Below are 144179 nucleotides of genomic sequence, written 5' to 3'. Positions count from 1 at the left end.
CACCATCCGGAGCTTGACCAGAAGATGGTTCCATAAATCCGGCGCGCCCACAGAGAACGCCCTCCCCCTGGGGGCCACCAGTCGACATTCTTTGACCGGTGGCACCCTGAGGAGGCCCTCTCTGTGGGAGCGTACTGGGCGGAGGGAAGTTGATGCCAGCCGCAGGTGCTCCCCAAGGTATTCCGGACCCATGCCATGTAGGGCTTTATAGGTCATTACTAACACCTTGAACCTCACCCGGAAGACAACTGGAAGCCAATGCAGCTCGCGGAGCAAAGGTGTGACATGGGAGTGTCGGGAAACTCCCAACACAACTCTCGCGGCTGCATTCTGTACCAGTTGGAGCCTCCGAGTGGTCTTCAAGGGTAGCCCCATGTAAAGAGCATTGCAGTAGTCAAGACGAGAGGTCACGAGCGCATGAGTGACCGTACGTAAGGCATCCCGGTCTAGATAGGGCCGCAACTGGCGCACCAGGCGAACCTGGGCAAAGGCCCCCCTAGTCACAGCCACTATATGGAACATAGAATAACAGAGCTGGAAGAGAGCTTGGACATCTTCTAGTCTAACCTCCTGCTCAAGCAGAAGACCCTATACCAGACATGTCAACCTTGCGACATCATGTGATGTTGCACGACATATCAGCGCCTTTTCCCCATTGTCGGCAAAGGGGTGGGCACGGTTTCCTTGTGATACATCCGGCCCGCAGGCCAGCAATTTGACACCCCTGACCTATAGCATTTCAGACAAATGGCTGTTCAGTCTCTTCTTAAAAACCTTCAGTGATGAAGCACCCACAACTTCTGAAGGCAGGTTGTTGATTAATTGTCCTCACTGTTAGGAAGTATCTCCCTAGTTCTAGGTTGCTTCTCTTCTTGATTAGTTCCCATCTATTGTTTTTTGCCTTGTCTTTTGGTGGTTTGAAAAATAGCGTGACCCCTTCTTCTTTGTGGCAGCCCCTCAAATTTTGGAATATTGCTATCATGTCTCCCCTAGTCCATCTCAAGCCCATCTCAAGCTCACCACAATAAAATTCAGAATGCCTGAAGACCAATAATTGGAATATTAAAAATCCAGATGCAGTCAATATTCTGCTGATCCACTATTTTACCAACTGAAGATAGAGACATAGCTTGCAGCTATTTGTGTCTCGTTTGTATTTTCACATCACCTGAACTGCTGCAGAAGGAATATGCTGGGGTTTTTCTGCTTTTTGGGAGTGGTGGTGGTTGAATTGTAGCTCGCTGCAGATTATGCCAAATGGTCAGGCATGTTTTACACATGTGGTTCCTGTGGCATTTGAGATACTCAAAAGAAAATTAGGTATCATTCCAAATATGCTGAAGGAAGGCGCACACTGATAAATAAAGAATCTTCCAGACTTAGATAATCAGGTATATCAGATTAGATACATCAGATAATTGATGTATCAGATTTCCCCATCTGGTAAATGCATTTCAATAAAAGTGAACTGACAGATCTAGGGATTGTAAGTAGGAGCTTTGGCTTTCTACCTGCATATCTTAGGACAAAAAACGAATACAGGTAGTCCTTGACTTACAACCACAATTGAGCCTCAAATTTCTGGGCTAAGTGAAACAGTTGTTAAGTGAGCTTTGTCCCATTTTGCAACCTTTCTTACCACAATTGTTAAGTGAATCAATGCTGTTGTTAAGTTAGTAACTGTTCTGTACCAGCCTGCTACCGGCCTTGCAGAAAGGCAACCCCTGTACAAACGGCAGAGGCTGGAGAGCGTCTGAGGCTGGAAGGCGTCTGCCAAGATTTATTACACAAACAACAGAACAAGAAACAAAACACCGGAACTGTGATCCTCAAACGGAGCGGTTGCTTTCAGCAACCAGCCCTTCCCCAACCACTCCCTTTATTAGAGTTCAGGGCGTGGCCTCCCTGTGCCTCCTTCCGAGGAGTCCCACAGCCTTTCTCTGCTTGTTCCTGCTTGACTGCCTCCTGCGTCGGGCGTCCTTGAACAGGGCCAGCTGTGGGTCATCATCATCCGCACTGTCGGGCTCGCGCAGCTGAGAAGAGGGCCCTGGCTGGGGGCTCTGCGAAGCCTCCAAGCCATCATCAGCAAGTTCGTCTTCAACACCCTCCTCCTCCCCCTCGTCTGAGTCATCCGAGACATCCGAGCCGGCTGCCGGACCCACAGGCTGGCCCTGAATCACAACAGTAACAGGGTTGTTAAGTGAATCTGGCTTCCCCGTTGACTTTATTTGTCAGAAGGTTGCAAAAGGTGATCAGATGACCCCGGGACACCACCATAATATTAACCAATTGCCAAGCGTCCAAATTTAGATGCTGCAATAGTCATAAATGTGAAAAATGGACATAAGCCACTTTTTTCAGGGCTATTGTAACTTTGAACAATCACTAAATGAATGGTTGTAAGTCAGGGACTATCTGTATCCTCAACAAACTGGGATGTACTGTAGCTAGCAAAAAAGAAAGAAAAAAGAAAAACGAGACAGCCCGAGATGGGAAATAGAAGTTATCACCTGTTCCAGGATTTAGAAGAGGCAGATCTAAGGACAGAAAGAAAACACATAATAAATAATCTGTAATATCTTGTCTGAGGAATTATCTTCTTTTAATGATACAACTTACTAATGTGAAGTGGAAGTCTGCTGTGTGTCCTTCATACTGCTCAGCACCCATGAGCTTTCAAAGTTTTTGGCAGGGAAGTTTGATGGACAATTTCTCCAATAGAATTCATAAAACTATTTTGTTTCCAGGTGAGGACTGCCCTCTAGCAGTAACAATAGCAACAATGAGAAGATCTAATATGAAGTTCCTCTCTTTCAGACTATATTGACATATCAGAAGCCAATAAGGTTATAGACTGATTGATGGTGACTGGTAATCAGTGCAACCCTCAAGAAGAGGTGTTACATGGATATCCCGAGGTATGCCTGTAACTATTCAAGCCATCATATTCTGGACCAGCTGCAGCTTCTGAATGCTATACAAGGGTAACCCCATGTAGAATATGTGGCAATAATTCAATCAATCATTTAGCCCACAGCCATTCTTTTTGGCTGTTTTTGATCATGCTTACATTATTTTACTGTGCCCTAAATAATGTAAAGCACTTCTTTCAGGTCTTCGTCACACAGCCAGGAGAGCCTGCAGCAGTTGTAGCTTTCAACTAATACTGGCTTCTATCACTTTCTCTTCCTCCCCTCAATCAGGGTTATAAGAGCAAGGTCAAAAGCAGAATTGCCTTTCCCTTTCTCCTCTTTGATAAATTCAAGAACACCTTAAACCAACATTTGTTATTCAGTCTGTGTTAGGCTTAAGGAGAAAGACTTCAAAGGGGGAAGAATAGACTAACATAGGTATTCAGTACAAACTGCAGTGATGAAAGGAAAAAAAATGACAAAATGTGCAGTATAACAGCATGATAGAAATCCTGGCCTTTCATACTTGCACACCATCTCAGATTTAACTAGGCTTCAAGGAAAGACTTAGCTCATGAAAACCAGCCGGGAAGATTGAATACATAGAAAATAACTGGGCTATGTGCGACTTCTGCAGAACAGATGAATCTCAAGACACCAACTCAAAATGTAGGAATTTGCTACCTTCCCTCAGAAAAGCATACAGGGAAGCAAATTCTATCTCCTCTAAGATAAGACATAGGGTGATGAATTCTACTTTGAGAGGGATGTGGGAGATATCTGTTCTACCCCATGCAACAAAGGAAACCTGAATTTCACATTACCTGTTTTCTTAGTGTGTCCTCTTTAACATGTGTCTTAATATTGTCTCTACATGTTTAAAATACATTTAATATTTAATTGATTTTCAATTCTGCCCATACAGTTCTTTATAGTGCAATGCTGTTAATTACTACCTGCTGGTCTTTCTGTCTTTCTTTTGAGAAAGAGAATAGGAAAATGTTTGATTTCAGCAATTTTCTTATGAATCATTAAATAAGCTCATGGGTAGCAGGGAAAAAAAACTTCAGTTGGATTAAACTAACTAGGGCAGTGGAGTAGGGTAGCACTTGATTTTTGTAAATCTGACTACAGAATGCCCCTTTTGTTCCTCTCCACTGTCAAACTGGACAGAAGCCATTTTTTTCTGAATTGACCCATACACAGTCTGCCCAAGGTAGGCACAGTCATTCTGGTCTTGACTGCCCTTGCTACAGACATGATGGGAAGCAAGTTTGCCTTAGGTACAGATAACAGTCTTACAGAGTTGGAAGGGACCTTCAAGTCTTCTAGTCCAACTCCTTGCTCAGGCAGGAAACCCTATATCATTTCCAATCTGTTCTTAAAAACCTTCAGTAACAGAGCATCCACAACTTCTGGAGCCAAGTTCCATTGATTAATTGTTCCATCAGGAAACGTCTCCTTAGTTCTAGGTTGGTGCTCTCCTTGATTAGTTTTCATCCACTGCTTCTTGTTCTGCCTTCAGATAATAAAGAACTACTTTGCATTAATAGCCAAATATAAAAAAGTAATGTGTCCTCTTAAAGCGTGCTGCATTCTCAGGCTAAGAATTGGATTTGGTATTAGGATGAGGTCTTGAAGGCTACTCTCATAAAAGTCAGCAGGAGCAGGATAAAAGGATATTGGGAGTATTTAAAATAATAGTATTATTTATTAAAATGATAGTATTATTAAAATAATAGCATTATTATTAAATAATACAATACTAGTTTAAAACAATACTAACTGTAAAGGTACATTTAATAGAAGGGGACATATTCAAAGCATTTAACAGTGAAAACAATGTTCCAAACTATGGTGCTGATTTATTTTTTTTTGACAGTTAAGGAGGAAGCATTGGGGGGTGCAAAAAAATAGGAGCCACATGTAGCCCTTGGGTCATAAGTTATCAAGCCTTTTTCTAAATAACCTGGATAATCTTCTGTAGCACATTGTTCATTCGGAAAAGAATGATAGTAACTCAGCATTCAAAAGTAAGCAAAGTATCATCTAAATTTGGAATACATTTTGTCCTTTTGGTTTTGTTCCATGGTGTAATCTTCTAGGTTGTATTATGTGCCTGGAATTTCTAGTTGTTTGAACTGATCTTTTCTTGGATACATAGATATAATTGTCAGTACTTATAGGTAATAATGTAGCAAAGTATCTAAAGACTGTAATTACAATAGTAGAAACTACTACAAACTAAAAGAAAGAAAAATAGATAAAGTAAAGGTGAAAAAGGAAAAAAAATAGAAAAAACATAAAGTATTGAAAAGAAAGAATATAGAAAAAAAAGAAATATATAAAGAGGCATCACAAGAACACTTTTAGTAATTTTTCACCATCTCTTAAATTACAGCAAATGATCTCTTCTTATCGTATCTTATCTCTCATTTAAAATTTTTCATCTTTCAAAAACTGTCATTTCAGTCCTGGGGTCAGCAAAAGTCCTTTAAAGATGACCAGAAATGTCATATTTGGTCAACACATGTTGATCAAATAAACCAACTCTATATTCCTTTCTTTTACTTGTAACCATCTTAATTTTTAGTTCATTCAAATAATGTCATAGAACTTTTCATTTCTTGTTTGCCCTTCTCATGTGATTCCTCAAAGCTTTAAAGAGTCTGTGTTGTATGAGAAATAGAAACAAAAATTATCCAGATCATCTCTTGGTTTATTGATTGCGTGTCAGTGGAGCCATGATGGCGCAGTGGTTAGAATACAGTACTGCAGGCTAACTCACTGCTCACTCCAGGAGTTCAGTTCTGACTCAGCCTTTCATCCTCCTGTGGTCAGTAAAATGAGGATCCAAATCGAAAGGGCTGTAAAGCACTATGAAGCAGTATATAAGTCTAAATGCTATTGTTATTGCTATGTCCCTTTTAGTTATTAAAACATCAGCTGGTTTCTTTTCTATGTCCAGTGCAATATCTTTTTCTGTAGCCTGTCCTTTGTAAGTCCACTTACAAAGTCCACACTGTCTGTCTTCTCTGATAAAAAGTTGTTCCTCTTCCATAACGTCTTTTAGATACAGTCTGTCCATAGAGACAGATACTGCTATTGACATTATTAATAACTATTTCTGACTCCATTTTTCAAAGGTATCCTTCAGTATTTCCAGTGTTAGCATATTTAATTAATTGAAATCTTTAGTGACCTCTAATGTCCAAAGTTTAAAATCTTTTTTTAAAAAAAATTCGAAACAAATTATCCCCCAGGAAGGATTGTTTATAATTAATTCCAAAATCTGATTTCAGATTTATCTGGACTCTTGGTCCATTTTTAGTTTTCTGAAATCAAAGTTTTAATCAACCTTTTGCTATGTATTTTTTAAAAGCTCTTAAGCTTGTAGTTAAAATTTTCTTTCATTAAGTTGACTTAATGAAGGCAGATTCATCCAGTGTTTTCAGACATGTCAATTCAAAGTTTTCTAATAGCTGAAAAGTAGTTAATAAGCAATTTTCAAATATAGCTTGAAAAGGAAGTATGCAAATTTAGTCCTTTTAAAGGCAGCAACTGCAGTTTGAGCAAAATAACTACTTTCTCATCTCCCAAGGCTCAAAATGTGATAGAGAACACCATCTTGCAGTCTCTTCATGAGGAGCTACTGTATACAGCACTTGTGGGTGATCTCTGATTCTCTTTTTTTGTCTGGAGAGATTGCAACAGCTGATCTACATCATCACAGTCATTGGCTTTGCTCTTTGCAAGGCCATCTTAGTCTGCATTTCTTCCTCTGGAAGTACCATCCAAAGTAGAGGCTTTCCCATACCTCCATCACTGGTTTGTTATAATGCACTCTGTCCATAAGAATTCTTTTCTATTAAATATTTTATAATAATGACAAATGTAGGATCTTCCCATGACTTATCACCCTGGCCTAACCTCTGTAGTACTGTTGTGTATACCACACTTGAAATATTGCATCCAGTTTGGATCACATGATATAAAAAAGACGTCGACAGTCTAGGTTAGGGGTGTTAAACTGCCGGCCCACGGGCCAGAGCGTCACGGAGAAACCACGCCCATCCCATTGCCGGCAATGGGAAAAAGTTCCGATACATCACACGACGTCACATGACGTTGTGAGTTTGACATGTCTGGTCTAGGTAGAGGGCAGAGAAGAGCAACAAAGATGATTAGGGGAGTGAAGGCTAAAATATATGAAGAATGGTTGCAGGAATTAGGTATGTCTAGTTTAATGAAAAGAAGGACTACTGATGACATGATAGCAGTCTTCCAATATCTCAGGGGCTGCCACAAAGAAGAGAGAGTCAACCTATTCTCCACAGCACCTGAATACAGGACAAGAAGCAATGAATGGAAACTAATCAAGAAGAGAACCAACCTAGAACTAAGGAGAAATTTCCTGACAATTAGAACAATTAATCAGTGGAATAACTTGCCTTCAGAAATTATGGGTGCTCCAAACTGGAGGTTTTTAAGAAGCAGTTGGACAATCATTTGTCTGAAATGGTATAGGGTTTCCTGCTTGAGCAAGGGGTTGGACTAGAAAACCTCCAAAGTCGCTTCCGACCCTGTAATTCTGTTATATTGTATATGTGTGTGAAAGAATATCCACAAGCGTACATTAAAAAAATACCCAGCAAAAAATAATATGCTTTCATTGAGATTCTGTGCAGCTTCTTAATGAGCTACAGGCATTTTTCTGTGCACATTGGTAAAACAACAGAGAGCTCTGATTCAGCTTTGCATGCAATTATATTGTGCTTGGAGTTTACAGGGATTTATCTGTGGGAAGATGAACACTAGTGATGTGGGGGACAGAGACTGGAAGAAACTGTAAGCTCAAAGTTGTTGTAAATCAGACATGTCAAACCCGCGACGTCACATGATGTTGCGCAATGTATCGGGGCAGTTTTGCCATTGCTGGCAATGGGGTGGGCACAGCTTCCACGTGACACATCCAGCCCATTGGCCAGCAGTTTGACACCCCTGTTGTAAATGAACCATTGAATCTGTTCAACTTTGGAAAGAAAATCAGGTGCTTCTGAATTCCAGGGTGACAATGATTTTAAGTTCAGAAACCTCTTCAGTTTAAACCAATTACACTTTAGATCTCTTTTATTTTATTTCTAAAATGTATACCTCCCTTTCAAAATCAGGGTTTTCCATTGCATCTAGTTAGACCAGGTTTATAACTATGAATTTAAAGAGAGATATTCCAGAAACATGGTGCTAGGTCATAAGCAGTTGCTCAGGGCCAAATGCCTCTATTTTGATAAAGGCCACACACAGGTTGCCTTTAAGACTTTGGTTTGTTTTACAGCCAACTAATTTTCCTCTGCAATTCTATTAACTGACTGAAGGATGAATATGGGCAATTAGTTTGCTGTAAAAAGGCTAAGCCAAGTTGTTATCAAGAGTAAATCCAACAAAGATATCCATCAACATTCCCTGTTATAGTGCACAAATGAAACATCTGAGATAATCTCTGATGCAATGTAAACATGGCCAACTACAAGCTTTTAATTACTTTTTCATTCATTTTCTTGTCTCAATTAGTTTTCCTACATGTATCTCTTCCATCGGGATGTTCTTATGAAAAGTCTGGTTGCAGTAATGTGAGCAAAATAAGAACTGTAATGGAAATAAAAATAACTAATCCCTCAAAAAGCTGCAAGAAATGCCTTCAATCAAATAGGTTTAAGGTATTCCTAAATAATAGGATTGTGTAATGTTGCTTACTTAGTAGCAACTAAATGCATAAGTACAACAGTAATGCCTTCTTTTTCAAGAAAAGGAGATGCCACATCAGGCGAGAAGTAGGACCAGAGGTGACGTGATAACAGTGTCCCAATATTTGAGGGGCTGTCACAAAAAGAGGGGGGTCAATCTATTTTCCAAAGCACCTGCAGGCAAAACAAGAAATAATGGATGGAAACTAATCAAAGATTTAACCTAAAACTAAGGAGAAACTTCCTGACAATGAGAACAATCAACCAGTGGAACAACCTGCCTCCAGTAGCTGTGAATGCTCCAACAATGGAAGTTTTTAAGAAGAGACTGGACAGTTATTTGTCTGAAATGGTATAGAGTTCCCTGCCTGAGCAGGGGATTGGACTAGATGACCTACAAGGTCCCTTCCAACTTTACTATTATGATTATGATTATGATCTTGCCTCCAGAAGTTGTGGGTGCAGATGATCAAGCTAATTTAGAAGACAATGAGAACGCACACGTTTGATGCCCGGTGTGCAAGCTAGCATATGGTGGTCTCTTTCCAAGTACAAATCTACTCCTGTTGCCATAAAGAACTCTAGTAAGGTTATGTCCATGTGATGTCAGCACACTATTTTTTCAGACTGTAATAGTGGCTTGGCCTTGAAGAAAATTAATTGAGACAAACTTCTCTGTTATGAATTCATTTTCAAGTGAACTGATATGATTTGCCAAAACATAATCTTTTGTGAAATGATTTGGCACCCAATTTACAGATCTCTTCTAATATCTGCCCTCAAATATTTCTCAGCTCAAAAACAGCACACAAAGGCATACTTTGCACAATAATACAGCATGCTATAAAAATGTTCTTAGTGGTAATAAATAAGTGTGCAGTATGATGTAGCACTCAAAACGAATGGATCAATTACTGATTATGTACCAATCACCAAGAACACAAGTTCATAAATCTGTAATTGTAAACCACAACATAACTTTTATAAAATAGTATAGAAAGAAGAATATTGGGACAGAAAATCAAAGTAGCCCTTTCAGTAGAGGTTATGAAAGTTTTGAAGAAGTTGACAAGTCTACCTAAAGGAGAAAGCAAGAAAACAAATGGTGGAGGTAACACTCCTCTTCTCCAGATAATCTAAAGACTTCTAAAAGTAAGATATAAGATATTTATATTTATATTATTCTGAGTGATCTTTGGTTGCATGTGAATAACTGTAGCTTCATAATAATAATAATAATAATAATAATAATAATAATAATAATAATAATAATAATAATAATAATAATAATAATAATAATAATAATAATAATAATAATAATAATAATAATAATAATTTAATTTCTATACCGCCCTTCTCCCGAAGGACTCAGGGTGGTGTACAGGGCAATACAATAAAATACAACATACAAAAATTAAAAAAAAATATTAAATATTACAGCCCAATTCAATACATTATCATATCCAGAGCATTCATATCATATCCAGAGCATTCAAGAAGCTATATCAGATATCTTCTGTACTTTGAAAGAAAGCATGATAGTGCTTGTAGACCAGAGTTCTCCAAGCTTGGCAACTTTAAAACTTGTGGACTTCAACTCCAAGAATTCCTCAGCCAGCCATGCTGAGCTGAAGTCCACAAGTCTAAAGTTGCCGAGTTTGGAGACCCATGCTGTAGACTATAGAAGCATATGCTAAGAAGGTTGGCAATGCAGCTATTTTTAGAGTATCTCTGGGTATGTTTGTTTACCTGAGTCTGGGTTTGAGTCCTGAGGAAGAGTTGTGGACAAAAAAAAATTCCCCAATAAAGAGACTGACCCAGAATCTTTGTTTTTTACATGATCTACTTTGCCAGTTGTGAGTATCCACTTCCCTTTCGCCTTCCCTCTTCCTGCAAATGCAAACAAGAACTTGTGTTCACAAGTGCATCAATCTACAGCAAAAGCTTAATGGGAGCCAACAGTTAGTGGATAAAAACTGAAAACTCCACATGGTAAATAAGATGCAGCTTGTTAACAATAAGAATAATTAACCACTGGAACAACTTGCCCAAGGGAAGTGGAAGATTTATCTGCCTTAAATGAAACTTGGATGTCTTTCTGAAGCAAAACAATAGCACATCACATGATTCTTTTACTGTAGAGCATTCAGAGAAAAATCTTAAAATCTAGACTTTGAGTTTCTTTGGGGGTTTTTTTTCCCCTCCCCAGGAAGAAAGAATACCAAAAGGGATACAGAAATAGTAATATTTATAGACAATAGTAAATGTCTATGGAGATTCCAGTTATCCAGGTCATGGTTGTCCCAAAGGTGCTTTTTCTTTTCTTTTTTAATTTAGAAAATTTTATTAAATGTGCATTTAAAAACAAAAGTGGACTTGATTCAACTTCCCTGGCTACAACATATGCCAATCTTGCTGCGATTAAAATACAGTATGCAATAGTAAGTAGAAAGATGCTTTGCTGAGTTTATCATTAATAATCCCTAATAAGAAGGTTTCTGGTTTTAAATCAATTTTTTTATTGAAAAGTTTTTCAATACATTTTATCTTTAACAATCCCTCCCCCCCTCCCCCCACCCAACCCTTCCTAACCCTCCCCCCACCCCTTCCCCCCTCCCCCCTCCCCGACTTCCCAGGTATAAAGGTAAAAACAATCATAAACAACCATATGTTAACAACAATAAACTATTAAGTCTATCGCACTCTAGCTCATATAAAATGACTACAAGCAATACTAATATCACATCAAAACTTATACAAATGCTAAATGAAACTTTTTAGTCCCATATTTGTTCTGGATGTAATCAATCCACTTTTTCCACTCCATAATATAACGTTGTTGTGAATGGTCTTTCAAATAAGCCGAAATCTTTGCCATTTCCACCAGGTCAGAAACTTTTCGAGTCCATTCTTCTATAGTCGGCAGTTCCTCCTTTTTCCAATATTGACCTACTAAAAGTCTTGCTGCCATAATTAAGTTCAACATCAACTTAGTGTCCACAACAATAGTATCCGTAATTATGCCCAATAAAAACAATTGCGGACAAAACTTTATCCTTTGCTTGAATATCTTCTGCATATTCCACCAGATTTTAATCCAAAAAGCTTTAACCTTTTTAAAGGTCCACCATATATGAAAATACGTTGCGTCTTCGCCACCACATCTCCAGCATTTAGGTTGATAGTTCGGATACATACTTGCAAGCTTTTTAGGATCTAAATGCCACCTATAAAACATTTTGTAAAAGTTCTCTCTTAAATTTTGAGCTTGCGTAAATTTACATTTAATGATAATACTGTTAATATTTCCACATTACTGCCTCTGTTTTGATCTTGTCACTCTTGTCGGTCTATCTTCCTTGAGTTCTTTGTGTCTACTTTCATCATCATTGTCATAGTTCACTCTCATTTTTTCTCTTCTCTCCATTTCCCGTCCTTTGCCTTGTGATTCTTGTGTCTTTCTATTATATCTCTCTGTATTGTTCTCTTCTCTTAACTCTCTTTATTCTAGCTCATCTTCATTGCCTAGGTGCTGCTGGAAAAACTCTTCTGCTTTGTCAATCGAATCTAGCCTATATCTTTTTTCTTGCCAGGTCACCAGAATCCCTTCTGGCATCAGCCACCTAAAACTGATGTTTTGTCTTATTAATTTTGATGTAATATGTTGGTAGGGCCTTCTCAGGTCTCTTACCCTCCTAGGGATTTGTTTAAGGACAGTTAGTTGTTTACCTCTGTATTCTATTGGGTCATCCCTTGTTCTGTGCAAAATCTCATCCCTAATTGACTTCTTTACATATCTGATATGTACTTCCTTGGGTAAGTTATTTCTTCTCATGTAGTTTGTGTGGATTCTCTATATTTCATCAATCTCATTTGCCATCTCTTCTTTCTCTGTCCCTAGGGCCCTTGCTAACAAGTCCATCATCATTTCTGGGAGGTCCTCCCCCTTCTCTTCTTTCACGTTTTGGAAACATAGATAATGGTCTGCTTTCTCAGTTTCAAGCAGGATGATGTTTTTTTTTTTATAATTCTTTGTTTGCTTGCGAGAGTTTTTCATTCATTTCATCTACTCTTCTTTCCTCCTTATTCATTCTGTCCTGCATTTCTAATAATTGCTGTTCATTTTTTCAATATTTGTTGTTGGAAACATTCAAATTTTCCATCCATTTCTCCCATCTTCTCTTTAAGTTCTCCAGTATCATTCCTTATTTCACCTATTTCTTTTTTTAAATCCTCACGATTTCTCAGCATAACCTCTTGCATGGATTGTAGCATTGGTTGTAGGTCTTTAAGTGAGCCTGCTCTCTCCTGTGGCATCATCTCTTCTATGGATCTTTGCCCTGCTGGGCTTAATTCTGCCGATGAGGCTTGGGTTATCTGCCTTCTTCCAGTCCCAACTCTTGTTAGATTTGGGATGCTTGTCATCTTTCTAAATGATGTCAACCAACCCTCTCACTTATACATGATCTTTATCTTTCCCTCCACCACACCTGGAGAATTTATTATTCTTCCCAGGTTATAACCACTAGTGCCTTTTATTTTAACAATGATATATTTTGTTGCTAACACAATATGAAACCTATTACACTAACACTTCTAATACACAATAATCAATATTAATCAATTTCAAGTGTTTATATTCCATACAGTCCTAATTTATCTATATAATAACATGTAACAATAATATAACCATTAAATTACCTCAATATTGTAACCAGTATTCAGTCCATTAACAATAAAGACCAGGTTTTACAGTCAATCCCTTGACAGTTATAAATATTATTGTATTCAACAAGGAGACAAGTAAATAAATTTTCTCACCCTCCTTGGGCATTCAACCTTTTGTTCCTAGTTAGCCTCCTCCAATTCAATCATACAATAGGTTATGTTCAGTTAATTCTTATTGGTCTAAGCTCTCAAATCAATTACAATTTATCCCTTTTGTTTTAGAAACTTTTTAAAGCAATTAATTCACTTCTTAAGTTATGAGTATCACTCTTCCCTCATCTAATGCTAATTGGTCATCTGTTCTTATTCAAGATGTCCACTCTCTCTGCTCAGTCCACACTGTCACTCTTCAAGTTTATTTTGTTTTTTGTTAAACTTCTTCTTGGCTTTGCTGCAAGAGCCAGAAAGAGAAACCACCCTTGATCACCCGTCCTTACAGCCTGTGAGTCTGTTACTTTAAGGTCATATCTCTTTTTCCCCCTGTCTCATTTTCGCCGCTATCTGACAGGGGAGGTGATTTCCCCCTTTCACTCTGGGGCTTTTCCTCTTTTCTTCTCTTCTTTGAAATTCTCCGAAATGATTTCACAATCCGGAACACTTACAAGAGTTCGCTGAGTGTTCCCTCTGCCAGATTAGTTGAATCCCTGTCCTGCTGAATCACCGCTGTTTCTAACAGCTATCATTTCTTCACGGCCGCCATAATGGGCCATCTCCTTCACCTGGCTTTCTCCTAGGCTTTCCTGTGGCTCAAACTGTCATCCTGAGCTGCTCAGGTGGGCGCCTCTGCTTCTGATCTCCCTCCGGAGATCTGGGGCTTTTAAAAAACCCACCGGGAACAGAGAAATGGCTGTGGAATTGGCACGCTCATTTGGAGTGGCATCTCAGCACAGCCATTCCATTTGACAGCTGGCTCCGCCTCCCCTGAAGAAGCTTCTTGGATGAGAAGCAAAACATCTTCAAAGAAAAACAAGAAGGTCCAGTTGCCTCTTGAAAAAGCACCTTTGGGATTTGTTATTGTTATTAGTTGCAAAGTCCCCATGGACAACATTCCTCCAGGCCTTCTTGTCCTCTACCACCTTCTAGAGTACATTGAAGCTCACGCCTACTGCTTCAGTGACTCCATCCAGCCACCTCATTCTCTGTCGTCCCCTTCTTCTCTTTCCCTCAACCTTTCCCAGCATTAGGCTCTTCTCCAGTGAGTCCTTCCTTCTCATTAGGTGGCCAAAGTATTTGATTTTCTACTTCAGGATCTGGCCTTCTAAAGAGCAGTCAGGGTTGATCTCCTCTAGGACTGACTGGTTTGATCACCTTGCAGTCCAAGGGACTCGCAGAAGTCTTCTCCAGCACCAGAGTTCAAAGGCTGCAGTTCTTTGGTGCTCAGCCTTTCTTATGGTCCAGCCATAGATTGCAACTGGAGAAACCTTGACTATATGGCCTTGACTATATGCACTTTTGTTGGCAGGGTGATGTTGGCAGGGTACCTTTGGGATAGACAATAGTAATTTCACCCAAAGGGGAAAAATGCACTTCTGGGATAACCATGTTTCGGAGTTAAAAATCTAAATTACACAAAAAAAATAGGTGAATAAACAAAAAGGACCTAGAGATGCTTATTTCCCACTACACTGTCCTAAGGTAAAGGTAAAGGTTCCCCCGCACATGTGTGCTAGTCGTTTCCGACTCTAGGGGCCGGTGCTCATCTCCGTTTCAAAGCCAAAGAGCCAGCGCTTGTCCGAGGACGTCTCCGTGGTCATGTGGCCGGCATGACTAGACACCAAAGGCACACGGAACGCTGTTACCTTCCCACCGCAGTGGTCCCTATTTTTCTACTTGCATTTTTAAGTGCTTTCTAACTGCTAGGTTGGCAGAAGCTGGGACGAGTAACAGGCGCTCACTCTGTTACGCGGCACTCGGGATTCGACCCGCCAAACTGCCGACCTTCTGATCGACAAGCTCAGCGTCCTAACCCACTGAGCCACCCTAATCTGTTCTTTCTAATTTCTGATCATGGCACTGACTGTTTCAGCCACCACACACCATAAAAGGAGGTGAGGATTGGCCTCTATTATTATTTTTTTTCCTTTACACTTTAAATTCCACTGGAAAGTATGAACTAACCATGTAGTTGCACCATTTTTCATGGTCCCAGTTTAAATTCTAAAGATAGAATTCTGCCACTCAGAATGTAATCAGATAATTATGCCACTTTGGTCTAGTAGTAAAGGCACCAGGCTAGAAACCAGGAGATCATGAATTCTAGTCCTACCCTGGTGACACAGTGGTTAGAATGTAGTATTGCAAGCTACCTCTGCTCACAGCCTGGAGTTCGATACTGACCAGTTCAAGGTTGACTCAGCCTTCCAAGCTTCTGAGGTTGGTAAAATGAGGACCCAGATTGTTTGGGGGGGGGCAATATGCTGACTCTATAAACCACTCAGAGAGCGCTGCAAAGCACTGTGAAGCAGTATATAAGTCTAAGTGCTATTACTATTGTTATTGCTTTAGGCCTGAAAGCCAGTTGGGTGATTTTGGGCCAGTCACTCTCTCCCATTCCTATCCCAGTGGAGAAAACTAGGAGGAGGGAGAAGTATTAGGTAAGTTTGCTGCCTTGAGTTCTTTATATCCTGCCTTTATTATTTATAAAAATAATAAAGGCAGGATATAAATAAATAAATAAATAGTAGGTATTTAGTAGGTGGAGTAAAAGTAATGCCTTCCCCCTTAATCTAATGAATAAAGTCTAAATGTACTTCCTTAGAGATTCAAATATTCAAAGATCAAACAGTTCAATCAATCAATCAATCAGAATAGAGTTGGAAGGAACTTGGAAGTCCTCTAGTCTAATCCCCTGCTCAAGCAGGGAGACCCTATACCATCTCAGAGAAGTGACTGTCCAGCCTCTTCTTTAAAATCTCCAGTGATAGAGTGCCCATGATTTTTGAAGGCAAGCTATTCCACTGGTTAATTGATCTCACTGTCAGGAAGTTTCTCCTTAATTCCAGGTTGCTTTTCTCTTTGATCAGTTTCCAACCATTGTTTCTTGTCCTGCCCTTTGGTACTTTGGGGAAAAACGTGAGCCCCCCCCTTCTTTGTGGCAGCCCCTCAAATACTGAAATGCTGCTATCATGTCACCCCTATTTCTTCTTTTCCCTAGACTAGTTTATTGAGGATGACCTGCAATTATCAATCAGAAGGAGTTAGAAGCTGGTGAACTCCCTCCAAGGTTATCCATTGCAATGCTGACAATTATCCTTTTTATGGATTTACGTCATTACAGTCTGACTAAAATACATACAGGTAGTCCTCAAATTACAACCACAATTGAGCCCAATATTTTCACTGCTAAGCAAGTCAGTTGTTAAATGGGTTGTGTGCCTCATCTTATGATCCTTTTGCCACAGTTGTTTAGCAAATCCCTGCAATTGTTATGTGAATCTGACTTTTTCCCCCATCGACCTTGCTTGTTGGAAGCCAGATGGGAAGGTCATGAATAACGAACAAATGACCAATCATCATAAATTCATGCCAGTTGCCAAGCACCTGAATTTTGATCATGTGACCATGGGGATGCTGCAATGGTCATTAAGTATGAGAACCAGTCATAGGTCACTTTTTCAGTAATTTTGAATGGTCACCAAATGAATGCTTGTAAGTCAAGGAGTAGCTTTTATCTTTTTATTGCAATCAAGCAGTGGCTACAAGCAGGGAAAAACCTTAGCAGCAAATGATGGTTAAGGATGGATTCACTAGGTGATGACCAAGGAGTTAAATCAGATTAGACCCCCCCCCCCAAAAAAATGTGTAATAAATAACCACACTAGGATTTGCTTCCTAATACAGAGATTTACAAATGTGCTTGGGGCTTAATGCCTCTCTTGCTTATTTAAACTGATCTCATCAAAGAATGCTTTTTATGTTGGGTTGAAAGTAACTGCACTTTGTCTTTTCATTTTAATACTCCAGTACATTCATAATTATTCATTAATGTTTGTACCAACAGGATCTTCAATCAACAGCCTCAATAAACAGTTTTTCTTTTATCAAATTAACAGTAATTCTGGTCCCCATCTCCAGTATTTCCACATATTTTATAGAATCATATAATGCAGCTAAGTGCCATGCTAGCACAGTGGTTAGAATGCAGTATTACATACTTAACTCACTACTCATTGCTAGGAGTTTGATTCTGAATGACTCAAGTTTGACTCAGCTTTCTATTCTTCCAAGTCAGTAAAATGAGGACCCAGACTGTTGGGTGACTGTTGCTGACTCTGTAAACAAGAGCTTTTCAACCTTTTCACCCTTTGTACCACTTTTAGGATATGGCAACATCCGAGTACCACCAGTCACCTAGCAAGGTGTCAAAAACTTGATGATCAAAAAAAAAGGAAAAAAGTGATGAAGTATAGGTAGTCCTCGACTTACAACAGTTTGCTTAGTGACTGTTCAAAGTTACAATGGCACTGAAAAAAGTGCCCCCCAAGCCACAGCTGAGCAAGACACCTGCCTGCCCGCCTGGCGGCGCTCTTCCTCCTGTCCAAGGTTTTCATTGTTGAGAGCATTTCTGTTGAGGATTGGCAGTGGGGTGGGGTGGGGGGGTGTTTGGTTTTTATTCCCCCCCCATCTGCCGGGTGGTTGCAGCAGGTTTTGGTCACTTCACATAATCCTGGGACACTGTGACCATCATAAATATGAATCAGTTGCCAAGCATCTGAATATAAATCACAAGAACCTGGAGATGCTGCAACATTCCAGCTGATCGGCACTTCTTCTGGGCTCAGCAGAAGCACCAGGGTCAGCGCCGAGCTCCAGCGGGAGCCTGGCGCTGATCCTGGTGCTTCCGCTGAGCCCTGACAGGCCTGCAATTCCAGCCATCTCTCACTCAGGCTTGTGTGGTGCTACCACTGGTTCAGCTCATTCCCTTCCCCCGCTACCACTTTTCTAGGATGGTCATGTACCACCTGCTAGGTGCTAATGTACCACAGGTGGTACCTGTACCACTGGTTGAAAAGCCAGTGCTTCCGCTGAGCCCTGACAGCCCCGAAGAAGTGCTGATCCTGGTGCTTCCGCTGAGCCCTGCACCTCCAGCCATCTCTTGCTCAGGCTTGTGCGGTGCTGCCACCATTTCAGCTCATTCCCTTCCCCCGCTACCACTTTTCTAGGATGGTCGGGTACCACCTGCCAGGTGCCAATGTATGACAGGTGGTACCGTACCAATGGTTGAAAAGCCCTGCTATAAACTGCTTAGAGAAGTGGTAAAGGGTTTGTCTGCTTAGAGAAGTGGTATAGGGTTTGTCTGAAATGGTATAGGGTTTCCTGCCTGAGCAGGGGGTTGGACTAGATGACCTCCAAGGTCCCTTCCAACTTTACTATTATGATTATGTTTGTTTGTCTGAAGGCTGTAAAGCACCATGAAGCAGTATATAAGTCTAAGTGCTATTGCACTTGTTATCATAAATGTATAGGTTTGAAAGAAACTGCAAGGATCTTGAGGCCCAACCCTCTTACAGTTTGCAAGAAAATTAATTGAATCATTTATGAAGATTATTGTTCAGCTTCTTCTTAAAAACTTCCAGAGATGGTCAAAGACCAGGGCAATTTTTTTAATTATGGGTAATGTTGAAAGGATAAAAGAATTTCATGAGATTCTCATCAATGGTATATGGTGTTCTTCCATGACCTTATTTGGGGACCATTTGGCCATTGTATGAATGTCTTGCTTTTCATTGTAGATTCATTCATTCATTCATTCATTCATTCATTCATTCATTCGTTTGTTTGTTTGTTCGTTCGTTCGTTCGTTCGTTCATTCATTCATTCATTCATTCATTCATTCATTCAATTTCTAGAGCTGTCCATCTCAACAAGTGAGCCAGAGTTGCAAGTAATATTAAAACAATTAAAAACAGTTATATTACAACATTAAATATATATGGCAGCTAAGAAAAAATGTCATTGTAGATGTCAATACAACCAGGAAATGGATCCCTTCACATTTGAGGCCAGGTCTTTGAAGCCTTTCAAAAGATCAACAGGGTCAGCTCTAAAGGGAGAATGTTCCAGAGGGTAGAGGCTACCACAGAGAAGACACATTTTCTAGACACACCTTGGCTGATGGGATCTGTAGCATGCCATACCAAATGGAGTGGAGACCACTGAGAGAAAACAGTCCCTCACTTAACCCTGTCTCAAGCCATGAAGGGCTTTAAAAGTTAAAACAAGTACCTTGAATAGCACCCAGGAACATTTAGTTTAACAAGAAGTGGTGTTAAATGTGAAATATTGGACACTCTTTACTACTTGTATGGCCACATTTGGCACCAGTTGAAGTTTCTGTATAATTTTCAAGGGCAGCCCCATGTGGAGTCTGTTGCAGTAATCCAAATGAGAATTCACAGGTCATGAGTGATTGTGAGCAGAGCCTCCTTGTTTTGTCCCAGAACAAGGGTGAATGAAATGCAAATGGGTCACACGTATTGATTTGACTCTGTCCATCTCTTGGAAGTTTATTTGCAAGCAAAAAGGGTTCCTCAATTTTGCTGAGCCTTATAAATAAATTGACTAAGTCTCAGGACCAAATGCCATCCCCAGAGCTGTTGGGGAGTCCTCAGATCTCTAACAAATTTGTCAAAAACCTGCACTTTTTCACAAGGCAAAAAGAGGAATCTGTTCAGTACATGAGAGTCAATTATATATACTGGATCTAATGAGATTCATTTAACCTTACTTAAATACAAATTAAAACTAAATCAAATTTAGTTTTATGATGGTCTCATCCTCTTCATTGTTCTGACCCTGCCCATTCTTTAGAGTACCTCTAAAATGCCTCTCAAAGGACAAGCACAGACAAAACAGTTTTCTTCCTCCTTCTATAGAGCTTAATGTGGCTATAAAAAGTCCTAAGCATTAACATTCCCATTTAGATGATTAACTTGGTGCACTCATCCTTTACATGATTCTGAAAGAGGACTGACCAGCTTGGCCAAAGAACATCTCTTCAAAATGCAGGCAATGTTCCCAAGAGATCATACATCTTGAGCTGCTCCTTCAAACTTCACACCTTTCCTATGTCAGCATCTCAACCAAAGGAAGTACCACATCAGATTTGTACAGAGCTAGCTCTTGCAAGGATTCTCCATGTTACCAGCAGCATCTTCATTTGAGATTGGTTTAATTTAGACCTATTCACAAAAGAGTTCAGTGTGATTTATCCTAGACCAGTGGTGGCAAACCTATGGCACGCGTGTCACAGGTGGCACGTAGAGCCCTCTCTGTGGACACGCATACCATCACCCCAGTCCTAGGCCTTCAACTGGGTTTTATAAAACATTTTCGCTTTAGGCCTCCACTGCTGTGTGCAAAAAAAAAGGTTTAATTGATTCAATTTCAACTTCTTGTGGGGGAAAAAAAGATCTGGCAAAGTTGGAATTGATTGATTGAACTTTTTAGTCCCACCCAGTCTGCCGTTACCACCACAGCCACGCCCACCCAATGGGCCACACCCAACCAAATGGCCATACCCACCCAATGGGCTACACCCATCTGGCACCCAACGACACATAAGTGGATTTTGGGTTACAGTTTGGGCACTCAGTCTCTAAAAGGTTTGCCATCACTGTCCTAGACTATATGGTGACACAGTGGCTCTCCAAACATAGCTGGTGTATGGCTCCCATAATCCAGACCATTGATCATGCTACCTGAAGCTGATGGGTGTAAAGTCCAATGGTACTTGGCCTTCAGCACTGTCATCCTGCAGGGCTCCTATAAGATCAAAATTATTGAATCATGTGTGGTATTTAGATCAAATTCTGGTCCCCTTCACCTAGGGACTTTAAAATGGTTTAATTTTCTTTCTATTTTTCTCAGCAAAGATAACTCAATAGGAAGCGCTATTGGCCAAAATGGCATATTTGAAAAATATTAATGAACATAAAATGTTAATTTTAGTCATTAAGTTCAGCCATCAAATTTGCAATGCAATCTTCTGCATGGTATACAGATATAACAATTAGAGAGACAATAAATATTAATTGCTCTAAGTACTTGAATGGAGATGACATTATTGTAAACACACTTCTCTATTAGAAGTGTTTAGGTTACAGTCATATGTGAGATCCTATTCCTGGAGCCATAGGATTTGTTTTCCCTTCAAGAATAGAGATATAGAGATACCTTCAAGCCTGCAGTAGGGACACACAGACTAAGAAGAGATTGATTGAAGTTATTTGCCATTCATATATCTAATGAACAAAGTTCTCCTATCTCCTTGCCCTGAAAACATTGAATTTATATGTAATCTATGTTGGCCCTGACATTAATCTAGATTTCTGTCCTTGTATTGAATGCAATGATAGAGAATTCCAGTTTTAAAAGTGAAAACTGGGCAAAAAGAAGAGTCCTTTTCCTACTTCACTTATTGGCAAGATCCCAGAAGGGCTTAGACATCTTGGAGACCCAAAGCACTCTGAGGGGAAAAAAAGTTGGATTACCTTGTTAGTCTCCAGTAAACCATCTCCTGATAGACTCCCCCCCCATACTAATGGAAATTAAAGTTCATTTCTTCCTCCCAGACCATATCATGCTTTTCAAAATCCTTATACCTAACACAGAGTAAATCATATATGAATGCCGTGTACATAATTTATGCCCCCATTTTGATGGTTCGGATTCAAAGTTCCTTTGTTGTATGAGGGGGGAAAAATGATTGTCAAACATAATGGAAAGAAGATACCATTAATCTTGAAAATCACCACTCTTCCCGGAACGGTTGAGAAAGTCTCCTGAGGGAGAGTGAAGACATAGGCATGGGAAAGGACAATTAATAGTTAATCTGGAATGGTCTGTAAGATAAACACTGTCAATGTGTGGGAAGAATTTTAATAATTGTAAAAAGGATTCAAAATTACTGGAGTGTCTTGAGGAATGACAAGAGACAGTAGGCACGGTCCAAAAGAACTAGTTTATTGGGCAGAGGTCCCGGGCGAAACACCACCGGGAATCCCCCGTATTTATAGTGAACAGGGACAACAACAACAATCTCAAGAACCAATAAACCGGCGGGGTTCTCCCGCCTAACAAGGACGCCCAATAAGAAGGAGACCGGCTAAGGTAGGCGCGGCTGTCAGCGGCTTGTTGCCGGGGCCAGCTGGCAGTTTTGACAGCTCCGGCTGAACTGCGCATGCGCGGTTCTCTGGGGTTTGACAGCTGTCAGTGTACTGCGCATGCGCGGCAGATTGACAGCTGTCAGAGTCGGCCGGTTTGACAGCTCTCAGTGTACTGCGCATGCGCGGCAGTTTGACAGCTGTCAGAATCGGCCGCTAGCCGCGTGTGTGTGGGGGAGGAATGCCGCGGCAGCCTTTTGACGGCTGTCAACGGCTGCCGGGGATTCCTTATAGTTGTGAGGGGGTTGTGTGTGTGTGTTGAATATATAACACCCCTTCCCCCCTTGCCCCTGGAAGTTCAGCTGGGGTCGCTCTGCTGTTTCTGCTGCCGGCCCACTCATAGTCCGCCAGGTACGAGGGGGCTTTCCGCAGTCTGGTGGAGCGGCGAAGGGTTGGGCTGGGCTGGTTTGTGCTGGGCTGGTCTTCCCTTTCCTCGGCGGGGAAAGTTTCGGGGTTTGGAGGTTGGGGGTTGTCGGCGAAGTCTGGAACATGTGGTGCTGGCATTGGTGGTGCCGCTGGGGGAATCAGCGTGCCCGGTTGAGCTCGGGAACTGCAGTCCTGCGGCACCCGTTTCCTCAGTTGGTCAGCGTGTCGCCGAATGAGCCTTCCGTCTCCTAAATCGATGAGGTAGGAGACTGGGCCAGTCTGGTCGGAGATCACGCCCTGTAACCACTTGTCGCCGGCCCCGAAGTTCTTTGCCCAAATGGGCTGGCCGGGAGGGAAGACCTTGACGGGAGGCGCGTGGGTTGGTTCGGCGGCTGTCCTGTCGGGGTGCAAACGGTCCAGTTTGGTGACCAGGCGGCACCCCCAACGGAGCTCAGCCGGAGACTTGCCGGTGGTGGTGCAAGGTGTGGAGTGTTGGGCCAGGAGGTATTTCGCCAGTCTGCAGTGCCAGTCGCCGGAGATGATTTTCTTTAGGGCTTCTTTAGTCGCCTTCACCATGGCCTCTGCGAGGCCGTTCATGGAGGGGTGAAAGGGCGCGGAGGTGGCGTGTCTAATCAAGTTGGCCCTGGTGAAAATCTGGAAGTCCTGCGAGGTAAATTGGGGGCCGTTGTCAGATACGATGACATCAGGCAACCCATGGGTGGCAAATACCCTCCTCAGTCCCCTAATTGTGGCCGCTGAGGTTGTGCTGGCTACCGGAATGACCTAAAGCCATTTGGAAAAGCTGTCCACTATTATAAGAAAATTTTGTCCTTGGAAGGGGCCGGCGTAATCAATGTGAATTCTGGACCAGGGGTTCTTAGTCACCTCCCACTTATGGACAGGGGCGTGTGGGAGGGGTGGTCTGGTCTGCTGGCACAAGTTGCAGGTAGCTACAAAGTTTTCAATGTCAGCATCGAGCCCCGGCCACCATAAGTAGCTGCGGGCGAGGGATTTCATCTTGACCACCCCGGGGTGGCCGTCATGGAGGGAGGCTAGAGCGTGTTGTCTGTGTAGGGTGGGTATGATAACACAGCTGCCCCAGAGGATGCAGCCGAGGTGGGCTGACAGTTCATGGCGCCTCAGGAAGTAAGGGTGGAATTCTGGACCCGGGGTGGTGGATTGCCAGCCGGTTAAGACCCATGTTAGAACCCTGGCCAGGAGTTTGTCCTTGCTGGTGGCAGTAGCTATTTCTTTTGCAGATACGGGGCGGTCGGGCAGTTCCTGGATAGCCAGGATTTGGCCGGCGGGTGCGGGGTCTGGGTCGAAGTTGGGCAGGGGCAGTCTGCTAAGACCGTCTGCGTGACCCATTTCCTTGCCTGGTTTGTGTTCAATTTTAAAGGAGTATGCTGCTAGGAATGTGGTCCAGCGAAGCATTCTGGGGGATAAAATTTGTGGGGTCAATTTGTCCCAGGTGAAGAGCCCTAGCAGGGGTTTATGGTCAGTAAAAATTGTGAAGTGGCGACCGTATAAGTAATTGTGAAATTTCTTCACGCTCGCCACTAATGCTAGGGCCTCCTTGTCAATTTGCACGTAATTGCGCTCGGCTTTGGACAAGGTCCTGAAATAGTATGCGATGGGGAATTGAATTCCATCGCTGAGGAGGTGGCTGAGGACGGCGCCTATGCCATAGGGAGAGGCGTCACAAGCGACACAGAGGGGCATTTTCTCTTTGTAGTGGGTGACAGTTGATTTGCTCGAAAGGAGTTGTTTTAATTTGTTAAAACTGTCGTCGTGGGCTTGGGTCCAGAGCCACTGAGCTCCTTTGTCTAATAGCCTATGGAGTGGCTCCGCTATGGAAGCTTTGTGGGGGAGGAAGGCGTGGTAAAAGTTTATGAGACCCAAAAAGGCTTGTAGTTCTGCCTTATTTTGGGGGGGTGGTGCTGCCCTGATGGCTCTGACCTTAGAATCCGTGGGGTGGATTCCGTTAGCGTCAATTTTGTACCCCAGAAATTCAGTAGAAGGGACTCCTATGGAGAACTTCTCTTTCTTTAATTTGAGGCCGGCGGTGCGGAATCTTTGAAGCACCTCACGCAGCCTGTCAGCTAATATTTCCTCAGATTCCCCTGCGATGAGCACATCATCGAAATAAGGGCAGAACCCTGGGATTCCTTTGAGGGTACGCTCCATGGTTTCCTGGAATATTCCAGGTGCCACTGCGATCCCGAACTGCAGGCGGTTCACCCTGAACGCTCCGTGGTGGGTGACTATGGTCTGGGCATTGGCCGTTTGCTCTGAGACCGGCAGCTGCAAGAATGCATGGGCTAAGTCTAATTTGGCAAATATAGTGCCTGCCTGGATAGAGGAAAGCACGTCCCTGACAGCTGGGACTGGGTAGGCGTGGGGGTTCAAAGCACGATTTAGGGTGGCTTTGTAGTCCGCGCAGAGGCGGACCTCCCCGTTAGGCTTGACAGGGGTGACTATGGGGGTTTCCCAAGTGCCCCCTTCCGTGGGTTCTATGACTCCCAGTCCGATTAGCCTGTCGAGCTCTGCTTATATCTTAGATTTGAGAGCGAAAGGGACTCTTCTTGCCTTAATCCTGATGGGCAGGACCTCTGGGTTTAGTTTTAGGTCGATGGGGGGGCCATTGAATTTCCCCAGCGACCCGTCAAAAACGTCTGCGTATTGTTGGCAGACGGCTTGTAATTGGTGGGGCTGAGGGTGGTTTATGCCCATAATTTTTATCCCCAGGGGTTCGAACCAGTCAAGGCCAATGAGACTGGCTCGTTTACCGGTTGCGATCTGGGCTGTTAGTTCTCCCTGGAATTGCTGATAGTTAATAGAGAGCCTAGTTTCCCCTTTCAATTTGATAGGGGCGCCCTGAAAATCGGCTAGAAGAATTTTTGAGGGGGTAATAGGGAACCGGCATCTGCACTGACGTGCGATTCCTTGTAGAGTGTCCCAGGAAAGAATGGAGACTGAGGACCCAGAGTCCACCTCCATCTCGCAGGGGATTCCCTGAATCCGGACCTGAATTTTAATTTTGGGGCGGATAAAACTGGTGATTAAGGGCCCCTGGTCCGTGCTAGTGGTCATGACAGATGACCGTAGGGACTTCCCTGGCAATTTGGGGGAGGGTATATTACCTTCCAGGGCCACCTCCAGGTCGTGAAGGGTCTCGCGGCTGTTGCTGCGGCAGGCAGAGCGAATGTGGCCGGTTTTGCCGCAGCCATGGCACTTGGCATTGCGAAATTTGCATGATGCCCTGGCATGGTTGCCTCCGCAGCTGGCGCACTTGGAGCGGTTGGTGGTCTCCCTTGGGCCTCCGGCCGGACGATCTGATCTTTTGTCACCCTCTCGTCGAGCCTGGGGGTTGGCGGGTCTCGGACGGATGGCGTCCACTTCAGTCTTTTGCTCGGCCAATCCTGGGTCGGCATTTCTAGGGCAGTCGTGGTGGACTGACCCTGTGAAGGGATTTCCCGGTGGCAGCGCGTCTTCCCGATGGCTATCTTCATATGCCATGATTTAAATTGTTAATTCGGCCAGGTCCATCGTCGGCTTAGTGACGAGTTTCTTCTGAAGCTTCAAGTTTCTCAGACCGACGATGACCTGGTCCCTTATGCGGTCCTCGAGGTCCGGGAAACGGCAGCGTCAGGCCGCTTGTCGGACCGTTGCTATGAAAGACTTGGCTGGCTCGCCTGGTCGTTGGTACTGGCGGGTGAAGTTCAGGCGCCAGTACAACTCGGACCGTCTTGGGGCAAAATGACGATTGAGGCGGTCGACCAGCTCGGCGTATGGCACAGAAGCCACCGGAGCAGGGTCGCAGAGCCCTACGGCGACATCATAGACCGCCGGCCCGCTGAAGCAAAGGAGCGCCGCAGTTTTGGGGCGATCCTCGACAATGTTGTTGACGAGGAGGTACCCCTCCACTTGCCCAAGATGCGATTCCCAGCCCTCGGGCTGGGAGACATCGAATTCTCGGACGTGCCCAAGATTTGCCATACTGTCAGGTCCACGGGTCTGCTTAGGGTGGTGTGCGTGGAGGGCTCTCCCAACCAGCAAGTGACTTCAGCGGTGTCAGCTGGTGGGACGGCTTCCCTCCTTCACTTGTGGCTTCAGCTAGTGACTTCAGCTAACAAGCAGACCCGTATCCCATCCTCGTCGCCAGGTGGAGTGTCTTGAGGAACGACAAGAGACAGTAGGCACGGTCCAAAAGAACTAGTTTATTGGGCAGAGGTCCCGGGCGAAACACCGCCAGGAATCCCCCGTATTTATAGTGAACAGGGACAACAACAACAATCTCAAGAACCAATAAACCGGCGGGGTTCTCCCGCCTAACAAGGACGCCCAATAAGAAGGAGACCGGCTAAGGTAGGCGCGGCTGTCAGCGGCTTGTTGCCGGGGCCAGCTGGCAGTTTTGACAGCTCCGGCTGAACTGCGCATGCGCGGTTCTCTGGGGTTTGACAGCTGTCAGTGTACTGCGCATGCGCGGCAGTTTGACAGCTGTCAGAGTCAGCCGGTTTGACAGCTGTCAGTGTACTGCGCATGCGCGGCAGTTTGACAGCTGTCAGAATCGGCCGCTAGCCGCGTGTGTGTGTGGGGGGAATGCCACGGCAGCCTTTTGACGGCTGTCAACGGCTGCCGGGGATTCCTTATAGTTGTGAGGGGGGTTGTGTGTGTGTGTTGAATATATAACAATTACATTTATTCCTGTACTGCCTCGGACCCTCCTTTTAATCATTAACATGACCCACTAGTAACTAGAAAGCCATGTTGTAAGACCACTAATTCACTTCTTCCTCTAGTAATTAATGACCAGGCTAAACTAATTAAGCCATACGAATAAGAGCAAACAGGGGAAATCCTTTATACAAACTTCCTTGAAAATTTAATTAAAATATTCTCCCCCCGCCCCTGGAATTGTATGTCCACCACATTAAACACCACCAGAGACATGTACACAGACACACCCTATGCCCCTCTCACAAAGACCACCTTTCCTATAAAAAAATACCTGACCTCTATGCCCCAACAGAATCTCCCAGTTCTGTTTCTACGTTCTCAAATAAACCTGCCTGCCTCCACTTCAACAGCGTATCCAATATTAAACAATCTGGCTTGAAACCAGACCAGAACATTCTTCTGACAAATGCATAATGGCAAAAAAAAAACTTTAAAAAATGAAAAAAACATGTACAGTTAAAAAGAACCAAATTTGTGAAGCAATTGAATTGGAAAAATGCAAAAAAAAACCTGTCTGCAGTTAGCTCATGCAAAAAGAACCCTTTTAAAAAGATCATTTTTAAACATGTTATGAGGTTATTTTGTCTGATATTAGTCATTCAAAGTCAATTTATTTAGCAATCTATGCTTCTTAACAATCATTATCTTTTCCTACCGTGTCTCCTCTTTCATTTGTTAATATTAATTTTGGCATTATTATTATTAGTGGTGGTAATAGCATGCCTCCTTGGAAAATGAATTTGAATTGTCTGTGGGAACTTATCGGTTTGTAATTTAAAAATGAATAGTAAAATAATTGCCGATGCAAGCACTGCTGGAATTATCAGATATGTTTAACAGCACTGCATACTTGGAAGGGAGTATCTGCACCGTGATGGCACAATGATCAGAATGCAGTATTGCAGGATAACTCTGCCCACTGCCAGGAGTTCAATCCTGACCGGCTCAATGTTGACTCAGCCTTCCATCCTTCCAAGGTCAGTAAAATGAGGACCCAAATTGTTGGAGGCAATATGCTAACTCTGTAAACCGCTTAAACAGGCTGTAAAGCACTATGAAGTAATATTTGCTATTGCTGTCTGTTGTTAAGGGATGAATAACAGGGCATTGCTCAAATTATATCACTCAAATGTGGAGCAAGAACCTTCTTTTACAAGTCTTTTGGATTCTGAGAGCTTGTAGGAAAATGGACATAATATTATTACTATGGTTAGAGTCATAATTTTTAGCCTTTTTTTGTTGAAGAAAAGGCCCTGCTGGATAGGTCCACCCAGTCCACCATTCTGGGTAACACATCAATCAACTGGATACATTTGGGAGATTTTCAAGCCTGAACAGGAAAGTGAAAACCCCTTTCTATTGTTAACTCCCAGCACCTATTGTTTAAAGCTGCTTATCAATCAGGAGGCAGCCATCAATATTAATAGACATTCATAGCCTGTTGCTCCATGAATCAGTGCAGTCAGTTTTACAACTGTCCAAATGGTCTGCCATGACCACAATTGCTGGCAGCAGATTCCACCACTGAATTATGCACCGTGTAAAGCAGTACTTCCTTCTGTTGGTCCTGAATCTTCTTGCATTTAATTTCACTGGATGACCTCAAGCGGGCGAGTGGAAGAAAAAACTCTCTGCACAATATAGAGCTATCTGTGCTATATGCGACAGTTTGGTTTAGTGGTTAAGGTACCAGGCTAGAAAGCAGGAGACTGTGAGTTCAAGTTCTGCCTTAGTCATGAAAGCCAGTTGGAGGCAGTCACTCTCCCTCAGCCCAACCCGCCTCAAAGGGTTGTTGTTTTTGGGAAAATAGCATGAGGAAGGTTGTGGGACATGTTTGTCCCCTTGAGTTATTTCTAAAAAGAATAAAGGTGGGATACAAACAAAGTCTTTCCTTATTTATTCTTTGTTCTTCTTTATTCATTGTTCTAGAATAAATAGCCCTGATCCAAACCCTAAGCATTTAAGTTAGAAGTTATAGAATCATAGGGTTGGAAGGGACCTTGGAGGTCTTCTAGTCCAGCCCCCTGCCCAAGGCAGGTGATCCTACACCATCCTGTTGTCCAATCCCTTCCAAAGATCTCCAGCAATGGAACACCCACAACTCTGAGAGACAAGCTGATCCTTTGATTGATTGTTCTCACTATCAAGAAATTTCTTCTTCTGTTGTCCTTCTGGAATTCATTCCAGTTGCAACAATGTTCTTCTTAAGGTACAATTATCAGAATTATACATGCTAGACCAAAGTGTGGTCTCACTACAGATTTTAATAAGTTCATTCAGTTTCCTTTCTAATGTTTCCAAGCATGGACTTTGTCTTTTTACAACAATTGCACAGTGGGTTGATGCATTCATTGAGCCATCTACCATGATGCTAAGATCCTTTTATATTGTACCTTTCTGAGATTCTGTATTTGGGTTGCTTCCTTATACCCCATTTCCTTCTCCTCCTCCTTCCCCAAATCAATACAAATTAGTAGTGATTTTCTAGCCAGATAAATGTCTTTATGCCAGAGAACTGCTGCTAATCCTCATGCTGTTGTTGTCTGATAGGGCAGCACAATCATTTTTCCATCTGATACTCAGTGTCAGGGTTTTCTATTCTAAATAATCTATTGGCTTCTTAAAGGATTAAGTAAACTGCAAGAGGGATATTGAAAACCATTATAGCTAGGAGAGAACAGACATTATAGGAAAGTAATTATAAGCCCCAGGGGCTTCACAGCACTAAACAATAACACAAATGAATGAGTGGTGTGGATGAAACAACTTATACAGTGAGCTATCTCTTCTCTGCCTTCATGAAGACAGTCTTTTCAAAGCAATAATAAATGGTCTCCTGAAGCTAGAATGAACTGAATGTCAACAGGAAAAAGCATCAGGTCACGGAGTCCTGAACCTGAAAAGAAGGTGCTACTGCTTTAAGAGTCACACCGACTGTAACAAATGGATTTAGGAAAGCAGCAGAGCAGCATTTCCTGAAGATGCATGAAAAAAAGGTCAGACTACTTTAATGAAGAGTAAAGAGATACTGTGCTCAGTGGAAGTCCAAAGCAATTCTCCCAAAGCATCTTGGGGAAAAAATACTGCTTTATTAGTTATTCCTGTTGAAATTTATTTATTTATTTATTTATTGATGGGATTTATATCCCGCCCTATCTCCCGAAGGACTCAGGGCGGCTAACAACAAAACATATAATAAGTACAGAAATCAAGATAAAAATGAAATTGAGAACATCAGTGCAATAAATTAAAATTAGAAAATTTAAAAAATGAATTAAAAATACTAAATATAAATTAATTAAAATGCCTGTCAGTCTAGGTCAGCCTGGTGGAACAGGTGTGTTTTGAGGCCGCGGCGAAAGGATTGGAAGTTTTGGGCCATCCGAAGCTCAGGGGGGAGCTGATTCCATAGGGTTGGCGCTCCCACAGAGAAGGCCCTCCCCCTGGGGGTCGCCAGCCGACATTGCCTAGCTGACGGTACCCTGAGGAGGCCTTCTCTGTGTGAGCATACTGGACGATGGGAATTTGTTCCCGGCAGTAGATGGTCCTGCAAGTATCCCGGACCTAAGCCATGTAGGGCTTTAAAGGTAAGTACCAGCACCTTAAATCTCACCCGGAGGGCAACTGGTAGCCAATGCAGCTCACGCAGGAGGGGTGTAATATGGGAGTATCGGGGAGCTCCCATCACAACCCGTGCAGCTGCATTCTGCACCAGCTGAAGCCTCCGGGTGGTCTTCAAGGGCAGCCCCATGTAGAGAGCATTACAGTAATCAATACGGGAGGTAACGAGTGCGTGGGTGACTGTACGTAGGGCATCTCGGTCCAAGAAGGGGCGCAATTGGTATATAAGACGAATCTGTGCAAATGCCCCCCTAGCCACGGCTCCAATGTGATCTTCAAAACTGAGTCGTGAATCTAGGAGGACGCCCAGATTGCGTGCTCTATCAATGGGAGGTAACATCTCTCCTCCTATAGTCAGAGATGGAACCTCTTGGACTAAACGAGATGACTGTATGTACAGCCACTCAGTCTTGGCCGGGTTGAGTCGAAGCCTGTTTTCTCCCATCCAAATCTGTACCGCTTCCAGACAACGGGACATCACATCGAGGGCATCACTGGGTTGGTTCGGGGTGGAGACAGGACGGAAGTTGTTTAAAACAGCTGGGTCCAGTGCCGGTTTCTTGAGGAGGGGCCTTACCACCGCCTCTTTCAAGGCAGTAGGGAAGTACCCTTCACTCAGTGAGGCATTGATAACTGCTAGGAGCCAGCCTCGTGTAACCTCCCGAGATGCATAGACTAGCCAGGAGGGACACGGGTCCAACAAACATGTGGCGGCACTTAGTTTCCCCATGATCTTGTCCACTTCATCCGGAGTCACAGGATCGAACTCTTCCCAAATGTACTCAGCCAACTTCATCGTTTTCCTCTCGTTAGATACTGCCCAGTCAGAGTCCAGACCAGCCCGAATCTGAGCAATTTTGTCCACCAGATATTTACTAAATTCCTCAGCCCGTCTATGTAGGGGGTCCTCTCACGTCTCTTGATTTAAAAGGGAGCGGACCACTCTAAATAGGGCGGCCGGGCGATTATCTGCGGACGCAATGAGGGTGGTGAAGTAGGCGCGCTTTGCCACCCTCATTGCCACAAGATAGGATCTAGAAAAGGATCTTAACTGTGTTCGGTCAGACTCAGACCGACTGGTTCTCCAAATGCTCTCTAGGCCCCTTCTCTGGCGCTTCATCTCCCGCAGGTCCTTGGAGAACCAAGGAGCGAGTCGGGACTTGCGCCAGGTCAGAGGCCGCAAAGGGACAACGCGGTCGAGCGCCTCCGAAGCAGCCTGTTGCCAGGCATTAACTAAGGACTCGACCGGGTTGTGGGAGAGGGAGGTGGGAATCGGTCCAAGCGCCATCTGGAATTTATCTGGGTCCATCAGGCGCCTGGGGTGGAACCACCTGGTCGGTTCCGCCTCCTGACAGTGGGGGGTGACGTGATGGAGGCCCAACCGCAGGAGGTAGTGGTCTGTCCATGAAAGGGGTTGTGATGTTGGAGTAACCCCACCCAGTTCATTTAGCCACTGCCCAGAGACAAAAATAAGATCAGGCATGTTTCCTCCCTCGTGAGTTGGGTCCTGAGTAATTTGAGTCAGGTCCATGGCCGTCATGGAGGCCATGAACTCTCGGGCCACTTCTGATGCACTGCCCAGGGAAGGTAGATTAAAGTCTCCCAGTACCATAAGTTTTAGAAATTCGACCGCCAATCCTGATATGGCGTCAGGTAGCTTGGGTAGAACCGTTGCTGTGCAGCTTGGAGAGAGGTATACCAGAAGTAGGCCCAACTGACCACCAGGACCCCATCTTAAGAGGAGGGATTCACATCCATCTATCTGAGGGGCAGTGGCCTCCCGTGGATGGAGGGTCTCTCTGATAATGACCGCCACGCCACCTCCCCTACCCTGAGCTCGAGGTTGATGTAGCACACGGAAACCTGGAGGGGATAAATCAGTCAGAGGGACCCCTCCCTCTGGGCCCAGCCAGGTTTCCGTGATGCATGCCAGGTCTGCGTCTTCCTCCTCGATCAAGTCATGGATGAGGGGAGCTTTATTCACAACAGACCTGGCATTAAAATAGATCAGCCTGAGCTCAGGAGTCAGTCCTCCCTCTTCCCCAGGGCAGCAGGCGAGAGCCAGAGGGTCAGAGCGCGCCACAGCAAGAAGATAGCGTGGGCGTGATCTCAGATTACGATATGGCCCTCTGCTCCTCCATCTGCTGCCATTCCCAATTACTGTGGGGATCGGTATCCCTGTCCCATCCCCCTGGTTTATAAGACTCTCCTCGGTCCTCATATTGCCGCGACCATTGGCCAACCTAGGCTGAGACAGGTCCGGTAGGATCTTCCCCTCATTCTGCTGGGCCTGACCCTCCCCCCTCCCTAACCCTTCAAAATTTTTTAAAAGAAAACCCAAGAGCCTCTTCTTGGCGCCATGCCAGCTCTCGGGGTCCCAGGACCCGTCATTAAGGAAACGGTGGCGTAGGTCTGATGGCCATCTCTGAGAGAGGGGGGAAGCTCTCAGGGCAAGTAGCTCACTTCTGGTGTAAGCCATCAGAGGTGGAAATAGGAGTAAAGGACAAGCTGGTTGGAACAACTGCATATCAAGACCACAGAGCTGAAGTAGTGGCTCCTGAGAACATGGTCACCCTCTCACAGTGATCAGAATCTCAGGGGGCCACCATCCAGCCCTGGGTAGGTCGCAGGAGGAGAGATAGTCCGGTGAATGTTAGCATAGTCTGTTGGTGGATAACTTCGTAGCTCTGGTGATGAGCGGTGGTAGTTCATCTATCTCCATGCCTAAGATGTCATCACGACCGAGGGGCTGTAGTCAGTCTCCGGTGAAAAAATGAAATGGAAGGACAGATACTGATGTTGAAGCTCAAATACTTTGGCCACCAAATGAGAAGAGAAGATTCATTGGAAAAGACCCTGATGTTGGGAGAGATTGAAGGCAAAAGGAGAAGGGGACAACAGAGGATGAGATGGCTATATAATGTCATTGATGAAATGAATGTGAATTTGTGCAAACTCTGGGTGACAGTGGAGGAGAGGAGGCCCTGGTGTGTATGGTCCATGGAGTTGTGAAGAGTTGGACATGACTTAGTGAATGAACAACAACAACCCCACATATTATGAGAACAGGGCCAATCTTCAATCAAGGTACAGTTATTGTGCTGATGGCTATTTTTAAACCCAGAAATGGCCATTTTTAAAGAGCAGCAAATGTCCATCACTTCCTATTTTATTTTATTTTATTTTTATCTCTCTCTCTTTACAGAAGCTTCACTGAAATGTTACAAGAGAAAATATATGGAAATTTCCTTTTTTCCAACCTTCTGCTTTTGTTAACACTAAGCTGCCTACAATCTGCCAAATCCTTCAATTGACTTTGGCTCACATCCATCTATTCTCCATTTTCTTATTGTCAGAGCAACTGTGTAGTAAATATTTGCTTATCTGTCTTACTTATTATGAATACTAGCACTCAGGTTATATCTAACAGATAAATATAGATTTTCTTTTGAGATTTCCATGTATGAATTGATAATTGTTAATATTGTGGAAACAACTCTTCATTGTCCCGCATTTCCGAAGGGAGAGGGGAATCAAAATTAGAAGGCTCAGTGTCACCATGGCATGCCAATGATCTGGAATAGTCTCCCAGTGGAGATCAGGCCCCTCCTTTTTCTTTTACTATTTTTTTATGTAGATCAGGCCCCTCCTTGTTGCTTTTTAGAAAGAGTTAAAAAATGGAACTATTTCTAAATATACAGTAAATGCAATAAAGAAAGAAGCAGTAGGGCTTCTACCATGCTGTTGCAGACACCATCTTGTTTGACAACTTTCGCACAAACCCCTTAGATACCCACAAATGTACTATAAATCCACTACAAAACAGAAACATGGGATCAGTCTCTACTTCATGCATCCTTGATCAATTCAAATGGATGCCTTCTTTATGAATGGCTTTAGGTTGGATGAATCTGTACTTTCAAGATAAGTTGGTGAGGCCTTCCAAATAGGAACAACCTGACAAGCCAGAGATATTCTGAATCTTTAAGAAAGCATTGGTGCTAAATAAATTTATGTGATTGTTTGATTGATTAATTCATTATTGGACTCTGCCTGTTCTCTGAATACTTAATACTCCTTCTTCACCTCTTATTCTCATAACAGCAAAACTGTGAGTTACATCAAGAGGAGAGACAATTGTCAATCATGTAGTGAGGTTCCCTGACTAAACATGAACATGGATCTCCCCAGATTAAGCAATTTAATCAGTACATTAGATGGACTCACTTTATTCTGGAGTCTGAATTGAAAATTTTTACACTCTCCATTAGACAGCCATACACATTATTTCTGCAACTATGAGACTACTAAGATTTATAACCCCTCCTGATAAATAACATAATCTGTATTTTACAACTGCATCAACATTTCTGATATGCCAAGTAGAAGCGGAAAAAGAAGGGAAGTCTGATCGTATGCAATTTAATCCATTTAAATCATATCATGAAATCATGACTAGAGCAATAAAATGGAATTTGCTTTCTCTCATCAGGTATAAAGTGTGTTTAACCATTTGTTGAAAAGAAAAATAATATATATGTTCAAGTAAAATAATTAAAGGAGCATTTGTAAGCATATACATTTAAAAAAACAGAATTAAATCAAGATATTGTTTGCAGAACATATTTTTAGTCTAGAAAATGGGAACACATTTTTTCAACATTCACAAGGCCATTTTTATATAATGTGCAATATACACAATAGAAAAAGCCAAACAATTTCAGTTTTTTAAAAAATGTCATTCAAATTTGGATCCTTTAATTTGCTAGTGATGAGGATATTGGCCTCACACATTCTTTCTGATTCTCTTATTTTTTTTCCCAATAGCCCAATCAATAATTTGAATAAAAATCCTACTTTTAAGTTCATGTGAAATGTTGCTGGCAATATTATTATTGTAACCTAATTTCCTACATTGTAATATATAGAAAACCTGGGAGGTTTTTTTCTAGCAAATTAGCATCTTTAAAAATAAAATTTCCTCTCAGCCAAACTCAAAGTTTGCTGGCATCATAAACACCTCCATATTGACTCATGGTGGCGCACACATCAGTAAAAATATATAATGTGGAGTCAAACAATAATAATCTAATGGTGATAGCATGTAGTAACTCTGATTCACTAACCTGTGATGTGCTTTATTTCAACTAACTGAAGTTTCCAGGTTGTCTTCAAAAGCTGAAGATGTCCCTGCCATGGTAATCCAAGTGGGTTGTGACAGGTGGACCAGTTACCATTGCTAGGGACTCCTGCTCCAGGTAGAGCCACAAGTGGTCCATCAACTGAAACTGGGCAAAGCCTTCCTGAACACAGCCTCCTTGTGACTACCCTGCAGTCAGAGACCTGTTCATTCAAGGGAGATGTCATCCCAGCCAAAGTTATCATTGAAGCCTTCTGATGATCTCTTACACTGAACTGTAGAGAATCTCCCCATTTACAGTCAATGATGATAGTGATTGATGGTGATGATGATTTAAATTTGTATGCTGCCCAACTCTCAATGACTCTGGGCCAGACATGTCAAACCCGTGACGTCACATGACATTGCACGACATATCAGAGCTTTTCCCCCATTGTTGGCAATGGGGTGGGCACGGTTTCATCATGACGCATCCAGTCCACGGGCTGGCAGTTTGACACCCCTGCTCTAGGCAGTTCATGATAATCAAACGAAGAAATTACAATAAAATCAGTAAAAGATCAAAGATGGCAAGTGTAATGAAGCAAAGGGTAAGAATAGAATAGAATAGAATAGAATAGAATAGAATAGAATAGAATAGAATAGAATAGAATAGAATAGAATAGAATAGAATAGAATAGAATAGAATAGAATAGAATAGAATACATAGGAGCAGTGGCGTAGCGTGGGTTGTCAGCACCCGGGGCAAGGCAAGTAATTTGCGCCCCCTAACCCGTGGATTTTAGCACTCGAGTCTGCACTGTCCCTCCCCCAGATAGTCCCTCACTCTCTCTCCGCACTGCACTGCACGCCTGGCACCCCCCCCTCCACAGTGGGCGGCGACCCGGCGGCTCGGCTCAGATTTGCACAGCCAGCACTGCAGTGGGAGAGAGTGAGTGAGCCAGGCAGGGGCAGAGAGCTGCGAGTGCGAGCGCGCCCTCCCAGATGTTGCACCCGGTGCGGCCACCCCCCCTGCACCCCCCACGCTACGCCACTGCCTTGGAGGTCTTCTAGTCCAGCCCCCTGCTCAAGCAGGAAAACCTATAGACCGTCTCAGACAAGTGGCTGTCCAGTCTCTTCTCAATAGCCTCCAGGCAGTTGAAAGCATCACAGGTTAGTAGATGATAGCTGAGCTTCATTATTAGGGCTTCTCACATCTGTAAAAAACACAAATTGTGTATCTGAGCTTTGCCCTTGATTCTTCTGCTGACATCTCCTGAGTGTCAATTTATACAGAAAGATTTATGATCATATCCTAGGTGAACCTGTGACAAACTTTGTGCTTGATGATCCTGAACAACAGTCTAGCTTAATGTCTAGCTTAATGTCATCCAGGTCATAGTTGCCTCAAAGTTGCTTTATTTTTTTCCTCAAAAGGCAAATGGACTTTCTTTGTTTTTTTCCTTAAAGACATTTTGCTTGTCATCCAAGAAGCTTCATTGGTTCTGGTAGGATGGTGAGAGGGATAGAAGGATGGTGGGGAGGATGATGGGGAGAATGAAAGGATACTAATCCTTCCATCTGTCCCACCACCCTGCCAGAACCAATGAAGCTTCTTGGATGAGAAGCAAAACATCTTCAAGGAAAAAAAATGAAGGAAGCCCAGTTGCCTTTTGGGGAAAAAAAGCACCTTTAAAAGAACAATCTAGCTTCTTACACCAAAGGGACCTCAATGCCACCAAGCGGAGGTGCAGGGAGATGAGAGTGATGCAGGAATGCTAGGAAGCAAAGCCTCACTTCTTGAGAAGAATAATATCCCTCAGAGCTCCCTGAGAGTAATGAGAGGTCTAGAAATAGGCAATATAAACAAACAAACAAGCAAGAGTTGCTGTTGTTTAGAGTGCTGATAAGCATCAGAAAAGGCCCAGCCTTGAAAACTTAAAAGACAGATTAAAAAAATAACAAGCTATACTGGTTCAGAGAATCTAACCTAACTTGGAACTCTAAACTTAGAAACCTCAAACATTGTGTGTAGCTCAACCACACTTTTTGAACATATCCCTTTATGTATATTTATATTTACACTGATTACAGTTCATATTGCAATATTATTGTTACTGTGAGGTGAGAATGGGGTTTAGTTTGTGCTTTCAATCTTATACTGACTATTCTCTCTCTTTTTTTCCTGCAGTTTAGAGATAGAGGTACAAAATTAGGAAACAACAGTTTCAAATGTCATTCATCTTGGTGATTTCAAGCTGGCATTTGAAGGCATCATTTGAAATTCAAAAGCATGCTTACAATTAATCTAATATAAAGGAACCAATTTATCTCACTGTACTCTCTGTGTAATCTGTAATCTATATGAGAATATTAATTACTTTGGAAAACAAATAAGAAAAGCTTTCCAGTGGAAACAAGTCTCTCTCTGAAGTAAATATCTGACATAAATCTTACTATTTTTCTCCTGTCATCTCACTTTTGAATTTTTTAAATTTTTATATTAGATTTTACCAACAGATTCAAAGTGAATGGCATATTAGCTTCTGTTTCAAAGTCTGAAATTTAAACTGAAAGATGTTCTGGTAGGACTATTAAAACATATTTTAAGATTATCAAAATTAATTTAAAAACCACTATTTTTTCCTTAATGTTACAAGGGAAGTTTTACAGCTTGAGACTATTTCAGAGTTTTTGGAAGCAGGAATTGATAGACACCAACTCCTGTGTGAAGAAAAAGGTTAGAGTGTAAATTGGCTATACAATGGTTTTATTTGGACATGAATATTTGGGTGAAAATTGGGACCAGAAAGCTATGAATTCTAGTCCCACCTTAGGCATGGAAAAACCTTTTGGATGACTTTGGTCCAGTCATTCTGGACCAAAGTCATAACCAAAAGCCAACATGGGTTTGTCAAAAATAAATCATGCCAGACAAATCTTACTGCTTTCTTTGACCAGGTGACAAAATTAGTGGACCAGAGGAATGCTGTGGATATAATTTACTTGGACTTTAATTTGCATACAACACTAAACTGGCAGGAATAGCCAACACTCCAGAAGATAGGCTTAAGATACAGAAGGATCTTGACAGAAAGATTGGGAAAATAGAAGGAAGGAATATCAAGTATGTTCGTTTCTTCAAGTTATTTATAAGCAGTAATAAAAATCAAATAAATAAAATAAAGCCTGGCATAGAAGCTCAAAACTCATCACAGTCTGTAATCAAGTCTGTATGCCAATTCCATAATAATAATAATAATAATAATAATAATAATAATAATAATAAGAAGAAGAAGAAGAAGAAGAAGAAGAAGAAGAAGAAGAAGAAGAAGAAGAAGAAGAAGAAGAAGAAGAAGAAGAAGAAGAAGAAGAAGAAGAAGAAGAAGAAGAAGAAGAAGAAGAAAAAGAAGAAGAAGAAGAAGAAGAAGAAGAAGAAGAAGAAGTTGGAAGGGACCTTGGAGGTCATCTAGTCCAACCCCCTGCTCAGGCAGGAAACCTTATACCATTTCAGACAAATGAGTGTCCAGTCTCTTCTTAAAAATGTCCAGTGTTGGAGCATTCACCACCTCTGGAGGCAGGTTGTTCCAATGGTTAATTGTTCTAACTGTCAGGAAGTTTCTCCTTAGTTCCAGGTTGCTTCTCTTCTTGACAAGTTTCCATCCGTTGCTTCTTGTCCTGCTTTCAGGTGCTTTGGGTTAGGGTTAGGTTTAGTTCCCCAACAAAAGGATCTTCTTTTAGTAGCCCATTCTCAAGAGGTTTTGGGTTATCTTTTAAATGCCGATGCAGGTTTAGTTACTCTACTGTCTTATTGAAAGGAATCATTGGATGATGGAGAATTAATCGTTATCATTATCTGGACTAGAAGACCTCCAAGGTCCCTTCCAATATTATTGTTATTGTTATTGTTATTGTTATTGTTATTGTTATTGTTATTGTTATTGTTATTGTTATTGTTATTGTTATTGTTATTGTTATTGTTATTGTTATTGTTATTGTTATTGTTATTGTTATTGTTATTGTTATTGTTATTGTTATTGTTATTGTTATTGTTATTGTTATTGTTGTTGTTGTTGTTGTTGTTGTTATTGTTATTGTTATTGTTATTGTTAGCAACACCAGCAACACCATCATCATCACCATCATCATCATCTATTTCGGCTGTGCAGTGCTTCAGATTTGAAGGGGAAAGTTGCTTTAAAGCAGGGGTGTTAAACTGCCGGCCTGCAGGCCGGATGAATCATAACAAAACCATGCCCACCCCATTGCCAGCAATGGCAAAAAAAGTTGCAATACATCACAAAAGTTGTGATAACATCATTCCAACTTTGATACCCCTGCTTTAGAGCAAGCAAATGCTCACACTCCCTAATCTGAAAAAGCCACAATATCCCTCCTGATATCTCAGTTTGGGAGAGAGTAGTTATGAGGACCCAGACTGTTGGGGGCAATAAGCTGACTTTGTAATAATGCCGCTTGGGGGGGGGAAGCCCTAATAAGCAGGCATATACATAGAATGAAGGCTATTGCTAAGCACATTGGTTTGTGCTTAAATTGTAAGCCGCCCTGAGTCTTCGGAGAAGGGCGGGATATAAATGGGATTAAAATTAAAAAAAAAATAAACCAAGAAGGCTACTACCGTTGGAAAGATCATTATACAGAGAGAGCCTTCATATATACCTCATTATTAAAGTAATAACTTCCCTTCAACTTCATCAACTTCCCTTCGTCCAGTGCACTCCCACAGAGAGGGCCTCCTCAGGGTGCCGTCGGTCAGAGAGTGTCAGCTGGCGGCCCCCAGGGGGAGGCCGTTCTCTGTGGGCGCGCCAGACCTTTGGAATCATTTACCGGTTGAGTTCCAGATGGCTCCTGACCTTCGCTCCTTCCGCCGTGACCTGAAAACTCACCTATTTGAGCAAGCCGGCCTGGTCTGATGGGTTTGGGGTATTTTAATTGTAATTTTAATTAATTTTTACTGTAATTGGGCTATTCTATTTAATTTTTATCTTAACTTTTGTATACTGTATTTTTATTGCATTTTATTGCCCTGTACACCGCCCTGAGTCTTTCAGGAGAAGGGCAGTATAGAAATTAAATTAAATAAATAAATAAATAAAAAAGCAGACTTCCATGATTTACCCATGTCAGCAAAATGTACCTCTCCCAGGAAAAACAGTGTCGGCTGGCGACCCCCAGGGGGAGAGCCTTCTCTGTTGGGGTGCCTGCCCTTTGGAATCAGCTCCCCCGAGAACTTTGGATGTCCCCAGATCTCCGGTCCTTTCGTCGCGACCTAAAGATGTATCTTTTCCAACTGGCTGACCTGGACTGAGGATGGGGGTTTTTTAATATTGTTTTAATCTTATTGGTTTTAGTAATTAATTATGGGGCTTTGTAATGTAATTCTTTTTTAATATTTGTATTACTGTTTTTTATAGCTGTTTTATTGTTGTGAGCTGCCCTGAGTCCTTCGGGAGATAGGGCGGCATATAAGTCCCATAAAAAAATAAAATAAATAAATAAAAAAAAAACAATGGTTCAAAAGCAATTTATTTCCCATCATGCTAAATTAAAATAATCTTTAAAAATATACAGATGAAGTTTTTGGCATAGCGCTAGTCATTTGAGTTGGAAGAGAGAAGAAAGACACAAACCCAGATCCAGCCCTTGAACTTGGTTCAAGGATTCTTCGTTCTTGCCCCCAATTTGGCATCTAAATTGGGGGGGGGGGTATCTAAGGCAATGTTGTTATTGTTTTTTTTACTTTGGCAACTTTAAGAGAGGAGGACTTCAGCTTCCAGAATTCCGGGAATTGAAGTCCACTCCTGAGTAGCTTGCTGAGCTACTTGTTCTCTTTTTGCTCCAAATCATTGTACGGTCTGTCTCCTTGGGAAAGCAGGGATTGCATAAATAAAAAAGAAGAATTAAGAACAGTTTCCTTTCAACATTCTGGGCCTGCTGCTGACAAATTGTTCAGTTTTTTATATGATGCTGTAATGCATATAGGAAGTTATTTCTAAATCAGAAGTGTGAGTAATAATAAGCTATCATTTAAATTCAGGCTCAGATGATGAAATACCCTGAGGAAATGCTTTTTAAAGGAGTCTCTTTTTCAATCTTTTTTGGAAAAAAAAATACTATTCATAATGGAACATTTTCAAGCGAGCTGTGGGGGGTTTTTTTCTCTCTCCCATGACTGTTTTTGATTGCTAAATGAATGAGTCTCCTGTTATAAATATACATGACCTGCTTGTCTTCAAGGACAGGCTGCTCTGTGATAAAGGCAGCAGTGGGTCGTTGAATGAATTTGTCCCTCTCTGGATAGTGTGGAAGAAGGGACTGCTTAGAAAAATTGCAGCCTCCTTTGCTACTTTCCACTCTCCTATTTTAGCCTTTTCCCCCAGCATCTGCAAAGGTGAGTTGCCAATAAAGCTGTAACCTTAAGACAGATGGGGGAGGAAGTGGAAGAGAACTGCATTTTGGAACTTCTGCAGCCACCAGCACAGAGAGTGAAGCAGCTGAATAAAAGAGGACATTTTTCTTTCAAAGGGAATGAATATTCCAATGGAAAAAGAAGTATAGAGGCACAGACACCAAATAAATGGACGTCTATGGAGATTATCATCCAGGTCATAGAGGCTTCAGTTCTGACTGAATTGTGGGTGCTCCATCACTGGAGGTTTTTAAGAAAAGACTGGACAGTCACTTGTCTGAGATGGTATAGATTCTCCTGCTTGAGTGGGGGGCTGGACTAGAAGACCTCCAAGGTCCCTTCCAGCTCTATTATATTCTATTCCATTCCTTCCAAGCTTCTGGGATGAGAAGTGAAACATTTTGAAAAAGCACCTTTGGGACAAATAAATGGATTTTTATCCCATCATGCAAACATTTGGAGAAAAAGAGATTTGGAAATGCCAAAGGGACCCAACCTGATGAAGCTACTGACAAAAGAGGGAGGGGGGGTTCTATTCTCTGTCCCATCTATTTCTTTATATTAAAGTTCATTAAAGCACCTCTGTATGAATCTTGCCTGTTTGAGTTAAGTAGTTTGGCCTTTGCCCCCCAAAACTCTTCCAGGCAAAGTCCTACACTTTCAACAAATTCTGTTGATGGCAGTTGCCATCCTGTGAAGGTCAGATTTTAATGCCAGTAGATTATGCTGTATCAAGAACATACTAGACACGAACATTGTAAAGAAAGCCTTCTATACAGTTATTAATAGCAAAACAAATTCATGGACAGGAACTCTAAATTTGCATGCACTGAATGCGCTTTTTAGCCCTGGTTGGAGTTTTCTCTGGAGGAACAGCTATTTTATTTTCTGAAAGAGACATAAACTGAGTGGCCCCATTGCCTCCCATTAGAAATGTCTTTCAGTTGCCACCCACAATTCAATCCTGTCTCTTACCCTCCAGGTCAAGTATTATAAGCAACAAATTAGTATGTATTTATTAAATTATGCCATTTCGATCTTGCCTTTCTGACCTGGAGGGACCTTGATGGTGGCCAACAGCATAATAACATAAAAAGGGTACATTAACAGCAATCACATCCAAAGCAAAATCAGCACAACAAATCAACACATCTATTCAAGAATGCCACAAATAAGCCAGTAGAAGTCATATTGCTGAAACATTCAAGTAACAACAATAATTCCCAGCTTGAAATCAGATTTTGGAATGACAGACGCAGCAGCCCTGACTGATTTCCTTCTACTCCTTTGCAGTGAGAACTATTAGTCCAAACTTGTCCATCCTTGCACTACAACAGGCATGTCAAACTGCCAATTCATGGGCCAAATGCATCACGCCGAAACTGCGCCCACCCCATTGCCAGCAATGGGGAAAAAGTCCCGATACATCACATGATATCATGTGACATCATGAGTTTGACATGACTGCACTACAATGATGTCACAGAATGTTTGAAAACATGCCAGATAATCAAGGAGAAAAGAGAAACTATATGGTGACGGAGTGGCAAAAACCTGAGCAATTGTTCTCACTCTCAGGAAGTTTCTGCTTAATTCTAGGTTGCTTCTCTCCTTGATTAGTTTCCATCCATTTTTTCTTGTCCTGCCTTCTGGTGCTTTGGGAAATAGATTGACTCCCTCTTCTTTGTGGCAGCCCCTGAGATATTGGAAGACTGCTATGATGTCATCCCTAGTCCTTCTTTTCATTAAATAAAAGAAAGAAAAAGTAAACCATGATGCTGGCCAATAAGGGCAGGGAAAATAAAATTGCTCATTGCCAGGTTAACTCTAAAAAGAGAAAGCATGAAGACAAAGAAGTAGAAGAGAGATAGATTTGTGTAAATGAAACGGAGAGATAGAAGGCTAAGGCTGGAGGAATAGAAGACAAACATGAGGCTGAGAAATGACTAGGGGAAAAAATTGCCTTATAGCAAAATAGGCGGCAAACAAATTTAATAAAAATTAAAAGACAAATAGGAGGAATTGTATCCACTTGGTAAAGGAACTGGAAGACCAACTAACATTCTGGATTTTCCATACTAATGCAAATCACCTCCCAGTTCTTTGATGAAAATCTTTGGTTTAGACCAGGGGTAGGCAACCTCGGCTCTTTTATGACTCATGGACTTCAACTCCCAGAATTCCTGAGTCAGCTATGCTGACTATGCTGACTCAGGAATTCTGGGAGTTGAAGTCCATGAGTCATAAAAGAGCCGAGGTTGCCTACCCCTGGTTTAGACTGTGATATTATTTAATACTCTTAAAGCTTTCCAGTAGGACATGGAAACATTTGTTCTGACTATGGAAAAGAATCACTTCAGTCCCAGTAATGCCTAACTATACGAGACACAACACATGTTGGATTAGGGAAGCATCTTTGGAAGAGAGGTACTAGTCATGGATTACAGCAGAAGGCAAGATATCTACCACAGAAGCTGGTATTTAAAAGTAGGTGAACAATTAGCAAGAAATCAGAAAGCAAAGCTTAGCATCTATTACTACTATCTACCTAAGCAGCTTTTTTTTTTTGTCTTCTGATGCTCATATACATGGGCTCAGTTAAGCACCTTACATGCTTTTAATGGTGATCTCCAACTCTATTGCTATGGAATTTAATTACCTGGATCTCTAGAAAGGTTGGGTGATCTGTATTCAGGAAGAAGCCTTATCGCTCTCTTGGAAAACAAAGAGCTTTTCATACCTTCCTACTTAAGAGACAATAATCACATCCGTGTTTCAGAACCAATTCAGGAAAAAAGCTGTATTTTTCAGTTTGATAAAAGAGAATTTGATAAAAGAAATTTATTACAAAGAAGATAAATTCTTGTGGATGAAATGTAGTGTTGCATTTGTAAGAGTGTGTCTATCTTTCATTGTACAATCATCTTTCCAACAGTCTGCAGTCTGAGTTGTTACATTCACATTCATTTCTAAAGAAGACACCATTGACAAATTCTTCCCCATTGCTATTATTATGTTTGGTCACATAGTCAACCAAATATTTAGACTGGATTTGGCATTTTGTCTACTTACTAAATCCTTCCCAAGGATCTGGGATATGTAGATGTTGTTGACTAATAATATTACAGGTATTATCACAGGATGTAAAGCTGCCTTTTGCAATTGACTGATGGTGAGGAGGAGGAGGAGGAAGAGAAGGAGCAACCAACATTGTGAAATAAAAGCTGCCAGTTCTTTAGCTGATGTAGGTCTCCATTCACATCAAGTTCTTCCCAAGAACCTGGGATGTTGCAATGTATTGGCATAGTATATGCAGATCCAACCAGTGCGGCCTTTTGTAAAATCTGATGTGTTATGCACCAAAACATTATCAGTTTGTATTTGGAAATCCCACAATATTTTAACCTGCTTATTTTTTACTACTTTTTCCGCTATATATTCCCACCAATTTTCATTACTGGCAAATTATAATTTTTACACATTTTCAGTGAATAATTTTGGTGACTATGTTATGCCATTGTTTATAGTCACTTTGTATATTATTATTGTTGTTGATGATGATCATCTCAGTTAGCCAGATGTTCAGACTGCATATGACATTTTTGTCTACATGTCAAGTCCTTACCAAGGACCCGGGAGGGCAAATCTGAATGTTTGGTGATGTTACAGACATTGTCGCAGGATGGAAGCTGTTCCCAGTAAAGTCACCTTTTGTAATTGACTGATGGTGAATTTGTCAATGCCAATGGTGTTCAAGTGGTGCTCCAGTTGTTTGGGGATTGCACCCAGGGCACTTATTACTATTGGTACTACCTTTGCTTGCCTTTGCCACAATCATTCCATTTCTATTTGTAGGTCTTTGTATTTTGTTATCTTCTCCAGTTCTTTCTCTTCTATTCTGCTGTCTCCAGGCACTGCCACATCCACTATCCAGACTTTTTTGTCTTTCTTATCGACAATTGCTAAGTCTGGGGTGTTATATGGCAGATGCTTGTCTGTTTGAATTCTAAAGTCCCAAAGTAGAAAGTAGACTCTGGGCAGCTTACAAACATTAAAAGCCAAAAGCCAACATTGAAGCAATAAACAATAGCAATAGTTTACAACTAAAAGATGGGGAAGAAGGGAACAGGATGCATACAAGTGGTTGAACTTCCCTTCTACTCCACTCAGAATTTTCTGCCTCATGCTAGAGAAATCCTACCAAAAAGAAATGAAAAAGGCTAATGACAACTTTTTCTTCTGATAACTTTGATGTTTTGGGCTCATAGATCTTGAGGATACGAGCAGGGTATGGTGAGAGATGAAGACTCTGTCTCCTATCATGCTAATTAAATCATATGTCTCTCTGATTAGATCAATGCCTCCCAGAGAGGAGAAGATATGTCCCCTTTTGCCCAAAGAAGCTAGTTTTGACACTTTTTTGAGCAAATCCTGCTTTGACCTGGGCAATAATTAAATGTTTAACTTTGAGAAAAGGTGAATAAAAAGATGGTGGTCTTACATCATGCCAAACTAATTATGTTTCATTATTTTACTAATTATTTCAATGCATTTTGGTCAGGATTTCTCCTGGACATGACGCTAAACTGCTTTGGCCATCTTGGTGAATGGTATGTGCCAGAAGTTAAATAGGGGAATGCAACTCTGTTTGTCCTTCTGGATATGCTGGTAGAGTTCAATGCCATTAATTTTCTGGATGACTTAATGGAATTAGGGAGATATTTTGCTCTGATTCTTATCATTTCTGTCATATCAACTGCAGAAGGGAGTACTGGAAGAGTAGTTTTCTGGACCTAGACTAATGGCTTGTGAGGGTTCTTACAAGTTTCAGAAGATGTTCATGTTATGTATTGAATGTTATACTGTTATGTATTGAGTGTTATACAATTTTGAAATTTAAATAGTTATGAGGTAAAAGCATTGACAGAAACACGTGGCAGCTTTTGACAGCTGTCAAAAGCTGCTGAGAGCAAATACGCATGCACGGCGGCTTGACAACTCTTAGCTGTCAAAGCGGCCGACAGACTGCGCAAGCGCGGCAACCCGCTGACAGCTCCAAGCTGTCAAACCAGCCACCGCTGATTGGACCTAGCTCTGCAGCGGGAAAAGGGCACTACGTGGATTGGACACAGGGCCTCCAGCTGGGGTATAAAAGAGCAGTACCACCACACTGTCAGCTGTCCGGTTCCTCACCAATAAAGGCTGTCAACTTAAAGCCAGCCGTCTCGGCGTGGTCATTATCTGAAGTCACTTCACTGGCGATGAGGATGGGATCTTCTGCTTCGCAGAGTTGAAGTCACGAAGCCATGGAAAGAGAACCTCTTCCACCGGCTCAAGAGCTAAGTCACCTGCTGAAGTCACTGGGCAGGGAAGCCACAACTTCCACTAAACGCTCGCGAAGCAGTACTCCGGACCAGGACAGCATGGCCAACCTCGGTCACATCCGTGAGTTCGACATTCGTTATCCTGAGCGCTGGGAGTCACACTGGGGACAAGTAGAGGGCTTCCTACTGGTCAACAAAATCACGGAAGACCGGTCCAAGGCAGTGGCGCTTCTGTGCCTCAGCGAGCCGGCCGTGTATGATGTTGCTGTCGGACTCTTCAGCCCTGAACCAGTTGCCTCAGTACCCTATGTGGAACTCACGGACAGACTCTGCAAGCACTTCATGCCGACAAGTTCTGAACTATTCTGGCGTGTAAACTTCGCACGGCGGTGCCAACTCCCAGACGAATCGGCAACTGACTTCATCACGGGGGTCCATCACGTCGCCCGAAGGTGCCGGTTCCCTGATCTGGAGGACCGGATCCGCGACCAGATTGTCATAAGGCTCAAAGACGAACATCTTCAACGGAAGTTAGTCGCGAAGCCCTCCTTGAGCCTGGCTCAGGTCACCATGGAAATCATGGCATATGAAAAAAGCCACCGCAAAACCCCCGCGAAACCGGGAAATGGACCTCATGGGTCTGTCCACCAGGACAACATAGCCCACAGCGACGATGGGGAAAACGAGGGCATGACCGACGTGGATGCCATCCAACGAAGGTGTTCTGTACCAGCCTGCTACCGGCCCTGCAGAAAAGGCAACCCCTTTATAAACGGCAAGAGGCTGGAATGACGTCTGCCAAATTTATTACTACAAAAAACAAACAAGACACGAACCAAGATTCAGGAGCTTTGAAACACTATCTGAGCGGTTGCTTTCAGCAAACCAGCCCTCCCCAAACATTCCCTTTATAAAGAGTTCAGGGCGTGGCCTCTCTCTGCCTCCTTCCGAGAAGCCCCACAGCCTTGCTCTGTTTACTCCTACTTGACTGCCTCCTGCGTCGGGCGTCCTTGAACAGGGCCAGCTGTGGGTCATCTTCATCCACACTGTCAGGCTCACACAGCTGGGTCTCCATGGTGACCAAGTGGGAGGGGCCTGCCTGAGGGCTATCATCAGCAAGATCTTCAACCCCCTCAGCAAGGTCTTCAACACCCCCCTCCTCCTCTGATTCGTCTGACCCAACTGCCGAACCCACAGGCTGACCCTGAATCACAACACTATCCCGCACCGCAGGGCCCTTCCCCCGGGTCTGCCGATCTGGATGCGGTCGGGATGGAAATTGTTCATGAAAAGCGGTCACCAACGCAGGGGCATGAACGGCCGTTGCGTCTTCCCAGGTGACGTCCTCTGGTCCGTAGCCTTTCCATTCAATCAGGTACTGGAAACGACCTTTCAGCCAACGGGAATCCCTGATGCTGGCGACCTCGTACTCGGGGGTGCTGCCTCCATCATGAGGTCCTGATGGGGGAGGTTCCGCTTGGCGGAGTGGACAGGCCGGTTGCTCGGGGACCAACAGAGACCAATGAAAGACTGGGTGCACGCGCAGGGAACGTGGCAGAGTTAAGCGATAGGCGACCGGATTGATGACAGCCTCGACTGGGAACGGTCCTAAATATCGGTGATCTAACTTTCTCACTGGCCGTGTTGACGGTAGGTTCCTGGTGGACAACCAGACCCGATCTCCCACCGATAGTGGGGGCGTATCCCGTCTTGACCGATCAGCAAATATTTTGTAATCGGCCTTGGCCTTCTCTAACTGACGTCGCACCAATCGATGGATCGCCTGTAACTCTGCCATGAAGTCGTTTGCTGCCGGCTCCGGTGAGTCCACGGGAGAAAGGGGGAAAAACCGGGGGTGATATCCCACATTGGCCAAGAACGGTGTCATCTGTGTGGAGGTATGCTGCGAATTGTTAAATGCAAACTCAGCTATGGCCAGATAGTCCACCCAATTGTTTTGCTGCAGATTGACGTAGCAGCGCAGATATTGTTCCAGGATACCAATGACCTTCTCGGTTCCCCCGTCAGTTTGAGGATGATGCGCGGATGAGAGGCAAATCTTGATATCCAATGCATGCATCAACTCCTGCCAGAAGCGGGCTGCAAACTGGGCCCCCCTATCAGAGACGACTCTATCAGGGAGGCCGTGCAGCCGAAACACCTGCTGAATGAACATACGACTAGTGGCGCGGGCTGACGGTAAGCCGGGACAGGGGATGAAGTGCGCCATCTTGGTCAGCATGTCCACCACCACATACACTGTCGTAAAACCAGAGGATGGGGGTAAATCCGTCAGAAAGTCCATGGACACAGCCCCCCAGGGTCTTTTGGGTGTTGGCAAAGGCTGCAGTAATCCAGGCGGGGCCCCTGTCGCTGACTTGGCCTGCCTGCATGGGATGCAGGAGGTAACATAGGACTGGACGTCGTGTCGGACTCGGGGCCACCAGAAGGTACGGGAGACCAGGTTCAGGGTCTTGAACAGGCCAAAATGCCCCACCGCCGGGTTATCGTGACACTGGCTGAGGATGAGTCCCCTGAGTGGCCCTCCCGGAATGTAGAGCCGGTCACGATAATACAAGAGTCCACCCGTGACCGTCCAAGGAGAATCTGGCCCCACCTCCTCCTTCCGCTGAGCCACCCACACCTCCTGCTGCTGTGCCTCCCGGATCCGAGCCCGTATATCAACCGGCTCCCGCACCGCAGCAAAAGACTCGACGGGGATCACTGTCCTGGGCAGAAGCTTGTCTTCCACTCGGGAATATTCGGGCTTCCTGGACAGAGCATCCGCTCTTTGATTGTGCCTGCTAGGTATGTACCGAACCTGGAAGTCAAACCTCGCAAAGAAAAGAGACCACCGGATCTGTCGTTGGTTCAAATTCCGAGCAGTCTGCAGGCTTTCCAAATTCTTATGGTCCGTCAGGACCTCGATTTGATGCCGTGCTCCCTCCAGATGATGCCTCCAGGCCTCGAACGCCGCTTTGATGGCCAGCAGCTCCTTCTCCCAGATTGTATAATTGCGCTCCGAAGGGTTCAGTTTTTGTGAATGGTACGCGCAAGGGAAGAGGGTACCTCTGGGCGTTGTTGCCTGAAGTAACACCGCCCCAATGGCAATGTCGGAGGCGTCCGCCTCCACGACAGACGGCCGTTGCGGGTCAGGATGCTTCAAGATGGGCTCCTTCATGAAGGCTTCCTTCAAAATCTGGAAAGCCTGTTGTTCTGGAGCGTTCCACTGGAACCGAGTCTTCTTCTGCAGGAGCCGGGTGAGGGGGGCTGTCAAGGCAGCAAACCCAGGGATGAAAGTTCGGTAATAGTTGGCGAACCCAAGAAGTCGCTGAACATCCTTCACGCGACGCGGGGGTTGCCAACTCTGCAAAGACTCAACCTTACTCGGCTCCATGGTGATGCCCTCAGGAGAAATGCGGTGACCCAGGAAATCGATGGTCACCCGGTAGAACTGGCACTTCTCCAACTTGGCAAACAGCCGATGTTCTCGGAGTCGCTGCAGGACCTGATGGAGATGCTGATGGTGCACCTCACGCGACGGGGAGTAGATCAGGATGTCATCCAAGTAGATCACGACAAACTGATCCAACAAATCCCGGAAAATGTCATTCATGAAATGCTGAAACACGCTTACCCGGTCCCTGCAGTAAAAGACGTCCTCTCAACTATATGATCCGGCGCCATCTTTGCTAAGCTGGACTTGGCACAAGCGTACTTACAGCTCCCCATCACCCAGGAAACGGCAGATGCACAGACCATCGTAACCCACCGTGGGGCTTTCAAAGTAAAGTGCCTGCAGTTTGGCATCTCAGCAGCCCCGGGCATTTTCCAGGAAATAATGGAAAAAACCCTAAAAGGGATTCCCGGGGTCTGCCCATACTTCAATGACATACTGATAGAGGGCGAATCGGAAGAGGTTTTAGCGGAGAGATTGCGGGCAGTTCTAAGCAGGTTCAGAACAGCTGGGCTCAAACTAACAAAGGAAAAGTGCTCTATAGGGGTACCCTCCACCGAATTCCTGGGGTATAGGATCGATGCCCAAGGAATTCACCCCACCGATTCCAAAATTAGTGCTATTAAATCTGCCCCCACTCCAAAAAACAAACAGGAATTGCAAGCCCTTTTGGGACTGCTAAACTTTTGCCATACATTCTTGCCCCATAAGGCAACTATTGCAGAACCCCTGCATAGGTTGCTAGACAAGGGAACCCCCTGGACCTGGTCTCCTCGGCACAACACTAGCTTCCAGCACCTCAAAAACCTTCTCTCCAATAACTCCACCGTAACTCTCTTCAGGGAAGAACTGCCCCTATGTATTGCATGCGATGCTTCCCCATACGGGATCGGGGCAGTTCTAAGTCACTTAATGGAAAATGGAATACAAAAGCCTATTGCATTCTACTCCAAAACTCTTTCAAAAGCTGAGCGAAATTACGCTCAAACTGACAGAGAGGCTTTGGCAATCGTTGCCGGCGTGAAAAAAATTCATGACTACCTTTATGGCCGGCAATTCACAATCTTCACAGACCACAAACCTCTTTTAGGAATATTCACTTGGGATAAGCAGATGTCCCAAATTCTGTCTCCAAGAATCTTAAGGTGGTCTACGTTTTTATCTGCTTATTCGTTCAAATTGGTCCATAAGCCAGGGAAGGAAATGGGTCATGCCAACGGACTAAGTAGACTGCCCCTGCCTTGCAATGACCCCGCCCCCGCCCCAGCAGGGAACATCCTAGTGATTGTAGAGTTACCGGAATGCCCATTATCCACAAAGGACATAGCAACCGCCTCGGCTACATATAGGACCATTAGTAGAGTACTAAACTGGGTTACCTCCAGGTGGCAGGCCAAATGCCTGGGACCTGAGTTCCAGGCATACTTATCCAGGAGACAGGAACTGTCATCCCATCTTGGGTGCGTACTGTGGGGCAACAGAGTTGTTGTCCCAGACAAACACAGGCCCAAAGCTTTGCTCACACTGCATAAGAGACACCCGGGGACAGTGAAGATGAAAGCATTAGCCAGGAGCTACGTTTGGTGGCCAGGCATTGATAAAGACATCGAGGCACATGTGGCAGGATGCTACCCCTGTCAGCAAGCAAGGCCAGCACAACCACAGGCCCCAGTCCATAAGTGGGAAGCAACCAGGAATCCATGGTCCCGGGTACACTTAGATTTCGCAGGGCCCTTTCAGGGACAGGTATTCCTAATCATTGTGGACAGCTATTCCAGGTGGCTAGAGGTCATTCCCGTTAGCAGCACCACTACGGCTACCACAGTGCAGGTACTTAGGGGGCCTTTTGCCACTCATGGCCTTCCAGACGCCTTGGTCTCAGATAACGGCCCCCAATTTACTTCTTGTGAATTCCAGATTTTCACCATGGAGAACTCTATTAGGCATGTCACGTCGGCTCCGTTCCATCCCTCGTCTAATGGTTTGGCTGAGGTTATGGTGAAATCCACAAAGGACGCACTGCGGAAGATCATCAGGGGTAACTGGCACCACCGGTTAGCCCAATTCCTGTTAGTCCAACATGCCACCCCCTGCATGGCCACAGGAAAGTCACTGGCAGAACTTCATTGGGGGTGACGCCTTGTAACCAGACTAGACAGAATGCACCCCGACAGAGCGACAGCAGAACCAGAACAACCCCTCCCTCACAGAGCCTTAGAGAATGGGCAGAGCGTTTGGGCAAGGAACTAAGGGGGAGGGAACAAATGGATTCAGGGGGTTGTAATCGAGCAAACGAGACCCTTATCATACATTATTGACACTGGCAATGACTCCCACATACGTCGGCATATCAACCAACTAAGGAAGCGTAGCACACAGAACCTAACCGAAGGAAACGGCGAGACGCTACAGTTACCAAACCCTGCCACCGAAAAAGACACTCCCCACTTCAACACCCCACCAATGCCTACGATTGAAGATGTAAACCAAGGACACCCGGAGCCTGACCAGAGACAACTACCTTCTCATCCAGAACAGGGGTAAGGGGAGCCAACTACTGAAACACCTCTCCACCGTTCCAGGTGAACAAGGAAACCCCCAGTCTACCTAAATGACTACGAATGGTCTCACAACAAAATAGCAAACAGATAAGGGGTAACCCACCAGTTCAGGGGAAGGGTAAGGGGTGTTATGTATTGAATGTTATACTGTTATGTATTGAGTGTTATACGATGTTGAAATGTAAATAGATATGAGGTAACAGCATTGACAGAAACACGCGGCAGCTTTTGACAGCTGTCAAAAGCTGCCGAGAGCAAATACGCATGCGTGGCGGCTTGACAACTCTTAGCTGTCAAAGCGGCCGACAGACTGCGCAAGTGCGGCAACCCGTTGACAGCTCCAAGCTGTCAAACCAGCTGCTGCTGATTGGACCTAGCTCTGCAGCGGGAAAAGGGCGCTACGCATTTTGGACACAGGGCCTCCAGCTGGGGTATAAAAGAGCGGTACCACCACACTGTCAGCTGTCCGGTTCCTCACCAATAAAGGCTGTCAACTTAAAGCCAGCCATCTTGGCGTGGTCATTATCTGAAGTCACTTCAGTTCACATGTTTATAAAAGTATGGGAAAAATTTATTTAGACCAGTGGGCTGATGGTAGCCATGTCTTCGGTCCTTATCAGGTAACTCCAAAGAAGCAATTGGTATCCTTGAATGTTTAGTAATGGATGAGGGATGACCTCAAATCTAGATGTATATATTGATCAACAGAATACTAGATTCAGGGACTGAGATTCAGCTGCTTTCAATGGCTTTGTACTGGTCCTGAAATAGGACCCTTGCAATTATGGCATGCTCCTTGTTATAAATTTGCAGATCATAGCTGTGGTAAGTAACATGTTTGGAAAATAATGACTAGTTACCAGCTGCCATTCTTCTTCACTGACTTGATTATATCCCCCCATCATTACTGAAGCTCCCTTTAAGTGGGGTTTCTTGGAAAGTGTTCAAAAGCTGAAAATAGTGAAAAAAGTTATACAGCTTTTCCAATACATCCAGTAGTGATGTTGGGCTGAAATTTTCTTCTACATATTTACTATTCCTGTTTTAATAGGAGAAACTGGCATTCAATATTGCCCTTCAAAGGAGAGGGGGGAAAAAGATGAAGTCTTTCAGGGATTTATGTACAATAAATTACAAATACCTGTCAACTCCTCTTTTTTAAAGGAAGGTGATACAAATTTGTAAAGTCAGAGAGGGAGACATCTGCCGGGTCTCCTGGTTTAAAAGAATAACAGAATAACCTTGGAGGTCTTCTAGTCCAAACCCCTGCTCAGGTAGGATAGCCTATTCCTTTTAGACAAATGGTTGTCCAATTTCTTCTTAAAAACCTCCAGTGTTGGAGCACCCACAACCTCTGGAGGCAAGTGATTCCGCTGATTAATTGTTCTAACTGTCTGGAAATTTTACCTTAATTCTAGGTTGCTTCTCTCCTTGATTACTTGCCATCCATTGCTTCTTGTCCTGCCTTCAGGTGCTTTTGGAGAATAGATTGACTCCCTCTTCTTTGTGGCAGCCCCTTAGATATTGTAACTCTGCTATCATGTTATTCCTTCTCCTTTTCATTAAACTTCCTACAACCATTCTTCATAGGTTTTAGCTTCCAGTCCTCCAGCCCCCAGGTTTTCTAATAACTTCTAATTAGAAACATATTTTCAATCAATTTGTTGTTTGACAATGATGCTGAGATAATTAATGCAAACACCAAGCAGAATGAACTTATGAAAATCAAAAATTTAAATGGAGACCACTTTTGCTGATCCACCATTACCATTCCCTGTCACATCCTATCCCAGATCTTATTTCCCTCTCTGCATCTCAGTGTAAACATTTCTGGCTTTCATATTATCAAGCCAAAATCTTTTTTCATCTTCCCGTTGCTCTTAGCAGACAAGTTTCCTGAAAGAATGCAAGCTCATTACACAGAGGACTTAATTATGTTACAAATTGCTGTTTATAGTTAATTCATTCACTTTCATTTCACCTCGTGTGCATTTTGCCCAATCCAGAGACTGAATTCGGTGTGACTGAGACCTTATGATCCATGATGATTATGGTGGTCAAGGGCGCGGGGGGAGGAGAGGGACTTTAGTAATGGACACATTCAAACACTTTGAATTGAGGGACAGGAATTCATAATCATATGAATTAATAAAATGACATAGAGCACTTAAAGACAATCTGCTAATCTATAAAAAATTTATAGGATATAGGTTGCTTAAGCCTCTCATACAGACACACACAGAGACACTTTTACCCACATTTTCCCTCTAAAATTAGTCAAGTTTGCAAGGAGTTTGGAAAACATAAAGACCCAAATCTAGTGGTAGTGTTCCTCAATGGTGAATGTCCCTTACTGTTTTCTTTTTAATCCCTTGCCAACAGCATTCATCACATCCTACTTTCCATATTGCCGCAGCCCTTGTTTTATTGTTATGTGACCTGCTGTAGTGGCAATGCAGAAGATTACTGTTATTCCAAGGAATTTACTGACATATTTTTTATTTCTCTTCCATATTAAAAAAAAAAAGTCTAGAAGTTTAGAGCTCCTTCTAAGCTAACCTACTTACCTTTTTTATTCTTCCTTACTGAATAAAGAAGAAGGGTGAGGAATTTTTCTGTAACTTCAAAGCTTTTCCCACTATGAAAGTCTCAAACTTTTGATTCCCATCCCAAAGTCACTTGACAGTCACTCGAGGTCAGTTCTTGCAGTCTCCTAATAATCACAGGGCCAGGAAGTAATAGTGCCAGGTTTTCATACGATTTTGAGGTTGTTGCTGTTGCTGTTTGTTCAAAGCTTCTGCACAGAATCTAGCACTACATAATATACAAATTGGCTGCCTTTGGGGCATCTCTGCTGTCCTTATGAGGCAGCTTTTAAGACATTTGGGTATCATCTTTTTATGTTAGGCTGTTTTTTATGTTAGGCTTTTACATCAGTTTGCTTGAGCTAATAACAAAGCCTAAAATCCCTTTATTTATTGGAGTGTTCATTAACCCTGGATCTAAAAGAATCAATTGCCTCAGCACCTGATCACTTTGCCAAAAACCTGCTGCACAGCAGCTGATATTGGCCATCCCGGATCTGAACTGGTTTTGACATGCTGCATGGCAGAATAATAATAATAATAATAATAATAATAATAATAATAATAATAATAATAATAATAATAATAATAATAATAATAATAATAATAATAATAATAATAATAATTGATAATGATAATAATAATAATAATAAATGATAATGATAATAATAATAATAATAATAATAATAATGATTAATAATGATAATGATAATGATAATGATAATGATAATGACAATGATAATGATAATAATGATAATGATAATAATAATAATAATAATAATAATAATAATAATAATAATAATAATAATACAGACAGATCGCCATTTGGAATACAACACACCAGATATCGCAGTCATAGAGAACCGAAGCATACAGTTGATTGATATCGCTATACCAGGAGATGCCAGAGTTGAAGAAAAAGAACTGGAAAAAATTACGAAATACCGCGACCTGGCCATTGAAACTGCGCGATTATGGATGAAACATGTAACAGTGATACCCATTGTCATTGGGGCACTGGGAACTATGTCCAAAAACTTTGCAAAATACATCAAGAAACTGCAGCTTCCTGCAATAACTCCAGCAAAGCTACAAAAAACTGCACTACGTGGAACATCTTACATTTTAAGGAGATACCTGGTTGATACCTAGGATGCTGGCAGCAACCCGTGTCAACCATTAGTGCCAGTCAATTTGAGTGTTCAGTTGACTGAGTTTCATGTTTTATGAATAAAAGTTTTATATAATAATAATAAAGTTGGAAAGGACCTTGTAGGTCATCTAGTCCAACCTCCTGCTCAGGCAGGAAACCCTATATCATTTCAGACAAATGGCTGTCCAGTCTCTTCTTAAAAACTTCCAGTGTTGGAGCATTCACAGCTTCTGGAGGCAAGTTGTTCCACTGGTTAATTGTTCTAACTGTCAGGAAGTTTCTCCTTAGTTCTAGGTTGCTTCTCTCCTTGACTAGTTTCCATCCGTTGCTTCTTGTCCTGCCTTCAGGTGCTTTGGAGAATAGCTTGACTCCCTCTTCTTTGGGGCAGCCCCTGAGATATTGGAACACTGCTATCATGTCACCCCTCACCCTTCTCTTCATTAAACTACACATACCCAATTCCAGCAACCGTTCTCTATATGTTTTAGCCTCCAGTCCCCTAATCATCTTTGTTGCTCTTCTCTGTACTCTTTCTAGAGTCTCGACATCTTTTTTACATCGTGGTGACCCAAACTGGATGCAGTATTCCAGGTGTGGCCTTACCAAGGCATTGTAAAGTGGTATTAATACTTCACGTGATCTTGATTCTATCCCTCTGTTAATGCAGCCTACCACTGTGTTGGCTTTTTTGGCAGCTGCAGCACACTGCTGGCTCATATTTAAGTGACTGTCCACTAGGACTCCGAGATCCCTCTCACAGTTACTACTATTGAGCAAGGTACCACCTATACTATACCTGTGCATTTGGTTTTTCCTGTCTAAATGTAGAACCTTACTTTTTTCACCACCTTTGGTAGCTGGTATCCAAAGGTGGCTTGGTGGTTTCTTTGCTTTTCACTTTGCTCAGTTGCCCACATTTTTCTAGGGCTCAAATTTCATTCATCTATTTTTCCCAATGTTATATTAATGGCAAGCAGTGTTTTCCTAGTTTTCCTAGTCAAAATCTTGTACCTTTGTTGTACTTTTCAATACATCCTTTGCAGTACAATTTTCTTGCCTTGATTTTGAAAACTGTCCCTATTTTTCCTGATACTTTTCATTCTTCAACACCCTGTTAACTTTGTCTTTTTTTAATTACCCCCTCTGCTCTTAGACTGTTCTCCCCAAACAGCTTCATAACAATGAACTTCTAATATCATTCCAATCCCCTACAAGCCCTGTCTTTTTAAGAAATTCACTACCTTCCTTACTGAATCTGAGCTTCCAATATAGCTTCCTGAGATAATCTTAGGTTTGCCCTGCCTCCACATCCCTCTCCTTCCCCTGTTTTTCTTATTTGCAGGATTTTAGGTGAGATCCTTTCTTTACACAGGAAACTTCCCTTTTCTAAGTTGCATGTTGGAATGGCAGCCCTTCGTTTTTTAACTGCCTTAAATTATATTAGTTGGGATGACTCAAAGTGCAAATCTAATTAGCTGCTCCATATAAAGGTTGCCTAGCAACCAAAATGAAACCAAGATTTTTGGTTTCTAACCTTTACTTCCATGAAGAATAGTGTGCTGGGAATGGTTTTATACACACACATACACAAAATTGTTCTCAAGCCTATCTTGACCCAATATGCAGATTTCAATTTTTTGAAACATGTTCTACTGCTATAGAATCCTACCTTCTTCTGAATTACATATGAGAAGCCACAGAGAAATGTTTTAAATCAATAATACTACAATAATAGCTGACATTTTGGATTTGGTCTCCTTATTCAGAAAACCCTAAGATCTGTGCAAAGTAAGCAGAATACAACCTGATGAGGGCCTTAGTCACTCATACCATAAGACTTCATAATTTACTTTGAGAAGACTCTATGTTGCCCAGAGAGATTTCCATGGAAGACACATTTGCTGGAGGAGACGTTAAAAGTGAAGCTACAGAGCCTCTTCACTTCAGCACTGTTGAAAGGAACTGGGCAACATTCCTTCACAAAGTAGCTTTGAGAAGAAATTCCCCCACCCCATTAAAACCCTATCCCAAACTTAAAGACAGAGGTGACCCTGAGCTGAGTTTGACTCTTGGGCCAAGTTTGTCTCTTGCAATTTGTTCATGCAGGTTTTTTAGCTGCAATATAGAAGCATCTGCTAAAGCAGGGGTGTCAAACTGCCGGTTGCATCATGCGGAGGCTGTGCTCACCCCAGCTCCAGGAATAAGAAAAAAGTCACAATACATCATGACACATCATATGACATGGTGAGTTTGACACTCATGTGCTAGAGCCTTCTTCTGAGTATTTTTCATCACTTTTCATTTAGTCTATATCCCTAATACTCTCAATAGCCCCATATCATTGTACTTAACCAGAGTTAGATTCAGAGATCAACTTAGGTTAACTAGGTGTTGTCATATGCCAAACTAATAGCTTTATACTGGTGTAGGCTTCCATAGTCAGTATCTGTTGGGCAGCATTAAGATTCAGGATTCAGTGACAGTAGATTTATTGTCTAGACAACAGATTTCCTAACATTTCAGCAGGAACTTCAGTGGGCACCTTCAGAGACAAGGTAGACTCATGTACTATCTCTCAGAAAGAAAAATCTAAATTTTTTCAAACTGCTTCAGAGCTGTTGGAGAAACCATTTTATTGCCGATTGGACCCTGTTAAGATATTTCATTTAATAGCTGGAATAGTAAAGTGGATAATGGACCAAAACACACAGTGGTAATTGATTAGTTGGAGAGTGAGGGCTCCTGCATGAGGCAATCTATGTTATGATTGGTTGCTGGGTATAAAGGAGGAGTTTCCTTTATTTCCTGTCTTTTTCGTCTGTATGCTCTGTATGCTGTTCTGTGATTTACCTGAAGATTTACCTCATGATGTAGTGATGTACCTATCTTATTTGCTGTAAATATAGATGTTAAATATATTTATTTATATAAAACTACAAGTTCATGTAGTGTCTCTGACTTCATTTGGATATCTGCTGTGCAATTCCCTGACAAATCCTATGTAAATCCCACTGAAATTTCCACAGAACTTAATTCACAGACAAACTCATGCACAAGCCACAGAGATCCTGATATACTATCTGAAAAAATGAACCTGAAAACTTTTATTTCAGTTTGTAGCCATTCTTTCCACCTAAGGCAACTAATCAATAAGGAAGCAAAAGAAGGGGAGAAAGAAAGGAGAGAAAGAGAGAACATTTATAATCTCTTCGCCTGCAGAGAAAATCTAAGATTATGGCCCATTTTCTAGGATAGTCTGTAGAGAAAGAGTTAATTATCCAACTGAATTTGATTCATGCATTGAACACATATCTCATCCAAAGTGGTGCTCAAGAATTAGGTATGCCAGTGAAAGGAATAATTTTCAACACTCGTAGGGAAAGAAATGACATGACTGTTAAATCTCCTCAATATTGGTGTCTTGTAATCACATTTATCTCAGCACATCAAAGAATCCCAAGATATAAAACAGGAATATTAGTCTGCAATATAATATTTTAGGTATCTGCAGGACATTGTTTCAACCTATATATTACAAGAATGTTGTTACAGTTACGATACATTCACTAGAGCTCAACTGTAATGAACAGTGTTATTTTTATAAACGATGTTCTGAGGACTCAGTATCATATTGCCATAGTAAAGAACATGTAAGACTTTAATGTCAAAGTCCATGTAAGACTTTAATTAGGATTTATACTGGGATTTTTTTTTCATTTTGAAAGGGGATAGAGCAAAATACAAGGTTGATAAAATGAGAAAATGAAACTGGAAGGCACTCTTATAATCTAGTCTTCTTATTTTCTTTTTTCACAAGTAGCTCTTCTGAATATTATTACAAATGCAGTAAAATGAAATCAAAGAGTGTTAAGAGCAATCTAAAATGGAACACTACAGCGCTCTCTCATAGGTGACAATTAAAAGGCTTTAATACTTTAGGATAAACCTTCCCAGAATAAGCTATAAGAAAATATAAAATATAAAACTATTAAAAAAATTAAAAATTCACTCCATGCCAACTGAACAACAGATCTGCTTTTCTAAATCCAGCTGTGACATGGATCAAAATGGGTTTGAATAATCAATACCATCCAACCCTACTTGGAATTGAGAAGCCACAGTTCACCTCAGCATCTCACCCTAATCCTTTTGCCACTACAGCCTAAAGCTTCTCAGCACCTACAGGTAAAAAAACTGAAAATGAAACGGACTAAAAACAACAACAACAACCAATCTGAGTTTCAACCTTTCCTCTGTTTGGTCACAATGATAACTTAATGTTCTGTGGTAGAGTATGCTAATCACAGTCCTTAAGTTTTCAATTCCCTTCCTTCTTCACCCTTCCCGGATCTGTAAAATGAGAAATGAAAATGCAGTTTTATGTGTGTTTTTTTTTTCTTATCTCTTGGACCTAAAAGAGAATGTGGCAGATATCTGGTCAATTTTACATGGTTAATAAAACAAAGCAAAAGCAAAAGAGCCAGTTTGGTATAGTGGTTAAAGCACCAGGCTAAAAATTAGGAGGCTGTGAGTTCTAGCATGAAAGCCAGCTGGATGACTTTGGGCCAGTCACTCTTTAGTCCAGGGGTGTCAAACTCACAACATGGCATGGTGTGTTGTGACCTATCATGATTTTTTTCCCCATTGCCAGCAATGGGATGGGTCCGGTTTCAGCATGACGCATCTGGCCCGTGGGCCGGCAGTTTGACACATCTGCTTTAATCCAACTCATCTCACATAGTTGTTATTGTTGTGGGGAAAATGGGAGAAGGAAAGAGTATTAGATGTATTTGACAGCTGAATTATTTACAAAATATAACAAAGGCAGGATAAAAAAATCTAAACAAAAAAAATCTTCTTTACCATTCCATGGAACAGCTTATGAAAAAAGAAACCAAGAAAATAGATATGCCATGGTCCAGAGGAGAAACATATTTGAACATAAATTCATTGCTCCATTAGGAGCAAAGGGGATTTTATCCATTTTTCATGATCTCATGGTCAATCCAAGAAATATTGTAAATGACATGCCATTTCTGTTGAAATTTATTTATGGCTGTGAGCACAAAGCATTTTTACTGTTATCCCATGCATTTTCAACAGTACACTGAATTTCTAGGAAAGGACAAACAGTAACTTGATTTCATGCAGCTTGCTACAGCCCTACTGGGAACAGAAAACCTAAATCCTCTCTCATTACAATTCATGGTAAAATTATTTTACATTGGTAATATGGAAAGCTATAAGCATTTACTTTCTATATCTTCTTTCAGCTGTTCATTTTTAACAAAGCATTTATCATATTCCCCCATTAATATAAGACTGGACTTTATGTTATTTTAATTGGTGTTCCTATCTGTTGTTTGTTTTTGTTTTTTGCATTGTTTGCCTTACAGCTTTTTACAGATTTATTTATTTATTTTTTAATATCCATCACTTTAAAACATTCTGGAGCTGAGCTGAATTGTTATACTGCGCTCTTGAAGCTGCAATCTGCATCCCTGATGAAAGAAACATTTGACAAGCAGCTAGAGATCCTGAAAAAAAAAATCAAAAGGAAGGTTGTGCATTTTATTCAAACCCTAGACATTAATCACAGCTTAGATAAAGCTGGGCTCAAGTCCCTAAAGTTGTCAGATAGCAACTCAAAAGCTCCAGGCAACTTAATCCCCACTTTGTATACCAAAACATTGTTCATGAAATTTGATTAAATCAGAAAGTTAAGCAAAATGCACCTAAAGGCACTGAGAACAGTGAACATCAAACAATCCTGGGTATGCAATGAGAGTCAGCTTGTGGAGGTGGGGAAAGCACATGGCGCGCTAACTGAAGCTTGCATAATTTCTGCTCTAGTGAATCATGTTGTTCTGCTATGGATGTATCACTTCAGCATGAATGGAATTTAATAATATCAGGGAAACTCTAACCTTCAGAATTCCCCTCATCAAAAATTCAATAAGCTTCAAAGGTATCAGGTTGAGGAAGGCTGATACAGAATATGAAGAATGGATTTTTCACCCTGACTTGCATCGTATTGACATTTTTTCCCCCATAACATTGTTGCAAAAAGAAATCTTTGGATGTTATTGGGAATAAAGGAACAAGCATCACAATATGAAAGGCAGCCTGTTTGTTTTATGCTATTTTCTAAGATGCAGAGATATTTTAAAAAAAATACTGTTATGCAACAGATATTGCCAAAGTCTGAATTCTGAGGGAAAGTTGGAATACAGATAGTCCTTGCTTAATGACTGGTCATTTAATGACCATTTCAAATTGCAATAGGCTCAGTAAAAGTATTTATGTCCTATAAAGCACTTCCAGACATCATAAAATGTCATGTTGGTCACATGACCATATTTTGGGCATTTGGCAATCAGCTTACATTTATAACTGTTTGCAACATTCTGCAGTCACGTGGACCATGATTTGTGACATTTTTGTTGTTTTCCAGCAGAAAATGGCAAACACCCAGTAGATATGCTGGATTTATTTAAAAATACCATTTGCTTTACAACTATTATAAGACTGGTCATAAAATTGGGACAGCTCACATGGTGACCCACTTCATGACTGTCCTGACTTATGACCAAAATTTCAGACCCAACAGTAGTCATAAATCAAGGACTACCTGTATGTAATTATTTACTAGGGTTAGGGAAGGTCACATCTATACTTTTCCAATTGTGCATCTTTACAAAGTTCTAGTTCTAAAGTTCTAGTCCTCCAAAATCCAACGTACTAAAAATATGGTACAGTGATAAGCATGCTGGGAAAGAAAATATTCTTTGTTGCATTCTTGGTGTTCTTTGGGTTTGGTTTTCCTTTGTTTTTTTTAGAAAGCAAATTATCATGACATATAGGAACAGAGAGGGATAGGTCTTCCTTCAAATCCGAGTAATTCTTTCAGATCAGACAAAAAACCCACAATATGGTTCAGTTTGGAACAATTTAAAGAACTTGAAGAATAAGAAATCTGTGGAGAAGCTGGCTAAAGGTTATTGGTTTTAGGCCCAGTACTTTTCAACATCTTCATTAATGATTTGAATGGGGGGATGGATGGGGAACCTATCAAATTTGCAAATGACATCAAGCTGGCAGGAATAGCCAATAAGATAAGATAGGCTTAAGATACAGAAGGATCTGGACAGACTTGAACATTGGGTGCTATCTAACAAAATGAAATTCAATGGTGAAAAAAGTAAAGTTCTACATTTAAACAAAAAAAACCAAATGTATGGTATAGATGGTACCTGGCTCAACAGTAGTAACTGTGAGAGGGATCTTGAAGTCCTAGTGGACAATAACTTAAAGTATGAGCCAGCAGTGTGCTGCAACTGCCAAAAAAGCCAACACAGTATTAGGCTGCATTAACAGGGGGATAGAATCAAGATCACATGAAATGTTAATACCAATTTATAATGCCTTGTTAAAACCACACTTGGAATACTGCATCCAGTTTCAGTCACCACAATGTAAAAAAGATGTTGAGACTCTAGAAAGAGTGCAGAGAAGAGCAACAAAGGTTATTAGGGGACTGGAGGTTAAAACATATAAGGAACGGTTGCTGGAATTGGGTATTTCTAGTTTAATGAAAAGAAGGATTAGGGGTGAAATGATAGCAGTGTTCCAATGTCTCAGAAGTTGCCCCAAAGAAGAATGACTCAAGCTATTCTCCAAAGCATCTGAAGGCAGGACAAGAAGCAACGGATGGAAACTAACCAAAGAGAGAAGCAACCTAGAACTAAGGAGCAATTTTCTGACAGTTAGAACAATTAATCAGTGGGACAACCTCCCTCCAGAAATTGTGAATGCTCCAACACTGGAAGTTTTTAAAAAGAATTGGGCCATTGGTTTCAAGAGAACCTAATACCTAGTTTTCTTTCTGTCCTTAAAACATAAACTTTGAAACAACCTTCAGATTTTCTCTGGGAGTGAGACAGATCCTATCCCAAGCAATTTCATCAATGTCCAACTTCTTCAATCACCATGATACCAGTCAGAGTATTACCTAGTAATTTTCCCGTTCTGAGCCCCTCTCTCTCTACATTTGTTTTCTCAATGAACCTTCTCCCAGTCGTATCTTATGATTTATCACTTGTTTGTATCTTATGATTTATGATTGTATCTTATGATTTATGATCTATGATTTATCATTTTGTTGTTCATTTGTACACTGAGAGCCTAAGCACCTGAGACAAATTCCTTTTGTGTCCAATCATACTTGGCCAATAAAGAATATTCCAGTTCCAATATACCCACTCTGAAATATTCTAAGTGCCAACCCATCCTTTCCATTTGCATCTCTTGCCTTCACAATCCAAAACAGCACATTTTCATTCCATGTTGTTTCAACGCTATGTAGTGGCAAAGCATAGCTGGGCCACTGAATAATTCATCACTCCCTAATCTCCATTATAAACAGTCCTTAAAACAAGCATTTAGAGCTCAGTTTGTATATAGGCAATAACATTTGCTTCAACTAAATGGATGGGAAAACAGGAAGATAAATGCCTCATGAATAATAACTATTGTAATGAGAGGAATCACCACCTATATATGTATTGTGGAATACATGGCTACACTGTTAGACACCATAAATGGAACAATTTCTTTCTTTTAATCCACAAACAATAGCCTTTTGAGTCCCAATGATCCAATCTAACAACCAAACCATGTAAAACTTTTTATGGAAAGGGATAAATTTGATATATAAGCCAGGACCTAACAAAATTTGTCTCTGACATTGGGGATACACAGTCTGCTCCTTGAAAATTTGGAAGCTGGACATATCCAGGAAAACATAATGGTTACAGTAAATATAGCAATAGAACAAGAAAGCATGGATAAATATGGATTGAGTACAAAGGTACATGATCAGTGTGAAAGAAGGAAGTTGGCAATGAATGAGGATCCAATCACAGAGAGTAAGTGGTTGAAGGGGAATGGGAAGGTCAAAAAAGGAAGCAATGGAAGAGTGAAGATGACTTCACTTTTTGCAGAGCCAAAACCACAGCAGAATGAGGAGCTGGTGAATAAATCAGTGCTTCAAAATTCCTCAACAAAGGAAGTTTCATGTAAGTTTAAGAACTTGAAACTATTTTGTTTATTTTGAAATAAACAGCAAAATGGTGATTAGAACATTGATTTTGGAAGGTTACAAATTGATTAAGGGGCCAGATGGATTGGAAATAAGTCTTTGAAATTTATTATAATACTTCTTGTGGGTTGTTTAAAGTCCTACTAAAAATATATGAAGATTTTGGATCTAAGTGTAAGAAAACTTCCTGTGGGAAAATGTTGTGGATTAGAGAAAAGCATGATAAGAGAAGACTTTGAAGGATGGACACAGGAGGCAACCAGAAAGAGCTGAAGATTATAATTAAAAGAGGAGAGTCCCACGAACACAAATTGGTGAAACCTATTTTAACATGAGAAGAAGTCAAGGATAAGTTTGTCTGCTACCATTATAATAGGTTTGAGAATGAGGCTGTTTTGGGTATGTGTTTGAAGGGGACGCGGTGGCTCAGTCGGTTAGGATGCTGAGCTTGTCGATCAGAAGGTTGGCAGTTTGGCAGGTCGAATCCCAAGTGCCGCATAGCAGAGTGAGTGCCTGTTACTCGTCCCAGCTTCTCCCAACCTAGCAGTTCGAAATCACGTAAAAATGCAAGTAGAAAAATAGGGACCACTACGGTGGGAAGGTAACACCGTGCTCCTTTGGTGTCCAGTCATGCCGGCCACATGACCACGGAGATGTCCTTGGACAAGCGCTGGCTCTTTGGCTTTGAAACGGAGATGAGCACCACCCTGTAGAGTCGGAAACGACTAGCACGCATGTGCGGGGGAACTTTTACCTTTACTTTACCTTAAAGTGAGAAGATACAAAGCTGATATGGGAAAAGATGTTCCTGTCAGGCTCCAAAAACCAAGAAAGACATGTTGAGGTTCTTCTAAGCAATTTCCTTTATTGTTCCTCACTTATAGATAGAAATTGTGCCAAACTAAAGCAGGCCACTTGTACCATTAAACATATACTCTGAGTATACCTAGGGAGGAGGTATAACTTTCTTTCTCTCACCCAGACAATCTAAATTTCACTCTGTCTTTTGCTCCTCTGGAATGCATATCTTTCCTCCTGGGATTTCAGACTATATTCCACCACAGTTACACAAAACTTGCAAATGAAGCTGCCTGATTTCTCAATAACTAAAAAGGTTACACAAGCAATTAATCAGAAGAGTGACTTGGACAACTTTCTTATCTTGGGCTTATAAAATAGATGTTTTACTCATGATAGGACTTTTGAGAAAAGACAAAGAGAACATGAAAAAATAAAAATCAGCTTTGGGGACACTATTTAAAAGTAATAACCATCAAATCATCAAGATTTTTAAAAGCATAACAAAGGAATATCAAGTTGGCTTATTTAGAATAAAATAGAGTTGGAAGGAACCTTGGAGGTCTTCTAGTCCAGCCCCCTGCTTGAGCAGGAGAACCTATACCAGCTCAGACAAGTGACTGTCCAGGCTCTTCTTAAAACTCTCCTGTGGTGGAGCACCCATAATTTCTGTAGGCAAGCTGTTCCACTGGTTAATTGTCCTCACTGTTAGGAAGTTTCTCCTTAATTCCAGGTTGCTTCTCTATTTGTTCAGTTTCCAACCATTGTTGATCAGAGTTAAAAAATATGTATGGTTTTCAATCGTTGTTAATGGGTTTTTCTTGACCAGGACTAAATGACAAGACTTGAAAGATTTATATATAGATAAGATACGGGAAATAGAGAAAAAAAAATGTTAAAATACAGATTACATAATATAATTACATAATAATTAAATATTATAATTAATTAAATAATTATATTTAAATATAAATTATTAATTTCTGAAGGGATTTAAGATTTGTAATATGTTGCTATTTCTGGTAGATCTTAATGTTGTTTTTTTCTTTACTAAGCTCAAATGATGAGGCTTTGAAATTTGTTTATAGACAGGAGACAAGATATGGGAAGAATTTTTTTGTTGTATATGTAATGGTAAATTACTGTGTTAAAAGTAAAGCAGAGAAATATGATTAATTTGATTAAAGTGATGTTGCTATTTCTAGTAACTCAATGAACATTTGCAGATTAGGACTGCACAAGGAGGCTTTAAGCATTTGTTTATAAAAGATAGATATCGGATCATTTGTTGCATTTTAAGAAAGGTGTTACGTTAATAAAATAGTTTATACTTGTGATGAAGGATAAGGTCATTTCTTTATATACCTATTTTATTTTTCATTATTATATTCTTATTTTTCTTTCTTTTTTCTTTTTGGCATTTTCTATTTTTTTCTTTTTTTCTTGCTTTTAGTCTGTATTCATTTTTTATCTTATTAATTGCAGTATTTAATAAAATTAGTATAAAAAGTTGTTGGAAGAATAAAGGGCAATATAGGAATCTGTATAGATGTGAAAAGCAACTACAAAGAGAAAAACCAAATGTGGTGTTGGGGCAAATAGATTTTCAGTTAATTTCTTTCCTCCCTTTTTTCTCTTCCTTTTAATTTCTTTCATTTCCTATGTTTAATTCCTTTTTTTTTTCTTTTTGCACTTCACATAATATTGTTTCTCCAAAAGGGTGTCAATGATGGGTGTGGATACAGTTCACATCTGGATGCTACTGATTTAATGAATGACGATGTAAAGCCATGTATTTCTATGTGGTCAAGATGTCACTCAAACAGCCTGACATTTTCAATGAACAAAGAAAAATGACTATGAATTGCCAAGTTAAGGAGGGCTGCAGTCTCTTTTCCATCTAAATGGCACTTCCCAAATCTGAAGTTGAGGAAGGAGGGAGGGGAAAAAGCAGAAATAAATCTTCACATAGAGCATTGTGTGTCTTGTCTGATAAGATTGATTGTTTATAGCGTAAAGCAGAAACAGGGCCAGTGTAAAACAAGCTTGCATTGATTGTTGAAAGAAAATTGGCTTCCTGAAGAATTTCAAGTAGCTTTTGGATGAGAAGCAGAAACCCACCTCTCATGTCAGTAAGCAACTGATGATCGAGGTCCAGAAAGAGACCAGAGGACTTTAGCAATGTCATGTTTATTTCATCTTTTCCACAAACTGGCCCAGGGAGATATATAACTGGAGGTGAGGCACTAAATAACTGTTACGACTAGCAGCCTATACCTAGTCCCCTTTCAAAACCATCCATGTTGTTTTTGTTGTTAGCTGCAAAGTTGTGTCCGACCCATCGCGACCCCATGGACAATGTTCCTCCAGGCCTTCCTGTCCACTACCATCTTCTGGAGTCCATTTAAGCTCACGCCTACTGCTTCAGTGTCTCCATCCAGCCACCTCATTCTCTGTCGTCCCCTTCTTCTCTTTCCCTCAACCTTTCCCAGCATTAGGCTCTTCTCCAGTGAGTCCTTCCTTCTCATTAGGTGGCCAAAGTATTTGAGTTTTAGCTTCAGGATCTGGCCTTCTAAAGAGCAGTCAGGGCTGATCTCCTCTAGGACTGACCGGTTTGATCACCTTGCAGTCCAAGGGACTCGCAGGAGTCTTCTCCAGCACCATAGCTCAAAGGCCTCAATTCTTTGGCGCTCGGCCTTTCTTATGGTCCAACTTTCACTACCATACATTGCAATCCATACCTTTTGGTAACCATCTTTCTAGTAACCTTTAAAAAACCTCTCTTGTTAGTGTCTTCATTGTCTCATAGGGCATCCATCCATCCATCCATCCATCCATCCACCCATCTATCCAACCATCCATCCAACTAACCCATCCATCTAAATATATTGGACATTGAACAATGCAGAAAAAAACCAAAACATTCCATTGAAGTAAGCAAAAACAAAATAGTCCAGGCTCAATAAAATCTCCATAGTAAATTACACCCATGTCAGAACTCCCATAGTTAACATCTCAGTGACCAAGAGGGCATGTTTCCTGGACTGCACTTTCTAGTTTAGCTGTGTGATGAGAAATAGGCTGTAGTTCTTTTTGCTATTCTTAGTCTCTCCCCATTTAGTTTCTTTAGATCAACTCAGATGCTAATAGAAGAGAGGGAAAACCATTTGTGAAGCCTTAGTCACAGTTATCCATGTCTTAGTTATCTCCCATTTGGATTACCACAATGCTCTCTAAATGGAGATGCCCTTGAAAATCTGGAATCTGCAACTGGTCCAGAAGATAGCAGAATGCACAGTTTTTAGTGGGCCATGTGGAAGCTGCAGTGGCTTCTGGGTGCTTTCTGGTTGCAAGCCAAAGTTCTGGTTATCACCTAGGGCACAAGTCCAGGTTATTTCTGAGACTTCCTCTCCCTGAGATAGCTTTCTCTCCTACAAATTTAGATAGGGTTGCATGTCCAGGTTCCTCTTTAAATGTTGTCATCTCATTCTGAAAGATGCACCTTCTCAGTGGCTGCTCAGCTTCTCACCAGAGATCTAAAATATTGCTACCCTTTTTAGCCTTCCAGAGAACTGTGAAACCTCTTCTGCTATGCATTGGGTTAGGATGGAGGTTGAAATGTGATGATGATTTGGTGGGGCACCTGACTTACTTTTAACTTACTTTTTAATGGATTGTTGTGAGCCATCTAGACTCAGAGTCATCACATGAGATAGGTGGCCATATAACTCCTATAAATAAATACATTTGGTCCACATGATGTAATCTTTCTGTCAAATCCACAATTAGTTTTCTTCTAAAGCCCATTTGTATTCCCAGGCCAGTCTCCCTTTCATACTTTTCTATCATTTTTCCAGCTGTACAAAATAAGGGGGAGAATGCAGTATAGCAAGGCTCCTCAATCCCAGGTCTATGGACTGGCATTGGTCCATGGCATTCCAGCAGCTGGGCCATGCAAACAAGCAAAGCCCCATCTGTGGGATGCAAGCAGCTCATGACACCACAGCCCCTCCAGTCTGCGGAACTGGTCCCTGGTACCCAAAAGGTTGGGAGCAGCTGCGGTATAGCAACCAAGGCCAATCACAGTATTCTGAACCCAATGGCTACTCCAGAAATTTACATAAAAGTTTGTATTACTGACAATTTCCAGTTTGTTTCCTTTCCCATGGCTCTCCATTTTTCTCTTGGATTCCATTTGCATCAAAATATTTATCAGACTCTCAAGTGTAAATTGAACTGATGAGTTCTAGATCTCATTTAACTTTATGAGCTGCATAACTATAATGCAACAGAGGACTGTACATCACTGAGATTCAGAATGGTTAATCAGCACAAAAATGTAAATAACAACATCTAATCTTCAATTAGGCAAAAGCTTTCTCCCTTACCCTGGACAAAATAATAGTTTATTTAAGCCCATCCAAAGGTAGTATGGTTTCTTAAGTGTATTAATCCATCTTCCCTCCACTTCTAAAATCCAGAATTAGTTTGTGGTAAGGATTGGCATCCTCCAATCTTTTTTACTATGCTCCCAAATCACAAGAATAAAACTCAGGAAAAGAAATACAGAAGCAATGTTTCACTCATGAAATCCCTGGCTATTGCAAAAAGCAGAAACATTGAATCAGGCCTGTTGATTCACAAAGAGAGCTCAATGGAGGTAATAGACAGAATAAAAATAAGGGGGTAAAATTAATTATATTTGTTTGACATAATTAGGACCAAGGAAGTAAGTATTTTAGTCCCATTGTGAAACGAGTTAAACAAATTTAATAACAAAAGTACACAAAGCGTGCCTCCAATTTACAAAATGCTGTAAAACTGTATAAAAATCCTTGTACTCATCAAATCAATTGGTCAACTGCTCCAGAGCCACATGATGTTCTGGTTCTGCTCTTCAATAAACTATAAGCTTCTTTCTAAAGCAGTCTCCATTTTGTTTATTCCTGACTTGGACTGAGCCCTGAAGATTTTTCTTCTAACTAGTTCAATGCCTGTTATGGGAGCTGGGTAGAAAATTTTTGCCGAACTGTAGGGATGCAAATTGTTTTCTTTTCTTTTCTTTTCAGAAACTTTCTCTTTTGAAAATCTACATAATACAAGAATCTACATAATTCAGGAGTTTGATATTTTATCACAGCCTCACAGAGATTATGAACATCTGGGGCAATCCTCTGATTTCAGCGATTGATTGATTATGTGTCATCAAGTTGGTGCCTACTCTTAGTGACCACACAGATTTTCTCCATGACAATCTTTCCCTGGATTAGCCCTTCCAACGATGCACCTATCACCACTGTAACTGTGTCCATCCACTTTGCTGCTGGTCATTCTCCTATCTCTTTCCTTCTACCTTTCTTAGCCACAGAGCCTCTCCAGAACTAAGTCTTTGCATAATGTTTCCACGTAGGATAATTTAACCCAGGTCTTTTCTGCCTTTAGTGACAACTCTGGGTTGATCCATTTACTTTCTTGCCTGTCCATGATCTTCTCCAATAAATTTCAAAAGCATCAATACTATTTCTGATTACTCAAGGCATCAGAAAGAAGTAGGGGAATCCATACTACTTAACCTTGCTCTCCAAATTGTGAAGGCAGAGAATGGATTCTGAAGCATAATTGACAAACAGTAATTCGTTGGAGCCAATCCATGTCATTTTGCCTGCCTTGGTGAAAGAAAACAGAGAATAAAATCTGATCATCTCAGTGGTTGATTAAACTGAGGTAGAATTTCCCTTAAGGGAACATAAATTGTCTGATCATAGTACTATGATCAATATGACTGTGTTTCTACTGTTGCAATTTCATTTCAGATCTTAATCCAACTTTCCCATATCTGGCTCTTCCCAGTTATATTGGCTTCTAAATAATACTCAGTATAGCCTTTGGGTGTTGGTTAGGAAAGTATGTCCCAATTTAATGAATGAAGTTGCAATCCTTGCCCATTACATTACCTTATGTTTATTTAGTTCTATCTATCAAAATCAGTCTTCTTTAGAAAAATCTCTCAGGATTTTCTCCCTTGGATTTGCCTCCTTAAAGGTTACATGGGAATAATCTTCTGGGATTTCCACACACTGGAAATTGGAAGGGAGGGATGAGATCTTGTGGCCCCCTGTTCAATGCAGTATGTATAATATATTGTGTAAATACAGCATCATAGAATATTTCCCTTCAGTGTAGAAGAGCTGTGTTGTCTCATCATTCTATATTCTAATTCAACTACAGCCTCAACAAGATCTCCACTTGTCACCTCTGAAATCTTCCCCATAGTACAAAAGAATCTATCAAAAACCATACATCTCAAGAGATGGAGTATCTTAACTGGATCCTCCACCCCATCTCCCCATGATCACAGCATAACCAATCTCTTTCTTTTTATTCATACCACTGTCTCATGGTCTAAAGCAAAAATAATAATAATCAAGAATGTGTTTGTCATAGATATTGGAAACATAAAAACATAAAAAACTGATGGCAGAAAAAGACCTAGTGGTCATCAAGTCTGCCCTTTGAGTTTATTGTTTTCTTTTTTGTTTTGTTTTGTTTTGTTGTTAATGTGTTTATATATTATTTTTAAATTATTATTTTTATATTTTTTTTTATTTTTGTGAGATGATGGACATGTGTTTATCCCAAAAATGTTTAAACTCAGTTACTTTTGACTGACCCACTACCTTTTCTGGAAGTCAGAGCTAAGCTTCCACTACTCTTTCTGTGCAGTAAAATATTTTCTAACATTAGTTTTGAAGTTCTCTCCTGTCAGCTTGAGATCTTGTGGCAACTTTGCAACCAACTACCCAAAAGCACATGGATATTAAATGTTCCTAAGAGTGTAGTCCTGCACAACAACAACAACAACAATAATAATAATAATAATAATAATAATAAGAAGAAGAAGAAGAAGAAGAAGAAGAAGAAGAAGAAGAAGAAGAAGAAGAAGAAGAAGAAGAAGAAGAAGAAGAAGAAGAAGAAGAAGAAGAAGAAGAAGAAGAAGAAGAAGAAGAAGTTGTTGGAAGGTACCTTGGAGGTCATCTAGTCCAACCCCCTGCTCAGGCAGGAAACCCTATACCATTTCAGGCAAATGGCTGTCCAGTCTCCTCTTAAAAACTTCCAGTGTTGGAGCATTCACCACTTCTGGAGACAGGTTGTTCCACTGGTTAATTGTTCTAACTGTCAGGAAGTTTCTCCTTAATTCTAGGTTGCTTCTCTCCTTGACTAGTTTCCATCCATTGCTTCTTCTCCTGCTTTCAGGTGCTTTGGAAAATAGCTTGACTCCCTCTTCTTTGGGGCAGCCCCTGAGATATTGGAACACCCCTCAACCTTCTCTTTGTTAAATTGCACATACCCAATTCCAGCAACCGTTCCCTATATTTTTAGTCTCCAGTCCCCCAATCATCTTTGTTGCCCTTCTCTGTACCCTTTCTAGAGTCTCAACATCTTTTTTACATCGTGCTGACCCAAACTGGATGCAGTATTCCAGGTGTGGCCTTACCAAGGCATTGTAAAGTGGTATTAGTACTTCACATGATCTTGATTCTATCCGTCTGTTGATGCAGCCTAGCACTGTGTTGGCTTTTTTGGCAGCTGCAACACACTGCTGGCTCATATTGAATTGATTCTCTACTAGGACTCCGAGATCCCTCTCACAGTTACTACTATTGAGCAAGGTACCACCTATACTATACCTGTGCTTTTGATTTTTCCTGCCTAAGTGTAGAACCTTACTTTTTTCACCTTTGAATTTCATTTTGTTAGATAGCGCCCAGTATTTGAGTCTGTCCAGATCCTCCTGTATTTTAAGCCTATCTTCTGGAGTATTGGCTATTCCTGCCAGCTTGGTACTGTCTGCAAATTTGATGAGTTCCCCATCTATCCCCTCATCCAAATCGTTGATGAAGATCTTGAAGAGCACTGGGCCCAGAACAGAGCCCTGGGGCACCCCACTACACACTTCCTTCCATGTAGATGCAGTTCCATTGAGGACCACACGCTGAGTACGGCCTGTCAGCCAGCTACGAATCCATCTGGTGGTGATGCTATGTAACCCACATTTTTCTATCTTATCAAGTAGTAGGTTGTTATGTACTTTATCAAATGCCTTACTGAAGTCCAAGTAAATTATATCTACAGCATTCTTCTGGTCCACTAATTTTTTCACTTGGTCAAAGAATGCAATAAGATTTGTCTGGCATGATCTGTTTTTGACAAAGCCATGTTAACTTTTAGTGATGACTTTGTTTGCATCAAGGTGTTCGCTGATTTGTTGTTTGATTATCATGATAGAGATTTTCTCAACTAACTAGGTTAGGGTTGTTCTTGAACGATGGGATGAGCTGACTGGCTCAATGCTTGATAAAAGCTTCATTAACTGACTTTCAAGCAGGTTTCTGACAGTGACTCTTCCACTGCTCCAGTTGGTCATGCCAATTTGTGATTAGGTCAGGCAATTGGGGCCAAATAGCAACAACGTGGAGGTTTTAATAGTAACTTATATCCATTTAAATGAGGCCAATGTAGGAAAGCTACCTGCTGAAGCTCTAAGAATGAAATGAATGCATTCCTAGACATTATTCAAATATCTCTGTGCAAATTATGCTGCTAGGTTTCTTGATTAAGATTCAACTCATGGGTGAGAAGCTGGCATAATCAATGGCCTGACAACAGCATTTGCATGTGGTATGTCAATGGCCCATGCATTTCAGTGTCAGCTTTTGGAATAAGCCTTCAGCAGCATTTTGGTAATTTTGCAAGATTACCCAGGGATGAAGCCAGCTGCTTAAAAGTAAATCCATTCTCTGCCATAGGATTACAGTCCCTGGAATAACCTATGCAAAATACTGGAAAATCCAATCAAACTGCAAGAATAGGGAGATGGCATAGTAAGCAATGGCATATTGCCATTTTAAATAAATTAACATGGATTATAAATATTAAACTCTGCAGGGAGGTCTTGTGTCTGTTTTAAACAGTTAGGGAAAGAACTACATTGTACATTGTAATAATTGGCAAGTCAATTTTGTTGACATAACAGCTTACTATTTACAAAGTCTAGGTAGTTACTACTTGCCAAACTTTAGCAGTTCATAATAACACCAGGATATTTACCCTATATTTTTTTTTAAAAAAATGTTACATTATATAAATAAAAATGGATTTAAACCATGAAATGCCATCTTGCAGGCATAGCAGATCATCCAACTCCAAATGTGCTTTTAGTGATTCTGTTTAAGATGTATCAAAGGGGTAGAAATTGGGACATGGCTTCTTTTCTATTTTTATTTTTACCCATTATTATTGCTAGGTAAATATTTGTACTTGTTCCTTCCTTCCATTTTTCTTTTCTTTTTATAATTATTCTGTGTTTGTATTTTTCTAGACCCACGGTGGCCCAGTGGTTAGAATGCAGTATTGCAGGCTAACTCTGCCCATAGCCAGGAGTTCAATCCTGACCAGCTCAAGATTGACTCAGCCTTCCATCCTTCTGAGGGCAGTAAAATGAGGACCCTGATTGTTGGGGGGCAATATGCTGACTCTGTACACGGTTTAGAGAGGGCTGTAAAATTGAGGTCCCCAACCCAGAGCCCAGGGCCCATTCCCTGGCCTAGAGCCATTTGGAACTGGGCCATGGAAGTGGCAGGTGAGCACACACATGGGCATCCCCACTTGCACAAGCGGCAGGCAAGCATGTGTGTGTATGTGCTACATTTGCACAAGCCTCAGATGCATATGTTCACCACTCATGCAAATGGAGCTACTCATGCGTTTCCCCCACTGCTCACATGGAACCACTCCCTCTACCCCCCACCCACTGTGCTGCAGAGCAGGAAAGGTTGGGGAACTCTGCTATAAAACACTGTGGAGCAGTATATAAGTCTGTTATTGCTATTGCTATTTGTTTTTTTAAAAAAATAAAACACTAATACGTTAAATAAAATTGGTCTGCATGTTTCTGTATAGTTTCTTTGAGATTCTCTCTCTAAATATTTATCTGAAGGCAATATAAAGGGTACACATCAAAGAGTACTTGCATTTCTGAACAATATAGTCCAAACAAAGCACAGCAGTTCTTCACCTCAATTTAATAGCAGGTATATTAGGAAAAAAAGGCCTACATTGTACATCCTTCCTAATTATATATATATATATATTCATGTGCCTACAGAGAGAAAAAGAGAGTTCCCAGAGTACAGATTAATTTCCCCTACTACTTTATGTCTTCTCTGAGGACACAGCAACAATGGGATTTTTTGTAGTTATTATACTATTGATTTCCCCCCCCCCCTTCAAAATACAGCATGAAAACTATCATTTTGGCTTCCTGCAGGAGAAGGGAGGATCTATTAACTATAAATTTCCAGCAAAAATAATACCTTTCCTTTAAGCAACAAGATAGAAGAAAGTTTGTTTTTTTAACTCTCCTAAGAAGTTCAAAAGTGCATAAGAAGAAAAGTTGGGGATTGGGCCAAGGGAACATGTCTGGCCCAGTGTTCTGTCCCCATAATACTCAATCAGATGTCTACAAGAAACCCAAAAGTGGATCACAAGTCTCTCCAGCAGGTCTCTTCATTCATGCTTCCAGGCAGATGGGACTGAAAGACAGTAGACACTTTAACATCAAAGCTGTAAGGGGCTTTTACAACCAGCTTCTGAGCAATGAAACATTGCAGATCCCAGAGAGAGAGTATCATGCTGGAGGTGATTGATGATCAATAACAGATTCCACCTCCCCACCACCACATTCTGTTTCCTCCCTCCCCATCTTTTAATTGTAATCTGTATTTTTTATTGTGATTAGATATTTATTTATTAAAAATTAATTAATAGGACTAGAAGACTTCCAAGGTTCCTCCCAACTCTGTTATTCTATTCTATAATTAATTTTTAAAAAACAGGTATGCATTCAGATAGGTGCCCTAGGGTCTTTATAGAAATCTCTGCCTTTCAAACTAGTATGGCTACTGAAGCCAGTAAAAAAAAATCATAATTTCTGAAAGATCAATGGCTCCAACTGTTTAAAAATGAATGGTTATATAGGCTGATTTTGATATTTCAAATGTCAACTTTAAAAATGAGCATGGCTGTAGCCATCTTCCCTATTCATTTTCAGTTGACACATAGAAAAGGGGTGGGATTGCCAAGTGCTTCACTACTCTAAATAAACTTTTATCCTGTGGGAACCAAGGTCATCGGCTGCTCCCGAGACTGCAGGCTGGGTGTTGCCTAAAAAGCCTGCCAAGTAGATGTATTGCTTGCATAGCCTTAGGGGTGGGATTTCTTAGCTTTATATTGGGGAATTGTTACATATGTCTTCAGACTTGGTTTCACTTTTGATGTGCCAATACTTTGTAACTAATAAACATGTTCTCTGAGGAATTTGCAAGCCTTGGAGTTCTGCTTTATTTGTCTCTGTCTGTTGGAACCATGACATTACCACTCCATCCAATCAAAGAAAACTTTCTCTCCCAGAACAATGCTCCTGTGCCTTACAAAGTCCTACATACTTTTGCACCAACAACATGTCCACTGTAGTCTATCCTCCCATTAAATGTTCAGCATGATAGTCAGTTAACAAAAGCTTGCCCATTCAAGTCTTTTAATGGTTTTTGATGTTATTTTATGGTTTTCAGGACAGCATGTGAAGCAAAATTTGTGAATTGACTGAAATTGAAGGAAACCTGCCATTGTTCTCTTAGAAGTAACAAGGGATTTGTGACAGGCTGTTGATTATGCTGTAGATGCTTCCAAAAGTTCTGCCTGTACATTTGCAAATAGGCAAATATTACAGACACCAGAATTCTCCAGCACATTTTCATCCAAAACAAACTAGGCCTTGCAATGCTGCCCTTCATTTTCTCCTGAAGTAGGCTGGTAGGTTGTGATGCTTTCATAATACTGGTATAAGGAAGGCAAATTTCAAATACCACCTCTAGATGGTTCTGAAACAGCTTTTGTGCTGCCTCTGAGCAATACTGTCTTTTGATGGCTGGAGAACTTCAGGACCAGAAATAATATCCATTAGTTGCAGCTATCTAGATTTTGTTTAATTATAAAGAAAAGCTTCCTGCTGGTAAGATCTGTGAATGAAGGTTGGGGACTCTCCTACTGTGGAGTTTTTTTTAAAAGAATGGCTATCTCTCATGGCTGGTTTAATTGATTCTCCCATGCATTTCAGATGGTTGGACTAGATGATACTAGTCATCTCTTCTGCAGACCCCTCACATCCTGGACATAAACTGTTTCAACTTTTCCCCTCAGGACGTTGATACAGGGCAATGCATGCTAAAACAACTAAACACAAAGACAGGTTTTTTCCCCTGCCATCACTCATAAATACCTAATTCCCACAGCACCATCATATGCCTAAGGATGTCTAACCATGTAATAGGGCTACATTACTATTATCCTTCTCATCATCTCATCTTTCTCATCTTCTCATCTTTCTTACTACCTTCTCCTATCGGTATCTTATTATTTATCACTTGTTTGTATTTTCTGATTTATGACTGTATCTTCTGATTTATGATCTATGACTTATCCCTTTGGAGTGCATTTGTATATACACTGAGAGCTTATGCACCAGAGACAAATTCCTTGTGTCTCCAATCACACTTGGCCAATAAAAAATATTTCTATTCAACAAGGGTCTAAAGTTCAGTTACAGTTTCTAAGAACCTTATCTTTAGAGTACGCTTTTCAGCAATCATTTAGATTGTGATAGAATACAGAAGAAGAAGAAGTAAGCCTCTCCTGAACACCAAGTCCTATTTTACCATCTCCTGTCAAAGAAAGTGCTGCAAGCATATTGCTTTTTTCCCACTCTGCTTTTACATTTTGCCCAGTGTCAAAGAACAAAGAAAGCAAACCCAGAAGCATTCAAAATACTGCAAACAGATCTGATTTCATAACTCACTATAGCTTGACATTACAAGGATACTTTCAGGAAACTGTTGCTTTGGTATCTTTAGCTGGATATTTTTATTTGGAAATGTCAGCTTGACCTGAGAGAAAACTTAAAATTCACAAAGTAAACCCATGTGGGTTCTCAGAACAAGCATTTTTTCTTATAAAAGGAGCTAGGAAGCTTGGGATGTTGATACATATCAGTTCTTTTACACCTTGAAAAGAACAAGAATACAATTTCATGTTTCCTCCATAGAAAAGTTCAGAGTGTAGAAGCATCAATGGTAGTTTAACTAAGATGGATAAATAATTAAGGACTTCCATTTGTGTGATTTCTCTGAATGGAAAGAAAAATACTTTAGATGTGTAGCCCCCAGATTTTTTTCCCCATTCTGTAAGACAAAAAACTGGCAATGATTAGAAAGATAAAATAACTACTGCTAAAGAAAGGACTAAAAAAACTGAACTATCAATAGTGGGCATATGAGTTTATTTTAAAATATACATTAGCTAAATTACAAAGAATACAGATCTAATCAGGGGGTCTATATGCACATTGCTTAGCAAAGGGATGAAGCTGAGGAATATGGCTATGCAAATCTTCAGCCTGATTAAAACCTTACATTCAAGATGCAAATTTCAATCCAACTGACAAGTCAGTTCTAATTCAATGTGTCAAAGTCAACGGGGTGCCTCCAGATCAATTCACCCACCACTCTACATCAAATTGGATTATTTATCTGAAATGAGTCTAATTGGAATAGAATCATATGAATCATATCCTTGTAGTGGGACTACAAAGGGCATGTAATAATGTGGTCAATAGTGAAATCTAGACTGTTGCTGTTGTAAATAGCCCATACTTGGTGGAAGAAAAGAACAAATAACTTCAATAAATAACAATCTTGAGGATTTATTCAGCTGGACTGGCTTAGCCCTTTCTTTTTCTCCTATGAGAAGATGTCTATGTCTTTCATATGGCCCTTATCCGATTCTGCAACCATTGGTCCCTACAGCAAGAGAAAGTGAGCTTGCATTGAGGGAATATTCCACATTCTAGTGTCTAGTGAAGTCTCCACTAAACCCACATTCTTTTACATAGATGGGACTTAAGTAGCTGACATTAGCCAATTACATTATATTTCTTTATCTTAATTTTTTTCCTGAGCTAGAGAGACAATTAGGCACAGAATTGGTCACCATAACTCTGGAAAGAGTGCAGAGAAGAACAACAGAGATGATTAGGGGACTGGACGATAAAAAATATAAATACAATTGCTGGAATTGGATATGTCTAGTTTAATTAAAAGAAAGGCTAGGGGTGACATATAGCAGTTTTCCAATAACTGAGGGGCTGCTACAAAGAAGAGGGGGGTCAACCTATTCTCTAAAACCCCTGAAGGCAGGAAGAAGCAATGAATGATAATTAGGGGGTTGGAGGCTAAAACATATGAAGAACAGTTGCAGGAATTAGGTATGTCTAGCTCTAATTGCATATAAAGCCTGTTCCAGTGAGCGCAACCTATAGGTTCTGCAAGCTGCTCATAGCAAAGTCCAACAGACCGCCAGGAGATGTGCTAACGATTATTGGCTGCAGCTTTGCTCTAGGATCCAGATAGCAGCTGACACAGGCAACATCAAGGGGATGTATGATGGCATCAAGCATGCCTTAGGTCCAACACAGAAGAAATCTGCCCCTCTGAAGTCTGTTATTCAGGTCCAAGCACAGCAGATGGCTCGCTGGATGCAGCACTACTCTGAATTATATTCCAGGGAAAATGGGATAACTGAAGAAGCATTAAATAACATTGAGTGCCTGCCTGTCTTGGAGGAGCTTGACAGTGAACCAACTGTCAATGCAGGGAACAAACACAGCCACTTTTCATAGCCTTCATAGATCTTACCAAGGCTTTTGACTTGGTGAGTAGGGACGGCCTTTATAAAATTCTCCCCAAGATTGGATGTCCACCTCAGCTCCTCAACATCATCAGGTCCTTTCATGAGGAAATGAAGGTCACTGTAGTTTTTGATGGCTTAATATCAGATTCCTTTGACATTCAAAGTGGAGTGAAGCAGGGCTGCATCCTCGCACCAACTTTATTTGGGATATTTTTTGCTGTCATGCTGAAACATGCTTTTGGAACTGCAACAGAGGGTATCTATCTCCGGACCAGATCAGATGGAAAACTCTTTAATCTTTCTAGATTGAGAGCAAGTCTAAAGTCCAGCTGAAATGCCTACGGGATTTCCTCTTCGCTGACATTGCTGCCATTACTGCTCACTCTGGAGAAGACCTTCAACAACTTATGGACTGTTTTAGAAAGGCCTGCCAAGACTTTGGACTAACAATCAGCCTGAAAAAAACACAAGTCATGGGTCAGGACATGGATTCACCTCCCTGTATTACAATCTCTGGAGGTCATCCATGACTTTGTGTACCTCGGCTCAACTATCTCCAACACTCTCTCTTTAGATACTGAGCTGAATAAACGTATTGGTAAAGTAGCCACCACATTTTCTAGACTTACAAAGAGAGTATGGCTTAATAAGAAGCTGACAGAACATACAAAGATCCAGGTCTATAGAGCCTGCGTCCTGAGTACACTCTTGTACTGCAGTGAGTCTTGGACCCTTTACGCATGGCAGGAGAGAAAGTTGAACACCTTTCATATGTGCTGTCTCCGACATATTCTTGGCATCACCTGGCATGACAAAGTTCCAAATAGCACAGTCCTGGAATGTGCTGGAATTTCTAGCATGTATACACTATTGAAACAGTGACATCTATGCTGGCTTGGGCACGTCGTAAGAATGGCTGATGGTCGGATTCCAAAAGATCTACTGTATGGAGAATTAGTGCAGGGAAAGCACCCCAGAGGGAGACCAGAGCTGTGATATAAGGATATCTTCAAGAGGGATCTAAAGGCCTTGGGAATGGATATTAACAGCTGGGAAACCTTGACCTCTGATCGTTCAGCCTGGAAGCTAAAGATGCAGCATGGCCTTCTCCAATTCAAAGAGACACTTGTGTGGCTGGCTGAGGCAAAGAGGCAGTCCCGGAACCAGCGAAATCTGGGGGCTGGACAGGGGACAGATTCTATCTGCCCTCTGTGTGGAAGGGACTGCCACTCTCAAATTGGCCTTTTTAGCCACACCAGATGCTGCTTTAGGACCTCTTTCCAGAGCACAATACCATAGTATCTCGAGATTGAAGGATGCCAATATAGTCTAGTGAAAAGAAGGACTAGAAGAGATATGATAGCAATATCCCATTATTTGAGGGGCTACCACAAAGATGAGGGGGCCAAACTATTTACCAAAGCATCAGAAGACAAGACAAGTACCAACGGATGAAAACTAATCAAGGAGAGAAGCAACCTAGAACTAAGGAGAAATTTCTTAATGGTGAGAACAATCAACCAGTGGAATGGCTCGCCTTTAGAAGTTGTGAGTGACCCATCACTGGAGGCTTTCAAGAAGACACTGGGTAGCCATTTATCTGAAATTGTATAGATTCTCCTCCTCGAGCTGGGGGTTGGATTAGATCACCTCGAAGGTCCCTTCCAACTCTGTTATTCTATTTCCATGATTGGAGGCAAAGGACAAATGTAAATAATTGAGAAGAAGCTCACTTACCTGCATGACAGAACAAGCTATCCATATACTAGATTGGGGCATATGTGTGTACTGTAAAAACAAACCTATGGGAAGGGCTGGCAAGAGGTACCATACTGCTAAGCTTGTAAGCCGCCCTGAGTCTTCGGAGAAGGGCGGGATATAAATGGAATTAAAATAAAATAAATAAATAAATAAAATATTAGATTCCACTGTTTCGACCAGATTTCCCAGCCTGCAAATCACAAACTGACTGGTGTTTCAGAGTTTACCAGGACTCTTTATGAATGATTCTATTGATGTCTCTCAGACATGGTTAAGCTATATAAGTGTTTTAGTTACAGGGAAGAATAACGTATTTGCCAGTTGATTGCCTAGAAAGTGCAAGATGTCTGAGGTTAAAATTCAAGGCTTTCTCCTCTCATCTTTCTGAACTGATTCTTGACACAGCAAATTGTAGCCTTGAAATCCAATGTTTTTTGTATGTTTACCTAAGATCAACCTACGTCCTGAGAATTTTTGGTTCCTGTCTTACACAACACAATTCTGATACCTGCAAGCTGCAATGGAGCTCACTTGCAGCTTGCTTTCCCTACTCAAAATTCCAGTTTTGTGATAAATGCATTGCTAAAAATATTATTATATTTTGAAAATGGGGATATTAAAAAGAGGCATTATATCAGGAGACCTGTGCTTTTAAAAAGCCAACTGCAAATAGTCCTCACCTTACTACCATAAAGGCCTGTGGAATTTCTGTTTTAAGTCATTATGGTCATAAGTCAAGGCACCCATGTGACCGACCTGTTTATTATTATTTATTTATTGCAGTGGTTGTTACGCCAACATGGCTGTTGTTAAAGTGAATCCATTCATTCCTATGGGTATTTTTTTTGCCGAAAACTGATCCAACTGGCTGGAAACTGGCAAAAAGCATTGTAAATTGCAGTCACGTGACCACAGAACAGTGAGATAGTTGCCAAGCACCCAAAATGCAGTCACGTGACTGCACAGAGGTTCCCACATCAGAACTCCAGAACCAGATCATAAGTAGAATTTGAGGTGTCTGTTGTAATTTTAAAGAGTTGCTAAGCAACCATTCACTAAGCAAGGACTATCTGTGTTGGTGGTGCTTTGTTTTCCAAGTTTCTTGTTCAGTTTTTGAACATTTCATCACCAGGCTAGGTAACAACATCAGTGGAACAAGCTCAGAAAACAAATCACCGCCAACATCTACCACCCAAGCTACAAATATTTTCCATCATTTCTAAGGACTAACTGTATCCAAAAATATATATATCTAACCAGGAATAACGTCAAAGAAATGTCCATCACCTAAAAGATACCTTCTCAAATTTATATTAACCGGTATAAATTCTAGAGGACGTTTGGTATAAAAGCTTCATGGATTTTAGAAAGTTGTGAAAGAAATGGATATTTCTTAATCATACTTTTTAAAAAATAATGTTTTAATTTAAATTTAAAAATCTTAGTAGACCCAGATAGCATTACCAAGACAGATAATAAAATGTCTTTATCCGTGTATTGGAAAGTTGCATTCTTGCCACTTAACACTCGCTTTTGTTTGTCTCATGGAAATAGGTATTTAAAAATCTAACACTTCTGAACAAATTAAAAATGGAGTTTTTTCCTGCAAGTGCTGCCTTCAGAGTCAGCACCCAACATGAATTCTATACCATGGGGAGAAATCATGTGAATATATCTAAAGGCCTTAGGATCCCAGAATAGCTGGTTCAAAATTTACTTTGCTACTGAAATGTCCAACCTGAAAATATTAAACATACAATCTTAGAGGGGAAATGGCTCATTTGAGGGATAAATTGGGCAGTTTTAGCAAAACAATTTAAGCTGTTGGACATTGCTTGTGTCTGACTCATAATGAAACTATCAAAAGCAAATCATTTTAGAAATTTCTTTTCTCCCAAGGGAGAACCCAGGATCTGCAACATCACATCCAGACATTGGATAAAGATAAAAGAAATTTTTTTAAAAGAACTCCTGCAAGGGCTACAAGTATTAGAGAATAACATTCCCACTTTCACCCTTTAAAGGTAATAACTCTGAATCCAGAAAATTGACATGGGAGTTGTTGCTGTACTCTTTAGTGACTTATCTTTCCTTCATTAAAAATGTGATTATTTTAGTATTTCAAAGTCCCTTATAGATGACGCTGATTCTAAAACATGATCATTCTAGAGGAATTAAGAAAGTCTGCTTTGTACTTTCATGGGTCTTCCATCTGACCTGTGAAATATAAATAAGAATTAATAAAATTTTGTTGGGGGGGGGGAAGTACACACTCTCCTAATCTGTGGCCTGGACATTTCCCTCTCCATAGCTACTCCAAAGCAAATCTCTATGCACAGTTTTTGTTAGATGGTTTGATATTTCAGTGGAAATTAACTCTGTAGAAGCTCTATGTATCTGTCTTAAACATATTCTGGAACACTCTCTCCTGACATTGCCAGATCAAATAAAAAGACTTGTTGAATGTATCTGAAATTTAGATCAAGCTAAATCCATCTAGTTCACAGTTTGGGTTAGCAAAACAATATTCTAATCCATCATTTTTTAAATTATTAGTTGGCTGGTTGATTTGGTTTTGCCCATAGAAATATCTGCAACAGTTTTAATTTGCAGTTATTGCTAACATGGTTTTGGACACAATTTTCCTGTGCAGGAATTATCCAGCCATGAGTTTCAACTTCCTGAAAGTTTGTAAGCAACATAGAGAAAAATTACATGTTTGAATATGACTAACCTTACACAATCATTAAATAGAATCAGTACAAATCAATCAATACAATACAAAATATAATACAAGCTTACACAATCATTAAATAATCATTAAAATTGAAACAGCAAATATAGACACCAGCCAATAAATTTTACCAATGTACTGGTATATTAATAAAGAGGGTGTAAGCCAAGAATGTATGAGGAAAGATGCATGTTTTTTAATTCCAAAACTGATTTTGGAGAAAAATGGCCTCAGTGTATTTTTCTCTGCAACACATCTGGAAACAAATCATGCACAAAATGTTGCCAGGTTTTATTACTAGTTTATTAGTATGTAGATTAAGAGTTAATCATTTATTTCTTCTCCAACTTGAATCCAAGTACAGTTGGTTGTCTTTCCTTGAATGGCTTGCCAAGATTTATTTATCATTTTAGGGATTCTAGTTAGGGAACCCCTGCTCTAAAATCTCCATTTCCTTTTTAATAAAGATTTCCCTTATATCATTTGTTCTTTCACAGAATGGAAGGAAGGAAGGAAGGAAGGAAGGAAGGAAGGAAGGAAGGAAGGAAGGAAGGAAGGAAGGGAAGGAAGGGAAGGAAGGGAAGGAAGGACTTCAGTATATAAGCCTTTTCTCTCTTTTTTTTTCCTTCCCTTCCTCCTTTCACTATATCTTTTTGGCATAAACATCATTGTTTGTCCACATTTTTTCCTCAAGCTGATATGGGAAGAAGTTTGTACATTTTTTTTTCTTTTTTGAAAAGCAAAAAATAGATTTCAGCACACTAAGTAATGAAGTTTCAGCTGCTGGATCAATATTTTTTGGTGGATCTTGCAAATCTGCTCTTAATTTAATCCATGGTGGATTTATTCCACGTATTTGCTAGGCCTGTGGGAGGTACTAAACTTTATTAGTACAAGGCAATTTGTATCACCAGGACTAAGGTATCACAATAATGAGGTCTATTCTGGTGTCACTTCTGGTAACCAGAAGAGGGCTTTATGGGTGTACAAAAATCTCCTTCAACCCTCCCAATAGTTCACTGGAAACTTTAGAAGAAGCCACCAGAGAGAGAAATAATGTAGTAATTTTGCTTTCCTCTTTGGAGGTGGGGAAAGGCAGTATAGCTTCACAACCCAACTCCAAAGAAGTATGTTGCATGAAACACTGTTAAAATGAAAAGTTCCTTTGAAGTATGAAGTAGGAAAAATGCCTCTTCTCTCTCCTTTTGCCTGTCTTCCCATTCATTTCCCTTTCCCTCTTCTATTCTTGACAGTTATTGATCAAGGATATACTCAGCTGAGAAGTTGATTCCACAGAGTTACCTTCTTCAATCATGAGCAGGCTAAATGCAGAGCATAGCAGAGGACCTTTTTCCCAAAGGCTGGCTGAAGTCAATGTGAAAGAGAGGTGTTCAAGTTTTTTAAAAGAAAAACATTTGGCAATAGCCAAGTCCCAAACTAAGGAGGATAACTATCTCTGTGCATTTGTCCTTTTCATGGCTTTCTTTACCTTCATCTTCACTATGAAAGGCAGAATAAGCAGTGGCTTGCATCTTTCCAGAATCTAGCCAGAATGCCTCAGCTGGTTGCAAAGGATATGACACTGACCAGCTACACAAAGAGAGCACGGAGCTTGGCAGTAAAGACCCAAATGAAAAGGAGGAAAAAACACATATGGGCATTCAAAACCATTTAATAAGCCCCATGTTGCTGTGGCAACTATTGTCAAGCCATATCCTGGTTACATAGGAAACATGGTTTTCTAGGTAGGCAACAAGCAATATAAGCCCAATGATTATCTTTCCTTCCAGCCCCTCTGAAAAATAGCAATTTCCAACCAGTGATTACATCTGTCGAACTAACATATTTTAGCCAGAGGAGGGGTCATGAGTTCTGACTCTGTACTTGTGATATTTACAGAATCCCATTTTCCTCTAGGACAGGAATCACAATTGCAGAGGAAAAGAATGCCAAGGCAATTAGTAGCTTTTATTATTGCTCCAAAGACTCAGAGCAACATGCATCTCAACCTATTCAAAAGTTAGAGCAAGATGCACAGAAGAACATAAATCCAGGTGCTCTTTCTGCCTGTGGACTGCCTAGGAGCATGTTCCGGTGCAGTGAAATGGTGACTCTAACCTTCATTTTCTAGGGACATTGACTCATCACTGAACTTTTGCCAGGCCCAATGGCTTGACAATGGTGTCAGATTTATTTATTTTTTTCCATTTTGCTTCTTTTGCCTCCATAAGAAAGCCCTTTAAAAATCTAAATTTGATCTTCTGGTAAGAACATTGTAGTGAAAAGCCATTCAAAACTAAACAGCAAGACTAACCATCACCTGTCAAAAGAAAGGATAGTGTCACACAGGAAACCCCAGAAAAGACTTCATTACATGAGCATATAAAAAAACAATATATTTTTATATGAGGAGGGAGAAATTAGCACACTTAAGATGTAAAGGGAGAAAGTAACACACTTAAGCAAACACTTCAACAATGAACCAGCAGATCATTAGAATAACACAAATGCACATATAAACTTTTCTGTTTGAGCAGGGGGTTGGACTAGAAGACCTCCAAGGTCCCTTCCAGCTCAATTCTTATTAATTGATTGACATAGCCCTCTTCCACAAACTATGTTCCCCTTTGCATGTACAAAAATGCACACTTTTTCCTATAAATTTAAGCCCCTGGGAACAACATTTTTGTCGACTAAACTGTTAAGGAATTTATTTGTGCAGAGGTCTCCTTGTGCTACCAAAGAGTTTGCACAGACAAGGAAGGGCACTGAGAGCAGTAAAAGTCACACAAGAATACACTGAGGTATAAAAACAAAAAGTAGTTTACTTTAAGGTGGTGTAAGAACAAAAATGCACAGTCAAAAATAAACAGTCCAGGTCATAAACAATAGCAACAGTCCAAGTAGTAATCCAAACTACAAAGTCTTCTTACCGGTCCAGAGGTCAATACACAGTTTAGGTTACAACAGTAGTAAACCAACAGCAGAGCAAAAACAGTAATAGTAGAGATCAGTGAATTCAGAGAGAGAAAGAAGCTACGTTCCTAGCTTCCTCTTATGGCCATGAGAACACTTACACACCCATTGGCCAATTAACAACTTAAAGACATAGCATTATGGTTAATATATTTTCAACCCAACATTGTAGGCTAACACCATATGCCTAACATTCTCCCCTTTGGGTAGAATAATATATAACTCTTACAATCTTATGCACATTCTTTCACAATTAGCATTGTGTTTCACAGCACTTTGTACCTTCGTAAAATGGTCTGCAATATTTACATCAGATGGACAATACTCTAACTGTATTAATTTATCTTTGACACATTGTCTGACATTTAAATAACGAAGATCAGTATGTTTAGATCTTGTTCTTACTGCAGCATTATTAGCCATCTTTATCGCAGCTTGATTGTCCTCATACACAATGAATGGATCATTTACATTTAAACCCATATCTAACAATAATTGTTTGTACACTAGCAGTTCTGTACATAACACTGATAGACATGAAAATTCAGCCTCCATTGTAGATAAGCTTATGTGTTTTTGTCTAATAGACTTCCATCCAATTAAAGAATCACCCAACATTATAGCCAACCCTGAGGTAGATTTACGACTGTTTGAATCAGAGGCAAAACTCGCATCTGCATATGCAGTAAGGATTAACTCACGATTTGGCTCTAAATATAACGAGTAGTGAATAGTTTGTTTCAAATACCTTAATACTCGTTTAGCTGATTGCCAGTGTCTAACAGTTGGATTATTGTTGTACCTAGCTAATTGATTTACACAGTAAGAAATATCAGGTCTAGTCCAATTACTCAGATACATAAGACTTCCTATCAAAGATTGGTACATAGTCTTATCAAATACAGGACTCTCCACATTAGTGTCCTTAAAATCCATAGCCATCGGAGTTTTTGCTGGTTTACACATTTCCATATTGTATCTCTTTAATAACTGAGATATCTTACTGGCTTGCGACACCTTAAAACCCCTATTTGTTTTCACAATATCTAACCCCAAATAGTGGCTAATTTCTCCAAGATTTCTAATTGTGAATTTATTTTGCAATCTTGAAATGATAGTTTGTGCTTCTAACTCAGTTTTTGTTATTATTGCAATATCATCTGTGAATAATAAAATAAAAGATAATGCTCCGTTGTGTTCCCTTCTAAACAAACAAGGATCAGCATTACTGGCTACAAAACCTAATGCACTCAACTCATTAACTATACATTTATTCCACTCATAGCCCGATTGTTTCAATCCATAGAGGCTTTTCTTTAATTCCCAACAATCATGGTCTCTATCACTGGTCAATCCTGGTGGTATTCTTAAATAAATAGTATGTTGCAATGGAGCATGTAGATATGCAGTTTCAACATCTACATGGGTAACCATATATTGGTTTTTAGCCGCCCATACTAAAGCTGCTCTTAAAGTAGTTGCCCTTAGACTGGGTGCAAACACTTCGTCATAATCCTCAGTAGTTTGGGCAAAACCTTGTGCAACCAAACGTGCCTTATGGGTTATAGTTCCATCTACTCCCTTCTTTATTTTATATATCCATTTACAACCTATAGCTTGCTCACCAGGTGGCAGTTTTGCTTTCTGATAAACCTTAAGATTCTGCAAAGAATTCAACTCCCTGTTCATTGCAGCTTTCCATGATGCTTGTTCCTTTTCAGGATACATCCTGATCTCATCATAGTTAGATGGCTCTACACTAACTTGACATACTACACTTGCTTCATAGCGATCAGGTGGATGTCTGATACGCATTGAACGCCAAGGAATTACAGGGCTTTGAGTTTCTGTCTCCTTTCCTTCCTCTGATTCATCTATTATCTCCCCTATCTCCTCTTCATCTTTTATATTTACAGGAGATGTATTATCATTACTAGTTACGTTATCAGAGGAGTCCTCAAACACTAGAGGATCAGTATTAACAGTTACTTGCTCTAACCTATCCCAACCAACGTGCTCAAGGAATTTTGCACTAGCACTGTTATATACATTAGTTGTGCCTCGTTCCCAGAAACGATATGATCTGTGGTTAGCTTCGTAACCTACGAAGTATAATTGCCTAGCCCTATGTTGGCCTTTACTCCTGAGTTGTGCAGGAATGTGGACCCAAGCTGGGGTGCCAAACGTGTGCAGGTAATCAAGGTTTGGTCTTCTACCATGCCATATAGTATATGGTATTTTACCAGTAGAAGTATTAACAACTATATTCAGAACATGGTTTGCACATTTTGCTGCCTCCCCCCACAGTCTATCTGTTAAGCCAGAATCTCTTAACATGGTTCTAATCATGGCTTGTAACGTTTGCCCACGTCTCTCAACAAATGCATTATGTTGTGGCCTATAAGGGGCTGAACGTTTATGCTCAATGCCAGCTGATTGTAGCATATCAACAAAATACTTATTTGTAAATTCAGTACCATTATCAGTAATTATGCACTGAACCTTTCTCTTTGTTTTTCTCTCCACAAACTTCAGCCAGTTTGCAAATTGTTGGAAAGTATCTGCCTTTGACTTAAGCAGATAACAAAAACCATATCTAGAGTAGTGGTCCAATATACTTAAAACATAACATGACCCTCCTAAACTTGGTTTCATGGGTCCAATTAAATCAGCAAACACAACTTCCAAAGGTACAGTTGTTTTGAAGCTGTTTATCCTGTTTGCCGGACTTGCCTTACTCTTTTCCTGATTACAGGCATTGCAATTCAAATACTTACTACATGGCTTCAGTTTAATTCCTTCTACTAACTCAACTGTTTTACGTAGTGAGTTAAAGTTTACATGCCCTAACCGCCTATGCAATAAATGTATACATTCATCATGTGGCTTCTTGTTCTCACATATTGAGTTAGCTTTAACTGTACTAACCTGGTTACTTGTGAGAACGAATAAACCATTTTTCAAATTAGCAGTTACACAGGTTCCATTCCTCTCAATAGTGCATTGCTCCCCTCTGAATGTTACCACAAACCCAACCTTAACCAATTCCCTTACAGATAACAAGTTGAATCTTAGTTTAGGTATATATAACATAGGTAACTGTTCATTAATGCATGGACAATAGGAATTACCTTCACCAGAGGCCTTCATCCTCCAACCATTGGCCAGTGAAACATATTGGTTGCTGTTTTTCATATTAACAAACCTCTCTTTCACTTTAGTAATGCATTGTGAAGCCCCACTATCAACAACCCACAATTCATTATTTCTGGATGTTGATTCACCAGAAATAGCCAAACCAATGCCCTTCTTAGCCTTCCCACTGCTATTCACATTCTGTTTTTTACCCTTTCTACAGAATTTGGCTATATGCCCTCTAGCCCCACAAGAATAACATTTCTTGACGTTGTAAGCAGTGGTGAATTGCTGCTTCTCTCGTGGCTGTGTTTCTCTCAGCTGGTCTCTGTCACGCCTCCTTCTGGACTCTTCCAGCAGTCTCCCAGTAATGTTAGTCAATGTCAGTTCCTCTCTGGTCAGGACTTCCAAAGAAGAAACATACCCATCATAACTCTCATCCAAAGATGACAGAATAATGTAGACCTGATGCAACTCTGAAAAAATCAGCTCCTTTTCATGAAGCTCTTGAAAAGTTGCCTTCATGTAATTTAAATGGGTCAGCATATCTCCATTCTTCTGCAGACGAGCCCTAAACAGCTTACGTGTAAGGTGTATATGTGCACCCACACTGTCTCGAACATAAAGCCTTCGCAAAACATCCCAACACCTAGCAGCAGACTCCTCACCACGAATATGGACAAGCTGCTGGTCATTCAGTGTTAGTCCAATAATGCAAAGAGCTTTCTCGTTGCTTCGTTTAAAGTCGTCTAACTTCTTTGCATCCTCTTCATCATCTGGATCCCAAGCAGTAGTATCTGGTGGGTTATTTACAACAGCCCATAGTCCTTCCTTGCGCAAAAGCAAGCAGCATTTTGTGGACCAGGAAACATAGTTTGTCCCATCCAACCGGGTTATCCAGGAGATGCCTGACAACTGTTCTTGTGCCATTTTACACCAAATACAAACTCAGCTAGGAATACTGTGTGTACTTACTCTCAGTACAGGCCTGGGCCCATAACCAGTGTTAAGGAATTTATTTGTGCAGAGGTCTCCTTGTGCTACCAAAGAGTTTGCACAGACAAGGAAGGGCACTGAGAGCAGTAAAAGTCACACAAGAATACACTGAGGTATAAAAACAAAAAGTAGTTTACTTTAAGGTGGTGTAAGAACAAAAATGCACAGTCAAAAATAAACAGTCCAGGTTGTTAGGCATATGGTGTTAGCCTACAATGTTGGGTTGAAAATATATTAACCATAATGCTATGTCTTTAAGAAGTTAATTGGCCAATGGGTGTGTAAGTGTTCTCATGACAATAAGAGGAAGCTAGGAACGTAGCTTCTCTCTCTCTCTCTGAATTCACTGATCTCTACTATTACTGTTTTTGCTCTGCTGTTGGTTTACTACTGTTGTAAACCTGAACTGTGTATTGACCTCTGGATCGGTAAGAAGACTTTGTATTTTGGATTGCTACTTGGACTGTTTATTTTTGACTGTGCATTTTTGTTTTTACACCACCTCAAAGTAAAATACTTTTTGCTTTTAGAACTCAGTGTATTTCTGTGTGTGATTTTTACTGCTCTCAGTGCCCTTCCTTGTCTGTGCAACTCTTTGGTAGCACAAGGAGACCCTGCACAACTAATTCCTTAACACTGGTTATGGGCCCAGGCCTGTACTGAGAGTTAGTACACACAGTATTCCTAGCTGAGTTTGTATTTGGTGTAAAATGGCACAGGAACTGTTGTCAGGCAGCTCCTGGATAACCCGGTTGGATGGGACAAACTATGTTTCCTGGTCCACAAAATGCTGCTTGCTTTTGCGCAAGGAAGGACTATGGGCTGTTGTAAATAACCCACCAGATACTACTGCTTGGGATCCAGATGACGAAGAGGATGCAAAGAAGTTAGACAACTTTAAACGTAGCAATGAGAAAGCTCTTTGCATTATTGGACTAACACTGAATGACCAGCAGCTTGTCCATATTCGTGGTGAGGAGTCTGCTGCTAGGTGTTGGGGCGTTTTGCGAAGGCTTTATGTTCGTGACAGTGTGGGTGCACATATACACCTTACACGTAAGCTGTTTAGGACTCGTCTGCAGAAGAATGGAGATATGCTGACCCATTTAAATTACATGAAGGCAACTTTTCAAGAGCTTCATGAAAAGGAGCTGATTTTTTCAGAGTTGCATCAGGTCTACATTATTCTGTCATCTTTGGATGAGAGTTATGATGGATATGTTTCTTCTTTGGAAGTCCTGACCAGAGAGGAACTGACATTGACTAACATTACTGGGAGACTGCTGGAAGAGTCCAGAAGGAGGCGTGACAGAGACCAGCTGAGAGAGACACAGCCACAAGAGGAGCAGCAATTTACCACTGCTTACAACGTCAAGAAATGTTATTCTTGTGGGGCTAGAGGGCATATAGCCAAATTCTGTAGAAAGGGTAAAAAACAGAATGTAAATAGCAGTGGGAAGGCTAAGAAGAGCATTGGTTTGGCTATTTCTGGTGAACCAACATCCAGAAACAATGAATTGTGGGTTGTTGATAGTGGAGCTTCACAATGCATTACTAAAGTGAAAAAGAGGTTTGTTAATATGAAAAACAGCAACCAATATGTTTCACTGGCCAATGGTTGGAAGATCAAGGCCTCTGGTGAAGGTAATTCCTATTGTCCATGCATTGATGAACAGTTACCTATGTTATATATACCTAAACTAAGATTCAACTTGTTATCTGTAAGGGAATTGGTTAAGGTTGGGTTTGTGGTAACATTCAGAGGGGAGCAATGCACTATTGAGAGGAATGGAACCTGTGTAACTGCTAATTTGAAAAATGGTTTATTCGTTCTCACAAGTAACCAGGTTAGTACAGTTAAAGCTAACTCAATATGTGAGAACAAGAAGCCACATGATGAATGTATACATTTATTGCATAGGCGGTTAGGGCATGTAAACTTTAACTCACTACGTAAAACAGTGGAATTAGTAGAAGGAATTAAACTGAAGCCATGTAGTAAGTATTTGAATTGCAATGCCTGTAATCAGGAAAAGAGTAAGGCAACTCCTGCAAACAGGATAAACAGCTTCAAAACAACTGTACCTTTGGAAGTTGTGTTTGCTGATTTAATTGGACCCATGAAACCAAGTTTAGGAGGGTCATGTTATATTTTAAGTATCCTTGACCACTACTCTCGTTATGGATTTTGTTATCTGCTTAAGTCAAAGGCAGATACTTTCCAACAATTTGCAAACTGGCTGAAGTTCGTGGAGAGAAAAACAAAGAGAAAGGTTCAGTGCATAATTACTGATAATGGTACTGAATTTACAAATAAGCGTTTTGTTGATATGCTAGAATCAGCTGGCATTGAGCATAAACGTTCAGCCCCTTATAGACCTCAACATAATGCTTTTGTTGAGAGACGTGGGCAAACGTTACAAGCCATGATGAGAACCATGTTACAAGATTCAGGCTTAACAGATAGACTGTGGGGGGAGGCAGCAAAATGTGCAAACCATGTTCTGAATATAGTTGCTAATACTTCTACTGGTAAAATACCATATACTATATGGCATGGTAGAAGACCAAACCTTGATTACCTGCACACGTTTGGCACCCCAGCTTGGGTCCACATTCCTGCACAACTCAGGAGTAAAGGCCAACATAGGGCTAGGCAATTATACTTCGTAGGTTACGAAGCTAACCACAGATCCTATCGTTTCTGGGAACGAGGCACAACTAATGTATATAACAGTGCGAGTGCAAAATTCCTTGAGCACGTTGGTTGGGATAGGTTAGAGCAAGTAACCGTTAATACTGATCCTCTAGTGTTTGAGAACTCCTCTGATAACGTAACTAGTAATGATAATACATCTCCTGTAAATATGAAAGATGAAGAGGAGATAGGGGAGATAAAAAATGAATCAGAGGAAGGAAAGGAGACAGAAATTCAAAGCCCTGTAATTCCTTGGCGTTCAACACGCATCAGACATCCACCTGATCGCTATGAAGCTAGTATATGTCAAGTTAGTGTAGAGCCTTCTAACTATGATGAGATCAGGATGTATCCTGAAAAAGAACAAGCATCATGGAAAGCTGCAATGAACAGGGAGTTGAAGTCTTTGCAGAATCTTAAGGTTTATCAGAAAACAAAACTGCCACCTGGTGAGCAAGCTATAGGTTGTAAATGGATATATAAAATAAAGAAGGGAGTAGATGGAACTATAACCCATAAGGCACGTTTGGTTGCACAAGGTTTTGCCCAAACTACTGAGGATTATGACGAAGTGTTTGCACCCAGTCTAAGGGCAACTACTTTAAGAGCAGCTTTAGTATGGGCGGCTAAAAACCAATATATAGTTAACCATGTAGATGTTGAAACTGCATATTTACATGCTCCATTGCAACATACTATTTATTTAAGAATACCACCAGGATTGACCAATGATAGAAACCATGATTGTTGGGAATTAAAGAAAAGCCTCTATGGATTGAAACAATCAGGCTATGAGTGGAATAAATGTATAGTTAATGAGTTAAGTGCAATAGGTTTTGTAGCCAGTAATGCTGATCCTTGTTTGTTTAGAAGAGAACACAACGGAGCATTATCTTTTCTTTTATTATTCACAGATGATATTGCAATAATAACAAAAACTGAGTTAGAAGCACAAACTATCATTTCAAGATTGCAAAAATAAATTCACAATTAGAAATCTTGGAGAAATTAGCCACTATTTGGGGTTAGATATTGTGAAAACAAATAGGGGTTTTAAGGTGTCACAAGCCAGTAAAATATCTCAGTTATTAAAGAGATACAATATGGAAATGTGTAAACCAGCAAAAACTCCGATGGCTATGGATTTTAAGGACACTAATGTTGAGAGTCCTGTATTTGATAAGACTATGTACCAATCTTTGATAGGAAGTCTTATGTATCTGAGTAATTGGACTAGACCTGATATTTCTTACTGTGTAAATCAATTAGCTAGGTACAACAATAATCCAACTGTTAGACACTGGCAATCAGCTAAACGAGTATTAAGGTATTTGAAACAGACTATTCACTACTCGTTATATTTAGAGCCAAATCGTGAGTTAATCCTTACTGCATATGCAGATGCGAGTTTTGCCTCTGATTCAAACAGTCGTAAATCTACCTCAGGGTTGGCTGTAATGTTGGGTGATTCTTTGATTGGATGGAAGTCTATTAGGCAAAAACACATAAGCTTATCTACAATGGAGGCTGAATTTTCATGTCTATCAGTGTTATGTACAGAACTGCTAGTGTACAAACAATTATTGTTAGATATGGGTTTAAATGTAAATGATCCATTCATTGTGTATGAGGACAATCAAGCTGCAATAAAGATGGCTAATAATGCTACAGTAAGAACAAGATCTAAACATACTGATCTTCGTTATTTAAATGTCAGACAATGTGTCAAAGATAAATTAATACAGTTAGAGTATTGTCCATCTGATGTAAATATTGCAGACCATTTTACGAAGGTACAAAGTGCTGTGAAACACAATGCTAATTGTGAAAGAATGTGCATAAGATTGTAAGAGTTATATATTATTCTACCCAAAGGGGAGAATGTTAGGCATATGGTGTTAGCCTACAATGTTGGGTTGAAAATATATTAACCATAATGCTATGTCTTTAAGAAGTTAATTGGCCAATGGGTGTGTAAGTGTTCTCATGACAATAAGAGGAAGCTAGGAACGTAGCTTCTCTCTCTCTCTCTGAATTCACTGATCTCTACTATTACTGTTTTTGCTCTGCTGTTGGTTTACTACTGTTGTAAACCTGAACTGTGTATTGACCTCTGGATCGGTAAGAAGACTTTGTATTTTGGATTGCTACTTGGACTGTTTATTTTTGACTGTGCATTTTTGTTTTTACACCACCTCAAAGTAAAATACTTTTTGCTTTTAGAACTCAGTGTATTTCTGTGTGTGATTTTTACTGCTCTCAGTGCCCTTCCTTGTCTGTGCAACTCTTTGGTAGCACAAGGAGACCCTGCACAACTAATTCCTTAACACAGGTCATAAACAATAGCAACAGTCCAAGTAGTAATCCAAACTACAAAGTCTTCTTACCGGTCCAGAGGTCAATACACAGTTTAGGTTACAACAGTAGTAAACCAACAGCAGAGCAAAAACAGTAATAGTAGAGATCAGTGAATTCAGAGAGAGAAAGAAGCTACGTTCCTAGCTTCCTCTTATGGCCATGAGAACACTTACACACCCATTGGCCAATTAACAACTTAAAGACATAGCATTATGGTTAATATATTTTCAACCCAACATTGTAGGCTAACACCATATGCCTAACATAAACTTTTCAGGACACGACCTCTGTGCTGTTCTCTTGAAAATTAAATGGAGAACTTCCTCTTCTGACAGCCTGTCTTTGAGTATTCATTTCCAGCTTTGATCTTCCAACAATGAGTATGGGAGCCCTAACATCAGTCACACAAGCACGGGAGGACTCCCAGCAATTTCGAACTGCCAGTCTTGTAAACCTTTGCCATTGGTCCTTCTGGTTGAGTCTCAAAAATCTGGAAGTCATTTAAATTGCCCCCCTGAAATTAACTGTAAGGTTAAGTGATGTGATGTCACTACCCCAAAAAGATTTAAGAGAAGCATATTGGTCCCCAAAGGTTGGGCGCAATTCCAGCATTATTCCTGCATGTATAACAGAATAACAGAGTTGGAAGGGACCTTGGAGGCCTTCTAGTCCAAGCAGGAGACCCTATGCCACTTCAGACAAAAGACTCTCCAATTGTTCTTCTTAAAAATCTCCAATGATGGAGCATCCACAACTTCTGAAGGCAAGCCATTCCACCATTAATTGTTCCCACTGTCAGGAAATTTCTCCTTAATTCTAGATTGGTTCTCTTCCTGATACGTTTCCAACCATTGCTCTTTGTTCTGCCTCCAGGTGCTTTGGGAAATAGGTTGAATGCCTCTTCTTTGTGGCAGCCCCGTAGATATTGGAACAAAGCTATTTATGTCACTCCTAGTTTGTATTTTCATTAAATCAGACATACCCAATTCCTGCAATAAAGTATACTATAAAGTATACTGATGAAATATACTTTATCAGGATTCACTCAGGAATCAGGATCCCATGTTCCAGAAATCAGGCAAGCTTTGTGAGATTACAAGGGAGCAAAGTGTGTGTGTGTGGGGGGGGGGGGGAAGTGGGCTAACAGTGTGCTAGCCATGCCGTTTAAATGGCCATCATGTTTATTCATTCCCAGAAGTAAATTCCTTGTAAACATATTTACAGCTGAGATGTTAGTTGCAGAGACCTAAAGGACTTCACCAATATTTATTTATTTATTTTAATTCCATTTATATCCCGCCCTTCTCCGAAGACTCAGGGCGGCTTACAAGCTTAGCAATAGCCTTCATTCTATGTATATGCCTGCTTATTAGGGCTTTCACACACACCCCAAGCGGCATTATTACAAAGTCAGCTTAATTGCCCCCAACAATCTGGGTCCTCATTTTATGCTTCCATTTCAGTGGGACAATAGCCTTGATGAGCCTAACATAAAGCTGCACCCTCCCTTCCCCATGGCAACATTAATTGTAACTAAGGACCTCTGCAAGCTGCAGTCCAAAACGGAAAGGGCAGCTGTCAGAAGGAGATCTCTATGACACAGTCAGAAGTCTGGACTGCTTTAATTGACATTTCTGGGAAGGATTAATTTAATGCTAGAGGGAAGTAAAAATGGATTCTGCTGTCACCTGAACAGTTATTTATGGACATGCCTAGCAGAACGTAGGCAGAAATAATGGTGGACCTGAAATGCTCTTTTGGTTTCTGTTAACATAACTTGAACAGGAATGCAAATACAGCATTTTCATTGGAATCTGTGAAACAAAAGAAGGACAGTTGTGGCACATTTTGTTGAACTCAAAGATTCCTTATGGATGAGAAAGCAAGAAAGAGACTTGGAAAAGTGCTGACGGCATCACATTTCCCTGTGAATGGTCTGGAGCTTACAAAAGTGGCAGTCCAACATCTAAGGAGATGCCTCCTTACACATAAGCTTCTCTTCCCCTCCCAATGCCACCATTCACTGTTTTCACAGACAGCTGTCTTAATATTATTTCTTTTAATTGTTCCAGGGACCAGTAAGCCCCACCCACCCAAAGCCCTGATAGCATAGTGGTTAGAATTCAGTATTGCAGGCTGCCCACAGCCAGGAGTTCAGTCCTGACAGGACTCAAGGTTGACTCAGCCTTCCATCCTTCTGAGGTCGGTAAAATGAGGGCCCAGATTGTTGGGGACAATATGCTGATGTTGTAAACCATCCAGAGAGTCTGTGAATAAGTCTAAGTGCTGTAGCTACTTTAGAAGTGAAGAAGTGAGTCAGGGCTTAAGGCAACCTATTGGAAGAGCAGGACAGAAGTTTGGCACAAAATTTCACTAGCACTGCCAGATGTAAAATCAGCAATGCATTCCCATTGCATCCATCTTGAAAAAAAATGCATTTAGGACCTAAGGTCCTCCAATGTTCCCAATCATTGCCCTGTTTGTTATAACCCACCCCCCATCACACAACTAACTGAAGCTTTTAGGGTACTGGTTTTTGGTTATTTATGTATGCTCTGTATAAAAAATATTTAACCCTTTTTTGTGCTTCAGTCCAGAACATTTACAGTAATTGTGGGCAAGACATATAAGGCATTAGGTACAGAAAGGTGGATAGGAAAGGAGGAGGAGGAGGAGGAGGAGGAGGAGGAGGAGGGCATTATCCCTTTAATTTCTTACCTTGTAGTCAAGCAAATTCTCTGATCATACAAAGATTTTTACTTGGCAAATGAATGTGAGAATAACTCAACTTCAATCGGGGATTAAAGCTGAATATCCAAATATGCCTATCTTCATGAAATTTGGACATGATGAACCTGACCTATACTGTATATACCAGGTCAGACTAACTGGCTATTTTCAAAAAAGTTATTATTGCTTGATTGAGTTGGGGTGGGTGAACTGTTTTAAGGTTGGTAATGAGAGCACCGTCTTCAGGAGGCAAAATGATCCAATAGCCTTGCCACCCTTAAAGCCATAGAGCAGATCCCAGCAGAAAAAACCTAATGCTGAAGTTGCATTGAACAAGAGAGCTTTCTTCTATCTAAAACCCTCTGGCCCTTGCTATGTTCACATTTGAGTAACATGGGACTTTGGCTTCTCTGGAATGCAGTTTGAAGAAGCAGGATAGAAAAATGTTGATGCTTTTGAACATAAATGTTGGAGAAGATCTTGAAAATGCCATGAACAGCCAAGAAAACATAGAACTAATAAATTCAGAGTTCTCTGTTGAGATACAAATGAACAAACTGAAATCATAGTTTGGACTCATTATGTGAAAATCCAAATCCCTTCAGTAGAAAGGTGGAGGAAAAGAGAAGAGGGTGATCAGCAACAAGTTAGATGGATTCAATTACAATGGTGATGGGTTTGTTGTTGAGAGATATAAAGGGCCTAGTTGGGAATAAATCATCTGCAGGTCTTTCTAATTGGTCACCAAGAGCTGAATCAACTCGATGGCATATAATCAATTGTCAATCAATAGCATCAGCAAGCATTGGCTAATTTATTCAAGAGAAGTTGCATATGATTGAGGAAGATCATAGTGATCTGGCTCATAGTCTTTAGGTGTTCTTGAATTGTATATTTCAGTATCTTAAAGAGGAAGCAAAGATGATAGATAGATAGATAGATAGATAGATAGATAGATAGATAGATAGATAGATAGATAGATAAGAGAAAGAAAGAGAGAGAGAAGAGAGAAATGGTCGATCAGTAGATAAATAAAATAAATAGAGTATCCTCAAGGGTGACTAACAATTAAAATTAATATACCCAAACATCATGCAAAGGTAATTACAAATAAAGAGGTTATATAACATAAAGCAAGCAGAATCAGCAACTACCTTAAAATATGAGAAAAGATTTATGATCCCTGCAGAACAAACACCCACCTAAATTAGGTCTTAACCAATTGGCATATGGCCATCTGAAGGAGTACCAGCCCAGTTTTCCAAACAAGATATTCCACAATTCAGGGGCAGCCTGCTCATGTTCCATTGCCCAGTTTGATCCCCACTGAGACAGGCAGAAAGTTCTCAGACCATAAGGCTCTAAGAGGAAGCCAAAGAGAAGATAATTGGACCTGATCATTTAGGAAAAAGGAAGGCCATATTTTTTTTCTAATTATATTACTTTGTTAGGTTTGTTTGTTTGTGTATTAAATTTCTATGCCACCCATCTCCCTGATACAGTGACTCTGGGCAGCTCACAATATGAAAAAAGTTTTTTAAAAAGTACTGCAAAACAAAATTAGAAGAATTAAATAGAAAAGCTAAAAACCAAGACAATGGGCACTTTGGGGATGTGGCTCTTCTCTACTCAGCCAGTGTCAACATAGCAGGCCTCTGCATTGGTGGGATTCAAATATGTGAACAATCAGTTCTCTATGTGGATGCTGCTTTTGGAAGTCCATTCTGGGCCTGGGCAACAAAAAATTAGCTACCAGTTCTAACAAAAGTGGTGCGAACTGACTGAATCCCACCACTGGGCCTCTGTAAGGGCCCTAGGTCAAGCAGCAGAGCCAAGTTTTCAGGCTCTTCAAGAAGACCAGGAGTGTAGGGGTGGACCTCACCTCCAACAAAAAAATATTCCAGAGAGTGGTGGCCACAGCAGAAAAGACTCTTCTCCTGAATCCTGCCAGCCAAAATTCTTTGGCAGATGAGATCTAAATTAGGCCCTTTTCAGTGGTACAAGTGGGGCGGGCTAGTCCCTGTTATGTATTTAATGTTAAACAAATATATTCCCCTCACACTCATGAGGGAATCCCGGCAGCCGTTGACAGCCGTCAAAAGGCTGCCGCGGTTTTTCCCCCCCACTGACGTGGCAAGCAGCCGATTCTGACAGCTGTCAAACTGCCACGCAAGCGCAGTACACTGACAGCTGTCAAACCGGCCGATTCTGACAGCTGTCAAACTGACGCGCAGGCGCAGTACACTGACAGCTGTCAAACCAGTCGGACCGCCCATGCGCAGACCAGCCGGAGCTGTCAGAAGCTGCCAGCTGGCCCCGGCAACAACCCGCTGTCAGCCGTGCCTGCCTCAGCCGGTCTCTTCCGATTGGATGATGTCGCGTGGCGGGAGAACCCCGCCAGTTTATTGGTTCTGTTAAAGTTGTTGGCGTTACTGTTCCCTATAAATAGGGGGGATTCCCCGCGGTGCCTCTCCCGGGACCTCTGCCCAAAATAAACAAGTTGACCGTGCCTACTGTCTCCTGGTCGTCCTTCGGTACAATCCACCTGGCGACGAGGGTGGGATACGGGTCTGTTTGTTAAGCTGAAGTCACTAGCTGAAGCCACGAGTGAAGGAGGGAAGCCGTCCCACCAGCTGACACTGTTGAAGTCACTTGCTGGATAGGGAGAGCCCTCCACCTACGCTACCCACAAGCAGACCCGCGGACCGGACAGTATGGCCAATCTTGGGCACGTCAGAGAGTTTGACGTTTCCCAGCCAGAGGGCTGGGAATCGCATCTCGGGCAAGTTGAGGGGTACCTCCTCATCAATAACATCATTGAGGATCGCCCCAAAGCCGCGGCGCTCCTTTGCCTCAGCGGGCCCGCGGTCTACGATGTTGCCGTAGGGCTCTGCAGCCCGGATCCAGTGGCCACCATGCCCTATGCCGAGCTAGTCGACCGCCTCAACCGACACTTCTCGCCAAGACGGTCCGAACTGTACTGGCGATTGAATTTCGCCCGCCAGTTCCAACGACCAGGCGAGTCAGCCAAATCCTTCATCGCGATGGTCCGCCAGGCGGCCAGACGCTGCCGTTTTCCAGACCTCAAAGACCGCATCAGGGACCAGGTCATCGTCGGTCTACAGAATCAGAAGCTTCAGAAGAAGCTTGTCACCAAGCCGACGATGGACCTTGCCGAGCTGACAATCGAAATCATGGCGTACGAGGACAGCCATAGGGGGGATGCGCTGCCACCGGGGAACCCCTTCAGCGGGTCAGTCCATCAAGACTACCCTAGAAATCCCGACCCGGGAGCAACCGAACAAAGGAACGAAGTGGACACCATCCGTCCGAAGCCTGCCAATCCCCAAGCTCGCCGTGAAGGTGACCGAAGACCAGATCGGCCGGCCGGAGGCTCAAAAGACCCTGCCACCCGCCCCAAGTGCGCCAGCTGCGGTGGCAACCACGCCAGGGCATCTTGCAAATTCCGCAATGCCAAGTGCCACGGCTGCGGCAAAACCGGCCACATCCGCTCCGCCTGCCGCAGCACGAACCGCGAGACCCTCCACGATCTGGAAGTCGCCCCGGAAGGTAATATTTCCCCCCCCCAAATTGCCCAGGGAAACCCCCCGGTCATCTGTCATGACCACTAGCACGGACCAGGGGCCCTTAACCACCAGCTACATCCGCCCAAAGGTTAAAATTCAGATCCGTATACAGGGAATCCCTTGTGAGATGGAGGTGGACTCAGGGTCCTCAGTCTCCATCTTATCCTGGGACACTCTGCAAGGAATCGCGCGTCAATGCGGACGCCGGTTTTCTCTTACCCCCTCAAAAATTCTTTTAGCGGATTTCCAGGGCGCCCCGATCAAATTAAAAGGAGAAACCAAACTCTCAATTAATTACCAGCAATTTCACGGCGAACTCACAGCCCAAATTGAAGCAGGCAGACGAGCCAGCCTCATTGGCCTCGACTGGTTCGAACCTTTGGGAATAAAAATCATTGGCATCAACCACTCTCAGTCCCGTCAATTAGAAACCGTCTGCCACCAGTACGCGGACGTGTTTGACGGGACTCTAATGAAATACAATGGCCCCCCCATAGACTTAAAACTGAACCCAGAGGTCCTGCCTATTAGAATCAAGGCAAGGAGAGTCCCCTTCGCCCTCAAGTCAAAAATAGAAGCCGAGCTCGATAGGCTAGTTGGTTTAGGAGTCATAGAACCCACTGAAGGGGGTACTTGGGAGACCCCCATTGTCACCCCGGTCAAGCCAAATGGGGAAGTCCGCCTCTGCGCAGACTATAAAGCCACCCTAAACCGTGCTTTAAATCCCCACGCCTACCCAGTCCCAGCTGTCAGGGACGTGCTCTCCTCCATTCAGGCAGGAACTATTTTTGCAAAACTCGACTTGGCCCACGCATTTTTGCAACTGCCAGTCTCTGAACAGACAGCCGATGCCCAGACCATAGTGACCCACCACAGAGCATTCAAGGTGAACCGCCTGCAGTTCGGGATTGCTGTGGCACCTGGGATATTCCAGGAAGCCATGGAGAGAACCCTTAAAGGAATTCCAGGGGTCTGCCCCTATTTCGATGACGTGCTCATCGTGGGGGAATCCAAGGAAATACTAGCAGACAGGCTGCGGGAGGTGCTACAAAGATTCCGCACCGCCAGCCTCAAACTGAAAAAGGAGAAATGCTCCATAGGAGTCCCTACCACTGAATTCTTGGGCTACAAGATCGACGCTAAGGGAATCCACCCCATGGATTCTAAAGTCCAAGCCATCAGGGCAGCCCCACCCCCCAAAAATAAGGCGGAACTCCAAGCCTTCTTAGGACTCCTAAATTTTTATCATGCCTTCCTCCCCCACAAGGCAACTATAGCAGAACCCCTCCACAGGCTGCTTGATAAAGGAGCCCCGTGGCTCTGGACTCAGTCCCATGATGACAGTTTTAACAAACTAAAACAGCTCTTATCCAGCAAATCCACAGTCACTCATTACAAAGAAAAAATGCCCCTCTGTGTTGCTTGCGATGCCTCCCCCTACGGCATAGGCGCAGTCCTCAGCCACCTTCACAGCGATGGAACACAATCCCCCATCGCTTATTATTCCAGGACCCTATCCAGAGCCGAGCGCAACTACGTGCAAATAGATAAGGAGGCCCTAGCAATAGTGGCAAGCCTGAAGAAATTTCACGACTACCTATTCGGTCGCCCCTTCACGATTTTTACTGACCACAAACCCCTGCTAGGGCTCTTCACCTGGGACAAATTGACACCGCAAATTTTATCCCCCAGAATACTCCGCTGGACCACGTTCCTAGCGGCTTACTCATTTAAAATTGAACACAAACCGGGGAGGGAAATGGGTCATGCGGATGGACTAAGCAGGCTGCCCCTGCCCACCCTCGAACCGGCACCTGCTGGCCAAATCCTGGCAATCCAGGAACTGCCGGACCGCCCCTTATCGGCAAAGGACATAGCCGCTGCAACCAGCAAGGACAAAGTCCTTGGGAGGGTTCTAACATGGGTCATAACAGGCTGGCAGTCCACCTCCCCGGGTCCAGAATTCCAGCCCTACTTTCTTAGGCGTCATGAACTGTCCGCTCACCTCGGCTGCATCCTGTGGGGCAGCCGTGTTATCATCCCAAGCCCCCATAGGCAACATGCTCTAATCTCCCTCCACGAGGGCCACCCTGGTGTGGTTAAAATGAAATCACTCGCCCGCAGCTACCTTTGGTGGCCGGGGCTTGACGCGGACATAGAAAATTACGTAGCCACCTGCTACATGTGCCAGATGACCAGACCACCCCCCCACATGCCCCCGTTCACAAGTGGGAGATGACTAAGAACCCCTGGTCCAGGGTCCATATCGATTATGCCAGCCCCTTCCAGGGCCAAAACTTCCTCATAATCGTTGACAGTTTCTCCAAATGGCTCGAAGTCATCCCTGTCGCTAGCATGACCACCGCTGCCACAATCAGGGAATTGAGGAGGGTATTCGCCACCCATGGGTTACCCGATGTCTTAGTGTCTGACAACGGCCCCCAATTTACCTCTCATGACTTCCAGATTTTCACCAGGGACAACTTGATTAGGCACGCCACATCCGCGCCTTTTCACCCCTCCACGAACGGCCTTGCAGAGGCCATGGTGAAGGCAACAAAAGACTCACTCAAGAAAATCATCTCCGGAGACTGGCACTGCAGACTGGCGAAATTCCTCCTGGCCCAACATTCCACTCCTTGCTCCACCACCGGCAAGTCACCGGCCGAACTCCGTTGGGGGCGCCGTCTGGTCACCAAACTGGACCGTTTACACCCCGACAGGGCAGCCGTGGAACCAAACCACACACCATCTGTCAAAACCTTCCCTCCCGGCCAGCTCATCTGGGCTAAGAACTTCGGGGCCGGCGACAAATGGCTACAAGGCATGATCTTAAACCAGACTGGCCCAGTCTCCTACCTCATCGACTTAGGGGACGGAAGGCTCATCAAACATCACGCCGACCAAATAAGAACCAGAGTGCCACAAAGCTGCATTCCCCAAACACCCCCAAGTACGTTAATCACCCCATCCACACCACACTTGCCACCGAGCCCAGCGCCGCACGACCCAGACGTCCCCGACAGCTCCGAACCTCCAAACCCTGAAACTCCCGCCGCGGGGGGAAGGGAGGACCAGCCCAGCGCAGATCTTCGCCGCTCCACCAGACCGCGAAGGACTCCCTCTTACTTAGCCGACTACGAATGGGCCGGCAGCAGGACCAGCGAAGCCGAGCCAAGTTGAAACTTCCAGGGGGGGGAGGAAGGGGTGTTATGTATTTAATGTTAAACAAATATATTCCCCTCACACTCATGAGGGAATCCCGGCAGCCGTTGACAGCCGTCAAAAGGCTGCCGCGGTTTTTCCCCCCACTGACGCGGCAAGCGGCCAATTCTGACAGCTGTCAAACTGACGCGCAGGCGCAGTACACTGACAGCTGTCAAACCAGTCGGACTGCGCATGCGCAGACCAGCCGGAGCTGTCAGAAGCTGCCAGCTGGCCCTGGCAACAACCCACTGTCAGCCGTGCCTGCCTCAGCCGGTCTCTTCCGATTGGATGACGTCGCGTGGCGGGAGAACCCCGCCAGTTTATTGGTTCTGTTAAAGTTGTTGGCGTTACTGTTCCCTATAAATAGGAGGGATTCCCGGCGGTGCCTCGCCCGGGACCTCTGCCCAAAATAAACAAGTTGACCGTGCCTACTGTCTCCTGGTCGTCCTTCGGTACAATCCAGTCCCATTGGGGTGAGACAGTTCCTCAGATACCCTGGGTTTTCAGAAGAACTGCAAGGACCATGTGGCAGTAAAGCAGCCATGCCATTGAAGAGGTTAAGACAACATTATGCCCATATTATGTGGAAGCTAAAGAAAACAGGACACACTAAGCCTACTGGAGACTTCATACTCTTATCTTATTCTTTACCATAAAAAGTCCACCCCAAATAACACAAAACCACTATCTTGATGTTAAATTTCTGCCTACGATTCAGATCCATGAAATATCTGGATAGCCATACAGACCACATAAACAATGGTGCTACAGATGGTAAAAATAAAAGGCTTGGTTACAAAGGAGAGAAGTTTGGGGACCAAAATATAACATATTTAAGAGTAATTTAGATGATAACATCATTTTTATTAACATCACCCAATTAAAGCAGAATATTCTTTCAATGACCAGGCAGCCAGAAGAGTCTCAGAATCATGGTTGGAAGGGATATTAAAAGATACTTAATTTGAGCTTAGTAAGTTTTTTTGAGAAACTTGGAGAAATTGCCCATCCAATTTCTTGGTTCACAGATTTAGTATAGAATTTCTAAAGGTAGTTCTGGAGCCCATTTTTCAAGTACAACCAATCTCTGGAGTTTCCCTTCCTGCTTATCTCTTCCTGCTCAAGCGAGGAAGAAGAATTGCCTTTACCGTCTGCTACCTGCATTTCGAAGATGGACTCATTTGCCCATTCTTTAATGAGTTTATAGATTCTTTCTCAGGTCTGCAGTGAATAATTCATTTCTAAACAAATGTGATCAGATCTGAACATCTCCACTGAATGGCATTCATTCATTCATGAATGTATTCATTCATCCAATGTATATGTCACCCACTCACCATGAATCTAGGCAGCCAACAATCAACTAAAATGTGCCAAAATATATTTGCCAGAACATAATAATAGTGACACCAGGGCACAGAAAGAAGTAGCTGAAATCTAAATGTTGTTCAATATTATTTTTCTGAAAAGCAACAATCCTGTACATCTCCATGAATTGTATCCATATTATTATTTTAATGTATTGTTAATAAAGTCCACCAATAATAATCTTCTTTTAGCTGTCTGTATGCCCAGAAGATATTCCAGAATTTAGTCAAGGAATCCTGGTTCTCCTACAACTTACCTTCACAAGGAAAAATAAAAGAAAAAAGTTCATTTTGAGACTTATAGTGAAGGGATCCTGGAAAGATAGAAGTGGATATTGAAACTGGGAAGGACTTTCTTCATTGCTTTAAACAAAGAAAATTTGTCCACCATACTGGGTAGATCAGACTGGAAATCAACCAGATAAACTAATTCTATTTTATTGAAAAGCTACAATAACGGATGGCACAATGGTTAAAGTGCAGTATTACAGGAAAACTCTGCCCACAGCCTGGAGTTTGATCCTGACAGGCTCAAAATTGACTCAGCTTTTTTTCCTTCTGAAGTCAATAAAATGATTGTTCAGGGCAATATGCAAATAATGCTTCTGTTAAATAGCAGGTTCTTTGGTGCAGGAATGAAGACACTGAACAGAGTACAGGGTAACTCATTGTTTCTTTTGTACTGAAACTGTACTGAGGGAAATGCCTGCAACTAGCCGCAATATATAGTCTAGCCCCTAGGTGGCAGCCAATAGGTTTGAATCACCCATTGCAGCCTGGAGATAGCCAATTGCAGCACAGGAGACTTGTAGTCTGGGTTGCTGGAGAGCCGTTAGCTGCTCCAACAACCCACATGGTATTTCACAAGAGCCCAGTACATAACAGCTTCCATATGGTGAACCACCCAGAGAGTACTGTAAAGTGCTATAGGGCAGTATATTAAATGCTATTTCTATCTTGCAAGCCTGAAAATATCATTCTACCACTACAGTCCAACAAACTAGAGAAGGTGTCTTCTGAGCCTCTTGCATGGCCAACCTGCAGTTGTAGGCTATGCTATCTCTTATCTGACTATTCCTTATAGGTAGCATTACTTCACTCCATCTCCCAAGATCTTTCCCACAGATCATTACAAATTATAAAGACTGGACAATATGCTTAAATGAGGATGTGGCATCATTCAGTGGTGGAGGTGGAAGGAGGCAGGCCTGATTAAAATTGGGGTGAATCCTAGCCTCCATATTTGGTTTTTACAAAAACAAAACCCTGAAAAATAAGATATATTTTTCCTCTCCTTCTTGGGGAAGTAAAATAATGTCACTTAATTTTCAAAAGAAGCAGCAGAAGTAGATGTCACCTTATCTTAGATATATTTCTTTATTTAGAATTTAACAAGTCCCAATCCTCTCCTAAAGATCTCAGCAGTGCCAATGGAGCCCTTCTCTACTGTTTCTTCTCCAAGAAAAATCATTTCACATGCAGCATTGCACAGTCAGGTGATCAACATCTCTGAGTCTCTTGCTCAGGCAATATTGTACAAGCAGATGCTTTTTTCCTAAAGAAGAAATGTTAGGCATATGGTGTTAGCCTACAATGTTGGGTTGAAAATATATTAACCATAATGCTATGACTTTAAGAAGTTAATTGGCCAATGGGTGTGTAAGTGTTCTCATGGCCATAAGAGGAAGCTAGGAACGTAGCTTCTTTCTCTCTCTGAACTCACTGCTCTCTACTATTACTGTTTTTGCTCTGCTGTTGGTTTACTACTGTTGTAACTTGAACTGTGTATTGACCTCTGGACCGGTAAGAAGACTTTGTAGTTTGGATTACTCTTTGGACTGTTGCTATTGTTTATGACCTGGACTGTTTATTTTTGACTGTGCATTTTTGTTTTTACACCACCTCAAAAGTAAACTACTTTTTGTTTTTATAACTCAGTGTATTCTTGTGTGACTTTTACTGCTCTCAGTGCCCTTCCTTGTCTGTGCAACTCTTTGGTAGCACAAGGAGACCTCTGCACAACAAATTCCTTAACACTGGTTATGGGCCCAGGCCTGTACTGAGAGTTAGTACACACAGTATTCCTAGCTGAGTTTGTGTTAGCTTTTTGGTGTAAAATGGCACAAGAACTGTTGTCAGGCATCTCCTGGATAACCCGGTTGGATGGGACAAACTATGTTTCCTGGTCCACGAAATGCTGCTTGCTTTTGCGCAAGGAAGGACTATGGACTGTTGTAAATAACCCACCAGATACTACTGCTTGGGATGCAAATAATGAAGACGATGCAAAGAAGATAGACGACTTTAAACGAAACAATGAGAAAGCTCTTTGCATTATTGGGCTAACACTGAATGACCAGCAGCTTGTCCATATTCGTGGTGAGGAGTCTGCTACTAGGTGTTGGGGAGGGCTTTTGCGAAGGCTTTATGTTCAAGACAGTGTGGGTGCACATATACACCTTACACGTAAGCTGTTTAGGGCTCGTTTGCAGAAGAATGGAGATATGCTGACCCATTTAAATTACATGAAGGCAACTTTCCAAGAGCTTCATGAAAAGGAGCTGATTTTTTCAGAGTTGCATCAGGTCTACATTATTCTGTCATCTTTGGATGAGAGTTATGATGAGTATGTTTCTTCTTTGGAAGTCCTGACCAGAGAGGAACTGACATTGACTAACATTACTGGGAGACTGCTGGAAGAGTCCAGGAGAAGGCATGACAGAGACCAGCTGAGTGAGACACAGCCACGAGAGAAGCAGCAATTTACCACTGCTTACAACGTCAAGAAATGTTATTCTTGTGGGGCTAGAGGGCATATAGCCAAATTCTGTAGAAAGGGTAGAAAACAGAATGTAAATAGCAGTGGGAAGGCTAAGAAGGGCATTGGTTTGGCTGTTTCTGGTGAACCAACATCCAGAAATAATGAATTGTGGGTTGTTGATAGTGGGGCTTCACAATGCATTACCAAAGAGAAAAAGAGGTTTATTACTATGAAAAACAGCAACCAATATGTTTCACTAGCCAACGGTTGGAAGATGAAGGCCTCTGGTGAAGGTAATTCCTATTGTCCATGCATTGATGAACAGTTACCTATGTTATATATACCTAAGCTAAGATTCAACCTGTTATCTGTAAGGGAATTGGTTAAGGTTGGGTTTGTGGTAACATTCAGAGGGGAGCAATGCACTATTGAGAGGAATGGAACCTGTGTAACTGCTAATTTGAAAAATGGTTTATTCGTTCTCACAAGTAACCAGGTTAGTACAGTTAAAGCTAACTCGATATGTGAGAACAAGAAGCCACATGATGAATGTATACATTTATTGCATAGGCGGTTAGGGCATGTAAACTTTAACTCACTACGTAAAACAGTTGAGTTAGTAGAAGGAATTAAACTGAAGCCATGTAGTAAGTATTTGAATTGCAATGCCTGTAATCAGGAAAAGAGTAAGGTAACTCCTGCAAACAGGTTAAACAGCTTCAAAACAACTGTACCTTTGGAAGTTGTGTTTGCTGATTTAATTGGACCCATGAAACCAAGTTTAGGTGGGTCATGTTACATTTTAAGTATCCTTGACCACTACTCTCGTTATGGATTTTGTTATCTGCTTAAGTCAAAGGCAGACACTTTCCAACAATTTGCAAACTGGCTGAAGTTCGTGGAGAGAAAAACAAAGAGAAAGGTTCAGTGCATAATTATTGATAATGGCACTGAATTTACAAACAAGCGCTTTGTTGATATGCTACAATCAGCTGGCATTGAGCATAAACGTTCAGCCCCTTATAGGCCTCAACACAATGCATTTGTTGAGAGACGTGGGCAAACGTTACAAGCCATGATGAGAACCATGTTAAAAGATTCTGGCTTAACAGATAGACTGTGGGGGGAGGCAGCAAAATGTGCAAACCATGTTCTGAATATAGTTGTTAATACTTCTACTGGTAAAATACCATACACAATATGGCATGGTAGAAGACCAAACCTTGATTACCTGCACACATTTGGCACCCTAGCTTGGGTCCACATTCCTGCACAACTCAGGAGTAAAGGCCAACATAGGGCTAGGCAATTATACTTCGTAGGTTACGAAGCTAATCACAGATCCTATCGTTTCTGGGAATGAGGCACAACTAATGTATATAACAGTTCTAATGCAAAATTCCTTGAGCACGTTGGTTGGGATAGGTTAGAGCAAGTAACTGTTAATACTGATCCTCTAGTGTTTGAGGACTCCTCTGATAACGTAACTAGTAATGATAATACATCTCCTGTAAATATAAAAGATGAAGAGGAGATAGGGGAGATTAAAGAGGAATCAGAGGAAGGAAAGGAGTCAGAAATTCAAAACCCTGTAATTCCTTGGCGTTCAACGCGCATCAGACGTCCACCTGATCACTATGAAGCTAGTGTAATATGTCAAGTTAGTGTAGAGCCATCTAACTATGATGAGATCAGGATGTATCTTGAAAAGGAACAGGCATCATGGAAAGCTGCAATGAACAGGGAGTTGAAGTCTTTGCAGGATCTTAAGGTCTATGAGAAAGCAAAACTGCCACCTGGTGAGCAAGCTATAGGTTGTAAATGGATATATAAGTTAAAGAAAGGTGTAGATGGGACTGTAACCCATAAGGCACGTTTGGTTGCACAAGGTTTTGCCCAAACTACTGAGGATTATGACGAGGTGTTTGCACCCAGTCTGAGGGCAACTACTTTAAGAGCAGCTTTAGTATGGGCGGCTAAAAACCAATATATGGTTAACCATGTAGATGTTGAAACTGCATATTTACATGCTCCATTGCAACATACTATTTATTTAAGACTACCACCAGGATTGACCAATGATAGAGACCATGATTGTTGGGAATTAAAGAAAAGCCTCTATGGATTGAAACAATCAGGCTATGAGTGGAATAAATGTACAGTTAATGAGTTGAGTGCATTAGGTTTTGTAGCCAGTAATGCTGATCCTTGTTTGTTTAGAAGAGAACACAACGGAGCATTATCTTTTATTTTATTATTCACAGATGATATTGCAATAATAACAAAAACTGAGTTAGAAGCACAAACCATCATTTCAAGATTGCAAAATAAATTCACAATTAGAAATCTTGGGGAAATAAGCCACTATTTGGGGTTAGATATTGTGAAAACGAATAGGGGTTTTAAGGTGTCACAAGCCAGTAAAATATCCCAGTTATTAAAGAGATATAATATGGAAATGTGTAAACCAGCTAAAACTCCGATGGCTATGGATTTTAAGGACACTAATGTTGAGAGTCCTGTATTTGATAAGACTATGTACCAATCTTTGATAGGAAGTCTTATGTATCTTAGTAATTGGACTAGACCTGATATTTCTTACTGTGTAAATCAATTGGCTAGGTACAACAATAATCCAACTGTTAGACACTGGCAATCAGCTAAACGAGTATTAAGGTATTTGAAGCAGACTATTCACTACTCGTTATATTTAGAGCCAAATCGTGAGCTAATCCTTACTGCATATGCAGATGCGAGTTTTGCCTCTGATTCAAACAGTCGTAAATCTACCTCAGGGTTGGCTATAATGTTGGGTGATTCTTTGATTGGATGGAAGTCTATTAGACAAAAACACATAAGCCTATCTACAATGGAGGCTGAATTTTCATGTCTATCAGTGTTATGTACAGAACTGCTAGTGTACAAACAATTATTGTTAGATATGGGTTTAAATGTAAATGATCCATTTATTGTGTATGAGGACAATCAAGCTGCGATAAAGATGGCTAATAATGCTGCAGTAAGAACAAGATCCAAATATACTGATCTTCGTTATTTAAATGTCAGACAATGTGTCAAAGATAAATTAATACAGCTAGAGTATTGCCCATCTGATGTAAATATTGCAGACCATTTTACGAAGGTACAAAGTGCTGTGAAACACAATGCTAATTGTGAAAGAATGTGCATAAGATTGTAAGAGTTATATATTATTCTACCCAAAGGGGAGAATGTTAGGCATATGGTGTTAGCCTACAATGTTGGGTTGAAAATATATTAACCATAATGCTATGACTTTAAGAAGTTAATTGGCCAATGGGTGTGTAAGTGTTCTCATGGCCATAAGAGGAAGCTAGGAACGTAGCTTCTTTCTCTCTCTGAACTCACTGCTCTCTACTATTACTGTTTTTGCTCTGCTGTTGGTTTACTACTGTTGTAATTTGAACTGTGTATTGACCTCTGGACCGGTAAGAAGACTTTGTAGTTTGGATTACTCTTTGGACTGTTGCTATTGTTTATGACCTGGACTGTTTATTTTTGACTGTGCATTTTTGTTTTTACACCACCTCAAAAGTAAACTACTTTTTGTTTTTATAACTCAGTGTATTCTTGTGTGACTTTTACTGCTCTCAGTGCCCTTCCTTGTCTGTGCAACTCTTTGGTAGCACAAGGAGACCTCTGCACAACAAATTCCTTAACAAGAAACAAGCAAAGACAGCATTCATATGCACTTGTTGACCCATGAGACTCTACCAGAATAGTTCTCTGCTTGTTTCTTATCAAAGAACCCCTTCCCAAAAATAAAAATAAAAAAGATAGTAGGGAAAAGATAGTAGGGTAGTCCTAAGGCCCACTTCCATCTTCCTTATTTCTTCTCCAAGAAAAAGTTCTTGCACAAACAGAAACATTGGTGACATCATCACAGAATATTATGGCATTTCTTTTTGGAATAAAGCATCCCTGAGGATGGGCTCCAGAATGAGTTCAAAAGCTCGAAAGAGAAAGCCTCTGGTCCCAGTGACTGACCCAGATTGGTTCCTAGCCATAGTATATAACTGGCAGCTGTCCCAGTGGGTGCTCCATCTAATGCTCTTCCTGTTAAATGATACTCCAAAGTAGGTGGTTTTGCCTGGCTGGGGAACAGCTTCCAAGGGTTTTCCTTGGGTTGGATTGAAGAGAATTCAGCATCCGTCCTCTGCATTTGTTTCTTGCAAGGAGCACTGGGAATGCTGTGAAAGATTATGGGATGGAACTATGTACCCAAATCTAGCAATGCTTTTGAACAATGCTTGTGAAAATAGGAACAAAGCACCATTTGTTGTGGGGGTTTTTTCTCTCTTTCTCCCAGCAAAGCTCCAGAATTGGGTAATTTTAATAGACTGCTCTGTAAAGCGAATGACCAAGATTTTCTTGATCACAGCTTGATTTTTGCAAAAGGTTTTGCAAATTTGTTTTCCCATAACAGTGACAGGTTCCACTGCATCAGGCACCAGTGAAACCAATTAGGAACACACAAAGCTCTCAATTGGCACAGGATGTTCTTGGAGAACCATTGACAGCTTTTGTTTCTGAAAAGTATCTTGGAATAAGCATTTCTGCAGAACGACAGAGAGCAAAACTTCCATCTCTCTCCAGAGAGTTCCCTTCCTCTCTCCTCCTCTGCTTCCTCTAGAACGGTGTTTTTCAAATTTTAAGATGAGTGGACTAAAAAGTCATGTATATGTTTTTAAAAAATAGAACTGAATTAAAAGTTTCATTTGCAGATTCTGAATACATTTAAAGTAATTATTAAACAATAATTGATCTAGTATAATTATACCCTTTGAGGCCCCTTTTTCCAGTAGAAAGTTTTACCAATTTTAAGAGCATAGTTATTCCAGAGTAGTCATGAGATTCTTTATCAAATACACCTTACAGGCTCCAAATGTACCTTACTGCTAAGAAAGGTAAAAATGCTACATTTGTCCTGATAAATTTTGCACTTCACAGCTGCCAAGTTGTTTCCTTGCAACCCTCCCAGTATTTCAGCACAATGTTCTGTAATATGGAGTGGATCAAACCAATCCAATTCAAGAGGGCAGAGGAAACATTTTGAAGAACAGGAGGAATAGCCACTGCCAGGACAACACTTAGATAAAAGAAACCTCAGTCTGGGGCAGAACTGTAATGTAAGTAAACATGTCAGACAAGCCCTACCTAGTTTACCTGAACATAGAAGGAGAGAGGAAGCGTTTTCAGATTTGCAAGATTCTGTTACTATAAATTTACAATTATAGTATATTTGATTTCCTAATCCGGTTTACCTTGAACAGCTGACAGATTTTAGATGCAAATAGGAAAGTCCTCAATTTGGTAAGATTATGTCTATAGGTGGTAGACAATAAATAACTCAGTCTGATCATCATATACTGTATCACTTTTGTTTTAGGGCCTGATATCAGCCACCCATCAAGAAAATATTACTTTGACCCCTTCTCCTCCAAATTTTGTTCAAATGTTGACTTCCTGCAAAATATATTTAAAATATCTTTTTTTTAAAAAACTGGTAATCTAATCGTATTCAGCATTAGTTGTCAGTTTCCTGTTTTAACAGGAATCTTAAATCTCTTTGCTATGAAGCTTTTTCAGATGCAGTTCTTACATCAGAGAACTAAAACATAAAATCCTTAAAAGAGCACTCATATTATTGCTTATAGTCACTTTAATCCCTATTGACAGGGATTATGGGAAATGAAGTCCTGCATAATGGAATGATGTCTTATTAAGGAAAATTGATTACTCCTTCTAAGGATGTTAAAAGTAATGTAAAGAACTTACTTGATGGAATCTGAATTGTGTATTCAGGATTTGCAGTTACAGCAAAGATTAAATGTTTTCGCTTATCACAGGCTAGTAGAAAAAGAAATCCAGATTTCTGCCAGTTAAAGAAATTATTCACCTATGACTTACTGTCACCATACAGCAAAGAGTGTAGTTGGGAATGTAGAAGGTAACTTTATGGTGGCCAGCATGAGATTTTCCTTCCCTTTGGTTTCTCCCAAGGCATTATGAAGAGAACTGGACTACGCACCTGGTTCCCAATTTATCAAAGGAAAATGCTGATGGCACCAGAACTGGGTATATAGGAAAGCTGCAGTCAAGTTAAGAAGCATTAGCTTAGCAGGTGAGTAAAGGCAAAGAACCAGGTTTGATTGTTCAGCAAACCAACAGTGGACAAGCTGAAAGGGGAAGCAGAGCCCAGCAACTTCACCACTCCAGTAGAGATGCTGAGAGCTTACAGCCTGCTGGTAAAGGACCATCCTTGCCTCACCCCTGCTCCCCAGTACAGATTGAAAAACTCAGAATGAAGCTTCAGCAGTAGTTCAAAATAGTAACTGACAGCAACAGAAGCCAACTAATGTTGTTGTTGTTAGTTGCGAAGTCGTGTCCGACCCATCGCGACCCTATGGACAATGTTCCTCCAGGCCTTCCTGTCCTCTGACAACTTCTGGAGTCCATTTAAGCTCACGCCTACTGCTTCAGTGACTCCATCCAGCCACCTCATTCTCTGTCGTCCCCTTCTTCTATTGCCCTCAATCTTTCCCAGCATTAGGCTCTTCTCCAGTGAGTCCTTCCTCCTCATTAGGTGGCCAAAGTATTTGAGTTTTAGCTTCAGGATCTGGCCTTCTAGAGAGCAGTCAGGATTGATCTCCTCTAGGACTGACCGGTTTGATCGCCTTGCAGTCCAAGGGACTCGCAGGAGTCTTCTCCAGCACCATAGTTCAAAGGCCTCAATTCTTTGGCGCTCAGCCTTTCTTATGGTCCAACTTTCACTGCCATACATTGCAACTGGGAAGACCATAGCCTTGACTATACGCACTTTTGTTGACAGGGTGATGTCTCTGCTTTTTAGTGTGCTGTCTAGATTTGTCATGGCTTTCCTCCCCAGGAGCAAGCGTCTTTTAATTTCTTGGCTACAGTCCCCATCTGCAGTGATCTTGGAGCCCAGGAAAATAAAATCTGTCACTACTTCCATTTCTTCCCCATCTATTTGCCAGGAATTGAGAGGGCCGGATGCCATGATCTTGGTTTTCTTAATGTTTAGTTTCAACCCAACTTTTGCACTCTCCTTCTTCACTCGCAACAAGAGACTCTTCAGTTCCTCTTCACTTTCTGCCATTAGAGTGGTATCATCTGCATATCTTAGGTTGTTGATATTTCTTCCAGCAATCTTAATTCCAACTTTTGATTCATCTAGCCCTGCCTTTCTCATGATGTGCTCTGCATATAAGTTAAATAGGCAAGGCGACAGTATACAGCCTTGCCGGACTCCTTTCCCAATTTGGAACCAATCAGTGGTTCCGTGTCCAGTTCTCACTGTTGCTTCTTGGCCCGCCTATAGGTTTCTCAAGAGACAAATAAGATGTTCTGGTACTCCCATCTCTTTAAGAACTTGCCACAGTTTGTTATGATCCACACAATCAAAGGCTTTAGCATAGTCAATGAAGCAGAAGTAGATGTTTTTCTGGAACTCTCTAGCTTTCTCCATGATCCAGCGTATGTTGGCTATTTGATCTCTAGTTCCTCTGCCTCTTCGAAATCCTGCCTGTACTTCTGGTAGTTCTCGATCCACATACTGCTGGAGTCTAGCTTGTAGGATTTTAAGCATAACTTTACTAGCATGAGAAATGAGTGCAATGGTGCGATAGTTTGAACATTCTTTGGCACTGCCTTTCTTTGGAATTGGAATGTAAACTGATCTTTTCCAATCCTGTGGCCACTGTTGAGTTTTCCAAATTTGCTGGCAAATTGAGTGTAGCACTTTTACTGCATCGTCTTTTAAGATTTTGAATAGCTCAGCTGGAATACTGTCACCTCCACTAGCTTTGTTGTTGCTCAGCTTTTCTAAGGCCCACTTCACTTCACATTCTAGGATGTCTGGCTCGAGGTCAGTGACCACCTCATTGTGATTATCAGGGACGTTAAGCTCATTCTTGTATAGTTCTTCTGTGTAATTTTGCCACCTCTTCTTAATCTCTTCTGCCTCTGTTAGGTCCCTGCCATTTTGGTCCTTTATCATGCCCATTTTTGCATTGAACGTTCCCTTCATCTCTCCAATTTTCTTGAAAAGATCTCTGGTCCTCCCTATTCTATTGTTTTCTTCTATTTCTTTGCACTGTTCATTTAAGAAGGCATTCTTATCTCTTCTAGCTATTCTCTGGAATTCTGCATTCAATTGGGCATATCTTTCTTTTTCTCCCTTGCCTTTTGCTTCCCTCCTTTCCTCAGCTATTTGCAAAGCTTCCTCAGACAGCCATTTTGCTTTCTTGCATTTCTTTTTCTTTGGGATGGTTTTGGTTGCTACCTCTTGTACAATGTTGCGAACCTCTGTCCATAGTTCTTCAGGCACTCTGTCTATCAGATCTAATTCCTTAAATCTATTTGTCACCTCTACTGTATATTCAACGGGGATATGATTTAATTCATACCTGACTGGCCTGGTGCTTTTCCCTACTTTCCTCAGTTTAAGCCTAAACTTTGCAACAAGAAGCTCATGGTCTGAGCCACAGTCAGCTCCTGGTCTTGTTTTTACTGACTGTATAGAGCTTCTCCATCTTTGGCTGCAGAGCATATAGTCAATCTGATTTCTATGTTGACCGTCTGGTGATGTCCATGTATAGAGCCGTCTCTTGGGTTGTTGGAAAAGAGTGTTTGCTATGACCATCGTATTCTCTTGACAAAATTCCATCAGCCTGTGCCCTGCTTCATTTTGTACTCCAAGGCCAAACTTGCCTGTTATTCTGGTTATCTTTTGGCTTCCTACTTTAGCATTCCAATCCCCCATGATGATAAGGACATCATTTTTTGGTGTTAGTTCTATAAGGTGCTGTAGGGCTTCATAGAACCGGTCAATTTCATCCTCTTCAGCACCGGTGGTTGGGGCATAGACTTGGACTACTGTGATATTGAATGGTTTGCCTTGGATTCGAACTGAGATCATTCTGTCATTTTGAGGATTGTATCCCAGTATTGCTTTTCCTACTCTTTTATTGACTATGAAGGCTACTCCATTTCTTCTGAGGGATTCTTGCCCGCAGTAGTATACCTGATGGTCATCTGAATTAAATTCACCCATTCCTGTCCATTTTAGTTCGCTGATACCTAAGATGTCGATGTTCAGTCTTGTCATCTCTTGTTTGACCACGTCCAGCTTGCCTTGATTCATGGATCTTACATTCCAGGTTCCTATGGAGAAAAAATCTTTACAGCATCGGACTTTCCTTTCACCACCAGACATATCCACAGCTGAGCGTCCTTTCGGCTTTGGCCCAGTCGCTTCATTCTTTCTGGCGCTACTAGTACTAGCCCTCTGCTCTTCCCCAGTAGCATATTGGACGCCTTCCGACCTGAGGGGCTCATCTTCCAGCGTCATATCGTTTTGCCTTTTGGTACTGTCCATAGGGTTTTCATGGCAAAGATACTGGAGTGGGTTGCCATTTCCTTCTCCAGTGGATCACGTTTTGTCAGAACTCTCTGCTATGACCTTTCCGTCTTGGGTGGCCCTGCACGGCATAGCTCATAGCTTCATTGAATTACACAAGCCCCTTCGCCACGACAAGGCAGTAATCCATGAAGGGGGCCAACTAATGGAACGAGGCAAAAGACTTTGTTATAAGCTCAGGCAACAAGGGACAAGAGTTCATAGCCCTGTTTAGGAATGAGAATATACAGTAGTATAATGTAGCAGACGTTTCTTTTATGTATTCTATTCATAGGATTTGTGTGACTGCCTATGTCATTTAACAATTCTAGGTGGCTCACAACAATCCATAGAAACAGCCCTAATTAATATACTTTTCCCTCAGGGAGCAGACCAAATAGCCTCCAAAACGACCCCCCATCCTAGCCCAATGCTTGGCGGAAGAACCAAGTCATCACAGTCTTCCGAAGACTAAAAAGATAGTGGTCCTTCAGATCTCACATAGGAGGCTGTTCCAAAGGGGTGGGGTAGCCACCCTGAGGTCCTGTCAAATAGCAACATTTAAGGGAGGGAACCTGGAATGCACCATCTTATCTAACCTGGTAGGACCTATCTAACCTAGATCCTCTGAGAGAACCAATATGCTAAATAACTTGTACCATGTAGGGGGTTAGCAAAACCTTGAATTGCACCTGGACACCAATTGGGAGACAGTGACAATATCACACACCAGTGATATTACTTGGGTGAACCACATAGTGGTAAGTCTTAAGGTTGAGGTTATAAAATAACTATGTTTATTAAAACTTTATATTATAAAAGCTTCCCTGAAAACCAGGAAAATAAGCATTTTTGTTGGTGGTCTGCCCCATTTCTCAAAAGAAGCCCCCAGTGGGAAATTTAATTTAATTTAATTTAGAAAGTAGTAAAGATGATGTAAAATGCATCAGTTCTATCTAGGTATGAAATATTGAAGCTTGATTCTGAAGTCATTGTCTCAGTAAACAAGAAGCTGAGGGAAATGACTCCTTGAGATTTCCAAGACTACTCCATGAATTACTTCTTCCTCATCCTCTGGACTCCCATCTCATTCCACCCACAGCTTTTATAAAGTGAGTATATGGAAGCAAGTATGAAACCGTTGAAAGGTGCCCCAATTATACAGAAGCTATTTTGGAGCAAATCTGCATAACAAAAGTATCCACAAATAGCTTTAGTGCTGAACTACTTGAAGATTAAAAGAATATCTGTTAATTGATTAAGATTTTTTTCTGCCCTAATTATATTTCTTTTCTTTCCACAAAGAGTGAAAAAAGCATTTACTTCCTAATTGCGATTTCTGTCTCCCCTTCTTCAAAATCTACCTACTGTTTCTTGATATTATTATTATTAACCAAATTTGATATGTTCTACATTAGTAAGCACAAAAAAGAGATGAAAAGGTTAAAATTAAAATTGGCTACATTCTGTAAGTCTGTTGCGGGTGGCCAGAGAAGTAGCTGATTGGATCTGTTTGGATCGCCATAGCATTCAATCTGCATTTAAACTGCCCAGAGCTGTTGGGAGGTGCTACATTCTGTAAGTCTGTTTTTGGTGGCCAGAGAAGTAGCGGCCTGTGCGCCTAATGGTGTGTGAATTATATAACTAATAATCATAAACAGCAGTGGTACATCCTTCTATCTAAGGATGTCAGGCTTAGTTCAATGCAACACTTGTTTTGCAGCTGTCTTTTGCAGTACCCTTTTCAAACTTGGAAACAGTCCTATCTGTAAACAAATCACTAGTCTACAAGGACAGATTATTTATCTAGGGTCTGTAATCCATGCTCTTCAGGCAGAAATTAGGTGTCCAGTTTAGCCTTTCTACTCTACTGAGCCTCCGCGCTATCAGCCCCCTCTACTGCAAAGATCCTTCAGAAGGGCAGTGTGGACAACTGTGGGATCTGGCAGGGTGAGAGCTGTGAACCATAAACACAAAGCTTTTGTTGTGTCCCTGCACAACAGATACAGTGCCCTTTCTGACCTTAATAGGGACATTAAGGAGACTGGTAAAGGTATTTGTGATGATAACTCAAATAAGCAGGGGATTGTGGTCCAAGATGAAGAAGTTGTTTTCAACAGGGAGAAGTGTGAATCAGGTATTACACATCAGTCATGCAAGAAAAGAAAGGCATCCAAAAAGAGAAGCCACCTTCTAGTTGGTGATTCAATTATAAGGGATGTAAGTTTAGGAAAGGACACAGGTTTAAAAGTGGTCAGGTGTCTTCCAGGTGCTACTGCCAGTAGGGACAAGAAGCGTATTTTTAAAATAATCAAGAATGCAGCAAGGACTGTGATGTGGAGGCTATTGTGCATCTTGGCACTAACAATCTGTCCCAAAAAGATGTACTCTCTGTGCAGAATGATTTCCAGAGCTTGGGGCAGGAACTTAGCAGAATAGGCTGTAGGCTTACTTTTTCAGAGGTTTTACCAGTATATAAGGAGCAAAATGGAAAAGGCCAGGGTATAGCACAATTCAATATGTGGCTAAAAGAGTGGTGTAAAGGGGAAGGCTTTGGATATATTAGTCATGATGTCTGTAGCTGGTCCAATGAAAAAATGTACAAAAGAGATGGTTTGCATTCATCAAAGAAAGGGACGGAGTTGCTTGGCTATAAATTCACAGACTTTCTGGAGGAATATTTAAACTAAACAGCGGGGACAGTGACTTAATTGATACAGAACATCCCTGTCCCCAGCAATCTAAAAACTATAGGGCTATCAGTGCATGTAACATAGATGTGTGTGTGGACAAGAATATCAACCTTGTTGTCAAGCAAAATCAAGCTTCTAATAGCGAGTGCCACAAAAAATGCACTAACCAAATAGGTAGTAAGACAATAGGGGAACTCAGGCACCACACAGGTCATGTAGAAAGCAAACACAGGGTCAGTCATAAAGGACTCAAATGTCTATACACCAATGCACAGAGTATGAGCAATAAACAGGGTGAACTAGAAATTCAGGTTAATGAGGGCAGATATGATATTGTTGCCATCACGAAAACATGGTGGGATGAAACCCACAAATGGAACACACAGCTAGAGGGATTTAAATTATTCAAAAGAAACAGACCAAATAAAAGAGGAGGTGGAGTTGCTTTCTATAAAAGAAATAACTACATCTCTACAGAAACAGAGCACAACAATGATGAAAACTGTAAACCTGAATGCATTTGGGTCAATATAAAAGGGAGAAAAAATGACATTGCCATAGGTATATACTATAGGCCACCCAACCAAACAGAAGAAATAGATGAACTTTTTGCTAGTCAGCTAACCAAGGTATGTAGGAAGCACATCACAATAGTAATGGGGGACTTTAACTACCCTGACATCAACTGGGAGACAAACTCTGCACCAAGTGGAAGATCAAACAGATTCCTGACAAACCTAGCAGACAACTTTGTCACCCAAAAAACAGAGAAGAGAACTAGTGGATTAGCCATTTTGGATCTAATTCTCACTAACAGAGATGAAATGATAGAAAGTGTTGAAGCCACAGAAACCTTGGGAGAAAGTGGTCGTGCAATGTTAGAATTCAACATTATGGAAGCACAAGCAATAGAATACAGTCAAACTAGAGTCTTGGACTTTAAGAGAGCTAATTTCAATAAACTTAGAGAGACCTTGGGAAGGATTCCATGGATGAGAATCCTCAAGGGGGAAACAACTCAAGAAGCTTGGGAAATTTTGAAAAGTGAGATAATAAAAGCCCAGTCTAGCACAATACCAACAAAGAAGAAAAATAACAGCTCTCAAAAGAAACCAGCATGGCTGCATAAAGAACTCTCTGATAAATTGAAAGATAAAAAGGACAAGTATAGAAAGTGGAAGTCAGAATATCAGCAAATAGCCCGAACCTGCAAAGACGAAGTGAGGAAAACTAAGGCTCAAAATGAACTAAGCCTTGCGACCAAAGTCAAACATAACAACAACAAAAATATTTCAACATGTAAAAAACAAAAAAATAAAGGAAATGATTGGTCCATTAGTGGGTGAAAGTGCAAAGAAAGTGACAAGCAACAGGGAAAAAGCAGAACTATTTAACTTGTTTTTTGCGTTTGTCTTTACACAAAGGGAAAAAACAGACCAACCTATCAAAAACAGTGCCATAAAAAACAGAATAGAAACACAAGTTAAGATAGACAAGAAAATGGTAAATGAGCACCTATCCAGTCTAGACAAATTCAAATCACCAGGACCAGATTGATTATACCCCAAGGTTCTCAAGGAACTGGTAAATGTGATCTCAGAACCACTGAACTATATCTTTCAAAGATCCTGGAGCACTGGGGAACTACCAAAGGACTGGAAAAGAGCTGATGTAATTCCCATCTTCAAAAAAGGAAAAAAATGGATCCAGGAAATTACAGACCTATCAGCCTGACCTCAATACCTGGGAAGGTTCTGGAAAAGATAATCAAACAACGAATCAGCGAGCACCTAGAGGCAAACAAAATCATTACTAAAAGCCAACATGGTTTTGTCAAAAACAGATCATGCCAGACAAATCTTATTGCATTCTTTGACCAAGTGACAAAATTAGTGGATCAGAGGATTGCTGTGGATATAATATAATTGGACTTCAGTAAGGCATTTGATAAAGTAGATCACAAACTACTACGTGATAAGATAGAAAAATGTGGGTTAGACAGCATCACCATCAGATGGATTCATAGCTGGCTGACCGGCCGTACTCAGCATGTGATCCTCAATGGAAGTGTGTAGTGGGGTGCCCCAGGGCTCTGTTCTGGACCCAGTGCTCTTCAACATCTTCATCAACGATTTGGAAGAGGGGATAGATGGGGAACTCATCAAATTTGCAGATGACACCACGCTGGCAGGAATAGCCAACACTCCAGAAGACAAGAGTCTTAAGATACAGGAGGATCTGGACAGACTTGAACACTGGGCGCTATCTAACAAAATGAAATTCAATGGTGAAAAAAGTAAGGTTATACATTTAGGAAAGAAAAACCAAATGTATAGCTATAGTATAGGTGGTACCTTGCTCAATAATAGTAACTGTGAGAGGGATCTCAGAGTCTTAGTGGACAATCACTTCAATATGAGCCATCAGTGTGCTGCAGCTGCCAAAAAAGCCAACATAGTGCTAGGCTGCATTAACAGAGGAATAGAATCAAGATCACGTGAAGTATTAATACCACTTTACAATGTCTTGGTAAGGCCACACTTGGAATATTGCATCAGTTTTGGTCACCACGATGTAAAGAGATGTTGAGACTCTAGAAAGAATAGAGAGAAGAGCAAGAAAGATGATTAGGGGACTGGAAGCTAAAACATATAAGGAACGGTTGCTGGAATTGGGTATGTCTAGCTTAATGAAGAGAAGGACAAGGGGGGAGATGATAGCAGTGTTCCAATATCTCAGGGGCTGCCACAAAGAAGAGGGAGTCAAGCTATTCTCCAAAGTGCCAAAAAGCAGGACAAGAAGCAGCGGATGGAAACTAATCAAGGAGAGAAGCAACCTAGAACTAAGGAGAAACGTCCTGATAGTAAGAACAATTAACCAGTGGAACAACCTGCCTCCAGTAACTGTGAATGCTCCAGTAGCTGTGAATGGAAGTTTTTAAGAAGAGACTGGACAGCCATTTGTCTGAAATGGTATAGGGTTTCCTGCCTGAGCAGGGGGTTGGACTAGATCAGGGCTTTTCAACCTTTTCACTCATTGTACCACTTTTAGGATATGGCAACATCCAAGTACCACCAGTCGCCTAGCAAGGTGTGAAAAACTTGATGATGGGAAAAAAAGGAAAAAAGTGATGAAGTACAGGTAGTCCTCGACTTACAACAGTTCGCTTGGTGACTGTTTGAAGTTACAATGGCACTGAAAAAAGTGCCCCCCAAGCCACAGCCGAGCAAGACACCTGCCTGCCCGCCCGGCAGCATTCGTCCTCCTGTCTAAGGGTTTCATTGTTGTGAGCATTTCTGTTGAGGATTGGGGGGGTGTTTGGTTTTTATTCCTCCCATCTGCTGGGTAGTTGCAACAGGTTTTGGTCACTTCACATGACCCTGGGACACTATGACTCATAAATATGAATCAGTTGCCAAGCATCTGAATGTAAATCACACGACCCTGGAGATGCTGCAACATTCCAGATGATTGGTGCTTCTTCTGTGCTCAGCAAAAGCGCCAGGATCAGTGCCGAGCTCCAGCTGGAGCCTGGCGCTGATCCTGGCACTTCCACTGAGCCCTGACAGCCCTGCAGCTCCATCCATCTCTCACTCAGGCTTGTGTGGTGCTGCCACTGGTTCAGCTAATTCCCCTCCCCCGCTACCACTTTGCTAGGATGGTTGTGTACCACCTGCCAGGTGCCAATGTACCACAGGTGGTACCTGTACCACTGGTTGAAATGCTCTGGACTAGATGTCCCTTCCAACTTTACTGTTATGATTATGATTATGAAAATAATTGGGAAATTATTACTGATGTTTGAGCTGTTGGGACATGAACAGGAATCCTTTTTTCCTCAGGCATCCATATACCGTATATACTTGAGTATAAGCCGAATTTTTCAGCCCACTTTTTGGGCTGAAAAACTCCACTTCGGCTTATACTCCAGTCAACAAAAAAAAAGAACTGTCCCTTCGTTCGGAACAGGCTGCTGAGAGAAGCTGCCTCGCCTGCTGCGCCCCCAACAACCGCCGCTGCCGCTTTCCCCCCCATCGCTCACCCGCTGCCCCCGAAAATGCCGCTGCCGCTTTTCCCCCCCCATCGCTCACCCGCTGCCCCCGAAAATGCCGCTGCCGCTTTCCCCCCCCATCGCTCACCCGCTGCCCCCAAAAATGCCGCTGCCGCTTTTCCCCCCCCATCGCTCACCCGCCGCCCCCAAAAATGCCGCTGCCGCTTTTCCCCCCCCATCGCTCACCTGCTGCTCCCGAAAATGCCGCTGCCGCTTTCCCCCCCATCGCTCACCCGCTGCCCCCGAAAATGCCGCTGCTGCTTTTCCCCCCCCCCATCGCTCACCTGCTGCTCCCGAAAATGCCGCTGCCGCTTTTCCCCCCCCATCGCTCACCCGCTGCCCCCGAAAATGCCGCTGCCGCTTTTCCCCCCCATCGCTCACCTGCTGCTCCCGAAAATGCCGCTGCCGCTTTTCCCCCCCCATCGCTCACCCGCTGCCCCCGAAAATGCCGCTGCCGCTTTTCCCCCCCATCGCTCACCTGCTGCTCCCGAAAATGCCGCTGCCGCTTTCCCCCCCCCATCGCTCACCCGCTGCCCCCGAAAATGCCGCTGCCGCTTTCCCCCCCCATCGCTCACCCGTGCCGCCCCGAACATACCGCCGCCGCTCGCCCGCTCGCTCGCTGCCTCGCCCGGGGACCAGCACCAGCCAGCCAGCCCGCCGGCGAGAAGCCCGGCCCGGAGGTGAGGGGAGGGAGCGGAGTCGCTCACCCGCTGCCCCCGAAAATGCCGCTGCCGCTTTCCCCCCCCATCGCTCACCCGTGCTTTCCCCCCCATCGCTCACCCGTGCCGCCCCGAAAATGCCGCTGCCGCTCGCCCGCTGCCTCGCCCGGGGACCAGCACCAGCCAGCCAGCCCGCCGGCGAGAAGCCCAGCCCGGAGGTGAGGGGAGGGAGCGGAGTCGCTCACCCGCTGCCCCCGAAAATGCCGCCGCTGCCGCTTTCCCCCCCCATCGCTCACCCGTGCTTTCCCCCCCATCGCTCACCCGTGCTTTCCCCCCCCATCGCTCACCCGTGCCGCCCCGAAAATGCCGCCGCCCGCTCGCCCGCTGCCTCGCCCGGGGACCAGCACCAGCCAGCCAGCCAGCCCGCCGGCGAGAAGCCCGGCCCGGAGGTGAGGGGAGGGAGCGGAGTCGCCGGGGACGCAGCCCGGGGCCCACGTGGAAACAACACAACGCTTGACACACACACACACACACACACACACACGCACGCACGAGGAGGGAAACAAGCTTGACTGAGGAGGGAAACAAGCCCCCCCCCCCACACACACGCAAGCACGAGGAGGGAAACAAGCTTGACTGAGGAGGGAAACAAGCCCCTCCCCCACACACACACACGCACGCACGAGGAGGGAAACAAGCTTGACTGAGGAGGGAAACAACGCTTGACTGCCCCCTCCCCCCCACACACACCCACCCACGAGGAGGGAAACAACGCTTGACTGCCGCCTCCCTAGCAGACCTCCCCATTCCTGTTAGAAATGGAGCCCAGTACTTCTAGTACTCCTGCACCAAAACAAAGACGCAGGTCATACGAAGCTGCTTTCAAACTAAAGGTTGTGTTAAGAGCAGAAAAAAGCAATAACAGTATTGCAAGTAGGGAATTTGGTGTTGATGAAAAACAAGTGAGGGAGTGGCGGAAAATGAAAGCTGAGTTGGAAAAGATTCCAAAGGCAAAAAAAGCTCGACGTGGTTTAACAACTCCATATGTGGCTCTAGAGACTGAATTGCATGAATGGGTTATGGAGTGTCGTCAAAATGGTTACTGCGTAACACGCATGGGAATTCGCTTACGTGCCCTTCAAATGGCTAAAGATGACAAATTAAAAGTACCAGGCATTGAAAATTTTGTTGCGTCAGCAGGATGGTGTACTGGCTTCATGAATAGGTATGGCCTATGTTTGCGGCAAAGAACAAAGATTTCACAGAAGTTGCCAAAAGACCTTGATGAAAAAGTGATGTCATTCCATTCATTCATCATAAAACAAAGAAAGATCCATAACTATGACCTGGGAGATATTGGGAATATGGATGAAACACCTATGACCTTTGATCTTCCAAGCAACAGAACCGTGGCAAGTTTGGGAGACAAAACTGTTTTACTCAGAACCACAGGTAATGAGAAAAACCATTTTACAGTTGTTCTGTCATGTTTGGCTAATGGAACTAAGCTGCGGCCTGTCATTATTTTTAAAAGAAAGACCTTGCCTAAAAAGGTCAAATTCCCACCACGAATTACAGTGCGCCCACATGTTAAAGGCTGGATGGATGAAGATGGAACAAAAAAGTGGCTGGAAGAAGTTTGGAATGGACGACCAGGAGCAGCCTTAAAGAAAAAACCATCATTGCTAGTTTGGGATATGTTCAGAGCCCACACATCTGATGACATAAAAACATTGGCAAAGTCTTCTCAAGTTACTTTAGCCGTTATTCCAGGTGGGCTTACATCTGTATTACAGCCCTTAGATGTATGTTTAAATAAACCTTTCAAAGACCGTGTGCGAAAGATGTGGTGCGAATGGATGTCATCTGGTCAAGCCCGACTAACAAAAGGTGGAAATATGATGAAGCCTGACATAGAACTGATAGCAAAGTGGGTTCGTGATGCATGGGAAGAGATTCCAGAGGACATGGTGAAGCACGCCTTCAGGAAATGTGGCATAAGTAATGCTATGGATGGCAGTGAAGACACTGCTTTGCATGAGGAGGACAACTGTGATAGTGATGACAGCGAACTCTGTGACAATGTATATGATGATAACCTCACACCAGCTACAGCTGAAGCTCTGTTTGCAGATACAGATGAGGAGGAGGAATCCAGTTTTGAAGGATTTTGATGCTTGTGTTTTAGCTTGGTTGCTTATTGAGTTAAGGTTTTTGTACATTTAAAGTTATTGTTAATACTTTAATATTATATATTGTTTTTGATGAATATACTGATAATATATTGTTTTTGTTGAATATACTGATAATATATTGTTTTTGTTGAATATACTGATAATATATTGTTTTTGTTGACCCTCTTTTCCACATGCCTCAATTAAAGCAATTTTATTGTTATCTACCTGTATTTTTATTTTTGAAATTTACCGTGAGCTGCTGCATTTCCCAGCCTCGGCTTATACTCGAGTCACCAACTTTTTCCAGTTTTTTGGGGTAAAATTAGGGGTCTCGGCTTATAATCGAGTCGGCTTATACTCAAGTATATACGGTAGTTGTCTATGAAGATTCACAATCATGGAGGTCATGGTGGACCTGAGGGTGCTTTCAAAAGTCAACTGGAGGTTTATTTGTTTGTTTGCTTGCTTGCTTTTTTCGGGGGGGGGGGTGTGTGTGTCCTTGAAAACATTTCACTTCTCATCCAAGAAGCTTCTTCAGTTCTGACTGTATGGTGGGAAATAGAAGGATTTATATTTTTGCAGTCATCTGGTCATTAGCAGTCAATTGTTAGCTCTCTGAGAGCTGTTGAGGCCACTTGGGGGTTTATCTGTACCCTCAGGGCCACCTGAATCAGAGCACAAATGGGTGTGGAACCTTCTTGGGACTGCTGAGAAGACTGTGTTATAAACAGGAGATAGGTGGTGTCACATCCCGGCCCCTCTGTTGAGAAATGGCTGTTCAACGTAGATGGTCTCTTTGACCCCTCTTTCAAACCTGTGGCCCTTTGAAGACAACAAAGTGTACATTCTGGACAGAGAGGACCACTGGTTTGAAAGAGGGATCAAAGAGGCATTCTATGTTAAAATTGAACAGCTGTTTCTCAACAGAGAGGGGAGGATACTTTTACCACAACACAGTCCTTTCAGGAATCCCAACAAGGTTCCATACCCATCTGCACTCTGATTCAGATGACCCTGAATAAACCTCCAAGTGGTCTTGATGACTATCAGAGAGCTAACAACCAAACCTCAGAGTGCTAAGGACTAGATGACTGCTAAGGAATATAAATCTTTCCATTACCCACCGTTCAGTCCGAACTGAAGCAGCTTTTTGGATGAAAAGTGAATTTCTTTCAAGGAGAAAAACCCAAGAAAGTCCGATTGCCTTTTTAAAAGCACCTTTGAATTATTCAAATAGTTGTTACCATAGTTTTTTGTGTGTGAGTCACTGAAGCACTAGGCATGAGCTTAAATGGACTCCAGAAGATAGTAGACGACAGGAAGGCCTGGAGGAATATTGTCCATGGGGTCACGATGGGTCGGGCAGGACTTCGCAACTAACAACAACAACAACAACAACAACAAGGCATGTATGTAGTGCTAATGGTGACAGAAATGTATGATTCTTCCATAACTATGTATTATCATTTGCCTTGGGATCCACTATATTTGCTAGGTATCTACATCAGAATTGGACCATTTTGATGGCAATTCTTTGGTAAGAAAATGGGATTATCCAGGAAGTATTCAGACATCAATTTAAACTCTCCAGAAATTAAGGGGCTTAAGGGGGCTAAACAATGACTAGTTGTACCTTAAGGGGGCTAAACAATGACTAGTTTTACAAAGCAATTAGAGAAAAATGAAATGAGACTGGGTTGCTCGTGGTTCAGCTGCGAGAGAACATAATGATAGCCAGTTTGGTCTAGTGGTTAAAGGCACCAGACTAGAGAACAGGAGACTGTGAGTTCTAATCCCACTTTAGGCATGAAAGCTCACAGGGTGACTTTGGGCTAATCACCAGGAGAACTGTGAGTTCTAGTCCTGCCTTAGCAATGAAAGCCAGCTGAATGACTTGGACCAGTCACTCTCTCAGCCCAACTCACCTCACAGGTTTGTTTTTATAAAGAAAATAGGAGGAGGGAGCAATATTACACATATCTGCTGCCTTGAGTTATTTATAAAAAATAATAAAGGTGGGATGTAGATAAATAATGTTTTAGTATTAGCATTTGGGAGTTCTAAAGACTACAAGAGTCATGGCTGCTGATATGCAATGTCACCAAAGACAATATTTTTAACCATAATCTTATTTTATTTTATTTGGGGGGGGGGGTTAGGTTGTTTTGCATACAACAGATGGATTCTACCTCAGAGCACAGTGAAATATTTGGAATTGCAATGTAGAGATCCATAATCCAGGGATCTGGATCAGAGGACAGTGAAGGGCTAAGCTCTAACTTTCCATACTCAATGTTCTACCCAACCTAATGTTCTTCCTAGAGTTATTGCTTCTTCTTTCAAATGAATTCCTCCTTTTGTGAATGATAGGTAGCAGTTTAAATGAAATCCTTTATGGCTCTTTCTAAATAATTAAAATGGCATTAGTCCAGAAGATGTAATGGTGATGCCTCAAACATAGACAGGATTTTGACAGTTTCAGGCAAAAAAAGCAACCAAATTCCCTTTAGAATAAATTAATAAATAAGACCAAGGTGAGCCATCAACTAATAATTGTGAGGGGAAACAAATTTTAGGCAGAGGAATAAGATCGAAGTATTATTTGTTGATAGTATGAGACATCTGACACATGGAACCATTCAAGAATTGTATCAACTGTCATAATGAACAGATGGTCTTTGAAAGTGAGTCAGGCATCACATTGATCTTCATTTAAGTATTCAGGTTTAACAACCAGTTGTGCAACATCCATTAAAAGACCATCTTTTTGAGAGCTCCTTCGCCCCACTGTGCCCCCATCAAATCAATCTAATTAAATTTAATGTTCAATTAAATCAGTGAAGGCCTGATTTATAAAGCAGTTGGTGCATGATTCTTGGTAACACTTGGTCCCAAAGGAACCTGTGTATAAAGCATAGGTAGGCAGGCTTAGGGCATTCCAGATATTGCTGAATTACAATTCCCTACCTCCCTGGAAGGCATGGCCAATAATTTGAGATGCAGGGAGTTGCGGTTCAATCAATATGGAAGGCTACAAGTTGCCAGCCTTGTATATAAGGAATGTCCACTTAGAGATGATTTTGCCTGGGTGTTCTGGGTTTTGACCTTATCTCTGACATAATTATATTGCAGGAAAAACTAAAAGTAAACAAGTTGAGAAAATTTCAAATCATGGTTCGTCCCAAAGTGTGCAGAGGAGCAAGAGATAACTCTTTTCTTTTCTTTTTTTTTATTGAAAAGTTTTAAAATACAGTTTTCCTTTAAAAAACCCCCCTTCCCCCTCCCTGCTCCCCCCCTACCTCCCCCCAACCTCCCTCCCTCCTCCCCTCCCTCCATCCCCCCCTCCCCCCCCCAACTTCCCAGAGCTAAATACAAGGTATATATCTATAAAAAGGCAATCATAAACAACCATATACTACCCACTATAAAATCTAAAATCCATTACTCTCTAGCTTATATAGGATAAGACACACCTTAACAATATTAACTATATATAAAAAACTAGAATAAAAAAGAAAAAAAAAACGAAAGAAGACTTATTCGAATGCTACATAAAACTTCTTAACCCTATACTTGTTCTGGATAAACTCAATCCATTTTCTCCATTCCATAATATAGCGTTCTTGCGAATGATCTTTCAAATAGGCCGAAATCTTCGCCATCTCTGCCAGGTCGGAAACCTTTAAAGTCCACTCTTCTATGGTCGGCAATTCCTCTTTCTTCCAATATTGGCCTATCAAAAGTCTTGCTGCCGTAATTAAGTTCAACATCAACTTAGTGTCCACAACTGTAGCGTCTGCAATTATTCCCAACAAAAAAAGTTGCGGACAAAACTTTATCCTCTGTTTAAAAATCTTCTGCATATTCCACCAGACTTTTATCCAAAAAGCCTTAACCTTCTTACATGTCCACCATATGTGAAAATATGTTGCATCTTCATCACCACACCTCCAACATTTAGGCTGGTAATTCGGATACATACTTGCAAGCTTTTTAGGATCTAAATGCCATCTATAAAACATTTTGTAAAAGTTCTCTCTTAGATTTTGAGCTTGAGTAAATTTTACGTTCCTCACCCAAATCTTTTCCCACATGTCCATTGTGATAACTTCCTGAATGTTTTGGGCCCATTTTATCATACAATCGAGAGATAACTCTTTTCAAATAGATTGCGTAAAAGAATGAGGGTGAAGACAACTCCTCCCGAATACTTCTCCGAGTATGTGCTTTAAGGGAAGGTGCTTTGCTTCTATAGACAGAAGAATAAAGAAATCTGCTCAGAAGAATCATTTGTCTTCTTGGTTTTTAGAACCTGACATTTCCAAGTCAGGCCAACCCTCTTACTTAAGGCAGTAGGTCTTCTTTGGCTGCCATTGCTTTTCCATTAAATGCTTGCTCATGTGCCCATTGCTGAGTGAATTTAACCAAAAAATGATATTGCAGTCAGTAATGATGGCACTTGCTAATCAGCTCTACGGGATGAAAGACCATCATCATCCAGTAACTAAACCTTTCCTGCTCAAGGATTCAACTTGGCTAAAGTTCCAGATGGAAAGCTACAATTTCCAAGGACTTGGAAGGAAGAAAAGGGAAATTCTGACTTGCTCCAATACTGAGGTGTGCAAAAGAATGAGACTTGATGCATTAGAGGTGCAAGAAGGAAAAACTGCCAAGCCAACCATGAGACAAAAGGCCACCATCTGTGATTTTTGTGCACTGTAATTCTCACTAGCAAGCTCTATGGAGAGATTTGATAAAACCCCGGAGATGATCTGAATGGATGTCACAAGTGCAGATTAATATATTCACACAATCCAATTCATCTGGGATCAGAAACAGCTGTGGCAGAGGCAGCAGTGTGCTGGCACTTTCATGAAACAACTGCTGAAGCTTTTGCTCTCTCTTAAAATAGAAGAGTGAGTCTCCAGCTGTCACAGTAATGGAGAAAATAAAATTCCCCAAAGACCGTGGACTGCACACAACTAGTTCAGCATACAAACACCTTGAGGTAGGAAGCCCAGCTAAGAAAGAAGGAGGGGTGGGGGCTCCTTTAGCTTGACATCAGAATGATTACTTGGAGAAGGACTTCTGATTAGCTCTTCTGTGAAGTGGGCACAATTGGGGGATTGCCATGCCATCTTGATGTCAGTCAAAAAGGACCCAAGACCTTGCACACAATCACTGTGATTGTGTGCAAATTATGCTGAGATGGAAGAGGTCTTGTAGATTAGGCTAAACTGTGTGGAAGACGGGAAACATTCATTGCCAAGCTTAAAAGATGCTGCTGGATATAGGAAAGGGCAAATCAATGGAAGCCTGGTTCATATCAGAGCAACATGTACTGACATGCAATTCAGTCTGTACTGTCTAACTTCTCAGAAAAATCAATCATGAAAATTCATGGAAAATATACAGTTATTGTGTGGATCAACAGCTTTTGTATGGATTACAAGCCCATTCCAGGAAGTGCTGAGAAAAATAAAACCTTCTCTTTTTGAGAATCCAAAAAAATGTGAGCTGCATTCTGAATTATTAAAAAGATTAAAAAAAGAGAACAGACATGTTTTTTATGGATTTTAAATTTATAAAAATAGATGAAAATGTCAGATCAGGCATCTATTCTCAAGAGTAAATAATTACCATGCATATGGCCAGTTTATATCGGATCATAAAGGCACATAAACACATTCAAACCACTGTTTCTGAGACCCAGCCATCTTGTTCTATGAATCCTACTTGTTAAAAATATCAGTTTCACAATTAGCTTTTTTCTCTGTGTGTCTTTGTCTCTCTGTCTCTGTCTCTGTCTCTCTGTCTCTGTCTCTGTCTCTCTCTCTCTGTCTCTCTCTGTCTCTCTCTCTGTCTCTCTCTCTCTGTGTGTGTGTGTGTGTGTGTGTGTGTGTGAGGATCATGCTAAATTATTCAGAGGGGCTTTGTCAGCAAAAGTATATTCTGCATGTTACATGTAGCCATATCAACGTTCCCATGGGAATGAGGAGTTGTTCACACAGTTCCCACATGCACTGCCTCTTATTCTGGGAAACCAGAATTCACCACCAGGTCTTAGGAAAGCTCTCCAGGATCCTTCATATTTCATTTGTGCACTAGTCTTTTAAAGATACCAATATGATATTTTCTGATCTATTTCAGTTTGAATTCAGGTCTCCTTTGAGGGCTAAATCAACTATGGTTGCCCTGTTGGATCAGTGGAAGAGAGAATGCAATTCTGTTTACTCTTAACTATTTTTGAGACCACTGAGCAGAGTCTCCTTACTAGTTTACCTAGGCAGGATGGGGGTAGGGGACACTGCCTTACCAAATTTTTTTTCTCCTTAAGACAATTACAACAGGTAGCACTGGAGTGTTATAAAAAGCATATTACAATTAAAACTCCTCAATAGCTACAATAGGAAGTGCTGGGAGAGTCCTGTCTCATCTATAGACTGTTACCACATAGCTCAATTATCTGAATCTGTCTGGAGCCAGATGCTGGATTGCAATATTAGGCTCAACAGTTCCATTCCATCTGAAGAGGTAGGTAGTGTCAGGGTGTCCATAGAACCATCACTGTCATTAGTGGTACAAATAGTCACGGTATCCAGGAATTATTGGGACTAAAAGGAACACCTTGTTTGGAGCAGGGCAGGGAGTTGCCCTAGAAGTTGTAATGCAACACTGCTACCTTAGCTATAATAATAATAATGATAATGATAAACCCCCAGTGAGGCACTACCTTCATGTGGTTGTGGGGCTTGTATACTCTGAGGAAGATGAGAGCTATGCCACAGGTTCAACCATACTAGACAGGTCTCAACAGAGGAGTCAGACAAAGAAATATGGTGAGACGTAAATTTCAGAAATCCATATCGGCTTGGATGTCGCCTGGGTTAACAAGATCCACACTAGATGTTGGAGTTCTTGGATATCTGGTGAAAAATGGGCTACTACCAGACTCAGGACTGTTGGCTGAGCAACCAGGGCCAGCAGCTGCAGAACTACTGGAAGAAAAGGTGTTTACCTGTCACAAATACACAGTGATTGAAAACAAAGAATGAATGAATGCCACCAGTTCTGGAAAGAACAACATCCAGAATTAGAAATAATAGAACAGAGACTAGCAGATCAATGCCGATTTATAATATGAAATAAAGTATTCACAGAAACAGAACTGGACGAACTGCAAAGGTTTACCCAGGGGCAAAGAAACCAAAGCCTTGCCAGAAGTAATTCAGAATGTAGAGGCAAACCAGGGGGAGTTGGCAGTGGAGGGATCCAGCAGAGATATACAGCTGTTCACATTTGGAAACCAGGCACCTCTTCCTCAGGAAGAACAAAATCCTCTAACTAAAGAAATAAAAGAATGGAAACAAAGAATAACTGAGCATCTAGAACAGCACAAAAACAACAGAATAAGGCTGCCTGCATTGAAGCTTGTTCCAAAGAAAGAGCTAGCACAAGCATTAAAAGATGCAAATACTGCAATATCAAATATAAGCACCAATTCACTGCAAGAAACAAACTAACTAATGTACAGCACGGCTGCAGTTATAACTGGGATGCAAAATCAACAAAGAAGAAAAACAAACAGTGCACCACAAAAATGGAAGGTTAGACTGGAAAATAAGATCAGCAAGTTAAGTTTACATGCATGCAAGCTAGAACAGATGAAAGAAAAGAAGTTGAAGAAGAAGACCAAAGAATACCTAATCAAGAAATACCACTTAGAAACAAGGAAGTTCAAGGCAATACTTGAAATAATAAAACAGCAAATAACAGGAAAATCAGCAGATACGAAGCTCAAATTGCAAATTATAGGCAGAACCTCCAATTTCAATCCAATCAGAAATGTTTCTACCAATCTATCAATGGAGAAACTGCAATGAATCAGTCAGTACCTGACAAGGAAGAAACAGTGCAGTTCTGGAAGCAGACATGGGATAACCCAAAGAAATACAACAAGGATGCAGCTTGGTTAAAAGAGGTGGATGCAAATAAAACAGAAGTTGAAATGAAAGAACTAGTAATAACAACAGAAATGGTAGAAAAATGTGCAAGGAAGATCAAAAATTGGTCAGCACTAGGTGAAGAGGAACTGCATGGGTTTTGGTTGAAACATCTAACTGTTATATACCCACTCATTGCCAAGCAGTTCAACAACTTACTACAAGGAGGAGAAATTGAAAAGTGGCTAACAACTGGGAAAACCTACCTAATAATGAAAGATCCAGCAAAAGGGGCAACATCAGGCAATTACAGGCCAATTACTTGCTTACCAGCAACTTTCAAATTGCTAACTGGTATGGTAGCTGATGTACTACAACAGCATGTAGTTGAAAACAGTCTCTTTCTACCTGAGCAGAAAGGAAACTTCCCCAATAGCATAGGAACAAAAGATCAACACCTAATAGACAAAAGAACCTTGGTGGAGCAGTGGGCTAATGCCTCCTTAAGTAACACCAGCTGCCTGCAATTAGTGCAGGTTCGCATCCCACCAGGCTCAAGGTTGACTCAGCCTTCCATCCTTCCGAGGTAGGTAAAATGAGGACCCAGATTGCTGGGGGCAATTAAGCTGATTTGTAATAATGCCGCTTGGGAGGGGTGTGAAAGCCCTAATAAGCAGGCATATACATAGAATGAAGGCTACTGCTAAGTTTGTAAGCCGCCCTGAGTCTTCGGAGAAGGGCGGGATATAAATGGAATTAAAAAAATAAAAATAAAAAAATGATCTTGGAAAACTGCAAGAGAAGGAAGACCAATCTGAATGTAGCATAGATTGACTACAAAAAGGCATTCTACTCTCTGCCACATGACTGGATAATCAAGTGCCTAGAAATAACAGGAGTCAGTAGAAACATCAGAAAATTTGTCCAAAGATCAATGGCATGATGGAAGACACAGTTGCAGGTCAATGCTGAGAGACTGGGAGAGGTTAATATCAAGAGAGGAATATTTCAAGGAGATTCATTATCACCACTACTATTTGTTATTGCACTGTTTCCTCTGTCAACAATACTGAATAACTCAGGACATGGCTATCAAACATCAAAAGCATCCAGCAGACTATCCCATCTCCTTTACATGGATGATCTGAAGCTATATGGAAAAACATTATCTGAAATAGAATCGTTGCTCAACACTGTCTGAATATATAGCCAAGATTTGTTGTTTTTAGTTGTGAAGTTGTGTCTGACCCATCACAACCCTATGGACAATGTTCCTCCAGGCCTTCCTCTCCTCTACCATCTTCAGGAGTCCATTTAAGCTCACACCTACTGCTTCAGTGACTCCATCCAGCCATCTCATTCTCTGTCGTTCCATTCTTCTCTTGCCCTCAATCTTTCCCAGCATTAGGCTCTTCTCCAGTGAGTCCTTCCTTCTCATTAGGTGGCCAAAGTATTTGAGTTTCAACTTCAGGATCTGGCCTTCTAAACATCAGTCAGGGTTGATCTCCTCTAGGACTGACCAGTTTGATTCACCTTGCAGTCCAAGGGACTCGCAGGAGTCTTCTCCAGCACCATAGTTCAAAGGCCGCAATTCTTTGGCGCTCAGCCTTTCTTATGGTCTAACTTTCACAGCCATACATTGCAACTGGGAAGTCCATAGCCTTGACTATATGCACTTTTGTTGGCAGGGTGATGTCTCTGCTTTTTAGTGTGCTGTCTAGATTTGCCATGGATTTCCTCCCCAGGAGCAAGCGTCTTTTAATTTCTTGGCTGCAGTCCCCATCTGCAGTGATCTTGGAGCCCAGGAAAATAAAATCTGTCACTACCTCCATTTCTTCCCCATCTATTTGCCAGGAATTGAGAGGGCCAGATGCCATGATCTTGGTTTTCTTAATGTTAAGTTTTAAGCCAACTTTTGCATTCTCCTTCTTCACCCGCAACAAGATATTGCAACGGAATTTGGCTTGGACAAATGTGCCACACTTACTATTAAACAAGGAAAAATAGTGAAGACTGAAGGAATCAAGATGCCCCACAAAAATAACATTAAGAGTCTGGATGAGGAAGATTACTACAAATACTTGGGTATCCTTCAAGCTGACAACATCAAGCACATTGAAGTCAAGAAAAAGATTAGAGATGAATACATCAAGAGAGTGAAGAAGATCTTAAAGTCCAAACTCAATGGAGGAAATGCCATGCAGGCAATCAACACCTGGGCAATTCCAGTCATTAGATACACAACTGGATTGGTAGACTGGACTCCAGCAGAACTAAAAGCAATGGATAGGAAGACCAGAAAAATAAGGACAATAAATCATCCACACAGTGACATTGATAGACTCTATCTAACAAGGCAAATAGGTGGGTGTGGAATGTTGCAAGTACATCAGATGGTTGAAGAAGAAAAATGGCTTTGCAAGAGTATCTGAAGGACAATTATGAAGCTGCACTGAAATTAGTATATCAGGAAGGCTTACTGACTACTAGAGACCAAACTGGACTACAAGAAACACCAAATGAAGAACAGAATAGAGGCATGGGACAACAAAGTACATTAAAAAATAGCTAGAATAGCAGATAATAACAAGACCTGGCAATGACTAAGAGCAGGAAAGTTGAAGAAAGAGATCTAGGGACTAATTCTGGCTGCACAAGACCAAGCCTTAAGGACAAATGCATACAAAGTCAAAATTGAGAAGACAGCAACAGACAGTAAGTGCCACCTATGCAAAGAAGCTGAAGAAACAGTAGACCACCTGGTAAGCTGCTGCAAAAAGATCACACAGACTGACTACAAGCAGCATGACAAAGTAGCAACAATGGTGCATTGGAAGATCTGTAAGAAATATCATTTGCCTGTAAGCAAGAACTGGTGAGATCATAAAATAGAGAAAGTCATAGAAAATGATAAAGTTAAATTGCACTGGGACTTTAGAATTTAAACAGACAAGCACCTGCCACATAACACCCTGGACTTAACAATTGTTGATAAGAAAGACAAAAAAGTCTGGACAATGGACGTGGCAGTGCCTAGAAACAGCAGAATAGACAAGAAAGAACTAGAGAAGATAACAAAATACAAAAACCTACAAATAGAAATAGAAAGACTGTGGCAAAGGCAAGCAAGGGTAGTACCAATAATAATAGGTGCACCACTTGAACACCATTGGCATTGACAAATTCACCATTAGTCAATTGCAAAAGGCAAATTCACCATTAGTCAATTGCAAAAGGCAAATTCGCCATTAGTCAATTGCAAAAGGCGGCCTTACTAGGAACTGTTTCCATCCTGCGACGATATCTGCAATACCATCAAACATCCACATCTGCCTATCCCAGGTCCTTGGTAAGGACTCAATAGGTAGACAAAAATGACAAATCCAGTCTGAACATCTGGCTGACTGTGCGAATAATAATAATAATAATAATAATAATAATAATAATAATAATAATAATAATAATAATAATAATAATAATAATGATGATGATGATGATGATGATGATGATGATGATGATGATGATGATGATGATGATGTTGGAAGGGACCTTGGTGGTCTTGTAGTCCAACGCCCTGCTCAGGCAGGAAACCCTATACAATTTCTGTCCAGTTTCTTCTTAAAAATTTCCAGTGTTGGAGCATTCACAATCTCTGGAGGCAGGTTGCTCCACTGATTAATTGTTCTAACTGTCAGGAAATTTCTCCTTAGTTCTAGGCTGCTTTTCTCTTTGATTAGTTTACATTGCTTCTTGTCCTGCCTTCAGGTGCTTTGGAGAATACTTGATGCACTTTTCTTTCTGGCAACCCCTGAGATATTTGAACATTGTTATCATGTCACCCCTTGTCCTTCTCTTCATTTGCAGTTGTTAGCTGCAAAGTTGTGTCCGACCCATCACAACCCCATGGACAACGTTCCTCCAGGCCTTCCTGTCCTCTACCCATCTTCTGGAGTCCATTCAAGCTCATGCCTACTGCTTCAGTGACTCCATCCAGCCACCTCATTCTCTGTCATCCCCTTCTTCTATTGCCCTCAATCTTTCCCAGCATTAGGCTCTTCTCCAGTAAGTCCTTCCTTCTCATTAGGTCGCCAAAGTATTTGAGTTTCAACTTCAGGATCTGGCCTTCTAAAGAGCAGTCAGGGTTGATCTTCTCTAGTTTCATTAAACTAGACATACCCAATTCCAGCAACTGTTCTTTATATGTTTTATCCTCCAATCTCCTAATCATCTTTGTTGCTCTTCTCTGTACTCTTTCTAGAGTCTCAACATCCTTTTTGTATTG

This window comes from Vipera berus, assembly GCF_964194415.1.
Source record: "Vipera berus genome assembly, chromosome: 1".
NCBI lineage: Eukaryota > Metazoa > Chordata > Lepidosauria > Squamata > Viperidae > Vipera > Vipera berus.
This window is presented reverse-complemented; position numbering follows the sequence as displayed.